Source organism: Periplaneta americana, chromosome 7 (genome assembly GCF_040183065.1).
Source record: "Periplaneta americana isolate PAMFEO1 chromosome 7, P.americana_PAMFEO1_priV1, whole genome shotgun sequence".
NCBI lineage: Eukaryota > Metazoa > Arthropoda > Insecta > Blattodea > Blattidae > Periplaneta > Periplaneta americana.
The window spans coordinates 123,667,453-123,811,631 of NC_091123.1; the positions used below are offsets into that span (position 1 = coordinate 123,667,453).

A 144,179-nucleotide genomic window follows, 5' to 3' on the forward strand; every position below is an offset into this window, starting at 1 on the left:
TTAAAAATATGATCGCTGTTATATTCAGAAACCACTGCAGAATGTGCTCGATTACATAATGTGCAGGGTTTTGACACTGCTGCCCTAAAGGGAAGCCGAAATCTCTAATGAAATCTGAAACACGTAGCTAATAAAATCCTTGGCGTAATTTCGTTCATGAAAGAGGCAAATGTGTGGTTATTTTACGAGATTGTATGTAGATTTTATGTAGATCTCGTATGTAGATTGGATGTAGATCTCGTATTTAACATAGATTCATAGGACATGAAAGAACATTTTCCCTTAAAAGATCTCGAACAATTTTTTTCCGGCCTTTCTTGTTCACATTGAGTTTCGACGATGAAAGAACTCTGCAATTATTATTGCAAGCTACTTTAAATGAAATAATACTAATGTTGCTGCCATTACATATCTATCTACGATTTTGTTCTGGCCACCTTATGTGTCCTAACAACCCAGAACAATCAAAATGTTCTGAGTATGGTCGTAAACGCTTAAATATTGCAGTAAAATCTCAACATTATACATTGAGCATAAAAATACTGGGTGTCTCAACAAGAACGCCGGATTTAATGAGAATAAATGCAACAAAAAAGAGATAAAAGAGCAGATAATAGTGTCGCCAAGACAATGTCAACAAAACATTGTTCGGACATGCATAATTGTCTTGCTGTTGTGTTGGCCGAAATGTTATCTGTTTTGTTCTGTTTACACTGGTCAACAGTCATTTAGCGCCAGGCATAAAACTACAAATTCTTACTAATTTCGACCCCCTGAATTCAAGAATAACAAGCAAAATGTTCTATCAGTTCGAGTTTTCGAGATCCACAATATAATTCATTATATACTCATTTTATTAAAAGAATCACCATATTTCGTGTGTAACTATTTTATTTTACAAATGTGACGACCCATTATGTGAAAACAATATTAGTATAAGTAGGCCACCATGTTAGTAGCACTTGTAGGAACGGAAATTATTTTATTGACCTTTTACGAGTCTTTTTAGAGGGAATGAAACACTTTTGCGGTATGAATTCGCTTGAGTTTACCTGATTTTACTTGAGATGTGCATTTGTTTCACTATGAGCTTTAATTACATCACTGTAGTTCATATTTTGCAATACACCACCCTGTCAAAACCACTTCTACCAAGCGGGAATTGTTTTATTGCCTTTTTCGGTTCCATTTGGAGGGGGAGAAACAGGTTCGCCATATGAAATCGCTTTAGTTCATCAGGAGATTTCCGTTGTGTTAGTATTCTGTGAAAGATATGCATTTCTTTAAAGTGTGCTTTAATGATAATATTCGAAGTACGAATGGTTTGTATGTGCGGATTTGAAGGTAGTAGCATTGCTTCTTGCACTGCAATTAGGCTACACAAAATTGTGCTGCTTTCTGTGCGAATGGGACAGTCGCACTCGAGATAAGCATTATAAAATAAAACGATGATCACTAGAGCCAGAGAAGAAAAATATTATACATCAACTCCTTGTATCTCAAAGTAAAGTAATTTTACTCCCTTCACACATTAAGTTAGGATTAATGAAGAATTTTGTTAAAGCAAAGAATCATGAAACTGAAGGATTTAAAGAAATTCAGAAACATTTTCCTGCTATTAATGACTCAAAAATAAAAGAAGGAGTTTTCAATGGACAACAAAGTAGAAAAATAATGAAGGACAATCACTTCGAATCTTTCTTGGAAGGAAAAAGATAGAGCCGCTTGGATTGCCTTCAAGGAGTTTGTATTAAATTTTCTGAGTAACCGTAGAAGTGAGAACTATGAAGAACTAGTGGAAAATTTACTGTTGAAATATGAAACTATGGGTTATAACATGTCCCTGAAAATTCACTTCCTTCACTCACATCTTGACTTTTTCACCGAGAATTTTGTTGTGGCGATTTCAGTGATGAGCATGGTGAGCGCTTTCATACAGAAATTTCAACTATGGAAAAAAAAAATACCAAGGACAGTGGAGTACCAGTATGCTAGCAGACTATTATTGGAATTTAGCTTGTGATGTACCTGATGGCCAGTATAAAAGAAAATTCAGAGAAGAAAAGCTGTGGGCTAATCTTAACAGTGAATATTTAACTTTATTTTCATTATATAAAGCAGTATTTTAAATGGATATAAATTCGAAAATTTCTCAAAAACCTTAACGAACAAGTGTTTTTATTGTCATATTCGTATTTAGGAGGCGCAAATTATATATAAAACGTGTACCACATGCCCAGCGCAAGAAAAAAAGTTAAAATTTGTTAACCCAGTGTTATTAACATTATTAAATCCCGTGTTCTTGTCGGGACAGCCTTTAGTAAAGTCCAATGATTTGAGATCCGGTCAAGGAGCTAACTACATAAGGAATTCATTCCTGTCAAGAACAGAATTATTGTGGTGAAAAACATTGCGCAAGAAATGAGGCGGTGAGCCATCATGCACGACTCGTAATTTCTACCACATGTGCAAGGGTACACATTCAAGAGGCTGTAATAATATAATACGTTGAAAATAAAAGTAAATCTGCATTATGTGTTTTCCCAAACTTTACCCTCTAACACACTACATAAGTTGTTCATGTTCATCTAAACTGAAACTGCTCGGTTTTTAATATTTATTCATTTTCTGTACTTTGTAGTCCGTCCTCTGGCAAACTAGCGAAAGTTCAGATTATTAGTTTTTCAGGAGAGCTAAAACAAATTTTGATTGTTCATGTAAAATCCATAGTTAAACTTACATGGTTGGCATTGTGTGTTAAAAACTAATTTACCAACATGTTCAAAAGTAGTTTTGGCTTGCCAGAGGGTAGATATATAAATAGTACAACATGTATCTTAAGTGCAGATTCGCTAATTTGTCACTTTCGATAGTTTGAGGGGACAACATAGTCTACTATAAATTCCCCGAAGCGTAGGATGTAATTACATTTTCACACATAAGTATTGCATATTTTGAATTTTATTCAGCTTCCTCCAAGTGAAGGCTGCCTAGAAGACAAAGCTTACCAAAAATTGTTGTTTTTTGAGTAAATGGTAGATACACAATTATAATGAAAAAAAGTGGAGAAGGAAAAGAAAAAGAACTAACACAATTATAAATAATTGAAGACGACTAAACAAAATATCAATAATTCCAGAAGAAACATAAAATTTCCTAGTACTGTATCTATTTGCTATCAGGTGATCACAGTCGTCTATTTAGCACTAGTTGCAAGACTCAACTTAAGTGAGCAGATCGCCATAGGAAAGAGATCAATCTATTTACGTGTAGAGATGGTTTCTTAGGATTTTTATAGATCCCTTCACTGCAGACAGATATAGTTCAGTGACAAGAGTTTGTCCTAAACCAAACTGCTTGCAAAAATGCGCGAATCTTTTTGTGATGGTCCCTCTAGCCCCAATCAGTAATCCAATAACTTCGATCGACGTCAGGGGATATTTTTCCTTATAATATGTTATAGTGGGGTCGTATATGTCGCATTTTTCCTGATGTACCTCAGCAGGTTGAACTGTACACGACAAAAAGGATGAATAGAGTTGCCGGAGCATTCTGTGTCATATGCCATTGTTGTATGAAGCTTAGAAGACAGACCGGACCTAGCCGTAAACACAGAAACAAAGCGAATACAGTGTCATTCTACGAGTATACGTTCACGTACAGGAAGAAAAGACACAATGTTATCAGAGAGTTTATTTTCATAAACTTTGAGATCAGCCTGAAACTTGTCACATGTAGGAGTATTGCAAATGTTACGGCGTGGATATCCAGATGATATGTTACATTTGGTGTTGAAAATCTTCCTTAGTATTCATAACACGCATTTACATACATTTTTTTAATGTTGAGATTGTCGGAAAGATATATTCGATCACTTTTTGACCGATCATATTGGCTTTTCCTTGCCTTGAATGATTTAATGTGGTTGAGCACACTTTCGAAGACATCATCAGGTTGTTTGTTGTGATGATTATGATGTTTTCCCGTTGATCTTTAGGTGGCATACCTATAGACTTGAGAGAGTTCTGTAGTACCTGAACGAGCTTGTAAGAGATCCCATGCAAGGAAATGAATGCTTGCAAACACACTGGTATTTCGTCCATGTCTGATTTTAACATCCTTAACTTATAAGAATACTTCCTATAATGTAATTTAGCTGCTGCAAAGGAATATTTCAGAAGGTCCGTCATAAGAGGAAGTAAGCCTATCATTTCAACAGTCAATGAACTTTTGTTGAATTTCTTTTTTTATGACTATACCTAGTGTCTCTTTATTACATTATGCATTAATTGTTTCAAAGCAGCTACAACATATTAATATTTTTTTTTCCTTAAGAATTTATGCTCATTAAAGGCTTGATTTAAATAACTATTACTGCCTATTAGCTACATTATAACAATTTACTTGGTTTTCTTCTTTAGCCCGATCATTCATTCTCTTCTCTTACATATTATATTACTCTAATAGTTATTAAGTTAATTAATTTCGTAAATTGTATGCATGAAATATCATAGACCCTATGATTGCATCATAACAAAGTACTAATGCATTGAAACTCTTTGCTGCGGGTTACTAGTAGAGTAGGAGGGGACAACTTGGTTGCCGCTCCTTCCTACGCGCAAGGAACATCATGTGCTCGAATGATTATTCATCCTTTTTGCCGTGTACTCCTCACATGTGTAATCAACTCCCAAAAGTTTTGGAACAATTTGAGGACACACTGTATAATGCATGTACAATTCCATACTTTGTTGAACTTTGTTCAACTGATAGAAGTCCTTGTATAAGAATCTTGGTTTCGTTGCATCACATTTTATCGAACATGCATGCAGCACTGCACGAAAAGGAAATTACATTAGTGTGTTCTATATTCTACCATTACTACATCGCTCTTATACGATGATGAAATATGAAATACGACAGAAAATAGATGTTTGGGTTTTATCTAAACTTTCTCATTTCTTTGCTAGAGCAGAATTTAAAATATTGATAAGACACTACGTTGAAAAGCAGACTCAATTCTTGTACCACTATCCAACAAAACCAACAAGATACAGTATCTAAATTTTCATTTTGAGCAAGGAATAGTTATTTATGCAACGAGTGGAAAATCTTTACGATTATGGCATGAGTGAATGTCGCACGAACGATAATGAGTGCGACAATTTTCACAATGGTCATAATAAGATTATCCACAAGTTGGATATAACACTTTATGCTCGACCATGCCGAAATTTAGTAATTGTACACCTGGTAGCAGTCCTTTAATACATGTCATTAAAGTACACCTATTCATTAAAGTTCAGGTTTTCGATTAATTTCGGATATGCAATCGAAAGACAACTAGGGGTACGTCACGGAGGCTGGAAATCCAATACTGTCGCAGAAGGTTATGTTCTATTACTATAATAATTAGCGTTAATTGTAAATAATATTCAAATAAATTCAATTTGTCATCTCGTTTTTCAATGTCGAATTCAATTTCAAGGTTATATCAATATTAATTTTTATCTCACTCTCTAGATTATATCAAGGTCGTCGACATTCGTTTCCCGGAAAAAAATCAATACATTAGCGTCTGCGCACATCTCACAATTTATGAGGTAGGCTATTGCACTCACTCACATAACAATAACATGAATATTTAAGAATAATTTCAAGTTAGAAATATGGTCGAGCATAAAAAGTCGTATGCAACTTGCCTATAATGGTAATTAAGACACTCGTATGAAAATTATGAAACTCGCTTGCGCTCGTTTCATAAACATCCTCGCGTCTTAATTACTACCATTATAGGCTCGTTGCATAATGTACTATTATGGCATCTTAACATTATAAATTGCATGAAATAAATTATGAATCATCCATAGCTAACAAAGTCTTCGTATGTTCGTATCGATTAGTTGCGCCTGGCATTGGCATTGAATAAAGAGAAATGGATGACCTTGCAGGTGTTACAAACTCTAGTTATAGGTTAGATAACAAATGAAGAGTCCGCTGCAAGAATGATGGATGTCACTTTCTTGTCGAAAATGAACCAAGATTGTCAATGCATAGCTTAAGACATATAGAATGTACATAGAGAGCTACATGGCATTAACACTGATAGTCATTGTCCAGTAATGATCAGAAAATCACAGTTAAGCTTTGAGCGCTAAGCATTTCAAACTTTCAATTGCTTCTCCAGCAAAATTTATTCCAAATGACATCAATCATTCTTGCTGTGGACTCTTCAAATTTTATGTTACGAATGTTCCTTTATTTTGTTAATATAGTTTCTCTGAACTACAGAATTGTTTTATGTGATATTAAAAAAGTGATACAAAATTGTTAAAGATTGGAAATAAATGATACGTTACCTTCTGTCCTGCATTTCATTTCTTGTTACATGCGCGTAGAAGCGGTAAGAAAGATAACCAAACGAATATCATGCATCCCAATCCAAGTTTTCCGGTATTACTTCATAGCGAATACGTCACTGCTATTATTGGCACGCGTGCCATAATAAGCCGATTATGTTTGATATTGGATGTAGTAACAACCTGTTTATAATGTTAGGATGGCATAAAAGTAATAAAATGTGTCACTGCATCATTTTCATCCGATTTCCAGTGATGACGTAAGGCAGTACAACGAATATAAAAGGAAGTCCATTATCAAACTTTGCATCTTTATGTTCTGCATTAGAGTGTGATGTGTGCAATGTTTCCGTAGATGTAGAACATATTTTCTTATACTTTTACAAATAGGACGCTCGGCGTCAGCATACACTACCTGACATTCTTACTAATCATTTTCGCTTGCGAACGCCGTTTTAAAATATCAACCACAGGTGCTTATAAGGTAATCGTAATTATATATTCATACAGAACTTTGTCATTTGTTCTGATTCGTAACCACTATCTGAACTCTATATAACCGGATGTTTTATTTCAAAATTCTCTGTCCTACAAACATTCTGCATCTGAAGGCTGTTTTAAATGAATAATATTTAGTTTCATATTGTGCATTTGATCTCTTAGATCAGAGTAAATTCTGTATTTTGTTCCATATGAAAGCTCAATATCCAGAGGGCATGTTATCATTTGTTACAGACTTTTAGTAATACGTTTTTCGGAGCTAACAGTAATTCTGGCGTATATTATGATTCATATCTTCATTTAAAGGTAATTAATTTTGTCGTTGTAGTATTATTAGTCAAAGTTTTCAGTCTCAGCTGTTTAAATTTATTGTAGTGCTATACATTCATCGCTTTTTAAATGTTAGAAAGAGAGCGCGAATACCCTATTAACTATTACCGCCACTGCCACTGACACAAACACTAACACTCGATATTAATTTCAAGACATTAATGAAATCATGACATATTATATTCATTACTAGCCGTACCTGTGCGCTCCGCTGCAACCGTTAGAAATAAATATAAAGTAATTACATAATTAAAATAGGACTTTGATCCAGGGAACATTCGTGTTTGATAGAGGGATAAATCGTTTATTATGTTACTTAATTTAAATTGAATTAAAAAGTTAAAATGCGATCATTTTGATCCAGAGACCACTCATTTGGTCATAAAAATTAGTTTAGGAAATACAGGAAACGAATATACAGAATAGCCTATGAAGTTTTCTGTGCATAAGAATCTATTTTAATCTTACCTGTCCTCGATTCACTCAGAAGTTACTGTGATAACATTATAGCATTATGTCCATCTAGAGAAACTACACTTTCCAATGGTGAAATAATAATTAATTATACAAATCGGTAATTTAGCTTCCGATATTCCTTCATACAAACACAGAAACATTCTCTGTAGGCTATCTTTCATAGCTTTCGATTGTTGCTGTCCAAGGCCCTTTATAGACGAAGTCATTTGTTTTTTATTTCACTATACGGCCTTAGATGGCAGTTATTTTAATTTTAAAACTCATTTATCTCATTAAATATTATTCCTCCAAACTTTTTTGAGGAATAAAACTTATCGAAAATTATTTTTAAAGAAACTTTTGTTATGTAACATTTTTCACAAAAATCAATAATAAGCGAGAGATTTCGATTTATTTAATTCAGGCCCCCTTATAACCCCCCCTTTAAATAATGTATTTTGAATGTCATATAGACTGAAATCTAAGTTACAACGAACTTAATTTATATTCCAATTTTCATCGAAATCCGTTCAGCCATTATCGCGTGAAAAGGTAACAAACATACAGACAGACAGACAGACATACAAACAAAAATTTCAAAAAAGCGATTTTCGGTTTCAGGGTGGTTAATTATATATGTTAGGACCAATTATTTTTGGAAAATCGAAAATTACCAGGAAAATTTCGGCTACAGATTTATTATTAGTATAGATATGAAAAATAAGTGTCGTTAAAAAAATACCTCTATTGCATTCAGCGCAACAGAACTAGAACAAAGTATAATAGTAATCATTATCATCATCATCAATAGCTATCAGGGTTTAGGCCATTTGGCCTGTTCAGTCTCAGGTGAAAAGCTGGTCTCTCCATCGCTTCTTCGGGCGTCCACGATCTCTGCATCCAAGGGGTCTGTAATTTAATAATCTCCTCGGTAGTCTATCTTTTGGCATCCGTAGAACATGCTCATGCCAGTTGCTCCGATACTTGTGGATTGTCTCTGCAATGGCTGCGATATTTAGCTCTTGTCGGATGTCTTCATTATATTTATGGTAATAATTATAATAATAATAATAATAATAATAATAATAATAATAATAATAAAAAGAACAATAATAACAGCGACAACAATATTAATAATGATAATGACAATAGTAGTACTAATAATAGCAATAATAATGATAATAATATCAATAAACTGAACTCCCAGTTTCATGTTCCAACGTGCTTCAGAACTTGTTCGAAAAGAGTGAAATTGGTTCTCGATTAAGAGCTGGAACTGGAAATTCTGAACTGTTGACGCATGCGCAGGTGGTTTAATCTGAAGGCATGGTTAAAATGCTTCGAGACTAGGCAGGTTAAAATGAAAAAAAATAGTCCATCATGAATGATTTGGAAGGTGATAGCGATCTATTTTGAATTAAGTTCGGAAAATGAATATAATTCTAATATAAGAAAAAACTCTGAATGCCGAGAAAGAAGAGTTCAAGAAACGTTCCAACAACGTAAAATCCCGAACTAGTTCTGACACCGTACACAATTGGCGCATGCGTAGAAAGAAATTCGGTATTAGTTCGGAACGCGTTCTGGATTTTTGCTAATATGCGATAGTTTTTTTTCCTCCTACGTTCATTCGTTTTATGTGTATCGTCTCCTCTTCGATGTACCAGCAACCAAACAATTACGTCAGACTCGCAGCCTCAACATGCAACAATAATTAATTACAATAATAAATTACACAATTAATTATTTATTATAAAAATAGTTTACAATGAAATTAAACATGATCAAAATTACAAATAAGCAATGATAAAAGAGTTCAAAATAAAATGTTGTTAAAACCTCAAACATTTATTTGTTTTTATTCCAAGGAGTATTTTATTCCTATCATCTCTGCTTCGATTAGACTATTTTTCTGTAACTTATTGTTATAACCTCGAATGTTTGGTAGTTAATAATTACAACTGTTCGCATTGGGATTATTTTGCCGAATAAAATGCATAATAATAGTTATGCTTAGGTAACAATTCCACTTTTTAAACTCAGGTTTGTTGTCAGATAATGAAATTCAATTATCAACACTCGTCGTATTATAGAAGATAGTTGACTATGAGCTGGATATGATTGTAGAGACTGGATTAATGTTGCTCAGGATGGCGGGCTTATGCGAGGGCGGCAATGAACCTCAGGATTCTCTAAAAGCCATAAGTAAGTTGACTATGAGGATGTAATAATTGTTCTAATTTTGTTGAAAATAATATCGATTATCAATTTTATTCCTATAGTTATATATAAAAATATAGATGTTGATTATAAAGGCTATTACACTTTTACTACATCACATTACTTTTGACCAATAAAACGGTACGAAAGGACGTCTTTCAACCAATCATGGCTGCTTATCGCACAATTTTATCGCCTCCCTAGCATTTGTTTAATTTTATCGCGTCCCTAGCATTTGTTTATTTTTATCACTATCTTAGCATTTGTTTCTTTGTTTCCCAACCTTTTAAACTGCACTGGTCTGGACGTCAAAAAACATAAAATTACAAACCACTCCAGTCGATGCACAGCACTTTCAAATATGACTCGCATTGGCATTCAAGGACAAGAATTAATATTAATTTACTATTACACGATTACAAGAAAGTATATAAAGATTAGAAGTAACAAAGTGCTCCAGTGCAATAAAATATTAATTGGCTTACGAAAATACAACTGTCTTCAAATGTATTATTGTACCATCTCACCATTACGCTAGATGGCAGTAGTGTTTTATGATTATGTTTTCTTGTTATCAGTTGTGCCAACTATGGAATCTTCATGGACGGTTACTAGTCAAGAAGGCTTTGTTGATTCAGTTTCATTTTTATTAAAACATTTGCATTCCACTTCAATCATCCGGATCCCAGTAATCAACGTCACTTGACGGATGATAGTCAATATGAAGAGCACCATTCGGAAATCCTGAATAAGTTGAGGGATACACCATGTACATCAAAGAGTTCGCTTCTTTTACGCACATGCCCAATATAACATCAATTGAACCACCAACCACTAAAACATTCAAATTTGAAAATTGCACTAACAATAACTGTTTCCTTTAAAATTATTCATGTTCATTTTTTATTTCATCATCGTTAATTAAAACGTTTCTTATTTATTTCATCATCATCAAATGTTTTAATAAAAATGAAACTGAATCAACAAAGCCTTGTTGACTAGTAACCGTCCATGAAGATTCCATAGTTGGCACAACTGATAACAAGAAAACATAATCATAAAATACTACTGCCTTCTAGCGTAATGTTGAGATGGTACAATAATAAATTTGAAGACAGTTGTATTAATATTTTATTGTATTGGAGCACTTTGTTACTTCTAATCTTTATATACTTTCTTGTAATCGTGTAATAGTCAATTAAATCCCACTCGAGTTTTGATTTTCTCTAGATAAATCAAAACCATTAGTGAGATTAATGTTGATAATAATTTTGAAAATAAAAGTGAATAGTTTGAGAGATAAAGATGAGGATGGTAACGAGATGGATGATGATGACGATGACAATGAAAGTGATGAATTATTTGTTGGTGGTGGTGATATTAATGATTGTGATGGTGGTGAAAAGTTGGTGGTGGTAATGAAACATTTGGTGGGAGCGATGATTATGACGAAAAAGTTGGTGGTAGTGACTGTGATGGAAAAGTTGGTAGTAGTGGTGATGAAAAAATTTGCTACTATAATAATAATAATAATAATAATAATAATAATAATAATAATAATAATAATAATAATAATAATATAATAATAATAACAATGAAAATGATAATGATATTCGTGATGATGGTGATGGTGATGATAAAAAGATGGTGGTGGTGATGTTGGTTATGATGATAAAACATATTATGGTGATAATCTGATTGCGGCATGGAGTCACCAATTCGCGAGACTGAAGTTTGAAACGCAAGGAGTTAACATGACTTCATGGCACTGTGAGAGTACAGTTGGTTTCATAAGAAATTAGATTACCGCCTTTCTAATTCTGCTTGCCATGGGTTCTTGCACGCACCACATGTACTTGAGATCCTGTGAGTAAACAAGTAAATTTTATTTACTTCAATTATTTATTTGATTATTTATACAAGCATATTTGTATTAGTGTTAATTTAGCTGTTTTATAATTCACACTGCTGAGGAACATGTCGAAAATTCAGAGCACCAAGCGTTCCCTTCAAATCGAACTTATAGAAAAGTTCGGAAAGGAATATTTTTTTATTAAAGGGTAAAAAACACTGAATTTTGCAAATTGTTAAAAAGTATAAGGACAGATAGAACTCTATTCTTTCAAAACCAGTGCAATAGCAGTAGGTACAGCTGTCAAAAGAAAAAGTGGCCGCTCTCCTGAAACAAACTTCCCTTCGGGTATTTTCGCTACAATTCGGAGACAGGCGATGTTACATGTTGTTGGACCACGTTGCCTGATATCTACAGTTATAATTGAAGTATTCTGTGTGTTATCGATAGCTTAATGGTAGCGTTCAGGCCTCTTATTCATGAGGTCATGCGTTCGACTACAACCACGTGCTTTTTATGTTCTTTTTTGTTCTGTTTTTGAGAGAGACAAACTATACATAATGGCTCCTTTCTCTTTTACGATTATTTTAGTAATTAACGCCAGGTCCATTAATATATTATGCCATGACTTTATCATTATGATATTGTGGCTGCAAATGGACAGAAAAAAGATTTCATTCTCAATAAAAATATCTTTCGTGGCATAAACATAACAAATTTACTGGCGTCGGCCTTAAAACATTCAAACAATTAAGCGTTCAAAAAACAAAACAAAAAGCCACAATTCAATATTTAGTCTATCTTCCTCTTATCTCGATCATCTTGCAGTCGAGTGGGCATGGAATTGACTAGTCTTTGCAAATAGCGACTGCTTTTAGACACGATATTCCAGGCATTCTGAACATACATAAGTGGGCAGGTCTTTCATTGCAAACCCAGCAATCTCCAATCTTTCCTATTTTCTGCCTTCCTCTTACTCTCCGCATATGATTCACATATCCTAATGTCGTCTATTATTCTTTTCAACCAGAGACCCAACCAATTACTTTTTATCTTTCTAATCATTTTCAGCATCATTCTTTCTTCACTCACTTTTTTAAACACAATTTTATTTCTTATTCTATCTGTCCACTTCACACGCACCGTTCTTCTCCACATCCACATTTCAAATGCTTCAATTCGTTTCTCTTCATTTCGTCGTAATGTCCATGTTCCTTCTCCATATAATGCCACACTCCACACAAAGCACTTCACTAGTCTCTTCCTTAGTTCTTTTTCCAGAGGTCCGCAGAAGATCCTTCTTCTTCTATTAAAAGCTTCCTTTGTTCATGTTTGCAGTTTTTCTTGGGAAGGATAGGCCTAAATGCGGTAACATCCCGCTGCTTTCCGCACACCACTATCTCTTTCGCATCTTATTAAATTCCAGGGGGCCCAAGCGTGGAGATGAGGAGAGTGGATTTGACTAATTGGGCCCTCCGGACTTCACCGAAAGTCACGGCAAGGGTTAAATATTAATTCTATCAGGATGTTTAACCCTATCAGAGATCGGGAAATCTCAATTAGCCTTTGCCCCCCGCATCCTGGACTAGCTTCTACGAATCATCAGAAAATCTTACAGTGTGATTGGGCCAATTTTTCCGAAAATGTTTCCACACTTTTGCCCTCGTAGCTCAGCGGACGAACGTCGGAATTTAGATGTCAACGTCTCAGGTTCAATTCCTCGTTACTCCTTTTCATTTTATTGTGGTTCAAGATAGTATAATGTAATAATACAAAAAGAAAAACTAATAGCAGTATTATGCAACTGGATTTTTCCAAACGTGATATTAAATTTATGTTATTTATATCGCTAAAGAACGATTACAATATAAATAACTTGAATATTATTTATACAGTATCACTAAAGAACGATAACACAATATAAATGATAAATATCAGTTTGTTTAATTAATATAAGATATTATATAATACGTATTTAATTATCTAAATAAAATAACCTATTTTACAAAGAAAGATGTTTATTTTTGTTATAATAATTACTTACATAAAATACTGATTATTTATATTGCGAAAGAATATTATTTTATAATGCTAATGAAGGAAAACAATATAAATGATAACTTGAATATTATTTATATCGCTAAAGAACGATAACAATATAAAAAACGTGAATGTTATTCATATCGGAATTTCACAGATTTATTACAGATGTATTTAAGAAATTGTAGAAGAATAGTTATTAGTATCAGTGTTCTATTTATTCTTCTTGGAGCCAAATTTGTAACTTTTAAAAGTGTGGTTACTATGTTGAAGTGTATGTGTTGCAACGGATGCTTGATTTGTTATGTATGTGAGTCAGTTATGGGATGCTTGATGTCGTCGCAATGTCGTAATTATAGTTTGATTGTGTCTGTGTGACTATTGTGTATTAATTTATGATGTATGGTACGGAAAGCTGCATATTTGTGTTACAGAAGTGTTACGTTTGTGTGTTGTTAATGTTTTTGTATGTTTCAAATTGGTAACTGATATTTGTTTTGCAATCGCAATGCCTAATTTACGGATTGTTTATGTTTTGTTTACATCGCGTAAGCTAATTTAATTTTCTTTTCCATTTCTCTTTATGCTTATCTTTTTTGTGTATAAAACTATAGCCCTAACATACATATGTAAAATAGGGCTAACCCCCATTGGAGATACTGTAGCTACAATAGTAATAATTATTATTCATATCGTTATAAAACGATAACAGAATACAAATGATGACTTGAATTTTATTCATATCTCTAAAGAACGATAACAAAATATAAATAACGTGATATCCATCAAGAACGATAACTGGATATAAATGATAATTTGAATATCATTTACATCGTTAAAGAACGATTAAAAAATAAAATGAAAACTTGAAGAAGGCCCGAACCCAGAACCTTTGGATCATTAAACAAGCACTCTACCGCTGGTCTGCGAGGAGCAGATATGGAACACTTTCATAGTTCCGGAACTGCTTGTACAAGCACATGCATCGTGTAACATCGCCGCGACCCGAAGTGGACTTTGAAAATATTCGCTGTTCACGAGTGCGGCCACTTTTTTTTTTGACAGCTGTACATGGAAAATGTTTAATTGTATAGTAAAAACTGGCATTCAACATCAAAATCAGACATAAAACAAACACGAAAAATAATTTCATCGAGATTTGTGTATAAATCTGGTACATGCCAACATCATTTTTAACAATATTTCTGAGATATTCCCGAAAAAAGTTATTTTGAGTGAAAGTAGAAGATACTTTTCTTTTGATACGTTGCGAATGTAGCCTACCTTGTAATTCGTACATTGAATTGTGAAGAAAGGTATTTTATGTAAGTACTGTAGGCCTATATTTTTTTCTCCTCACACACAAATTATTATTTTGTACTGTTAAAACTTGTATAGCATAATGAAATTGAAACATGTAATGTTAGGCAATTATTTTTGTATTAGAAATGCACTGTATATATTATATTTGTAAACGTGAACATTTATGTTGTGTCCTACTGTGACAATGTTTTATTGTATATGCTGTAAATGGTATAGTAGTCTGTATAGCTCAAATGATAAATTGTTTATGATTATGTACAAATTTGTATAGCTTAATGAAAGTATGCTTATAAATTGAAATAAATCTACTTACTTTGTATTGTATAATGTTACTATAGTTTTAGTTGATGAATTGTATATGCTTTAATTTGAATAGTAATCTGTATAGCTCTATTGATGAATTGTTTGTGTTTGTAATTTGAAGTAATTTGTATGATATGTATTATCAATTTCTGTATATTACAACTGATTGAATTTTTTTATGCCTTAAAGTGAATTAACTTACTTGTTTTGTATTACAATTTATGCTATAGATCAACTGTTGAATAATCGTTTGCGTTTGTAAATTTAATTAATCTGTCTGGCTATGTCTATATTTTTAGTAGAGCCATCGATGTAGCTCAGTCGGCAGACTCGCTGGCCTGCTGATCCGGAGATGCGCTCGGACTTGAGTTAGATCCCCCCATTCGGTCACATTGAATGATTTCTTCCGAGGTCTTCCCCAGCTGTGGGATTGAAGCCGGATGGTCTATGGCGAGTCCTCAGCCTCACTTCATTTCAGCCCCTTTGGTCTGATTACCTGGTTGGGTTTTTACAGAGGTTTTCCCCAACCATAAGACAAATGCCGGGTAATCTTTTGGCGAATCCTCGGGCCTCACATCATCTCACTACAGCTCCCCAGAATATTATAAAAAATTGTAGAAAATTACAAAATTGTAAAACTGTAAAAATTGTAAAATATTGTAAAAATTGTAAAAATTTGTAAAAATTGTAAAAACTTGTAAAAATTGTAAAAATTTGTAAAAATTGTAATTGTAATACTGTAAAATTTTGACATGTTCCACATCTTAAAGCTTCATTGCTCATGTAAGATCTATGGAATATAATAAATGAAATGAAAAAAAAAAAACATATTCAGGCAAGGAGTAACTGCACTCTCACTCTCCCATTCCCCTCGATCTACACAACACAGTGGTCAGTGCGTTCGTAACTTAATGCGTTTCGGTACCCTGCGCCGCAGTTTGATGTTAACGAAGAGAAACATGATGATGATGATGATGATGATGATGATGAAGGCGATGCTGAAAGTATGGTGATTGTGGAAAAGAGGGGATGATGTTGATGGTGGTGGTGATGATAAGGATGAAACATATGGTGATGGCGACGAAGAGAAAGATGGTGATGATCGAAAAAGTTTATGTTTATGTTGATTATGATTATGGTGATAAAATATACGGTGATGAAGAGAAAGATGTTTATAATGGTGAAAAAGATTATGATTATGGCGTTGATTACAGAGAGAAAAATGGCGATACCAAGAATGAAAAAAAAAGAAGAAGAAGAGGAGGAGGAGGAGGAAGAAGATGAAGATATTGAAAAGGATGATGTGAATGATGGTGATGGAAAAGGTTGTTAAATAGTGTTGTTGGTGATTAAGATTATGTGAACGATAATGAACTAAAGAAAGAGTTGACAGAAGCCTGTATTATTCAGTATTTCGTCTGCGGTCTGTGCGTAGTTCATGGACCAGAAAGCGCTGGTTAATGAGCTCTCACAAACACCTGTGCAGCCCACCTTACTGTACGTACATGCGGCCGTATTTTATGTTTTATCTCGAAATGAGGAAGTGGACAGCATAAATGTGAGATTAACTCGTCAGAAGGACGGCGAGTTCTCCCCAAAGGTTTCATTCCCCAGAGACAGTTACAGAAAGGGGGCAGAATCAGAGAGAAGCTTCATGAGGGTGGAATTACAAACAGAGGAATTCATGATATTTAGCCACAACAAAAGAGAATACACGAAAGTAAACATTCAACTGCCAAGGAAATCCGGTCGCATGGGAAAAGCGACAACAAAACAATGTTGATGCGATGACAACGAGAGAAATTGAGATCCGTCCTTGCTCGGAGCTTTGTAGACCAAGCTCTGTTTGGGAAGCGCTCAACCGTAGGCCATGTGGCTGAAAATCTTATTAACCTTTCGAAATAACAACAGTTCAATGACATATCACGTAAAAAAATATAAATACCGAGCGTTATAAATGTGTAACTCTCCAGAAAAAGTGGATTTGAATCCAATGAAAAAGATGAGACTTTTATTCCTAAAAATAATTGCATGAATATGAAATATATTCCTAAATAATACATATGAAAACGAACAGAAGCCATCATCATCATCATCATCATCATCATCATCATCATCATCATCATCATCATCATCATCATCATCATCATGTGTTGCGAAGAGCCAATTGTTTACTTGTCTGATCATCTATCTTGCCCCCCTCTACATTCGTCACGGTTGCTTTGCTTTACATAATTCATATTTTGAGTACATTTATTGTAGTCAACCAGTTCGATAATTATTATCACTTCATACGCTAATTCTTACAGAAACTGTTACCTGTATATATATATATATATTGCTCAATAGTTGACCTAGAATACTAAACGTATACCGTTTTTAAAAATTACGTTAACACTTTTATTATGATTATTACTAAATACGTATTATTGATAAAATAATTATATGCGAATAATTTGTTCAAGAAATTGAGAGCTCTTATCGCTACGTTATAAACACTCAAAATAACGTTTTTTACACGCCATACATCAACACGATAGTCAAATTCTTCCCACACTCTCTCCAAAAGATCTCTATTTATGCATCAAATCGTAGCAATGGTCCTACAGTATCTTGTCTCCCCAAGGTCTTGAAGTAGAGGTGGTACATAAACTGCATCCTTAACATATCCCCAAAGAAAAAAGTCATATAGTTTCAAGTCTGGCGATCAGGGAGGCCAAGGGTGATAGGCCAGATCAGAAGCGGTAACATGTCCAATTCAACGATATGGTAGATGGATAATTCGGGAATGTCTAAGAAAAACAACTTTTGTATGACTGTTACCTGAATTTGCTTATAAATGATATGTCTCATGATAATTTCTCATCAATACTTACCTAGTAATAATCAAATTAAAGCGTTACTATCATTTCAGACATAATGTATCTTAATCAGCTGTTGATAGAGTAATTTTGAATAACATGCTATATATCTATACGTGAAGAAGTGCCAAACTATTGTGTTTCCATCATAATTAAAAATTTAACGATTTATTGATTATGATTTTAGATACAGACAACGAAATTGTTGATGATCGAGTTCCAGAGGCAAGTAAAATGAATAGTGAAGAGATATGAAAAGGAATTTTGATACACTAAACAAATCAAACTAAACAGGAAAATCCAGAAAAATACAGAATTCATTATGGAATGAATGGCTTCCAGCAACACTTATAAAGTTTAAATAGTAACGGTTGTCTCATCTTCTGTCTCCCGCCTAAAATTTGGAAGCTGCCAGGCCACTTCTCTCAATATACGAAGTTATTAAAATGCTTCATTGTCACATTTTATAAAGAGTGTTGGGTTAACAACTGTATCTACAATAACTGGATATCGACTATTTATCAACACGCGAGAAATCAGCTTGCGGTAAGAAAATGAATTAGTAAATCAAACTTCAAATCTTAGCAGAAACATCCTATATGCAGATGCAAGAGGCATATGCCAAAAAAAGTTGAAAGCTATTTTGGGTAAAGCGATATTCTAACAACGTGTACAGAAATCTAGATTTCAATCTAGCTATGTTTTAATTAAATAAGAACTGAAGAAAAGTAGCTACTTAAGTTGAACAAAGTTAAAAAATGTGACAAACACACATACGCTACCCATATATGAAATAAAACAAAATAAAATAGAATAAAACAATCAATATATTTTACAAATAGAAACATTGCGTGATTATGAACTGCTATCATTTTGTAACTACGCGTATTACGAAATTCATACCATTGCCAATGAGAAACAATGGCTCAAAGAATTTCAGGGGATGTTTAATTGTAATTGTTGACGAAAAATAATAGATGACACCATAAGAAAAAAAACGCTGCTCCAGCTCTTTCGCTTGTCCTTGTCGCATTGTATGATAGAAGCAAATTGTGTTAAATGGTGTCAATGTTTACATTTCAACTCAGTAGCATTTGGACAGTTATGGCGAACTCACAGGAACGTAGTTGGTGTGTATACCACCTGAGAATCGTCTTGCCAGTAGGTGCTGCATGTTAAAACTTCAGTCTGAAGGCAGCTGAACTATCACTACACTCCGTGTGCGATGATATTCCAATACACATCAACTACGTTCCTGTAGGTTCGTCGTGACTCTCAATGCTGCAGAATTCGCATTGAGTTAAAAATAAAAAATGTAAATGTTATGCCCCGCTAATTTAAGGGATAAATTACGGTGGTCAAACATAGCAACTGTCATGCACTTCATAGTAAGTTTTACGAACGGCACCATGTATGCAAAAGTCCTTCACAAACTGTACACGTTGCATATAAGACGCAAACATGTGGACTCGCATTCTCGAGGAAAACGCGGAGTTAGCATTTCTCACAGCTTCATCCTCCACGCGCTACGACGCGTGCGAGATTAGATTGTTCCATAGTCCTCTCTTGCTTTGGAATTCATATGTAAGACCGGCTGTTCGCAGAGAATCCCGTGATTTTCTGTATGCTAAATTAACGCAAACCCAGCGTTTGCGTTGAGAGTAAGACTGGCGTATACGAAATACACTTCATCTCAGTAGTAGCCATATTTTTCTCACGCGGCCGGGATAGCGTCATGACGCTACCGACATAATAAAAATCACGGCCTCCGCCGACGCGCATTCAGAGTCAATCCAGACGAGCCTAGCTGCTGTAGGAGCGGAGAGCGGTAGAAGCCGACAAAGAGAAGATGAAGTCATGGCAACCACGGCTGCCCCCGTCACCACATTCGTTTTATGTAAGTCAAAATAATTCTATTACATACCAATTGCTACTAATGTCAGAGTAAGATACCACATAGAATATAATAAGGAAATATCGGTGCTTGAAATTCAGTGAATCGTGTTTATTTCAAAGTTATATTTTGATTGCATTTATTTCAGACATAATGGATTATTCCGAGGTTTTTCAATGGTACTACCTCACGAGATATTTCGATGGACAATATTATTTTCAGTATTCGGGAATCAAAGCCGAATGGCACCTGAGTCAACAAACGCCTTTGTAGATAAAAACTTTAAATGATTCTGCATTGTGTTACGAAGTTTGTTCGACTAATTGTATTTTACGTAACCAAATTGACGCACTGAAGTTCCCATATTATTTCACAGTTTAATCAATTGCATTCAAATATAATCAATGATTTATTTTCCATTTTGTTTTCATTTAAACTCATGTAACTGAGTAGGTATACCAAGTAGGTATATCCTAGATTCTCTTTTATTGCTTAAGTAAAGTAAAGTAAAGTAAAGTAAAGTAAAGTAAATAAAGTAAAGTAAAGTGAAGTAAAGTAAAGTAACAAGAAGCATACATAACTCACTAGACCTGTTAAACATTCTGCAACTTTTCATAATTTAGCTGAATAGCTAAATGTATAACTCATGTATATAAGAAAGTTTACAATATATTATAGTATAACCAGTGAAGTGACTTATTTGATTTGATTAAGTTGATGTTCTTCGAGCCTGATCCAACCTGTGATCCTGTTCTTGAATACTCAGTACCTAATTAAGATAATAGCTCGACCGTTACCATCCTGAAATATCCTGACGTAAACTAAAATAAACTGGTGTCAGAATTTAATCATAACCTAACTGTGACCGACAGCATCGGCCATAACAAAGTTGTGCCCAACAACAAAGAGGCACAACAACAATTTGGTGCCTGAAGTGGCACAGGCACAACATAAACATTCACACCATTTAACACAATTCACTTGTATCCAACAATGCCGCAATGACAAGCGAAAGAGCACGAACAGCGGTTTTTTTCTTATGGTGCCACCCATCGTTTTCCACCAACAACGACAATTACACTTCCTCTGAAATTCTATGAGCCGTTCTTTCTAATGCTAATGCTTTCTACAGTTACTAAATTATAGCAGTTTATAATCACGAAATATTTCTGTGTGCACAGTATATACCTTACACTGCAGGGATCGGTAAAAATGTCATCGTGATCACTAGCAATAGTGACGTCGCAGGGGCAGCACAGTAAACTGTTTTTGCTTCACCCCCTCCCTTGCGTATAACTCCCTTACAACTCCAGTACATTTGCATCTATCAGAGGCGGGTTACCTGATTACATTTAGATTGCTTCTTTCTCAAAACCTTCAACGTCAGTTCAGAAACGTGTGTTTAAGGGGATGCGCTACTGAATTTTCTAATTTCTACATTTTAAGAGCTAATGTATTGAAATTTTAATAACATATTATGATCATGATTATGAATTAATCAAGAAAATTTCAATGATCTAAGTCAAGAAATAACTCTTTTAAAAATAAAATTTGAAAATAACACGTTTATTTTGGAAACCGTTTTTTGGAATCTAAAACAAGAGTTTTCTATGTTTTTGTAGTGCATATTATAGCTGAAACACAGGTTGTGGTAATGGAGCATTGGACTTTAGCATATGAAGAGTAAAATAAAAAATAAACACGACATTTCTTCAAAAACGGTCATTTTTCAATAGCGCATACCCTTAAGGACGAATGGGAGAAACAGTGTTTTTGATACATGGTGACAGTTTAGACCCTCTTGTGTTCTATGAAATATTCTATTAGGCACTTCTAGATCAAACATCTAGCGACATTACGACACGTCATAAGATTATTAAGAAATCATAGGTAAGCAAGAACATATCCAATGTAATTATTGTGAACGGAAATGTATAGCCTACAGTATAAAATAAGTATAAAAATAATTTTCTTTTCGTAAGGCAGAACGGAGCGAAGCAATTAAAACATAAAAAACTAAATTCAAACAACAGTTCCGCTACTAAAATATGATGAAACAAGCTTTTAGTCAAAGGGAACTCCACGCAAGTTACATTATTGCTTTGGAAATCGCAAAATCATTGAAGTGCTGCAATGGACAGTTCATTAAAATATGTCTGAATAAAGTTGCTAACATTATTTCTCCGAATAATCTGATGTTTTTAACAGCATGAAATTATTCACACGGACAATACGAAGGAGTATAAGGGATATTGAAACACTAGCTGAACTAGAAATAAAATAAAAGATGCATAAACAGTGGTCTAATCTCTCGCTTTAGGTGGAAACGCAGATATTTATACAGTAGAACTGGTAATGTTCACCGGCAGAGTTAGGAATGCTCTCTCTCTGTGTAAGAATATTTGCTCAATGTCATTGAACTGGAAGGAAATACAATAGGAGAGGATTTATTCCAAGAAATAAAAAAATATATAGAAGAAATGTATCTGAACATAAAACAACTTGTGCCTGTAGTAACATACGGGATTCGAAATACGAATTTAAATGGTCTACTAGGTAGACTAACGTGTTACTAAGCGAGCTGGAAATAAGCGAGGACAAAAAAGTTGTCATTGTTCCTATATAACACACCAGACTGGCTTAGATTTATTTAAAATGCTCTTCATAGAACAATTTGTGTAGTCCTTTCATAGGTCGCCTGCCAATACCCTACATAGCTGCTATGTTTGGCTCTGCATTTAGTATATTTCCGAACAATTGTTTCTGAATGAAAAAATGTAAAATCTAAGCAAAGATCGTGACTAGCAGACGAAAATTTACGAGTTGTATTAAGAGTAGGAATTTGTGACGTATTTTCCTAGGTTGTTGTGGCACAGTAAAAATGAAGTTGAAATAAAATATAATATCTCCATTTATAAATCAATATTGTGTAGTCTACGTCAGATGATTGGGTTGAGAGTCCGCCATTGGGATCCGAAAGGAGTGCTCTATACTCCTTGATTGATATTACATCTTGTGTATTGCGGCCTGAGTCCAGTGATGTCATCGTGAGTACAAATTTGCCGATAGCTGCTTTACAGTATTGAAACAAGAATGCTACCCACTAACAGACGAGTTACTAAATTTAATATCGTATATATTAGATGCTCACAATTTGTACAGTATTTTCATAAAAATCTCTTGTATTATCTTTCATGGACATAACATTTTCTCTGTACTCTACTTGACAGAGTTATTAAACTATTTAAAATGCTTGAGCGAATATTCCTGTTTACCATGTACAGCTGTCAAAAGAAAAAGTGGCCGCTCTCCTGTATCAAAGTTCTCTTCGGATATCTTCGCTACAATTCGGAGACAGGCGATGTTACATGTTGTTGGACCACGTTGCCTGATATCTACAGTTATAATTGAAGTATACTGTGTGTTATTCGATAGCATAATGGTAGCGTTCAGGCCTCTTATTCATGAGGTCCTTGCGTTCGACTACAACCTCGTGCTTTTTATGTCCTTTTTTGTTCTGTTTTTGAGAGAGACAAACTAGACATAATGGCTCCTTTCTCTTTTATGATTATTTTAGTAATTAACATCAGGTTCATTAATATATTATGCCATGACTTTATCATTATCATTATGATATTGTGGCTGCAAATGGAAAGAAAAAAGGTTTTATTCTCAATAAAATATCTTTCGTGGCATAAACAAAACAAATTTACTGGCGTCGGCCTTAAAACATTCAAACAATTAAGCGTTCAAAAAACAAATCAAAAAGCCACAATTCAATATTTAGTCTATCTTCCTCTTATCTCGATCATCTTGCAGTCGAGTGGGCATGGAATTGACTAGTCTTTGCAAATAGCGACTGTTCTTAGACACGATATTCCAGGCATTCTGAACATACACACTTAAATGTTCTGTCCATGGGCAGGTCTTACATTGCAAACCCAGCAATCTACAATCTTTCCTATTTTCTGCCTTCCTCTTAGTCTCCGCATATGATCCACATATCCTAATGTCGTCTATTATTCTTTTCAACCAGAGACCCAACCAATTACTTTTTCTCTTTCTAATCAGTTTCAGCATCATTCTTTCTTCACTCACTTTTTCAAACACAATTTTATTTCTTATTCTGCCTGTCCACTTTACACGCACCGTTCTTCTCCACATCCACATTTCAAATGCTTCAATTCGTTTCTCTTCATTTCGTCGTAATGTCCATGTTCTTTCCCCATACAATGCCACACTCCACACAAAGCACTTCACTAGTCTCTTCCTTAGTTCTTTTTCCAGAGGTCCGCAGAAGATCCTTCTTCTTCTATTAAAAGCTTCCTTTGTTCATGTTTGCAGTTTGCTTGGGAAGGATAGGCCTAAATGCGGTAACATCCCGTTGCTTTCCGCACACCACTATCTCTTTCGCATCTTATTAAATTCCAGGGGGCCCAAGCGTGGAGATGAGGAGAGTGGATTTGACTAATTGGGCCCTCCGGACTTCACCGAAAGTCACGGCAAGGGTTAAAAATATTAATTCTATCAGGATGTTTGACACGGTCAGAGACCGGGAAATCTCAATTAGCCTTTGCCCCCCGCATCCTGGACTAGCTTCTACGAATCATCAGAAGATCTTAGAGTGTGATTGGGCCAATTTTTCCAAAAATGTTTCCACACTTTTGCTCTCGTAGCTCAGCGGACGAACGTCGGAATTTAGATGTCAACGTCTCAGGTTCAATTCCTCGTTACTCCTTTTCATTTTATTGTGGTTCAAGGTAATATAATGTAATAATACAAAAAGAAAAACTAATAGCAGTATTATGCAACTGGATTTTTCCAAACCTAATATTAAATTTATGTTATTTATATCGCTAAAGAACGATTACAATATAAATAACTTGAATATTATTTATACAGTATCACTAAAGAACGATAACAGAATATAAATGATAAATATCGGTTTGTTTAATTAATATATTGCAAAAGAACAATAACAATATAAATAACTTGAATACTGTTTTATAATGCTAAGGAAGGAAAACAGAATATAAATGGTAACTTGAATATTATTTAAATCGCTAAAGAACGATAACAATATAAAAAACGTGAATATTATTCATATCGGAATTTCACAGATTTATTACAGATGTATTTAAGAAATTGTAGAAGAATAGTAAATAGTAACAGTGTCCTATTTATTCTTCTTGGAGCCAAATTTGTAACTTTTAAAAGTGTGGTTACTATGTTGAAGTGTATGTGTTGTAACGGATGCTTGATTTGTTATGTATGTGAGTCAGTTATGGGATGCTTGTTGTCGTCGCAATGTCGTAATTATAATTTGATTGTGTTCGTGTGACTATTGTGTATTAATTTATGATGTATGGTACGGAAAGCTGCATATTTGTGTTATGGAAGTGTTACGTATGTGTGTTGTTAATGTTTTTGAATGTTACAAATCGATACCTGATATTTGTTTTGCAATCGCAATGCCTAATTTACGGATTGTTTATGTTTTGTTTACATCGCGTAAGCTAATTTAATTTTATTTTCCATTTCTCTTTATGCTTATCTTTTTTGTGTATAAAACTATAGCCCTAACATACATATGTAAAATACGGCTAACCCCCATTGGAAATACAATAATAATTATTATTCATATCGTTATAATACGATAACAGAATACAAATGATGACCTGAATTTTATTCATATCTCTGAAGAACGATAACAAAATATAAATAACGTGATATCCATCAAGAACGATAACTGGATATAAATGATAATTTGAATATCATTTACATCGCTAAAGAAAGATTAAAAAATAAAATGAAAACTTGAAGAAGGCCCGAACCCACGACCTTTGAATCATTAAACAAGCACTCTACCGCTGGTATACGAGGCGTAGATATGGAACACTTTCATAGTTCCGGAACTGCTTGTACAAGCACATGCATCGTGTAACATCGCCGCGACCCGAAGTGGACTTTGAAAATATTCACTGTTCACGAGTGCGGCCACTTTTTTTTTTTGACAGCTGTACAGTAGTGACAAAAAAACCGGGCCGACCCTTGTAGCCGATTTCAGAGCCTTGTTCACTCCAGAGCACGATAGACTGGTAACTAAGACTTTCGTGGTTCGAATCCTGACTCGGAAAGAAACTTTATTTTTTTGTTCCTAATTCAAATTTATTCCCAATACTTTTCGATTGCAGCGATATTTTACTACTTAATTAACTTACTATTCCCAGAACATTAATTTTACCAGCAATGTTGAATATTTCCAAAAATGTTACTGCTGTAAGCTGTACTTAACACCTTAAATGACCCAATGATGTCGAAGAACCTCCAACAGTACAAGATGGCAAACTCAATGGTTGCCAATGCGTTCACTGTAGCACCTCAGTGAAAAGCTGATTGCTCTTTTCTCTTTGATAAAAATATAAATAAATACAAAAGCGAAAATTATTCAAGCTCTCCAAAATATTGGTAATGTATCTTAGTTAAAAATTTGGACTACTTTGTGCCAGCCAACACTAAGTTTTTTCGACATACTTGGTCTTGACTCAATATTAAAAGAATTACGTCCCGAACTCTAGCCTTCTGGTGGAAACTATATTGCTACGGAAAAGCGGAAGTCCATCAATTGTATTAACGATACAGCAGAAAACGGAGCTGCCGTGATCGAAGAACGGTAACACATTGGATGAATTTGCAGTTCATTTTGAAGAAGTTTTTCCGATAAGTCTTTGAAATACAATAAATTGAATTATTGTTGTTCCTTCAATTACTTAACATGTTATACTACATATTTAATTGTTGGTATTAACGTTTTCGTCCCTTTTAGGTGCGATATCATCATATACCATATTTTTACATTCATAATATAATAATTTCTGTTTTTGTGTACCATTGATATCAATAAAGTTAAAAGCTTAAAAACAAATATACAAAGATTAGTATAAAATTATAAGTCTTCATTATTTAAATGAAATTAAAAAATTCTTGTGAATAATATCATGTTATTATATTAAAATATGAAGACTTGTTTACAATTCATCTTTGACTATTGTGTCATTTATGAAATTTAATTGCGGGTGTATTGATGTATGTGAGCCTAATATTATAACACTGATAAACTTACATCGACTCGCATTAAATGTATGGGAAATTAATAGTTGTAATTAGGCGTTTATGCGTTTGTTGAAGAAGACAATTAATTTTAATAACTGGAGTAACACATCACGTGTTTTCTATTATAGACGTAAACTTCTGTGTTGGAATTAGTAGCGTAAAATTGTATACTAGCAATGTATTCGAAACTTATTTGACTTGAATCTTCAATCTAGAAGGGGTGTTGTGTGACAATGTGACATCAGAAGATTTCCGAACTGAAAGTAAAATATTTTCGAATATTTATTTGAGATTGAAAATATCAAAATGTGATTAATATTTCTGAAAAATAATTCGTTTATGATATGTCATGAAACTGTAAAGTAAATAAAAATATTATAAATATATAATTTTGATATCAGGAAATAGAAAAATGAATAATAATTATTTTACTAATTTGACGTAAAAAGAATGTTAAATGCTGTGATGTGAAAAATTATGTAACGTATATTAGGCATGTAGACAAACTTATGTAATACTTTGTATTATAGGGGATTGTCTTCAATCTAGAAGTGATGTGGAGTGTTATGTTGCGAAGTTAGTTTTTGAAGCTGAAAATAAATATTGAAAAAATGTAAGTTTGTTAAGGTTATAAAATACTAATCGATTGTTAATAAATGACCAATCAAGTATGTTTTATCTTACGATATAATGGATAAGGGTATAAAATGAAGTATTATATATTGAGTATTATGAAACGTAAGCAAGTCTTCATATTTTAATATAATGAGATGATATTATTCACAAGAATTTTAAATTTAATTTAAATAATGAAGACTTGTAATTTTATATTAATCTTTGAATATTTATTTTTAAGCTTTTAAATTTAATAATATCAATGTTACATAAAAACAGAAGTTATTATATTATGAATGTAAAATATGGTATCTGATGATATCGCAAGTAAAAGCGACGAAAACGTTAATACTAGCAATTAAATAATATGTAGTATAAAGGTTTTATACCTTATGTATAATATGTTAAGTCATTGACGGAAAACATTAAATCTATTTATAGAACATAGGATGAAGACAAAAAAAAAATTTCGCTAAACTGGAGAATTCCCACGGTATCTTTGAACCGTGCCGTTACGTTTAGCACCAAATTTAAGTAAATACACAATCTCGCCAACATAAGAACACTACGTTTGTGTGTGGTATCGTTGTAGAGAGAAATTTGTTTCTTTTCTCTCTCTACCTCCTTCGTTCTGAACATTATTAAGAGATAGCACCACTGTTAGCTACAAGATATATTTGCGCAAATATATTGAAGTAGATTACGTGACTTGGATGAGAGTCTCGAGACAAAACAGTTTTGCTATATTTCTTTTTTTTTATTAAATGTTAAGCACAGGAACGCCATTTCGTAATTTTATTTAAGAAACAAGCCAAACAAATTATCTTTGCATCAAAAACGGATGCTCCCTGGACCAAATTATCGTATTTTATAATTGTTTGAATGCAACAGAAGCGAGAAGTCTTGCACTTGACTATTGCAGTGAATTGTATTTTAAGAATATAGTCGCGAATTTTACTACCACCATTTCGATTGTGTTCTGTTTGGCACGGCTCGGTACGGCCTGGTGACTAGTGGCCAGCGAGTAACGTCGACTATCGACATAGCTCTGCCGTGGGTATTATCCAGTTGTTCCAAAAATTTTTTTCTGCAGGTTGTCAAAGAAGACTGGGCATCTCCAGAATTTGGGAAGGGAACACTTGCTATAAAATAATTATCACTATGTCAGTATTATTATGTTCATAGTGTCACAATGTATTTCTGAAATTTTGAACTCTAAATTTGGTAATGCTTTGTACTGCATTGGATTTTGTTCACAATAAAGAATAGGCCTAATTCATATTTCAACCTTTGGTAGCTTCTTATTCTCTTCATAGGCCAAGCTGGTCTCAATTATTCTTCTCCACTTCTTATCCCGTGCTCTTAAATTCCATTGAGTTACTTGGAAATTCTTAAAGTTTCTTCCTACGTCGCTAAACTGTCATGTGGCTGGTTTTCCTACTTTCCTTGCAGTTTAAAACGGTTAGCGAAAGTAACAAACTTTCTTAGCAACCTCTAAATTTCACTCAGAATATACCAGAGTATGAGAATATTTTTCTAAATATTGGAAAACGATAGGGCAGTGCTCCCCTTCAAAATAAAGTTTCGCTTCTCTGCCATTATAACGGCGAAAATGAGAGTGAGACAAGTGACCAACAGTCTTGGAGCTCACACAGTCAGTTTTTCTCGACCCAAAATTCCATATCAAGAACGCATTTTCGCGTAGCTTGTAATTGCTTCACGTTCCATTTATGTTGACTAACTAGCTGAAAGTACCCGGCGTTGCCCGGGTTGTGCTTTTTGCTTCTTTTTTTATTTAAACTGATTCTTAGACTTTTCGGAAATCTCAGAAACTCAACTATAGACAACCAAAACGAATTGTCTTTAATAAGCTTTCCTCGTCCCTAAAGATGAATCTTTACACAGTGTCACTTACATGAATTAATGAACTTCTTAGCCAAATGCCTGAAAGGATTAACTCAATTTAAAACAACTGTAGGTCACGCAACGAAGGAAATCGTTTTATCACGTCCCTTGCTTTCAAATATTTTATTTTTATTTATTTGTGTTTATTTATTTATTTATTCTGGCGTAGTTAAGGCCATCAGGCCTTCTCTTCCACATCACTAGAAATAAAAATAAAATAATATAAAAATGAAATTATAAATAAAATAAAAACAAACGAAAATATATATATATATAGATTATAGTCACACACACTTCAAATGAGTTAGCATTGTCTTGAGGTTCAGGAAAACAAAATACACCCTTTGGTTCCTGATCGCCCACTTAGCATTGTCTCAAATTTCTACAGATCTTACATTTTATCTCTGCCGGTCAGCGACTGTTAAATTTAAGGTGACTTATCTTAGTCGTGGGAGTCAGCGTATTAAAAAGCATTACAATCTTTCTGCCGTCTCTTTCTTCCCCATCTGCACAGAGGCAGAGATAAAATAATTATAAAATCTGTACATTCATCTGAAGCTATGCATTTCACGTAATTTCATGTCTATGTACGCTTTTGACTTTAATTTCAGAGAGATCTGACGATAAACAGAAAATTCCCTTGTTCTCAGTCTGAACCCGTCGGGGTGTCATCGCAAATGTGACGTTGTACAGAGGCAGAGATAAAATAATTATAAGATCTGTACATCGATCTGAAGCTGTGCATTTCACGTAATTTCATGTCTATATGTGCTTTGACTTGAATTTCAGAGAGAGCTGACGATAAACAGAAAATTCCCTTGTTCCCAGACTGAACTCGTTGGGACGTCATCGTGAGCCAAAATTTATCTCTCTATCGGTTGTACCAAAGAATCAATATATACACACATAATTTAATTTATATTGGAAGATCTTTTTACCTCTTGACCGCTGTACGCCTGTTTATATCATACATAGTTTTTATACGACTTGAGAAATTATAATTATCTCACAAATAGATCATATTAATTACAGTATATTAATTCTTATTTATATACAGAATACAGATGTAATATAAACTCGCAGCAAGTCATTTTTAACATAAAAACTAATATTCTGAGAGACGTATACCGGTATTTCAGAAATTGAATAATTGTTATTTCCACAACGCATAACATACTACATTGACAACATGATTATACAGATAGAATTTCGCAGTAACACATTTTCGGACATAAACATCAATACAGGGCACATATATAAATATAGCCTGTATTTTGAGAAACGTATATTTTAGAATTAATACAGTGTTATTTTCAGTCGGCTTTCGTACATTTATATGTTACGTTAGCAACATGACAAAAGTGTCATTGAATTGCTTTTTGATAGGCATATGTGTAAAATCTTATTTTATTTTTCCATTGCTTTGTATAAAATATAGTTGAGAATGTGGAAAACACGCAGTTTTTAAGCTAATGTCTGCAACTTTGAGCGACTGTCCTTGAGCTTAATTTTAATATGACCATTAATAATGCTAGTGGCACTGAAATTGAAGTTACTTAAAATCAAAAGGCATGTTAGTGGACATACATACATACATACATACATACATACATACATACATACATACATACATACATACCTACATTCAATTTTATATATTAAGATTATAAGACGGCTGTAAAATATACCTATAGAAATGTAATATCCATAAGCACAAAATTTTCTGAAAAAGTTGTGAAATATATAGGTTAAAAATTATGCTTAATTTTGTTACAATTAATTTATTTTATCTCTGTCAAGAACAGATTTTGAATACTAAATCGCTATATAAATTAAAAATGTAAATCAAAGCGCCCATGCTGAAATAAAATATTACACAAATCACAGAAGAACTTGGAAGACCACAAATGAAACGGAGCACACAAGACAAAATGACGATTATTTGCTAAATTATAACACAAAAGATAACGGAAAGAAGGAAGCGCTCTGAGAAATATCAGTGTTTAAGTACCTCCAAGACAGTGTGAAGTTCTTGGAAAGTAATAATTGAAATTCATATTCAAACACATCAACAAAGTAATAATGTAAACGACTGCAGTAAACTGCATAACACAATTAATTACTGTAACAAGAAGTTGCAAATTTATACACAATAACAGTCAAAGTGAGTGAAATTAGAGAAAAACTCTGAAAGAGCCCTTGAGAAAAATAGGAAGATTCAGAAGTTGAAGATAATAATCCAAATGAGAATCTCAGAAAAAAAAATGTATATACCATAGTGAGAGGTGTCCACATTGAAAATTCTGTATGAGTAATGGACAATAACACACGAATGTGATGAAATTGCATTAAAGTTTTCAGATTTTAACCCATTTCCAAGGCAATATAATGCATTAATGAAGCATTTTTGGCACATGAACGTACAAGAAGAAAGTAACATACATTAAAATTTATTTCATTTAAATAAAAGGAGATCAATTTTACCATTTAACCAGTGAAAAGGGTTTAAAGCAAGAGATTAAAGCAAAGGGAAACACAGAAAATTGACATTTATTTTTTGTCTCTTTTGACAAACTCGATCCACAGCTTTTCTTTCGGAGTATAGATGAAGGATGTAGGCACTGCAGTTGTGGTCCTTGGTGTATACCGACACTTTTTGATATAGTACTGTAATAGTACTAAAACCATACAGCACTTGATCAATGCCAGAGCATAGCGGCTTCCTGTGCAAACAAAAGAATTATAATTATTTCTGCTTTCATCGACAAATGATATGTAGTTACTGTTAGAGAGTCCCTCATTTACCTCAACACAAAACAATAATACGCAGTATACATGGAATTAGTGACAGACAGTGAACGAAAGAATTTAATAAAATGAACGAGAAAGCCAGTAATAAGATACAGAATTCCCAGAAAAAATATAAGAAAATGTTTAAACACACTGAGTGCTCATGTGAGACAATTACGAATTTAGCGTGTAATTAAGCAAACTTTCACTTGCATAAGCCTTATGAATTGGGGACTTCACCCGAATAACGGCTTATACCCTTATACGCCCGTTTTCCGACGATCAAGGGATTAGATAGTTGAATGCGTATAGTACACTGTAGTAAATTTTCGTAAGTCTAGCTTCAATACGTAACACAGGACACAATGTTACGTGTTTATGTTGAACAAGTGAACGCGCCCACTACAGCAGCAGTCACGTGCTGTTGCAAGCCGTACTGTAGTAGGCAGTATTCGATGTTTAGGCCTGCTTCAGGTTGTCAGTTGCAGCAGTGTATCATGACCAAAAATATGGGAAAAAAGAAAGCTTGTGAAGAAGACTAAATGGAAAACTGAAGAAAGGAAAATGAATAGAAACAGTGGCAAGTCATATACAACTTATACAGGCAAAGAAATGGAAGAGAGGTCATTTACACCTGTAAAAATATTATGTATGAAAATGTGTACACATGAAATTTCAAAGGACGATCAACTGTCTATTTTTAAACGGTCTTGGGACATGGATTCGAAATTAGAACAATATAATTTTATCACTTCTTACCTTGAAAGAGTGACTCTAAAAACTAAGAAGCTTCAGTCTTTCAAGAATAGGGATAATGTTTGGAAATATAGTGTTTTCTGTAATGGGGGTAAAAAAATTGATGTCAAAACTTTCTATTGAGGCTATTGCAAATTTCAGAGAAACGATTAACAACAGTTCAGAATAAACTGTTTTCAAGTGACATCCTCAATGATAAAAGGGGTATACACTTAAATCGTCCTCATACAATCATGATGCAAAAGTATAAACTGCAATACACTACATCAGGGGTATTTTCAGCTTGAAGCTCATAATCTGCATCATTTGTTTCCTTCAAGATTTGGAAGACGGTAATGGAAGTGACGCAGATGAAAATTTTTTGAGTCCAACACAAATGAACCCAGTGTCTTTGAAACCCTCCAAGGCGGAGGACTGAAGAGATATCTTACAGTTTTTAGATGAAGATGGCTAAAGTTGGCTGAACTCAATGTTGAATAAAGTCGGGATATCATCACACAATGGTGAACATGACTCTAGCAACAATAGTGATGATATATAAAGAAGAAAAAGACATAAAGACAAGAAAACCATAAATTAAAAATGTAATGTTATTTTGTAGGCCTACTTGTGTAATTATTCAATATGTTTATTTAGTATGTTATGGTAAATGTATATTTTATTTTGTTTAATTTATCTTATTTTACTTTTTAAGGCAAAATTATTATTAAAGTACGAGGTGTTCCCATATATAATTAATTTTTATGCAAAGTTAGACACGTAGAACATCAGAATAATTAAAAACAGTACTAAAACAGATTGTCGCCGGAAAAAGGGCGTATACAGAGTTCTATATTATATTTATTTACTAATAGCAGAACATAATATTTGCTGTTATGTTTCAATAATTTAATTTTAAATGTCCTCGAAACTAATTAACAGTAATGAAAAACTTTTTCAACGCAAATATGACGAACCTGACAGCTTACAAACATTGAAATTAGTTTATATCAGGACTACATTTTACTGTATACGCTCTTATTCGGGTGATGTCCCCAATTCAGATTCATGAACAATAGTCCTCTTTAACTATAACCAAACGTTGAGTTGGACCATAACTAATCCCCATTTCATTTTGGTTGATAGGCATTTCTTCTCTACTCACAATCTCTGACATCAGCGAAGGGGAAGATACTATCTCACAAACGTTCGACTGATTGACTTTCAGCACAGTGACAAATTTTATTATCAAAAATGTTTTACCGGTAATCTTTATTTCGAAAGTCCATACTAAGCGTTTGTATTTAATTTTTATTGCTGTTTATATCAATTGGCACACTAAAAAGCCACTGACAGCAGCAGATAAATGTTTTCTTCACCGCTACCTAGTTGCTACTCTACAGTATATATAATGTAGGCTATGTATGTATTTATTCACACTGGAAATGGGTAAATACCCGGTGGCAGTGGTAACTTATAACACCCAATAATTAATAAACACAATTAACAATAATACAATTAATAATAAATTACAATTAATAATAATAATAATAATATAATATTAATAATAATAATAATAATATAATATTAACAAGAAGCATCCTAAATTAAATGAAGCACGATCACTTAAAATAACATTTAAAGTAAATCTAATATGCATCTTAACCCTAAGTTCGAACTTAAACCCACGAGTATATTATATATATATATATATATATATATATATATATATCATGATATATGTTCAAACATGCACAGGTACCTTTCAGTACTACATTCATTTCGATCTCAACTCACTCACTGCACTGGAACTACGACACATTTCACTGTCACTATCCCGATTTCACTAACACTTCAAAAACATTTCACTGTTTAAATAATTTGTACTACCACTATAAACTATAAAACTCACTGACACAAACACACTTCACTGACACAACACACTTCTTCACTGATACAACACTTCAAATAACAAAACACCAATTACACCCTTTAAGTAGTGTATATAATATACTACCGTCTTTTAGTAAGGTCCTTAAGACTATTTTTAAATACATTTTTGGTTATTGGTAAAGCCTTTAGTAAGTCTGCGGGTAAAGCATTCCAGTCCCTGATATTACGATTGAGAAAAGAAACTTTCCACTGTCCGTCCTCTGTCTTCTTTCTCTCAATTTATATAAGTGATCGTTCCTTGCAAAGTAATTTGGAGGCTGCAACCTATTTTTTTATTTATCTCCAGGCAGGCTCACCTCTGTATGTTTTGAACATTGCGCGTAATCGAATTCGGGTTCTCCTGTCTTTGAGTGTGTCCCAATTTATGTTGAATTAATACGACAATGCTTGAGAGCAATCTGGGACAATACATATCGCTCCCCCTGGCTTCATAATACAAACTAACATTCCAATAAATTATTAGTTGAAAATATTGTAAGAACGGCAATAAAATATACTGAAACACGTAACTGTGAAACATCTGTGCCACTGTATTTTATATTCAATTATATACTTCATTTAATATTTTATTTTCTCGTGTGTACAGCTTAAGAGGTGCAGGTAGCTATAAAAGGTGACAGCTACGGCTCTGTCGCCGACAGACTCAGGGCAAGTAATGTAAATAATATTTAGAGATAAATTAATTATATCTTCCATAAGTAAGGGAATTAAGAGTAACGCGTTTATATGTTTTTATGCTCGACCATGCCGAAATGTAGTAATTATACACCTGGTAGCAGCCCTTTAATGGACCTCATTAAAGTACACCTATTCATTAAAGTTCAGATGTTCCACCAATCAGAAAATACCATTGTAGCAATATGAAAGCGCAAGTATCGATTATTCTCCGATATCACAACACTGAAACGTCACGGAGGCTGGAAATCCAATACTTTCGCAGAAGGTTATGTTGAAGAATCGATCCAAAATAAAACTGAAGTCTCAAATACAATATTAAACTCAGTCGAAAAAAACAACACACAAATTAACATCAATTCACCGTCATCTTCCAGCCTTTCACAAAGCACATTCCCTCAAATTCATTTCACCAATTGCACAATAAATCACCTATATTCGAAATAAAGTCAGTTCTGTTACTATAATAATTAGCGTTAATTGTAAATAAAATTCAAATAAATTAAATTTCAAGGTTATATCAAGATTAATGTTTATTTTACTCTCTAGATTATATCAAGGTCAATGTCTACATTTGTTTCTCGGAAAAAATCAATACTTTCGCGTCTGCGCACATCTCATAATTTACGAGGTATTGCACAAAGTCAGTTCCGCTCCTCAGTCACATAAGAATAACATGAATACTTATGAATAATTTCAAGTTAGAGATATGTCGAGCATAAACAGTCGTATAAAACTTAACTATAATGGTAATTAAGACGCTTGTACGAAAATTATGAAACCTGCTTGCGCTCGTTTCATAAACATACTCGCGTCTTAATTACTACCATTATAGGCTCGTTGCATAATATACTATTGTATTTTATATCTTGTTGATTGTGTTTCCAAACAGGAACATTTTCAAACTACTATTTATAATATGGATATTCAGATGTATTTTCGGCTTTGAAAGTCATTAATATTTCTACTTGTACTAATAAAACTTTAATGGTTTAAAATATGATCACAAAATTTTACAAAGCATTTCAGAGATGAGATGCAGACAATACTGTGTCATACAAGAACTTAGTAATTGTGCACTCACCCAAGCAAGTCCTGGGTCCTGCACCGAAAGGCAGGTACGTGCAGCGAGGTCGCTGTGCTGCGCTGCTCTTGTTGAACCTCTCTGGATCAAATGTCTTCGGATGAGGGAAGAATTTAGGATCGTTGTGAAGGGCTAGCACGGGTATCACCATCGGCGTGCCCTTCTGAATTGTGAGGTCTCCTCCATTCGTATGCAGTTCAAACCGTTTCGTGCAAAGTCTCGTGATAAACGGTACAGGCGCGTTCATCCGCAGTGATTCTGCAAACAAACAAACCGTTTAATGAATATAGGAATGTGGAAACCACATACGTAGCTACTAGAGGTCTGCATCGGACGTTTTCGCTCGAGCGCTAAGTAGTTCATAGCATAACCCGATAGGTAGCGCACATGCATGATGGGTAAAATTGTCACGAGCGATAAATCCTCGAACAGTTTAAGCCAAGCGTTAGACATTCGTTCTTGGTACAGTGATGAACTGTGTAGTAACATCATAAATGTTTATCATTTCAAAACTTTGAAGTGTTTAACTAACTAACCTCTCCATAGTACTACTACAAAACTTGCTTTAAAATGTAATATAAATGTTGTAAGTAAATGTTTTTTTTTCCCCCACACAGAAGTGATTTTGTTCTTGCCACATCTGATAGATTTTATTGGATGTAAATGTAATTATTATAAACGGAGAACACAATCACGACAATGCAAGAACTGTATCAAGTTTTCTAGTAGTAGTAGTAATAATAATAATAATAATAATAATAATAATAATAATAATAATAATAATAATAATGATAATAATAATCTCTAATAATTAGTGTATCAATCTTTGCGTCTGTAACAGTTGTGCAGCATGATTATTCGTTTTATTATATTTTCTGTGACGTTATCTCTGTACTATAGTCGCGGCGCTGTTATTCCCGGCGTGACTCCTCCTCTTTGCTTACGTCTTAGGAAGTGAAGGCTCTATAAAGTCTAGGTAGGTAGTACCGTTCGCCATTTTTGTTCTTTCGTTGCCGAGATACTATACGAAGAATCTATTTGCCACGCCGTTGAACATTATCATGTCGTAGCTCCTATGATAATAAACCAAACGCACTGTAATTCAGCAAATAATTGAGCGGCAAATAACGTCTACGTGTGCTTCCTGCGAACGCCAACGAAAGAGCCAAAATGGCGGGCATTTATCGAACCTTAAGAAATGAATAATGTTTTCATAAGCGAATCACAAGACGCACAAGTTTAAATGTGGCCGACTTGCAACGTGATTGGCTGCCGGAAATTACAGCGACGGGACTTGTAATATTGTTATTAATCTACTGCTATATCAATAATATTTTGTAAAACGTTTCTACATTGTTGCAGTATATAGGAGGAACACTATATATGGACCTATCATATGTGGTAAATCAAATATTGAATAATTATTAATTAGCAATAATAACTGTATATCGAAGTTTTTCATACTATTTTATTTATAACTTCATGTTCCTGTTTTGGTACGTTCCATTGACTGTTCCATTAAACGTTTGTCATAAACGCAGAAAATAAAGCCTTATTTTTACCGTGTGAGGAAAATATATGTGTATCTTATCTTTCGCCTTCCATACAAGATAAGACATGTCGGTGAGATGACCTTGTACTGTGCTTCTATTTATTACGAGCGTATCACGACCGATCGTATCTCACTCGAGGGTGCGACACTCTACCGAGTTCAAGCGAGCTATTTAACTCCAGTGCAGCACTCTGGTAGCTACCCAAATATTTAAAGAAAACTATTATAAATAACAATTCAGAATTAAAACTACTTAAATAAAAACATAATATAAAAAATTACACTAACGCACTAAATTCTAAACTTAAAACGACGTGCTACTGAAAATAATGGAATTTTGACAAATTTTATCATTTTGTTTATTTTTGAGCTAAGAAATATACGATTTCGCGAGGAGTATTTTCGTGAAAATGTTATAGCATAATATCAATGTATTAAATCTACAATAAATTTGGTATAAGTTGTGTTAATGTATGAGCTATATGTAACCAAAACTTTAAATTCAATTATCTCAAAAAAATAAATTTTCTATATTTTCAGCGACAAGTATTCATTTTATTTCTCAGGCTGAAACTTGGCACACTTAATCGTTAATATCTCTGTTGTGAAATGGAGCATTTGATGGCTGCATTCAGCATAGTTTTATTGCTGGAGAATTATACGTAAAGCAATATTATTTTCTTTTATTAATGTTTGAAGAAATTATATATTTACAAAGGAACAAATTAGAGTACAGCATTATTAATGTTCCATTGCACAATATGTAGTTTTACCTTTAAAAAATTAGATTAAAAAATAACACTTATTTTAGAAATAAAATTTTCACCAAGATATTAAAAAAATATAAAAAGTTATTTTTTAAGTTATTATAGAAAAGATTAAAATTTACATTATGTGATTATGACATTGATGAGAAGGAACTGTCTACTGAAGGATGCACTGGAAGGAATGGTGAATGGGAGAAGAGTTCGGGGTAGAAGAAGATATGAGATGATAGATGACATTAAAATATATGGATCATATGAGGATACAAATAGGAAGATAGAAAGTAGGAAAGTTTGGAGAAAGAAACGCAGAATTCCTGCACGGAAATATCATATGTACTTCGGTACATCGCAATAATAAGATTGGAGAAAGCCGGGTTTGCAGTGAAAGATCTGCCCTTGGGCAGAACAATGAATGAATGACACACCCACGGACATACACACATACTCACGAATACATGCACGCATACTCACGAACACATACTGTACACACACACACGAATACATACACACACAAGGTGGATGGTAACCTCTGCGCCAAAATTTAAGAAGTGATTCTACATGTTTTAAAATTATGGTTAATTTAACGACGCTCGCATCTGCCGAGGTTATATCAGCGTCGCCGGTGTGTCGGAATTTTGTCCCGCAGGAGTTCTTTTACATTCCACTAAATCTAGTGACATGAGCCTATCGTATTTAAGCACACTTAAATGCCATCGACCTGTGCCGGAATCGAACCCGCAACCTCGGGCACAGAAGCCAGCGCTGTACCAACTGCGTCACTCAGACCGATTTCTACATGTTATATATAACAAAACTTTTATTACACTTTTCCTTCGATAAAGCACCGTTAGGCAGGAAAAAATATTCTTTGCCCAATGTTTGCAGCACTCCATTGCGGCAATGGCTCTAATGGAAATGGCTCATTGCTATACAAGCAGATAGGTGAAAATAATCTGGACAGTAAATATCTTGAATCATTTTTTTCTTTTTTTGCAAACTAAACCGTTTAGCCATGGATTTAAATTGAAAAATAGCGAATAACCCTTTAAATAAATCTTGCAACGCAGCGCACATCCCTGTTACGGACTGAGTACAGCAGAGGGGGAGGGAAAGGTAAGGAGTGCAGGCCGTGCAGCTGTCGTGATGTTGCCAAATTCTTCGTAGAAACATGAGAATTTGCTCTAAAACCGTGAATGTTAGAGAAAAAATGTATTTAGATTTTTCAAATTTCTCCTCAGGATCTATACCAGTTTCACTTTGGTGCAGAGGTTACCATCCACCATGTATACACGAACAAACACACACCGATACACACAAGGTCGGCCTGGGTAGCGCAGTCGGTATAGCGCTGGCCTTCTGCCTTCCCGGCCCAGGTCGATGGCATTTAAGTGTGCTTAAATGCGATAGGCTCATGTCAGTAGATTTATTGGTATGTGAAATAACTCCTGCGGGACAAAATTCCGGCACACCGGTAGTTGCGAGCGTCGTTAAATAAACCACAATTTTTATATCCATACACATGAAAACATACACATATATATACACGAACACTGTACACATACGTACACAAATACATACACACATGAACACACATACACAAACACATACACACAAAAACATACACACTGTATATTACATACAAAACATACAAGAAGACAAATATAGACTACATTCGCAACGGTACACATTGATGACAAATATGCGCAAAGTACAGTTTTAAATATAAAAAAATTATTAATATGAACCTTTGACCACCATGTCGAGGTACTGCATGTCTTCTATGACATCCAAATTTAATCGGTAGTTGTGCTTTTTGATGATGAAGTCAACTTCTTGTATCAGTTTTATTTGTACGTCTCTGTTACAAGCTAGGTAGTACAGCAGCATCGACAATGAAACTGCACAAGTTTCATATCCTTCGGTGAAAAAGGTGAGTGCGTGAGCTGCTACGTCTTCATCGGTGAATTCTGCGTAAAAAAGATACAATTATACAGTATTCCATATCAGAAAAGAGACATTTATGTATATTTTAATCGTAAACAGTATGGAATAATATTGCGATGGCTCAGAACACATTTCTATATCATTCCCGGGTACAAAAAGATAACTTAGACCACATATACATAACACTGATCACTGATCTTATATATTAGTGTCCTGCAATGTTCGAACATGAGAAATGGAACCAAGACATTACAAACTTAGTTTTATTTCATATGAAAACTAATCGCAAGATCTGTACCAAAATCACTAATCGTCTAAAATAGTGATGTCAAAGCAAGCGCATTTTTCTGACCTTGACGTTGTGCGCGGGCATCAAGCGCTAAGTATGGAAAGAGGAAGGGTTGTGTATATGAATAAGCAGCCTGTTGTATTAAGAAAACAGTGGTGCACAAACTTTAGACGGAACGTGAAATTTTATGTCGTTATTTGTATATGCCTTCTTTCTGTTTGATATTATCTATATTGTTTGTAAAGTAAAAGTACTAATACCAATTTCTTAATATTGCAGTTGTGTTTTAAATGTTAATAACATAATAAAGAGTTAATAAGGAATATTCACATAAATTCCATAGTAGTACAACTATATTGTACTGAATGGATTAAATACTTCATTCATAAAGAAAGTGATATCCCAAAAAAAGAGATTGAGTATGACATGATAAGTTGGAATTGATATTGATGGTACCTTTAACCTTATAAAAGTAATCAATAAACCAATCAAAACAATATTACAGTACAAAGCAAAGTTACCTAGGTGCTGTATATGTTTTAAATGTAACTAATATTCCATAACAAAACTCTTATCGAATTATGCTTTTAAGGTGATATTGGTGAGCAAATTCCTGTCATCATAATATTAAATTATTTTCTCGAAATGTGCTGAAGCTATAGAGCTGACATTTTTACAACACATAGGCACATGTCTTTTGCTTATGATGTAACAGTAGTTGCTTTGTTAATTCATTTCCTTATAAACAATTTCCATGCGCAGATTTTCAAAATTTTCAATACATTATCTTCAGTAATACGTATTTACAGTATATTAGATTTACCAAATTATTCTGTAAGGCTACTAAATAAATAGACCTATGTCTGAAAATTTCATTTTTATATAACAAAAGTTGAGAAAATATTTCTTTTGAATAAAAAAATAAAACACACATGTTAGGTCAATTATACCGTGTTCATAGATTTTATTTTATTAGTGTTCATATAACTGTAATATATCACCTTTAATGTATCTTAAAAAAATAAAACTTGTGAAAAATGAGCATTAAAATTTAAACTTACATTTTTATAATGCACTTATACTTTCCAGGCAAATCTAAAAATTAATATGGATACAGTGTTAATAATTTCTCTTCCCTTTATTGAATCAGCGTTGGCCATCCCTGAATATAGCTCGATCAAGCGGCTTATACTACCTCTTTCGTCTGTCTCTTTCCTTTCCGCTGCAAAGCGCCCATGCTCTCCTGAACTCTAAAGCGCGTGCTTGCTCCTATGGGCATCAATTGACATGACTGGTCTAAAACATGAATGGATGGGAGTGGAGAACAACGAAATAAATCGAGATGGAACAAACATGACAGGCCTTCTTGTGTTGAGCGAACATCGAGAATATCGAGCTTCGCCATACTCGACCGAACACAACGCCTGAAATGCACGATGCTATTAGATATGAAATAGTATATTTTCTTGTTAGTAATTTGGCGGCCAGTTCATATCCATTGTTTATTTGCCAAGTTGCGTTGGAAACCCGTAGTGAGGCTCAGAAGGTCGTACACTCACCTTCGGAAAAGGTTTCTTATGAAATGTTCAAATTTGGTATGTATTTATTTTATGTGCACAGTATTTGAAAAGTAACATTGAAATTATGTTAAAATAAACCATAAAATACGTCCAGATTATTAATTTTTAGTCCTACAGAATTCTCTGCTATGATTATTACTTGTTAATAACGGAGAAAAATTTCCTCCGACTCCGGGGATCGAACCCAGGACTCCCAGTTCTACGCACTGGGTGCTCTACCACTGAACTACTCCGAGACTCAATCCGCAGCACCGGATCGAATCACTCTCCTTTGACTTTTTTTCTTTTTGGCCTTACTCCATGTTCGACATACGAGGCGTTCAGAGCTAAAGTGGATCAAGTCTGTTGTTTATTGACTTTACTGGCTTTGAGCCAGAGGCCGTTTTAGGGTCTTATACGCGCAGGATGCCCTCTCCAGCCATTGTACATAAATAACAATAAATATATATTTACATACTATATATGACACTATTTCTGGCATAAGTGCCAGTAGGTGTGTGAGTGCGGTGATTGGCTTTTTATTTATTTTATTTTATTTTATTTTTTACTTTATTTTTTTTTTGTTTTAATTATTTTGGTGTAGGCCTAATTTGTTAAATTGGAACGCTTAAGGGATGGTGAACGGGACAAGAGTTCGGGGTAAAAGATATCAGTTGATAGACAGCATTAAAGTATTATATGGGGAGATTAAGAGGGAAGCAAGAAAGGGAAATGCTGGGTTTGCAGTTAAAGACCTGCTCTTGGGCAGAACACTGTGCATACATACATACATTTTTGAGTTTCCCCTTCCGGTGGCAGAAGCGTCTGAATCGTTCTGGAGACTTTCATGGTGTGGTGTTATTTTATTCATCTGCCTCTCTGTTGCTGTCGTGTGTCCTCTCAGACAGTATTCAAATTTCCAACACGTGCTTGTGGTTTTGTTTGTGTGTTTTAGTTTGGTGGTGGGGGCTGGTGGTAGTTGTAGAGGAGTTTCTCCAGTGTTGTTCTGTTGTTTGTGTTCGGGGGATTTGCGAAAATGTGTTGTGTGTATACGCGATTTACTGCCGAATGTGTGTATTTCCTGTTTGTATTGCTTAGGTGTGTGAAGAGTGGCTTTGTTTTTGTGGTAGTGTAAACTGTGTTATTTCTGGTGCGTCTGTGCAGGTGGAAGATTTGGCGGAGAATTCTTCTTTCGCGTGCTTCAAATTTCAATTGGGTCGTTGGAGGGGCTTGTGCGAGGAAAATGGAGGGATATATGCATAGGGATCTAACCAATGCTTTGTATAGGTGGAGGAGTGTTTCGGTTATACAACCGGGTCGATTGATGCCACTTAGGTAGCTTATTGCTCTGGTGGCTGCATTATATTTCCTCCAGGTTTCTTTAGCTACTTCGGTCCAGGAGAGTTTGGAGGTGAGGGGTATTCCTAGATATGTGAGATTCCGCTGGAGTGGAAGTTGAGTGTTGGCTATTGTGATTGGGTTGTTCTGGAGGACTCGAGTCCGGAGTTTTGGGCGGAAGACGCATATCTGTGTTTTGTCTGTGTTGACTGTGATCCGCCACGTGTTGGTCCAATTTAGATACTGCCTGAGTGTTGCGTTTAGTAACTTCCTAGCGGAGGGGAGTCGGGGGTGTGTTGCCCAATATGCGACGTCGTCTGCATATTGTGCCAGTCCTACTAGCGGGTTATTAGGTAGGGGAATATCTGCCACATAGATGTTATACAGAGTGGGAGATATGACACTGCCTTGGGGGACCCCAGCTTCTATTCGGAAGGTCCGAGAAAGTTCGTTCCTTCCGAGTCTCACCTGTCCTGTTCGGTTCGATATGAAGCTGGAGAGCCAACGTGTGATTTCGTGTGGCAGGTTTAAGGATGTGAGTTTATATTTTAGGGCGTCTATCCAAACTGTGTCAAAGGCTCTCTTGGCGTCTAAGGCAATAAGGATGCTGTAGTGTCTGCGTGTATAAGCCTCTTCAATGGGAGTGAGCACTCGTATCAGCTGGTCGTGTAGCTGCGCTCCCGGTCGGAATCCGGCTTGAGTGGTCTGGATTAGATTGCGGTTGCGCATATAGACGGATCAAGTCTAAATTTTCATAAATTGAGTTTAATTCATTTTCTAAATTATATGAAGTTGTATCTTTTCTGAGCAATAATGGATAAAGTCTTAATTCCAAGCATTCGCCGGCAGGTGACACCGGTCACTTCAGGTTCCGATTATTTGTTCACGATGTTCTGAGCCGTAGTGGATCAAGTCACCAAAGCGATGAATCAATTAACATCACAATTATTTATATTTTATAAATCTAAATTTGAGAATGAAGCAATAAAATTATTGCTAGTCAAATTAGATAATCCACTAGAGCAAGTTAACTTTAAATCCTATTATCTAAAAAATACGTCTCTTGATCCACTTTAGCTCTGAACGCCTCATATATTCTGTCATCATACAAGGAGCGCACTCATATGTGTGACTTGTGCGACGGGAACTCCACAGTTTATTTTCACTGTTAGACGAATAAAATCTGTGTAAGGATTATTAATTTTTTGTCCTACAGAATTCTCTGTTATGATTATTATATTTGTAAATAGTCTGTGAAGTCCCGGTAGAGCAGCTAATGCGTAGAACTAGGGGTCCTGGGTTCGATTCCCGGTTCCGGAGCAAATTTTTCTGTTATAAACAAATTAATCATAGAATGGAAACACTATTAAATACGTTCAACAATACTGATCATATTAAACATTAAAACTTGAAACTAAGTTAAATAATATATCACTGTATGAGCAACGCTCGTGTTCGGGGGTTCAATATTGCATTATAGAAATAATAAAAAAAATAAATAATAAATCTGAGTAATAAAGAGTAAATGGTATAAATTACAAATAATGTATGATGATATAAGTAATTACAATTAAATGAGTTTATAACTAATACCCATACGTAAATAAAATTAATATTTAGCTGAACAAGTAAGCTTAACGGAGGTTTTCTTCACCATTGACATGGCCATCACGAACCCCAAATCTCAGCACACCAGACAATTCCCTTTGGCGAATTATAAAGCAGAATGTCGCAAAAGACGCTATGTTTCAAACGCTGAGTAGAAGAATGTTATAAGCAATGCTTTCACACCCGTCATGCCAAATATGATATGAAAAATGAGCAAACAGACCTGGAGACCCATCCATCTAAAGAGAGACGATATAAAAGTACGTTCGGATGTTTTATGTCTGTAAAACGTAACTCAACTCATTTTAAATCTATATTCGCCCATTCTTTTCCACCTTCACTTCCGTTCGAAAGGAAATTATCCTCACGTTCTTGTCGCCCTTTATTATTAATTGCCATCGATGTATAGTATTGCTGTCATACAACCCCTTTCTTCGTTGACCATGATATCAAACTATGATTTCAAATTTTATATGCATTTCTTAATTGTTTTATAATGCTATAGTACAAAAATAGTTTATGAAACACGTTTAATAATGTTATCCAGGTGTTGCATTCATCAATGTTAGGAAACTCGCTTCACTCGTTTCCTAAACATTGGCCATGCAATTAAGTATAACATTATTAACTAGTTTCATAATAAATATTGTTTCCAAGCGATATAATTGTTTAATTCCATAAGTAAGATAAAAGTTATTGCGAAATTGGGACTATTCTTTCGGATAGCTCGTTTTTGAGCTTAATATTATTAACTATAAACAAATAGGAACAATTAAACAAATAGGAACAATAGTAAGTAACCCTAGGTTTGTACGCGACGAAGAATGTTTCGTTTAACAACAAAAAATTTTTCTTTTGTGTGAAATATTATAAATACTGTCAGGGTATAAATACCGAAACATAACAAATGAATAGCATATAATATTTATGTCAACCAATCTGTTCTCTAAAACATTATGCACGATACTGATACCCCGTGACGAAGTTGCAGTCTTGGCCGATGCTATTTACAGATCATAAATTGTAGAGTGTTGGTAACAGAAAATTAGGCAGTTTGTATTCAAATTAGAACATAATCAAGAATATGTGCTGTAGCACCTGAGCACATTAGAAGCAGTCAGCCACTACTAATAGAATACTGGGAATCGTGGCAACACTGTAGGGTACTAACAACGCAATGACCGAAGAATCTCTTGCCAAGGCTTTGTGTCCGTAGCTGGCGTTGGAAGTAAAATTCACCCTCACTCATAATGTTATTGGTTAGTACTGAATTTCTCGCTCAAGGTCATTAGTAGCTATATTACATAGTCTTACTATGCAGTACGTAGAGAGAAATGATAAAACATTAACTTATATCGCGTTTCACTTCTGACTATCGAGGTGGAGAAAAATAACTAGCATGTACTTATGTTTTAGCATTAATGTGGAAATCAAATGAACCAAGAGGAACGTAACGTGTATGCTAATAAAACAAATAATACTCACTCTTGTACCAGGGTGTTGCTGTATTATTTAAATCATTCTCAGCTGCAATGCTCTTCTTGACTTGTAACAGGTACTGCAGATAGTCATTTCGCCGGATGTTATTCTGTTGTCTGTACGCCATGCTCTCCTTGGTCTTTTGTCTGAAGAAATCAGCTACTTTTGACGGGATTATTCTATAAAATATTCAAAACGAAGTGATGAAAAGAATACTGAATAATATATAAGCCTTGATTTTGTTTTGCTAAATCACATACACACACGCAATTCCAGCCTACGCGTATACATTTCAAGAGACATGCAGGAAAAGTAGTTGCATATAAATGCATGGTTGCTCTGAGCACCTTCCTGCATACATTCTCTTGATGCTATGAGTTGGCTTCCAATTCAAAGCCCCTCCTCGGCAAACATCGGCTCTTTCCGTGGAAATGAATAACATGTCATCACTATTTCGTACAGGATAAATAACATTGATTTACGGATTATTTTAATGCATATTATTGCGGCAAAAATTGAACTAAATATTACCATTTGTATTTCTAATACGTACAATCTATACTAATAATAAATCTGTAGCCGAAATTTTTCTGGTAATTTTCGATTTTCCAAAAATAATTGGTCCTAACATATACAATTAACCACCCTGAAACCGAAAATCGCTTTTTTGAAATTTTTGTTTGTATGTCTGTCTGTCTGTCTGTCTGTCTGTATGTTTGTTACCTTTTCACGCGATAATGGCTAAACGGATTTCGATGAAAATTGGAATATAAATTAAGTTCGTTGTAACTTAGATTTTAGTCTATATGGTATTCAAAATACATTATTTAAAAGGGGGGTTATAAGGGGGCCTGAATTAAATAAATCAAAATATCTCACTTATTATTGATTTTTGTGAAAATGTTACATAACAAAAGTTTTTTAAAAAATAATTTGCGATAAGTTTTATTCCTTGAAAAATTTTGATAGGACTGATATTTAATGAGATAAATGTGTTTTAAAATTAAAATAACTGCCATCTAAGGCCGTGTAATGAATTAAAAAACAAATGACTTCGTCTATAAGGGGCCTTGGACAGCAACAATCGAAAGCTATGAAAGATAGCCTACAGATAATGTTTCTGTTTTTTGTATGAAGTAATATCAGAAGCTAAATTAACCGATTTGTATAATTAATTATTAATTCACCATTGGAAAGTGTAGTTTCTCTAAATTGACATAATGCTATAATGTTATTACAGTAACTTCTGAGTGAATCGAGGACAGGTAAGATTAAAATAGCTTCTTATGCACAGAAAACTTGATAAGCTATTCTGTACATTCGTTTCCTGTATTTCCTAAAATAATTTTTATGACCAAATGAGTGGTCTCTGGATCAAAATGATCGCATATTAATTATGAAAATACAATTTAAATTAAGTAACATAATAAACGATGTATCCTTATATCAAACACGAATGTTCCCTGGATCAAATGTCCTATTTTAATTATGTAATTACTTTATATTTATTTCTAACGGGTGCAGCGGAGCGCACGTTACGGCTAGTATATAATAACGTAATGAGATTAAAATGTGAAATTAGAAACAAACGAAATCTAGGTGATTTGTATTTAGTAGGTCTACATAAAAAAACCGGGCACTAGGGTCTCGAGTAGAGAGCTTGCGTAGTTGAATATCGCGTTACTAGGGTCGCACAAGACCACTTCGTCTGGATAAGCAGTAAGCGTATTGGATCATAAGATCTAGCACAGTTAGCAGCCATGTTCGGTCCGTGCAAAGGCCTGATAAGGAAAAGTTGCGATCTGAAAAAGCGATATTTTAATGGAATCTATATCAAGAGTTAATTTAAGAAGGAAATTGCAAAATACCTCAGTTATACCTGTGCATTGTCTTATAATCGCTACGTCATTAGATTATTCACTAGAAATTTATTGCAGCGTCGAAGTCAAGATAGGTTTTCTCTGTTACTATTGACTTCATAACCAGAAAGCGTGAAGTGCTAGTTTCGAAATCCCATATAGCATAATGAAGTACAAGTATAACGAAATCCTAAGGAGCCTTTTAAATTACTAGTACTTCGTTTCAGTGAAATTTAGTTCTATCGAAATACGTTACAATACAGTATCAGTATAACGAATTTCTAAAAACCTCTTAAATTGCTAGTACTTCATTTTCGTGAAATTTCGTTTTATCTAAATACGTTACAATAAAGTGTCAATATAACGAAGTTCTAAGGAACCTCTTTAATTGCTAGTACCTACTTCATTTTCGTGAAATTTCGTTTTATTGAACTACGTTACAATAAAGTACCAGTATAACGAAATTCTAAAGAACCTCTCAAATTATTTGTACTTCGTTTTATGCGTTAATTCTTTCTAAACATAAAGGAATGTTATTTATTTACCAATATTTACGCTGTAAATTCCGTATATCTTGCAGGCAGGTCTGGAAATGCATGAAATTCTGAACTTACATTGAATTTTTAAATATAAAAGTAACAAAGAAAAAAATGGCGTAGGAAGAGTACGAAATTAAAGTTTTAAAAAACATTTTGTAAGATACGAAGTGCTACGTTATTTGGGAAGCCATGTTGTGTGATTAGCAAGTTGTGATAGGTGGAAGAAATCTAAACGGGGAAAACAAAGGAACAACTAAGTTACATAAAACACACAAAAAAATTCAGAAACATCTGTATCATTGTGGACATATTACATTAGCTACATATTTAATTACCACGTATCCACTATCCAATTTCAATATTATTATAATATAAAATACTTCCCTACTTGCTAATGCATTTTACCCTAAATTTAAAATATTTTCCGTTGAAAAGGTATATATTACATCTGCGAGGGAACAGAATTTATATTTCGTTGTACTCTGTGGTGTATTTCTAAACAGAAAAGTGCACTGGCTCTGTGATTTCGATAGTACTGGTAGTTATTGTCTTCGACGTCGTCGTATATGTTCACGAAAAACAGAACAAACTAGCAAAACTACATTTAGGAAGTGGAAACTCTGTTTGTTTCATCTAAACTTCGCTTATAATCTGAAATAATCTTCATGGATTTTAAACAAGCAACAATGAATGCAGCATCTACAGTTTTTCCACATGCAGCTGTAAAGGAGTGCTTATTCCACCTGTGCCAAAATATCCGGCGTAAAGTTGTCAGTGTCGGTTTAAGAGATTCTTATCTTAACAATAGCGTTTTAAGAAATGAAGTGCGACTCTTAATGGCGCTGTCGTTTATTCCCCTTAATGATCTCGTTGAAATCTATGAAGATATCTAGGCTACCATCTCAGAAAACGTAACTGAAGTGGCAGAATATATAGACACAGTATAGTATATACAGTCACGAAGCTCAATAAGTAGTAAATATGCAGCCATAGATAGTTGCTAACCACTAGGATCGCTGATATCGCTTCATTACAGACAATGCGAAACAGTACCGGCACAGTGTATTGTTTCTAGCACCCTCACAACTCAAGCTTCGTGACTGTATAATTATACTAGGCTGTGATATAGATTACAATATTATATTAGAGGTAGACCAGCTCGTGAAAGTCGACGTGCAGTTCGACCCTGATTTGTACCACCGACATGGAGAGTATATAACCAAGTTCAAGAAGGTTAAGGACTGGTATGGTAAATTCCAGCTACTGATTATATCTTACCGTGTTTTAATATGGAGATTCATAGAGACGATACAGAAATACCAACGAGACAATGATTCGTTAATTGCTCAGTCATTAGCTGGACGTAGAAGAATAAACACCTCATTAAAAAAACCTATACCATGAACTTTCAAAAGGTGGACAACATGGTCGGAAATACAATATATATTATAAGGAAAACCATGATATCCATACGTACATTAGAGCGTTGTCATACAGAATGAAGCTGTATATTGAGAATGTTATAGAAGATGAAAATTTAAGTGTGAACCATAAAATATGTAGACATCATTATGTAGACAAATAAACGAGAATAGAAATTATTTGTGTAGACATTTACTATTAGACATTTTGGTATTGAATTTAAAAAAAAAAGTTGACATTCTGTCTGTAGGCATTATTTCTGTATATATTATTTTAATGTACCTAAGTACATATGATATTTCCATGCAGATATTCTGAGTCACCATACGATGAAAGAGTAATGGACTTCAGTCCTACGTTCATAGACATCTATGACGTAGTGCAGAGGGCGGCCACTAGAGGGAACCCAAGAGTTGGAACTTAAACTGAGACGATTCTGTCCGGCACCGGGATGGGTATCCGGTGTGGCCTAGTGGATAAAGCATCAGCACGTAGAGATGAAAACCCGGGTTCAAATCCCGGTGCCGGAGAGAATTTTTCTCCGTTCCATTACTCTTTCATCGTATGATGACGCAGAATATCTGCATGGAAATATCATATGTACTTCGGCAAATTAAAATAATATATATGATATGCGTAAATCACTTCGTGATTTAAGACGGCCCTTATTCCGTCGGATCCCGGCCAACTAGTCACTCATAACGAGTGCACCTCAGCACATGTGTGAACTTCAGTCCTACGTTCATAGACATCTATGACGTAGTGCAGAGGGCGGGCACTAGAGGAAACCCAAGAGTTGGAACTTAAACTGAGACGATTCTGTCCAGCACCGGAATGGGTATCCGGTGCGGCCTAGTGGATAAAGCATCAGCACGTAGAGCTGAAAACCCAGGTTCAAATCCCGGCGCCGGAGAGAATTTTTCTCCGTTCCATTACCCTTTCATCGTATTATTTCTATAGACAAAGTGACTGTGAATCGGATCCCACATATTACAATACAACCTGTATATTAAGCATGTATGCAAGCATGTATCTATGTATACAGGCTTTAAGGGGTATTAGTGTCATTATTTTAACTGCTGATTATTCATGTCATAAGGAAGAAAAAAGTCCTCACAAATTTTTATAATTGCACTATTTAACTATTATTGACGTTTACAATATTAAACGTTTTGCAACGTTGCTGGAAGGGGAGGAGGGGTTTACAAGTACACAGTACAGCTCAAGCAGGTACAGACATACCGGTACAAAACAGATGCTCTGTTCTAATACAGAGGCGGACAGGGCAATTGCTGTTTACATAAAACGAGTAGCAAATACAAACTTTCAATCTCATTAATAGAATGTTAAATTTACATTTTATTTAACAATATTGCTCCCTTTTTATTGTACGTCTAAAAAATAAACAATAATGGTTTACTGCACAAAAATCACACGAATTATTTTTCTAAAGCAAAATTTTAATCTCTCCCGCTTCCATAAAGCAGCATCATTTTTAAAGAAATTTCTGGTTGTGTGATTTTCGAAACGGGGTAAGGATCTCCCAGTTTAGAATAATCGTTGAGAAATTGCTAGAAAAGTTCGACGATTAATAACCTTCTTTGCGGAAAACGTTGACGGTACATCCTTCTTCCCGGACTTAAATTACGAAGACTTTCTCTACAAATTAATAACATATGATATTCCTGAATTGTGAATGACATAAGTTCTTTAACGAATAGGCCTACCTATACTCAACAGGTATCCGCTCGGCAGGAGACCTATGGACAGGGAGTTTGAACTCAGCTGATCTGCACATCTTTGCAGACTACTGTCAGCAGCACGAATCCTGCCAAACACGTTGCCACGTCTCTCACCCCAGAATATTAACAAATTTAAGCATTACTTATTATTTAATTTCACGAAAACGTAATAGAACACACAAATATTTATTTAAAGTAATATTAATTCTTTACTAGATGTACCTACTGATGTAATTGTTTTCGTAATTTTTTACTCACGATATAAGCAGTATAACGTAAATAAAATAAGGCAAGAAATATTTTTTCCTGGGAAAACTATAAAGTTTTGACCCTATGTTGTATGGAAATTTTTGATCCTGTAGATCGTCCCCAAGGACTGTGAAAAGGACGGCACTTATACCCCTTACACCCTGTATATGTAAGCGCGTATGTAAGTCTGTGTAAATAAACAGGTATGCACATATGGTATGTAAGATATGATGAATTGAATTACCTCAGCCCGAAGAAATTCGACAGTCTTGGTGCTATAAATAAAAAGGATTGAGCAATTCCTTTGCGGATTGTTGGTTGGAAGAAATTTCTGCAATAAACTCGAAATTCACTTCTGGAATTTTGAAAAGAGTTGTGTCGCATCCCATAAGCACACGTTGCCACCGAATCTTCGGACAGATTCTTCGCCAATTCTGTGGCTTCTCTAAGCCCACCTGAAATCAAAAAGCACAATCTCATATCACGAAACGTAATAATTAGTATGATTCAAACAAATTGTGTATCACGTGCTGGATGGGTACAGGCTATCAAAATTTGTGATTCTATTACTCACAACTTTGTAACCCTTCGTGCATATATGCCTATCTATGTTCTCCCTGTTGTTTATCTAGCCTGGTTTCAATCAGTTATTCAATACGGAATAATAGGATGGGGTGGAATGACAAAGACTATCCTAACTCCATTAATATTACTACAAAAACGTATCATCAAAATTTGTCTGCATAAACCACTTGATTATCCGACACAATTTATTTATTCTGAATTCCAAGTACTAAAAATTGAGCAACTATATAAACATACAGTACTAATATATTTTCACAAAAATCGAATGAATTTTATAGCTGAAAAACATATATATAACACCAGAAGAAATGTCCCAACTCTTTTGGCAGAACCTAAATGCCACACTACAGCTGGATTAAGACACAGTAGGAATTATGGACGAAGACTATACAATTCAGTATTGAAAAATAATCCAGACCTAAGCAATTTACACATTCTTAAGTTTAAAAATAAAGTGAAAATATTTGTATGATATTTGATAAATTTTATTATTATTTTTTTAAGTGTTACTAGCATTATATGGTACTAATTTTTATTGTATTTATCTGATGCATGTAACCTATAAGATAAAACATTGTAATAAATACAAATAGATCGTTTTCTTAATTAATAACAGTGTATATCTCCAATAAGTGATTCCTTAGCATCGTCACAGATACACTTGATTGTACTTGTCACTATCTCTTGTCACTTAAGAGTTATTGAAATTTATATTTTCCCCACCATTCATAAAATAATATGATATGATACCTCTTTCACAAAAGGGGAGATCTATAACTGAAACTAGATTAATATATTTCATTATTATTTGTATTTATCCTGGTAACAATAAACAGTTTGACTCGTAGACATTTTGTTTTTGCAGCATTAAATTCCCATGATTGTACGAGAAGATTCGAAGAGAACGGCAGTTACGTAGACTTTCGGTACCCCCCTACTACCATTAATGCACAACACAATGTCAATACGGCGGTTGCTGTCGTCTGTGATACAAAGAACTTTTCTGTTTATTTGCGAGTTCGTCATTTTTTCCGGTTATTATATACTTATTTAAGTTGTGTTAACTCTCGCTAGTGGTTTTATATTTTATTTTATCCGTCTTAGTATTTATTTTATTATTGTAAATATTTTTGTTTTATTACTATTATATTATTATTATTATTATTACTATTATTATTACTATTATTATTACTATTATTATTATTATTATTAATGAATTATTTTGTATTACAATCTTTGTATCATTTCTGTCACGATTATGCTAATAATATTATTATTATATTATTATTGTTATTATTGTTATTATTATTATTATTATTACTATTATTTGTATCATCAGCATTATTATTTGATCCCTTTAAAATTTATGTAGACTACTGGAGTGTACCCGAGCACGAGCATATGCTCATTTCGGGTATCCATACATATGTATTCATTTCAAATGTAAACTGTAAATAAATTTGAATTTGAATTTGAAATTTGAATATTGAAACAGATTTCACAATAGTAATAAAGCCTTCCTGTAACAGCACTTTTTACAAAGAGAAAATTGGAGATATCGTTGTCAAGAGGAAGAAATTCATGCTCAAGGATGGATTCGATTGTATGCGGCTATCGCGGTGACTAACATTAGCTTATTGGATAATTCAGTAACAGCTACACTCTTCTACTTTAAAATATAAATAATTCATACATGTAAGGTGTTATGTATTTGAAAATCTTCTGACTGATATACATGAATCATACAATTAGACAAACAATGACCGGCTGTCAGACTCTAAGTCCCCATCGGAAGACTTCTGTTTAATTCTTTAGAGCAGCGGTGACCAAAGCGGGTGTCGTGATTACATCGTGTAATCACAGACATTCAAACGGGTATACACGAGGAATTTCCTGTACATTGCTGTGTGTTTCATTCACGTACTGAAGGCAACACAGTGGCGATATCATGTCGCTCTAAAAGCAGTAAGAGGTGATTTCGTAAAGAATGAGAAGGAGAACTTTTTTGTTGTTCCGTCGGACAAAATGTAATGTTTACTTTGCTCAACGGTTCAATTAGGAGTATACAGAAACATTAATTGCGACACTGAATAATATATTATTATTATTATTATTATTATTATTATTATTATTATTATTATTGACCACTATGTGTTTCTATCATTCTTCTGTACGTGCATGAATATTGACATTTTTAGATCTTCTCCCTAGAATGATAAAATTATTAGGGCCGTATTCATAGACATTTTTAGCGCGGGTTTCCGGTGGATGATCAGCGTTTTTCGTATTCATAAACCAGTGTTAGCGATAGGATATGATTTGAATTCTGTACAATAACCAGGGGATAGCCGGAGCTAGCTTAGTACGCTCGTAGCGCGTGCTGCGAAATGTCTATGAATTTTTAGATTTTATCTCAGTTTTAATCTTCTTAATCTTTAGATGAGGGTAACTATTTATTAGTTATTCATTTAATAATCATATTGTAGAAAAACTGATTCAATATTATGTGCCAACGAACTGTTAAACGCCAGGAATTGACATGTCTTAAATCATAGCCAGGAAGAGAAAGATGACATAAAAAAATGTAACCTATTGGGGTTTGAAATATCTCGTGCTTTAAAGCCTTTTAATAGAACAAAATTTCTCGAAAGATTAATGATTAAAATAGCTTAAATAATTTGTCCATAAGAAGTTTTTAATTTTGAAAAATCTACGAATTACTCGACCAGGTATCGAGAGAAGAATTTGGAAAATTCATGATTATATTCAAGAGGAAGGTTAAAAAAAGAAGCAAGGAAAATAGTATATTATTCACTGGCTCTTGATGACTGCAGTGACATTACTGATACAACGAAGCTTCATATTTTTATCCGCGGGATTGATCAAGATGTTAGTACAGGAACAACCACTGGTTGTAGTTGTCATGCCAATTACCTTTCCTCCGTCTCCTTACTTCATAGGCTGTCTGTCGCATGTAATCACTGCAGTTCGAGGTTTGGTCACCGCTGCTTTAGAGCTTAGGTTTATACGTTAACAAATTTCTCATGCAAGACTCCGCTTACTTTTTCTTTATTTGTATTTTTTTTTTGTCTGTTTATAGATAAAAGTGTTATGACCGATCTCCTTTAGTGTCAATTTGTCTGTAAATCCACCTTCGGGCAGCGACTGGCTCACATGACTAATGGAAGCATGTTTATTTTGCACCTAATGTACCTTTTGTTACAGGCCTATAAGAACCTTATAGTGTAAGTCCCTTAATATAATACTTATTGCCTTTCAAGCAACCCGGAGCTTCATTACCGTTCTCACATAAGCCCGCCATTGGTCCCTATCCTGAGCAAGATTAATCCAGTCTTACCATCATATCCCACCGCTCTCAAATCCATTTTAATATTATCTTCCCATCTACGTCTCGGCCTCCCCAAAGGTCTTTTTCCCTCCAGCCTCCCAACTAACACTCTATATGCATTTCTGGATTCGCCCACACGTGCTACATGCCCTGCCCATCTCAAACGTCTGGATTTAATGTTCCTAATTATGTCAGGTGAAGAACACAATGCGTGGAGTTTTGTGTTGTGTAACTTTCTCCATTCTCCTGTAACTTCATCCCTCTTAGCCCCAAATATTTTCCTAAGCACCTTATTCTCAAATACCCTTATTCTCTGTTCCTCTCTCAAAGTGAGAGTCCGAGTTTCACAACCATACAGAACAACCGGTAATGTAACTGTCTTATAAATTCTAACTTTCAGATTTTTTGACAGCAGACTAGATGACAAAAGGTTCTCATCCGAATAATAACAGGCATTTGCCATATTTATTCTACGTTTAATTTACTCGCGAGTATCATTTATATTTGTTACTGTTGCTCAAAGATATTTGAATTTTTCCACCTCTTCGATGGATTAATCGCCAATTTTTATATTTCCACTTCGTACAATATTCTGGTTACGAGACATAATCATATACTTCGTGTTTTTGGGATTTACTTCCAAACCTATCTCTTTACTTGATTCAAGTAAAATTTCAGTTTTTTCCCTAATCATTTGTGGATTTTCTCCTAACATATTCAAGTCATCCGCATAGATAAGAAGCTGGTATAACCCGTTCAATTCCAAACCCTATCTGTTATCCTGAACTTTCCTAATGGCATATTCTAGAGCGAAGTTAAAAAGTAAAGGTTATAGTGTATCTCCTTGCTTTAGCCCACAGTGAAATGGAAAAGTATCGGATAAAAACTGGCCTATACGGACTCTGCTGTAAGTTTCACTGAGACACATTTTAATTAATCGAAAATAATAATAATAATAATAATAATAATAATAATAATAATAATAATAATTTATTATTATTATTATTATTATTATTATTATTATTATTATTATTATTATTATTATTATTATTATATCGTCATCATCATATTCAAAACCCCGAGTTTCCTCTATGAGTAGAACCGTACACAATGGAATGGAAAAATTCCTACTTAAAGTCCAGATTAAGGGGAAATCTCTCATTTCGCTTTAATTTGCAGAAAGACTTCGGCGTATCCTTAGGCTAAAGTGTGTACCGGGTTTTTCCTACACTGCATCTACTACTGCTGCCATTTTCAGACTTTCAGGTGTTATATATTTTCAAAGAATGAGGTCACTCTGTATGAGAGACATGCTGAGCAGGCAAAGAAGGCGCCAGAAGCGTAGCTCTGACTACATTTTTATTTGAGGTCAGGCAAGTCTGGGAGTCCTACTTCCCTTTCCCTTGTACGCCTCAAAGACGTGTAAGCGGACGCCTCTTTTTTCGTTCCAACATTTTTATACAGAGTAAAATGGAAATTTCTTGAATAGTTCAGTGTTAAAACCCAGACTTGCCATTTCATGTACTAAAGGTTCGATTTCCAGCGTTGGAATTGTACTCATGGTGGAAAGGTAAGGCAATTTTGCTGGGGTTCTCCAGTTTTCTGTACCATTTTCAATTTTAATTCCACCAACACTACCAAATTCCGCATTCCCTTCTCTGCATTTTATATAATTTTAAGTCATCGATAAATATGGAAGAGATCAGCTGCAGGACTTTCTGGGAATTGAGCAGATTTGAGGATCTAATGCAGTAGTGTCCAAAGCGGGTATTGTACTCGCAGTCACAGACATTCAAAAGGGTAAGAGGAATTTGCTGTATATTTCCGTCTCATTCACGTACTGAAGACAAGTAATGGCTTATCATGTCGCTCTCCGAACCCTCTGTCTCTACAAAAAGAAAGTGAAGATTTCGTACATAAAGGGAAATAGTAACTTTTTGTTCTTCTGTGGGAGAAAAAATAATATGTTTGCTTTTTCTCAACGGTTCAATTAGGAATATGCAGAACCAACATAGAAAACATTACAACAATTAATTGTCACACTGAATACATAGACATTATTATTATTATTATTATTATTAGTATTACTTACTTACTTACTTGCTTGCTTTTAAGGATCCCGGAGGTTCATTGCCACCCACACATAAGCCCACCATTGGTCCCTATCCTGAGCAAGATTAATCCATTTTCTGTCATCATATCCCATCTCCCTCAAATCCATTTTAATATTTTCTTCCCATCTACATCTCGGCCTCCCTAAAGGTCTTTTTCCCTCCGGCCTCCCAACTAACACTCTATATGCATTTCTGGATTCGCCCATACGTGCTACATGCCTTGCCCATCTCAAACGTCTGGATTTAATGTTCCTAATTACGTCAGGTGAAGAATACAATGCGTGCAGTTCTGTGTTGTGTAACTTTCTCCATTCTCCTGTAACTTCATCCCTCTTAGCCCCAAATATTTTCCTAAGCACCTTATTTTCAAACACCCTTAACCTATGTTCCTCTCTCAAAGTGAGAGTCCAAGTTTCACAACCATAAAGAACAACCGGTAATATAACTGTTTTATAAATTCTAACTTTCAGACTTTTTTACAGCAGACTGGATGATAAAAGCCTCTCAACCTAATAATAACAGGATTATTATTATTATTATTATTATTATTATTATTATTGATCAGTAAGTATTCTTATTATGTACAATAAGGTCCGAAAGTTTTGTCATCCCCTCCCCTCTTAATTGTATGTTGATGTGCATCCATTTTGAAGATGCCATAGCAGATGTATGATAAAGGTTGATACTTCACGTTCCAGCTTGTTTAGTGATCCAAAACATCAATATGGGCACAATCATTGTCGCGGCAGAAAATGATGCGGCACCATGTCCTGTGTGAAATTTTCCCTGAATGCCTCTGTAAAAGCTTGCTTCAAATCTTCAATTGTTTTGTATCGATGTTTCGAGACATGGTGCTTAATTATTCCCCAAAGGGAAATCACACCGCCTTTTCTGTGGAAAATTTCACACAGGACATGGCGCCGCATCATTTTGTGCCGCGACAATGATGGTGCCATACTGATGTTCTGGATCACTAAACAAGCTGGAACGTAAAGTATCAACCATTGTCACACATCTGCTATGACATGTTCAAAATGGATGCACATCAACATACAAACAAGGAGGGGTGACGAGACTTTCGGACCTTACTGTACATAAATATTTGATTTTTTTTTTCAAATCTCCTTCCTTGAAGGATAAAATTACTATGTTATTGCTCAATAATTCTAAGTTTTTAATTTTAGACGAAACTATTATCAGTTATTTACAAGTTATTCATTTAATAACGTTGTAGAAAAAACGGATTCAAATCATAGGATACCTTTTCATAATTGAAAGTAAGCGTAAGGCTGTACATTATACAAAATAATTTTCACATCAGACCTACTTCTAATCTTAATATTTTAACAGTGTTTTAAATCAGTATATATATTAAAGTTTTATGACATCTTTTGCATGATTTTACTTTTAACAAACCATAGTTTAATGTAACGCATTTTATTTCAATGTAACTGTTCGATTCAAGAGGTAATAATGATCTGAAGATGGTTTTTATAAAACCGAAAACGTTAATCAAGGAAATGAAATAAAAAATAAAACATTGTATTTTTAAATCAGATAAGTTTATGACGGTCATTTTGAGAAAACATTGATAAATTAATACAACTTATCAGAACAAAGATGGGTATTAAATTACAGCGGTTCTCAAACTTTCGTAGTTCGAGCCCCTTTTCTATTGCCTTCGAGAGTTGTGCCCCCCCCCCCACATAATATAAGATAGAAAGATAGATGAGAATAACCCAATACGCGGGAATTTAAACTCGATTGGAAACACTGGCTATTGCTCCCGATTTAGTTCAATCGCGCAGTATTATGACGTCATTTCCTGTTACTCGAATTTTGGCTGCAGATATCGATGAGTCTCGAACTTTCTAGATAGAAAATATTATGCGATTAGAAAAGCAGCGTGTCGCGGGTGACTTGTTAGTTATTCCATTGCGACCAAGAACCACATTTAGAACGTATAACCCAGTATATCAAACATTATCTGAATTATAGAAGCGTCATATGCAATTTTATTTATGCATCGCAGTAGACTTCATAAAGACATCCTTTATTACCATTCAAGTCAGTAAATATCTCCGGACCAGCCGAAGAAAAACTGAACTGAAAATTCAGCAAAGCGGCCGTAACATCGACAGAGCTTAACACTTTGCAAGAAGAGGAAGAAAATATATAAATATGTGTTATTAGAGGAATAAATTTGTGTACAATAACAGAAAGAATTATAAAACATAAATTGTTTAAGGAAACAAAATATAACTGACAATGAAATAAAGAAAAATATATAGTCTCAATAATAGTAAGAATAATAGTAATAATAATAATAATAATAATAATAATAATAATAATAATAATAATAATAATAATAACAATAATAACGACCACTACAACTATTACTGCTACCATAATTTTACTCCACTTCTTTTCTTTGTTTTTATTTTCATATAAGTCTCTACTAATTTCTTCATCGGTTAGGTTTCCTTACCTTGATATTTTTCCTGCGTGAGATGGGAAATGAAGTGCTGACAGACCCCTAGAATTACAGGAAACATTAATTTGAGATTGTCTGTCTCAAATGCGGGTCTAAGCTTCGGTTTAGACTCGTCCCACCTGAAAACTAAGAAGTTAAGTGTCCTTTACAAACGCACATCCTCAATCAATACAATTAAATCTTAAATGGTTCTACAAAGTTTACAAAGTTGCTGAGAAAAGAAAGTTACAATTACATCGAATTCGTTTAACAGATTTTCCTGTAGGACAGAGCGGGGAGACTGCTTTAATTGAGTTGAAAATAATGTCAAGATCGGAGACACAATGACATCATTAGATACAAGTTACTTATTGTTTGAAATGTAAATATGAAGTGCAAAAAAGAACCAAGATAAACATCAACAGTTTTACTAATAAACAGTGTAGGTACGATTCTTATACGAGGCTTATGCAGAGATGGAACAAAATATTATTAATAAACAGGGCCGGGTATTTATAGCGATCGCGAAAATCATGACATAGTAGATATACAATAGAGTTTTACTAATCTTTACGAATTAAGTGATTCTCACTAATAATATGCAGATAAAAGAATCGCGACAAATCGTGAAATATACTTCTAATAGCGAAATATGAACACTTTCGCGAATTACTACTCTTGCGTCATTTTATAGTGAATTTCGTATTCTGAGTTTTTTATTCGGATTTTTTTTTCACTTGAATTTGCTATATATCCAAGTAGGCTACATTACATGGTATTCCAGGTGTTCTGATTACATTAGTGAACTCAAAAGACGGAGAATTCAACATTTCACTATTGAAAATGTTAATTTGAGCGCTGCAAGTTTTTTTCGTTTTTTAATGAATGTGTGTTAAAAACAGTTTCAATCCAACAAAATATTGTCTATTGGCCATACCGCACCTTTACCAGAATCCAACGAACCTTTAATGTCAATTATTTGGAAAGTAATATTCATACTGAGTTAATACTCCAATTCCAAAATAATTGTATTTTCCAAAATTTTAATCAATTTCCGCCAAGAGTAGAAATCAATATCCAACAATCTCCGCCGACACCAATATTAAAAAACACAAATGATAAAATTAATGTCCTTAAATACCATGCATATTAATAAACCATGCATAAGCGATGAATATATAAACAGTGTGTAAATATACATCGGAAATGTTTTGCTGTAGTTATACACATGAAACCCTCTATTTAGGCGCTGTATACAGAGAAAAATGGCCGTCTCTCTAACAGCTGTTCGTATCGATTGTCATTTTTATGATGGTTTCTTGTAACCACAGAAGAACAAATTAAAGAGTACATAATAATTAGAATAATATTGTTGTAGCTGAACTCTTGGATCAAAATATAATATGGTAATCAATCAGATCCAGTTGTACCATCGATATTTAGCGCGGCACACTAGCGTACACTGTCGGATGCAACAAAGAATCTCAGTTATTCGTACCTTTCGTAATAAAATAATGACGAAACTATAACGTAGCTGTATAACAGTTGTATTGTTATACACGACGTGTATAGTGATTATTAGTCAAGAATAATAATTTATACACGACTTAAAAACGAACTATTCACTGTATAAGTAAAAGCCATATAAACACATGTACAAGAGTTTTTATTTAATAAGACCGTCAATTTATTTATTTATTTATTTTTTGTAGATTTGTCCAATTTATTTATTTTTATAAAATATGCGGAAAAACAAACGACATTGAAATATTATTTATTTGTATTGGTACAGTATGTCTTCAAAATATGTACCATTACGTGCCACACATTGTTCATAACGTTTCTGAAGATTACTGAACATACTGATGAAAAAGTTGCTGTAAGGACACAAAAATGACGTTATCTCGCGTAATTCGTTAATGTTTGTATGTGAGTCATCTGTCTTGAAAACTGATTCTTTCAACATGTCCCATATATACCTATCTGGGACCGTGAGATCCGGGGAGCGGGAAGGTTATGAGAATGGAGTTCCACCAGAAATTAGGCGATCTCATTAGGGTGTCCACAGGCACATTTAGCACACTCCCCGCATATGTGCCTATGCTGCTCTGCAAAGATATGACTCACGAAACTCCATAATACACGAATACAGTATATATAGTATCTTCTCCAGACCTAACTTTATTAAATTCACAAAAACGCTTTTGTATCCATACAACAATGTTAACATAGTTCGTTAAATGTTGACGTCTCGTGCTGCTATACATTCGGTTGCGTTACAGTCCAAGTTCGACATCGGAATTACGATACGAACTTCCTAGCTGTGATTACAAAAGAAAATTAAAAATTTTCTTGGAAACAATTATTACGGTTTTAACAGTATATGCCACAAACGAGATACACTATTAGATTCACAAAGTAGTTGTTCACCTGATGATAGTAAGATATACTGTATCATATTTCAGATATGCTCCAGTAACTTCTTGCGACTTAGAACGAATATTTTCAGAGTACAAATATTGTTTTCTTTTTCAGAATATAAAAGGACTATTTCTTTCGATAAAGTGAAAATATTCATTGTTATTTGTTATAATGAGGCTAGAATAATAAATTTATACTTTGTATGTTAATTTTATATGTAGGCCTATAGGTAAATTGTTTTACTTTGGGAGTTACAAAGTTTATAATTAAAAAATTGTTTTTTTTTTTATATTATTCTTTTATTATTTTCTTGTTCTAAGGCTGTGGACGATTGGTTACCACCCGGCTGTACATGTTTGTCGTTCTGGTTCACTGATATTTGAGAGATGTGCTGTTACTGTTCATTCGGTAAATAGTCCAAGCTTACACAACTTAACAGTTTTGGTACCAGCTTCCTAGGTTTGTTTACGAATAGTTGTGGCTAAACCTATGCAGAGCAGGGTTACATTCATTCTAAAGGCGTGGGATAGCAAACATTAAGGGAAATCATTAAGATAGTATTATGAAAAATTTCGGTACAGCTGTACAGCATGGCCTCTATGAAGACGTTGCTAAAGCGGCCAGTTTTTCTTTCCATGAGTGTACTTTGAGTAAACCATCGTGAAAATTTTTGAGGTGGGACTAATTTCGGAATGTCACTTCATATGAAGAGAAAAATATTGCGAGCCCTTAATCAATTACTTCTCTTGCCATAGAATCATATTCTTCATTTGTGTACAGAAAAAAAAAACATTTGAACCAACACAACTGTTGTTTCATTCCCGAAACTCTGAGACGTATTCTATATGTCGGTGTAGTCCTGAATTTGTTTCCCAATAGCGGTTCCCAACTTTTACGTCCATTAACCAAATGGAGCAATGGTAGAATGCCGAGCCTACCACCTACCACCTACCAGCGTCGTTGTCCAGAAAAAATATTATTTGCATAAACCGGGATTAGAACCCGGGATACCATTAGGGAATTCTGACTCTACAGCCGTTCGACTAACGGAGATCCGAGTAATAATTATAATTATAATATAATAACTTAATAATTATAAAATACATGACATAAATTTCATTATTATACGTATTATTGAGCTTTCACTTACATTTGTCCTTTCAGATATAAAAGGTTCCTTCCGATCAGAGGGTACGTTTCGACGTCAACTTCGAAGTCATTGTCGTGAAAGCAATCGAAATGTGTCACGATCACAGATTCTATTAGCTGTGGATCTCGCAACAATAGCATCGGCTGTCGGAATTTAAATATTCCTCCTAACTGTTTTCCATCCAATTCTCTGAAACAAAAATAAAAAAAAAAAAACAAATAATGCAGACGTATTCAACAATAAAATTAACAATGGAATTCTCTTCGCTTCCTTCTTACTTCCCTATTGAATGAAATGATTTATATGCACAGCATTAGCAGGAAAAATATGTTTCAGGCCTGTGACCTTCACTGTGTGAGTATCAAAATTAATATATTAGTACAGTCTAGTATATACAGTCACGGAGCTTGAGTTGATGAGGTTGCTAGGAACAATAGACTGTGCAGGTACTATTTCGTATTGTCTGTAATGAGGCGATAGTAGCGATCCTAGTGGTTAGCAACTATCTGTGGATACATATTTATTACATATTGAGCTTCGTGACTGTATATACTAGACTGTGATATTAGTTTCATTATTAAAAGTACTGATTTATTGAATTATTTTGAAAACAACTGAATCAATACATTGTAGATTATCGAAGAAAATCATATAATTTTCTATTAATTATACAATCTGAAAAGTCAGCCGAGCTGCTAAAGAAGTATCAACGTTCATATTAAGCTTATATCGATAATAAAGAGTGTTCCAACAAGAATGCCGGATTTAATAATGTGAATAAATGCAACAAAACAGATAACAGAATAGATAACAGTGCCGCCAAATCAATAAGACAACGACGCAATGTCCCAACAATGTCTTGTTATTGTTGGGTTGGCGGTATTGCTATCTGCTTTGTTATCTGTTTTCGTTGCATTTATTCACATTATTAAATATGGCGGTCTTGTTGGAACACACTGTAGAATTTTACTTCAATGGCATCTGTCTTAACGTACTAGAATTTAGAACAAAGAAGTGTGAGGGTAGAATTGTAAGCAGGTACGCACAGACTTTGAATCATAGTACAATCCATCGTCAATGTTCTTTATGTAAAACACCAAGTTACATTGTGATCTGATTCTAATACTGAGCAAGTTGCATTTTCATACATACTTTTGCGTTAATATTATTTTAATTTATCAATCTATGTTATATTGTATTAAATTTTGATCTGTATTTTGTATATACTGCATTGTGTAAAATGTAAACATTGTTAATCTGTATATTGTTATTATATTTGTGTCCCTGTAACGTCTTGTGACGTAGAAAGAATATTTTCTTAGCTTAAATTTTTACTGACAGTTTATTATTATTATTATTATTATTATTATTATTATTATTATTATTATTATTATTATTTTTATAATAATAATACTTATTATTACTATTATTATTATTATCATCATTATTATTATCATCATCATTATTATAGTGTGTTAACATTTGAATGTTACATTCTGTTATCCAACGGCATCTTATCGAGTTCTCCACACTTCTATTCCAAATTATCTTCATTCCCGGTTTAACTACTTATCCTCCAATCACAATCTAAACACCAGGTCACAGGAGAGCCAAATCCTAGCAATTCCTGCCCACAGAGCATTCCACTATTCATCCTCTTTTACTGTCTCAGTCCCTCTTGAATTGAATTCTCTACCTCAGAAGTTTAGGGGCTGCCAGACAATAACCAGTTTCAAGAAAAGGCTAAACGATTTCTTACGGGCGAAGTCAATTTGAAGTTATAATTGTGATCGAGTTTAATAATCTAATTTAATTTAGGTATGACTATTATTACTATTAATATTATTATTATTATTACATAATTATTTTATTGTTGTTATGAAGATAAAAATAATTGTCATTGTATTATATTAATTATGTATTATATTGTTGTATTGCAGTATTGAATTGTATTGCATTGTATTAATTATGTTATATTCATAGGAATGTAGAAATTTTCTACCATACTGGTTGAGTGGAAGAGAAGGCCGAATGGCCTTAACTCTGCCAGTTAAAATAAACTATAATAATAATAATAATAATATTATTATTATTATTATTATTATTATTATTATTATTATTATTATTCTTGCAGTGTAGGCTTTCACGGCCGGAGTCTATAGATATAGACTCAGCCCGGAAAATGAATCTATATCTATTATTATTATTATTATTATTATTATTATTATTACTACTACTACTACTACTACTACTACTATCATCATCTTACTGATCTAGGCACCCACATTTACTAGATTGAAAAATATATTCTTATAGCCTAGTATGCCATCCTGAATTAGAAGATTATCTTCCGGTGGCCTAATTGAATCGTCTGCATCCTGGATGAAGTATGTTAATGCAAAGAAATATTTCAGAAAATTCATGAGGAAAGTTTTAAATTAGGGAAAGATATTGTAAAAACTACAACTGAAGGGTATTAATAAAACTAAAATAATTCAATAAAGTGCAAGAAGAATATGTTCTATCACGGAAAAGAAAAACAGACGGCGACCATGAAAGACGACTAACAAAGAAAATAAAAAAAATTGGTCACATGAAGTGGACATCATACACTTACACTTTACATTTCAGTTGTTTTTGTTAGATTTTAAGTGTTTATGGATTGAAACTTAATCTGAAGTGCTGTTTACGTTGATGTACTGAATTTAAGACTTAACAAGAGACTACGGGTGCTATTCATAGACATTTCGCTAGCCCGCGCTACGAGCGTGCTAAACAGGATTCATATCATATCATATCATATCATATCATATCATATCATATCATATCATATCATATCATATCATATCATATCATATCATATCATATCATATCATATCATATCGCTAACACTGGTTTATGAATACGAAAAACGTTAGTTCGCTGATCATCCACCAAAAGCCCGCAATGTCTATGACTAGGGCCCTACAAGTTTAACAAGTGATTATTATTGTACTGTACCGAATGGTTGGGAATACTAGTATAATATCCTTCATCCGTCTTCTACTGACCCAGCTAGTGCCTGACTTCATTTTAAGGCAAGATATTTATTTAACCCTTAAATTGACAAAGTATCCTATAGGATACAACAGGTTAATAGGCTGTACACTATTATTTTAATAGAACAATAAAAAAAATGGCAGGAAAATTAAAATTTCATAATACTATAATATTGTACATCATATATAAAATATGGACATTGCGATGTTGTTTTCTTTACAGTCAGACAAGGTTTAATAAACTAGTGTGAGAAATGAAGTTTTGCCAGTTTAAGGGTTAAGAAAAATATTGCCAAATTTTATTCAGTTTCCTTCAAGTAAAGGCTGCCTAGAAGATAAAGCTTACCAAAAAATTGTTGTTTTTTTAAGTAAATGGCAGGTAAATAATTATAATGGAAAAAAAGAAAACAATGGAGAAGGAAAAGTAAAATAAATAACAAAATTAATTATAAATAACTGAAAACGACTAACCAAAACATCATTAATTCCAGAAGAAACACAAAATTTCCTAGTATCTGTCTGCTATCAGGTGATCACAGTCGTCTATTTAGCACTAGCTGCAAGACCCAACTTAAGTTATTAACTTCGTTGTATTCATTATTGAGGTAACTATATACATTATAAATGACAATATTTTATAATTAAGTTTCATATATTACACTTTTAAATACCGGTACCGTACTTATTTCTTTTCTTTTCAAATTTTGTTTATTTAATAAGTAAATAAAGTTGGATACAAATTGGAATTATGAAACTAAAAAAGTGCGTTAATTCATGAATGTGTTCCGCGTGGCCATTTCTGCAGTGCTTGGGAGAAGTGACATAAGTCAGTTTTCACAAACCTTTTTTGATAATTTATTGACAACTTACACTGGTTTATGTCGATTTGATTTTTTTCTGTATGAATTATTGTAACGGGAGGAATACCTATGTATTTTTTTCCAAGCGAACAGATGTTCCGTAAGTTGTCAAGTTATCAAAAAAGGTTTGTGGAAACTGACTCTTGTCACTTTTCCCGACCACTACAGATTTGTCTGTGTATATTACAGATTCAAACGCAGCATACTGATGACGTTTTCCCGCGACCCTTCCTATTGATAGAGCTCAGAGAACGCATCACCGCTGCTACGAAGACTATTGACAGGGGAATGTCAAAAAACGTGTGGTCCGAACTCAGATGTGTGTCGTGTGACCAATGAAATGCACACATTACATTTTTGTGTATGTGATGAAAACTTGTAGAGTTTCCGATTCATGTATACAACTATTATTATATGTATATAATACTTTGGAAAATACAGTATTTTGAAGGGCGATGAAACATTTATAGTACCCCTGTATTCAAAAGTCCTGACTTGTGCCATTACTTTTTAATCAATAGCTATTTTCTTTGTTTTTTAAAAGATCTATGGAATGTCAAAGTTTTGGTTTTACTAATAGGTATGCTTAGATTTTAATCTTTTGAAATTAGCCACAGTTCATATACTGCAGTCTGTAATTGATTTTCTGTGTTTGTATTATAATTTTGTCATCTGCAAATAAAAATAAGTTAATTTTAATATTATATCTTAACCTATTATAAATTTATCATTTAAAATTTTCTGCCATTTAAATGACTTCTCTCAAATAAATATTAAAACGCGCGTATGATAGAGAACACCCTTGTGTAACACAACTACTGATTTCGGCCTTTAGATTTCCTACTGTATGTATGATTTCTCTGTATGTATTCTGACTGTAGTAGTCCAGTACGTATAAGCATCTTACAGAATTAATTAGCTGATTGGAGTATTCTCTGCTTTTTAAATTCTTCATAATTTATTGTGCTGATGATTTAATCATAATACAGAAGAATGAAGATGACTTACAGAAATCTTTACATGAATTAAATAAAATATATAAATTATATGATCTAAAGATATAGATAAGAAAAACAAAGACAATGACATTTAGAGGAAAACATCCAGTGAGATCCAAATAATTTTAGAAAATCGAAGTATAGAACAGGTGTCTAGTTTCAAATATTTGGGCTGTGATTTTAGTTACAATATGGAAACAGTCATTGATTCTAAAATAAATAAATTTCAGACGGTATGTGGAACAATACAGAGAACGTTCAAAAATAAAATTAAAAAAGAAACAAAAGTAAAAATGTATAAAGTTATGGCGATTCCCACAATATTGTATGGATGTGCAACTTGGGCGCCAACGAAAAAACAGAAAGACAGAATACAGACGGCGGAGATGAGGTTTCTCAGACAAGTTAAAGGGTGTACAAAAGTTCATAGAATTAGGAATGAGGATATGAGAGAAGAATTAAAAGTACAGCATTTATTGGATAAAGTCACGAATTATAGACAAAAGTGGATTAAACACATGAATGTAATGAGTAAGGAGAGATATCCATTGTTAGCAAGAAATTATTAAGCAAGAGGAAGGCGTGACGTCGGGAGACCTAGAAAACGTTGGGCTGATGAATTATGAAGTCGGAACGGGCAATTGCCTAAACCTCGAAGTGACGATGATGATTACCATGCCAAGTGCGTTGTCATAATCAATATATATAATTTGAGTTTCTAAATTGAACTCAACAAACAAACTTTCAGTAATTTCTGATGACATGAAAAGACTTTGGCTAAACAAGTATTATTTCTTACCTGTACAAGTCTTGATACAGTTCCCCAAGAGTCTTCTTGCCGAGATACACATCTTTGATATTACCGAACAGGAGTCTGGGTTTTATATACGGTACACGTCTCTTGCGCCAGTATCCATGTGTCCATGTCAGATACAGGTACAGGAGAACAGCACTGCAGGCACAGCATGCCAACCACCCGGCATCGAACCCAAGCACAAGCATAGTTTATTATCTGAAAAAAAAAAAAACAATACATAAATAAATCGTACTGTATAGGTATACGCATTTTAAATACAACTGTGGGCGAAGTATGAATATTGGCATGCGATCACACATTTTTGGAAGGTAAGGCCAAGGAAGGACTATTTTTAAGCAAATCCCTAGTTCAGGGGTTAATTTCGAGCTCTGAGAACTAGACTGAGTTCTGTCGGCTGTTAAATTTGTTGGGTTACTAAGGTTTAGAAGAGTTCGTTTTCGAAGAATCAGGTTTTACTTGTGCTGAAAAATTCGACTGTGATGCACGTTACCTCCAATTAATTCCTCTGCCATTGATAACAAAGCACTATTCAATAAGACGGTGCAACAGCACAGTGACGGCAAAACGTTACAGATGTTGTATTCTGGTGATGAATGACCGTTGAGTTTCAAGTGGCTTATTTCGGTCATGGGAATCAGAATACTAAAAAATTCAAAACAAAGGATAATATTTGCTTGCGTTTATTGCAATACTTGCCTGATTGTGAGTGTGAGGTAGAGTGTGAGGTACTTTTTATCACAGATTAGTACTACATTTTACTATCTTTCTTCCCCCTCACCGTAGAATGTTACGTTGCAGAGAATCAGAGATATAATTAGAGCTCGGAATTTTAGGTGCTAAAAGTTAAGAATGACACTGAATGTAGATGAATAGAGTGAAGAGAGTTTTAAGCCTAGTTCACAATAGTCAGATATGTAATAATAGACAACAGAGTCATAAGGAATGGGCAATGGATCTTGTGAACCTTGTGCTAATTTGTAAGTGTGGTTAAAAGGATTAAAGACCTTTAACGGTACCAAAAGAAAAATACTGAATGACAAGAATGACATTTCAAAGAAGTAGGGGCGTGGTTTCTGTATTTGTAAACTATAGCGAGAAAGAATATTAACTTTCAGCACCTAAAATTCCGAGATCTAGATATAATATAACAGTAGTCAGTATTTTTTCATTCGCGAATCATCTTCTTAACACACAAGCAGAGTAGAGGAGTAAGGCATGATTTCTCTCCCCTTAACCATCACTTGTTCATTCAAGTAAATACGACAAAATCACTTGTAGACTGACTTGTTTTTTAAAATGCGAAATCTGATAGCTCATATCATAAAAGAAGATGTATGATGATCACAGGTAACAGAATTAATTATCGCATTATTGGAAAATGTATCTGATATTTTTTGCAACCCTTCTGTTTCAGGGTACAAAAATTCCTGAATTAATGGGTCGAAATTTGGTAACATATCTACAAGCAGAAGATGCAGTTATATGAAATTACACTTTTGTGAAAAGTCAATGTAAGAAATTGGCAAGAGGGCATATTTTAAAAATGCTTAGAAAGTCGAGATGCCCTAGTTTTAGGTAATTTTCTGTACACTTATTTTGATGGTTTTTTAATTCAACGGTTATTTTATAACTTCCATGGCTATCTAACTCTAAGATGAAGATGATAATACCGGCGAAATGAGTCCAGGGTCTAGCACCGAAAGTTACCCAGTATTTGCTCTTAATGGGTTGAGGGAATATTCAGTACAAAACCTCAACTAGGTAACATATCCCAACCGGGATTTGAACCCGGGACCGTTCGTTTCACGGTCAGGCATGCTAACCGTTACTTCACAGCGGTGGACTATTTTGATGACAATTTAAAACAAACTACAAAAGGAATATACTCGTAACATGACAAAGGACTGAACTGATACGTATTTGTAAAACGTGTGAGAATTTCGTCAGCATTATCTCCGCATCTTTACAACAGCGATTATTATTCTCCACTTAAAAAATTACTCCGCTATTTCATATTCGATGAAGTACAGTTTTATATTACGTAAGACTACAACGGTCAGATAGCGAGTCTGTCAGCACTCCACAAGTATGGAAGTGCGTAAATTGTACGTTATGAAAACGACACCCACCTCGTTGCCAGTTACGTAAGTGATGCGGAAGCTACGACATTACATCACTTCAAAGAAGTGGATCCAAGTTCAATGTCTGGTTCCAAGTGTTACAAGCACTTAAATGGCATTTCATAGAACACAAATTGAAGAGTACAAGGGAAAAAGTCACGTTTTACTGTTTCTACAGGAAAGCAAGTTAAAAGTTTCAAGACACATTATATTGTATTGTTTCTGGGTTCTCATTCTTCGAATTTCTTTGGATTAATGAGGTTGTTATTCTGTACAGTTGAACACTACTTGAGCTATTACATAACATCTAAAACAGGTAATAGATAATTTCGGACTTATAAAAATTTAGATTTAGACTATTTCACAAATATAATACTGGGTATATACATACAACATTAATCAATTTATTTTATGTATTTATTTTGCTAATAATTGTAACATAAAATATAATATGAACAGAAAAACTTTATTTCACCCCTGAAAAGGTAGAACTCGTGCTCAGGGACGGATTCCTGAATTGAAATTAAGAAGTATATAATACAATTTGTCTTATGCCTACTATGCATTAAGAATATATAAATTTAAATTTACAATTTTTAATTTTTTTTATAAAATCCATATATAACTGTTTTAATTTAATACTAGAACTATTAGAATTGACAAGATTAGGATATTTAAATATAAATTTGTTATATATTCTTGGGCCTAAATTACTAAATTAGGGTCCACACCTGTGGAGTAACAATCAGCGCGTCTGGTCGCGAAACCAGGTGGCCCGGGTTCGAATCTCGGTCGGGGCAAGTTACCTGGTTGAGGTTTTTTCCGAGGTTTTCCCTCAACCCAACACGAGCAAATGCTGGGTAACTTACGGTGTTGGACCCCGGACTCATTTCACCAGCATTATCACCTTCATATCATTCACGCTAAATAACTTAGATGTTGATACAGCGTCGTAAAATAACCCAATAAAATAAAAAAAAAACTAAATTAGGTACACAAGTAAGTAAATGTTGCGTCGAAAAATAAGTTAAGTGCAATAACAAACCCGCAATCTTACTAGATATCCACTTCGTTTTCAATGCAAATTGAACAATGCCGAACTTGTATGTGTAGCTAAACACACAATATTGTCGGATTTGTTCATATTCTGTGACGTCATATTCCGTCAGATATAAAAAATATTCAATAACCTAGCTTATTATTTTACCTTAATTCAAAAGTTGAAATAACGTTGCCAAAAGTTGTTCAGCTATTAAATCAAGATATGAAAGGTATTTAGATACCAAACAGTTACGCCGCAACATAAATCAAGATGATGGTATCAGGCCTTCGGCCCGCATTGGCTTATCTGAACGATGATGTCAGCTTACGAACTGCAACTGACCTTGAAATCTTGGCCACAACATACCTCGTATATACAAATACAAAAATCAATATTTCATTTGTATTATCTAGCAATAATACGTTAAAATTTTGGACTTAATATTAGGCTAAGAAGCTACTGGAACTATTGTAGGAAGATCATTCATAAACAAACAACAAATTAGGCCTATGTGAAACCATTCATAAATAAGCAACAAATAATGCTTTTCGCTTTTAATTATTTCTGTATTCTCTCTCGATCTGTCATCAACTCTGCCAGTATAAATCTATACTAATAATAAATCTGTAGCCGAAATTTTTCTGGTAATTTTCGATTTTCCAAAAATAATTGGTCCTAACATATATAATTAACCACCCTGAAACCGAAAATTGCTTTTTTTAAATTTTTGTTCGTACGTCTGTCTGTCTGTCTGTATGTTTGTTACCTTTTCACGCGATAATGGCTGAACGAATTTCGATGAAAATTGGAATATAAATTAAGTTCGTTGTAACTTAGATTTTACGCTATATGGCATTCAAAATACATTATTTAAAAGGGGGGGGTTATAAGGGGGTCTGAATTAAATAAATCGAAATATCTCGCTTATTATTGATTTTTGTGAAAAATGTTACATAACAAAAGTTTCTTTAAAAATAATTTGCGATAAGGTTTATTCCTCGAAGAATTTTGATAGGACGGATATTTAATGAGATAAATGAGTTTTAAAATTATAATAAGTCATCTAAGGCCGTGTAATGAATTAAAAAACAAATGACTTCCTCTATAAGGGGCCTTGGACAGCAACAATCGAAAGTTATGAAAGATAGCCTACAGAGAATGTTTCTGTGTTTGTATGAAGTAATATCGGAACCTAAATTAACCGATTTGTATAATTAATTATTATTTCACCATTGGAAAGTGTAGTTTCTCTAGATGGACATAATGCTATAATGTTATTACAGTAACTTCTCATATATAATAATATAATATAATATAATATAATATAATATAATATAATATAATATAATATAATATAATATAATATAATATAATATAATATAATATAATTTAAGTTATTTGAATGGTTCACAACCATAGTGGGCCAAGCGCCATTTACTGAATGCGTAGAAAACAATGATTAAAATTAAGTTATTACCATAATTCAATGGAAACCTATAACAAGTAATATAAAATATACACATTAAATCTAAATGATGTCAATCTTCATTAAACTATGGTTGCATGTAATAAAAATTAAGAAACAGGTTAAAGTAATTGTCATTGCACCAATTGAATGTCTCTGGACCAAAATGATCGCATTTTAATTATTTGGATGCAATTTAAATTAAGTAACATATTAAACGATTTGTCCTTCTATCAAACACGAATGTTCCCTGGATCAAACGTCCTATTTTAATTATGTAATTACTTTATATTTATTTGTAACGGGTGCAGCGGAGCGCACGGGTACGGCTAGTAAATAAATAAGTAAATAAATAAATATATATAAATAAGTAAATAAATAAAATAAATAAATACATATTATTATTATTTTTATTATTATGTTTGTTTTATAAGCCACTGCAATGTGATGCGCCTTATGACTAATGTGTTTTAACAGAGAAAAGAACTGCTGGTTATGTGTGATAATTTGTATACGATAATTATAATTATAGGCCTACTATAATTCAACAAATTCCTACACTCCATTGGAGAATGACGCATGAAACAAATAGTCAAATACAAACTGGTCGATCCATATCTTGATAAAATAATAATAATAATAATAATAATAATAATAATAATAATAATAATAATAATAATAAATATTAAAATGGATTTGAGAGACGTGGGATATGATGATAGAGTCTGGATTAATCTTGTACTAGATAGGGGCCGATGCGATGGCGGGCTAACGCCATGTCCAAGGTTAAGGCGGGCAAGGCGGTGCGTGCGGTGCGATACGTTTACTGCGGTTGACGTTCACAATCAATCTGTGTGTAACGAATGGAGTTGTCCAACGTGAACACGAGACGCTTGCGATTCATACGATGCTGTGAAGCCGCACCGCACGCATTGTTTGGAATTTAAAACGGTTTGATTTTCACAGCAGATGTCGTCCGGCAAGCAACAGCGTTTGAAGTGTTAATTTCCGAAGTATAAACAAGAAATGTATTGTGGAACAAAAGAAACCCTCAGTACAAGGATCGTTTAGCTATTGACAAAGAATGGAACTCTGTAGCTGATAGTACGAGATATTCAATTAAGTTTAAAATAAGTAAATATGTAATTATATTGGTTTTAATCCATGTTTATTGTTTTCAAAACCCGTGATAATGAGATTACTTAAACATTAAATTACTTCCAATTAAAATTATTGATAAAAGGTGTCTCGCACATTTTCTGCTGCTCTCGACGTACGATTGTTTGCCTTCGAGTGCTGGAAATTATGATATCCTTGTTTCACATTATCTTCCGAGATATTGGTAGAAGTATCCTATTCTTTGTCAATTACAGCGCTATGGAAAATTATTTTACAATATGAAATGCATTTTCTACAATAATTTCAATAGATTTCAACAACATTCCATTCTATAGTCATTCTCCAAAGTGATAACGGTAACTAAAATATGAGGCCATTATATCTTTTGAACTCTTCTCTATGTTCTTAAAGGATAAGCTTTGACTTCTATGAATAAAAATTAAGTTTTTTTTTTTTCGAAGTTAGGTACCTGCGCAACTTTTCGTAAAGGTAAAGAGTCATTTTTTATGTTTTGATAAATAGCTGAGTTACGAAATATTCATGCATAATTGTATTTTCCATATGCGTCCACGTCGATCATTAAAAATCGATATTTTGCATTAAAAACTGCCGTATGCAGTTACATTGGACACCTTCGCTTTTCCTCGCAGATATTTGCGATGCGTGTTTTAACGCAGTGCCCGCATCGCTCGTGCTCGCATTTACTTAGGACACGGCGTTATGTGAGGGCGGCATTGAACCCCCGGGTTCCTTAAAAGCCATAAGTATGTTTTAATAATAATAATAATAATAATAATAATAATAATAATAATAATAATAATAATAATAATAATAATAAATGTATAGAGCTTCCAGTGAAATGTCACTTTTTTCATCCTCATTATATGTGGAAGCAAAAATTCAGGGACTGAGTTATCAGCTTGAAATATTTTAGTACAAAGTGAATTTATTTCTATATAGATCAGTAGCCTTCAATCTACTCGACTGACAAGACAATAATTAACACGATTCATTATATTAACAGACTGATCAAAACATTTTTGTATAACGCTTGTAGTCCGCCTCTTTGGTCTCCTCGTGGTAGCGTGCTAGACTCCTGATCAAGGTGGTTAGGGTTCGATTCCCGGTCGTCAAGTCAGGGGGAATTTAATTTGGACCTCTTCACGGGGACTGGTTGTCTGCCCCTTCTCCACGTGTGTGGTGTCTCGCAGTGCCCCCCGGGTATCCTGACCGAGCAAACGGGGGAGTCCTGCAGTGTGTGCGTGTGTCCAGTAGAGTTGTGAGTCTAGGTACAACAAACCTAAGGCTGCGGAGCCGAAATTAGAGAAAATGAATGAATGAATAAATAAATAAATAAATAAATAAATAAATAAATAAATAAATAAATAATGCTTGTATATTAACCGTTTATTTCTAAAACCCCACAAGTAACAAAAACAAAACGTTTGGGAAACCAATAAAAACTGTTTAGTTTCATTAAGGGGACACTTCTCTGAGTTTTAAAACTTTCACAATTTTCATCGAAAATTTATGAATTTTAAACTACATAAACATGCCTGCAATACTACCATCTGTACAAAATTTGGTGCCATTAGGGCTAATAGTTTTGAAATGATATTTTTTTAAATTTATTTTATATTGACGTCACTAAAACGGTTCCTTGCGTCACAATTTTCAAAATGTTTAATTCATATTAGCTCAAAAGCTTGAAAATAGTCATGGGAACATAAATTAATTAGCTTTTTGACCTCGGTCTAAATAGAGAGCCACAATAAATTTTTAAATCGATTTTCTTAATTTTTCACCATTATTTCACAATTTTAATTGTCAAATTCTATTTAACAAGTCATATTATTTGCTAAAATATGAGGTTTATTCACCATTAATTGTGTGTTATAATACATATAAAGTCCCCCAAAAAATTAAATTAATTAGGATGTCATGGGGTTTTTCCAACAAACAAACTGAAACTAAGCAAGTATCAGAGTGAATGAAAGTAAGTATGAACAGACTTTATAATTAGGAAAAAACTGCATATAACATCTTAAAAAATTAAAATTTTTTCTGCGGCAACAGACATTTTTCTTATCAGGACTTATTTATTTATTTATTTTTTTCTTTTTAGTCTTCGCTTCCACTGTCATTACTATCTTTGTTGGTGGAGGTCATGTGTACAGTTCTGTGTAGATTCACTTCATCAGGTATGTACTGCAAGATCTTCTTAAGGTCCCCAATTTTTTAACATTGATTTATAGCCTCGATCTGTTATAAGCTAGTTCTGTTGGCAGTTCAAACAGTAAATTTTCAAAACAAACTTTTTTCTCAGAAATTCGAATGGTGAATACTTCTGCCGGTACAATGCTGTCAATGAACTCTTTTCAAAGAACTTTACCTTTTTATTCATTGCAGAGAAAAAATTCATTCATCTTCGACTAGTTTATTTGAAAAACATCATATGTGATGCTAGTTGTGGGTTTTTACAATAAATGCATATTTCTTGTCCAATTTTTTACATGTTACAGTCATGCTAGATATAGGGGTTTTATATCAAAAGATGCGCATTCATGCTGGCAATCAAAATCCAAAAAAAAAAAACGCATTTTGTAAAAAATGTTGGTTGTGGTGTTTTTACAATAAACGATTCATATGTCTATTTGACCAATTTTCACACACGAATGAAGTCAGTAGCTTCAAATGTTCTCTCCTTGGGTACAAAGCACACTTACTCCATCGTCACTTCCACTTTTCGAAACAGTCAGATAACTATGCTTGTGACATTTTCTTTAATGATGTCACTTTCCGTTTGACGTCGTCTGTGACCTAAAATATCTACTCTTTCATATCTTTCTTGGGTTTAGGGAACAGCGAAAAGTCACATAGCGAGAGATCCGGGGAATATTGAGGCTGTGGAACCAAAGGAATGCTCTCACCAGACAGAAACTTTCATAAATGGAAATAGCAATGCGGGGGAAGCTTTATCCTGATGGAATAGCCAATCTCGCTACAATTCCCTGGTCGCTTTCGCCGAACTGCAACCAAAAGTAGCTTCGGAACCTTTTGATAGAATCTTGCTCTTATCGCAGCATCTTCAAGAAAAAGGTCGTGGAATTTTATGCCTTATTTGTACACACAGAAAGCAGCATCACTTTAACGTGAAGTTAATATAACATATTATTGTGATTTCGTTATCTTCAATATGGTGACAGGATTCTCTGATATTTCCTCATAATGATCTTCTCTGATAAAACATTCCTTTGTGTTCTTCACTCCGTACTCATTGCATTCGTTGTTGTGTGACCTTTATGAATAAAAATCTTCATTTATTGAACAATATTTATCAAACTTTTACTGATTCATTCGTGGACCAATAGTACGAGGGAGAGTCAAAAAGTAACCTTAATAATTGTTTTAGACTATTAATTGAATATGTACTATAAGACTACAAAGACTTCATCACTTTTTTAACATAATATAACAGGAACACTTGTATTGAACGTAGTTGGGACTATGTTGAAAAGTGATGAAGTGTTTGTAGTCTTATTTCACATATTCAATTAATAAAACAATTATTAAGGTTACTTTTTGTCTCTCCTCGTAAGTTTTCTGTGGGAGAAAATAAAATAAATATATTTGGGGAACAGCACAAAAATTAGTTTACAATATAATTTTACATTTTTACAAAAAATCTAACTTCTTAATTAATTATTTTCAACTGATTTTCTTTGATTCAGGACATTCCTAAATATGTGTTGAATGTTTTGACTCTCAGAAAGTTATATAATATACGTTTTGAAATGTGAATATTCTTTTAGCGAGGATGGATCTTTCTAAAATAATTTTTATTTATTTCACAAAATATTTGGTTGTGCAGTTTTCTAAATTTTCTTTGATTCAGAACACAGCGTATTTAATTTCCTTTAATACGATATATGACACAATCATTTAAGATACTGTTATTATTTTTGGACATTAAACAAATGCATGAAAATCAATAAATGAGAAACGAGAAACAAACTTTCAAAAGATAAAGAGCATTGTCATCTAGTGAAACAAATAGTAACTTTATGGTATGAGAAATATTTCTTCCAAACAAATACCGCAAAATTTAACTTATTTGTCACAGAAAAAACTTGAAAATGATAGTCGTACACTTGTAGAAAATAACTTCCGGTTCAAGGAATGACTGCTTCTTGCTAGAAAAATGCTAATAATGGTCAATTGAAGCAAGATATGATATATAAACTATATATATTTGTAAAGTAGAAATTACAAGGAATCAGAAAATGCCAAAATTCAAAAACTAAAATTGTTGACCAAAACAGTCATTTAAAGGGCCATGGATACCTTAAGGGCATGATAGGGACGAGATTTCAGATCACAGATGATAGTATCAGGCGGAGCATGACAACATAACTAAAAAGTATTCCTCCATTGCTATTTTGAAAAGTGGCAGAAAGATTGTTCTCGAAGTTGGACTCTTTTTAACGTTACATTTTATGGGTACATAGTGGGATCCTTATGACGTGAGCTGAGGACTACGTCTGAGTTTTGTCTTAGAATTCCAGCATAAAAACTATAGCTACATAAAATACCGACATTATATTCGACGTTTTCGATACCAAGTAACAAATTACGATCTATGAGAAAGGGATGAGGTATAAACACTTAGCTATATGGAATTCAGATACTCCTGCAAAAAAAAAAATACTATTCTTGGATGTAAGTTATAGTCTCCAGACTAATCCCAGGAAGCTTTACGTGATTTCGTCCAGTATTTTCTGAGATCTACATGACTTTCTATGAAATGTTTTATTGAATTTCTTTCTTTAGCCTTGTAACTTAGCAGCTCTAGAATTTCATACTACTTATCTGGGGTCTTTTTTCATTCCAAAAATATTTATTGTTAATAATTAGGATATTTTATAGCTTAGTACATTTTTATAAACAGTAAAAGCTAATTGAAGCTTTTATTGTATCTATATTTACTCACTATGTTTAAACTATGTGTGAATTAATTAATTTGATTAGTTTAATGGCAAAATGTATATTCTGTATCTGTGCTCTTATTCTTTCAATTACCTACGAAACAACACATTCACTGTCCTTGAAATAAAGCACAAAAATTGTTATTACATTAAGTGATAATTATTATGTTTAGACAATTAATTCATTAAGTCTCATCACCTGCTGCAGTACAAAAGAACAAGAATCCAATTTTATAAATACAATTAATTAGTTTTGAACCTACAATATTTTACCCATAGCCTACATGACAGTTTATGCAGCATTAGTTTCATTTGTTTACTTTCACAGTAGCCTATGTATTCACTTTCCTTACAACAAAACACTATCACTGCAAGATAATCCTGACTAGAAAACAGAGATGTGTTCTATAGCTGGGGCCATTCACGAACTCAAGCAATAAACACGAAAAAATAATCACTATATAATTATGAAATAATAATTTTCATTGTAAAGCAAACTAAAATAACTAAGGATAACATATCTAGGTTAGTGGAACGTTTCGGGGTATATGGATGCAGATATAACAATAAAATATGGTGTGGGTCAGAAAAGACCTCAGGTAAGTGTCGAGAGTTAAGTGGTTAATCAGCCAGAGCTTGATGCTAATAATTCGACTGTAAACACTCACGTATGTACAGGCATTTTCTGCTGTATGGAGGTAAGTAATATCAAAGGAAGTCTATCTTATTTTATTACAGGGGATTTATCGTGAATTTTTCTTAAAGTTTTAATTAAAATGTTCAAAAAAAGTCCTTCGTTTCAGTTTTTCTGCTCTTGATTCTCCAGCGTAGGGCAGTATCAGTGTTATAGATAGTTTATGGACGATGATTCATAAGTGTAAATATTAGATGGGTGTAATATAACAGTAAAAGCAAGACTAAAAGGCATCTAACATTTCAGACCTATATCGCAGGGAAATGGATAGGTCGTGGAGGATCAGTTGGTTGTCCAGCCACATCACCGGACATGAACTCCCTGGATTTCTACTTTTGGAAACGTCCGAGATCACTAGTGTACGTTTCTGACAAATGCAGCGACGAAATAAAATTTTACGAGTGAGTTGAAAGATTGAATTTAAACATCACTAAGGTTTCCAGCATATCTCTCTATACGACTACGAGATCAGAAAAAGTGTCATGAGATGTTTTGGTCTTGTTACTGCCATATTAAACCCATCTAATATCTATACTGATTTATGAATCACTCGATATTTTCTGACACTGCTAGAAGACTTGAATTTACAGTACCGTGAGATGGGCAACTTTGACAGCTTGTTTTTAATTTTATCTCTTGTAGTAGATTTCATCCAAACCGAGGTAGATAAAAGTCATTGCCAGTTGGAAAAACGTACCTTCAACTTACAATATACTACGTCAGGATCCAAGAATATGCAGAGTAATGGAGCTTCCAAATAAACTTGTACCTGTCCACAATGTAATTTCAAACTTCCTTATGCGTCACTTCATACAAACAAAGTTGCCTCTTCCACTCGACTGTGAATGCAGAAGCTTGTGCTGTTTCGACGATATTAAGCCATTTTACGACATTTTTATCACATATCTTGCGTAGGTGTCATATTCTGAACCTTTATCCAGTTAGATATATCTTATCTGGCTCGTATTTTCGAGGGAGTGACACTACGCATTCAGTGACTAAAACTGATAGAGAGTGCCTTTGTTTTGGGATGAAGGAGATGAAGAAGAACATCTTCGCTGTGTAAAAGTTCTTTAGACCATGGCTCTTAAAGTAAAGTGATACGAAAGAAATAGAAGACAATCTTATATAATAATAATAATAATAATAATAATAATAATAATAATAATAATAATTATTATTATTATTATTATTATTATTATTATTATTATTATTATTATTATATTAGAGTATTTGATTAATATTGAAATATATTAAAACAAGAAATGCATTATATTTTTCTATTTGTGTTTATTGGATTTTATAAGTTACCTCATCAGTCATCATTTTATCTCATTTATTTCTATGATTAATGTTAAGTAATTACTTTAATTTATCAATAATATTACTCTTCACCCAAGAGAATATGGTTGTATGGAAGGCTATTCATGTTATAAAATAAATAAACAGTTCAAGGTTCATGTTTTACTGCTTATTTTATCCACTGTTCGTAATAGTAAATAATTCTGTGTCCTATTTTTTTAAGTGCTTTAGGCAGCGTTTCATGGAGTCCGTTTCTTTCTATCTCCTTTATTACTTAGCTGCAGCATTTAACGATTACCTCACATGTTAATTTATTAGCTGCTAGTATTATGAATTATTTTATCAATTTTATTTCGTCTGTCAAATATAACATCACTGAAGATTAAAAAGGCCTTTCGTATAAAATAACTCCGCAAATAGCTGTAATCACGCAAATAAAATTTGCAACCGCAATTTTACAATATAGAGAAGCACTTCTTTTCTCGTCAATTGGCAAAGCGAAAGCGCTTTATTACAACGCTTTCAAAACACGCTTCGTTTCACTTTCAAAGTACGTTCTAAAATCGACTCAATCTATCCAAATTTTAAATCTGCCGCCACAAATTTCTACTCGGTACTGTACTCGGATCAACCGAGTAATGACGTCACAGTACCTGCTCCGAACCAAACCGCTCCGTCCACAGCCCTATTGCTTACCGCAGTGTTGCCATATTTAGCGATAAGTCGCTAAATCTAGGGAATTTTGAATCAATCTCGGTGATAAATTTTGTAAAATACGATTATCGACTTTTCTGCTAATGTTTATATTCTTCCACTTTTTCCTTTCTTTTAAGTTAAAATATTCAACTGAAGTCATGTACTTCTTACAAGGAGAGGACATGCTCTGTATATCACCGAATTAAATCAGATTTTGTGACATGAAAGTACAAGACACACTGTTTAGAGTCATACCTGGTATGGGTGGCCAATGACCCCACGTTTTGGAAATATTGGCTACTGTTTATGGCATACTTCCATTAGGTGCCTAATAGGGAAGCATTAGACTGTGTAAGGGCGTAGCTCATGTGGTTGGATGCTGAGTTGTCACCCAGGCAACCCGAGTTCGAATCTTCATGCCTTCTCATTTTTTAAAGCTTGATATTATTATTATTATTATTATTATTATTATTATTATTATTATTATTATTATTATTATTATTATTATTATTATCATTATTATTATTTAAATTCACTTTTAGTTGTCAGTTCCTATATTTAAAGGCATGCTGAAATATGCGTGATATGCAACAAAATTGATAAACGAACGAGAAGTGTTTGTGAATGTGAAGGATATCTGTTTTGCAGCAGAAGTGCGGAAAAAATGTGTATGGCTGTGGACAACCTTCTTTCATTTGCTGTGCATGGTGCAGGAAATGTGTATGTTTTGTGTGGTTTTATGACATCGTAATGAATCGGGTACAAAATGAAATGGAATAGCTGCTACAGAAATAGAACAGACGCCAGTGACACATCTTACCTTCCTACGTGAGCAGTATTTCATTGTTTATCCTTTACAATACAATGTTAGTTAATTAGTAATTTGTTTAAAATATGATGAAGCATTCAATACATTGAGAAATATGATATAGGTATGTAAATAGATAACTGTGATCACAATATTAATCATTATTAAAAGAAAAAAATATAGAACCAGTTAAGATTCGAACTCAGGTTGCCTGGATAACAGCTTAGCATCCAACCATATGGGCTACTCTGTTACACAGGCTAATGCTCCCCTATTGAGCACCTAACGGAAGTATGTCACAAACAATAGCCAATATTTCCAAAACGAGTGGTCATTGGCCACCCATACCAGGTATGACTCTAAACAGTGTGTCTTGTACTTTCATGTCACAAAATCTGATTTAATTCGGTGATATACAGAGCATGCCCTTTTCTTGTTAGTTTTAGAAGAGGTATGAGTGCATGACTGAATAGTATAATGCTTCATACATGAAAGCCCTGATCTCATATATTTGTGATCAGTGATCAAGGGTGAAAGATGCTGATTCAATGATTCTCACGGGTTAGGGCTCTCTCTCAATGCTACTGCTCCAACACGCACAAACGGTGGCAACTTTGATTGGCACGTGACGAGTCGCGAGCTGCAGCTGATGTAATCTTGGTTCTTCCCCGCAACGCGGAGATTTTCCACTCCGAACCGACCCGAGGCCATTGAGTTTTGGAACTTTGTGCCGATAGTTTGTGTGAAGAAAATTAGACTGTAGTTTTTGCAAGTTTTAATATATTTAATACAGTGAAACCTGTTCAAATCGGAACCTGAACAATCCGGAATCCTGTCTATTTCGGAACAATTTATTGGTCCCGGCGAAATTTGTGTGTATTATGTGTAATTTTTCCTGAATAAAACGGAAACTGTCCAACGCGGAAACGGAAACTGTCTGCTACTGTTCAAAACGGAAACAATATTTTGGACACACCTATATTTTGTAACTATATTTTGAAACAGCGTGTAATTTCAAGGAATATACGAAATATGTAGGTCACTAAGATAAAAACAAGTTTTCTTTGCAAAATTGTAGAGGGTACGAGGGCGTGTTGGCCTGTCGGTCATAAATTTTATTACCCTGTTGACTAGGCAGACGAGTCCCTTCAAAGATTTTCACACCCGTATACTGTCGTAGCTAAACGGAGCGCAAGTGTAGTGATTTCCAGGTAAAAAAAAAGTTGCATAAAATGTGCATTAACATTAAGTGAAGAAGTAAAAGTTATCGAGATAAAGGAAAATTAGAAACAAAGTCTATGTGAAATAATATTGAAGTACAGTTGTGCAAAACTCAGATGTGGCACTTTAAAAAATAAAGATCATAATGAGTGAGTGGCTTGCGGCCAATATTGGTGACACAAAACGAACAGAAAACAACTGTTTATGTGGAAATAAATTAACTGTTGTGGGAGTGGGTTCTTCATGACCTTTCAAAGAACAAGCCAATTTCAGGATCTGTTCTGCAAAGCAAGCTATTGAACTGGGAAAGAAATTAATTAAACCAGAATGCAAGGCTTCTAATAAATGGCTCCTAGTCTAATTAATTAATAATGTGCATGATATGCAGTATAGTATTAGAGTATAGTGTTAGATATTAAGTAGAATGAGATTAGTGAACTTTAGTAATGTTTAATGACTAATGAGTGAGTTACGATAATATTTACACAGAAAATGAGATTTTAATCAACATGATTCACCAACGGAAAGCTGATTTAATGTGAGTAGTATTAAACGGAATATTCTGTACTTCTTGCAGTTTGCGGCATGCCATTTTGTTTTTCATGTATGTGAATGACAAAATATTCCATTTTAATGTCACACCTGAATAACACGGAAACCTGTCCACAACGGAAAAAAAATTAGGACCATGTCACTTCCGTCTTCAACAGGTTTCACTGTATATATTTTGTGGTGTAGTTTATGCTGCGGGGGATTTTTATGTGTTAGTGTTGGCTACATTGTTCCTTTTTTTGTTGTGAACGCACCCCGATTTTCACCTCCTCTGATTGGAGATACAAGGGAGTGGGGCGGCTGTCTGCTGGAGGAGCTAGGAGCGGCCTCGAGAGACGGGACTCGGGTTCGAAGCGAGTCAGAGAGAGGACGTCTAGTCTCTAACCTCCACGGGAGGATTCGTCGGTTGTTTGTACTTCGCCAACGCCGGGTTTGAGTCGACCCGCCTCACAGTGTGTAATTTCAAGCAGCTAGCCGGCCAAAAATCAATTTTCACACCCTATCTTTAATGCTAAATTCTTATATAGACGTGTTTGTAACACTCCAAAGTATACTACCCAAGTGTAGACAGATGCTTACATCTGTTAGGGAACCCTCACAACAGAGCGAAAATTGCATGTCTCCGATAAGATCATTTACGCTGGAGAGGAGGGCGCGAAGTATGTGTTTGGATGGTGCAAAGTGGTAAAGTTAATACAGTATTTTTTTCTAATACAGAGTGTGGATATATTATAAGAATGTATGTACTTACATATAAGCTAATTTTCGCGACAAAAATTATTATCTTATTGTCTAGAATAAGTGTCTGGATAAACATGTGCAAAGAGTTTGAGTTTTACCTTATTATATATTTCGAGTTGACTTTTAAAAGGTGTAGCCCTCTATCACCTCGATAAAATTTTGTATAGATATTCATTATACTTTTCTGAATACGACGTCGTGATTTTTTTCTGCAAACAGGTGCAGACAGAGTAGTTATTATTTTCAGACACCATGCGCTCCGTAATCAGGAGAGCTGTTTTCCAGATGTGGAACAAGAGCGAGAGAAAAGTGAAATTCTCAAAAAAAATTGAACATTTTGGTCTCAAAGATTACTCTGAAGACATTTTATAGTCAATAAAAAAATTAATTAAATTTCTGTGCTCGAAAATTCGATCACGGTGGAAAAATACAGCAGAAATGAGAAAAATTTCTTAAAATATAATGCGCTATGTTTCAACCAAGATGCAAAGTCTGAAAATAAAATATATACTACTTTGTCATCTACTACAAAACAATTCCAATTTGATTCTGCCAGTACAAGCATTCGAGGACGTCCACGTAAACTTTTCGGAGACTTAGCGAAAGATCAAAACGGAAAAAAAACTAGTCCACTTTTTAAAGAAAGATCGCAAGAAGAAAAGCTTTCTGTTGCCCATATGAATTTCAGAACTTCTAGGAAAAGAGATGCGGCCAATATTGTAGCAGAGCTTTCACTTGCATTACTTCAACGTGCGACAAAATGGGGAAAAAAAATCGTAAAAATTGATTTTGCAGGAACGACCAACAATTGTCACCTAATAAGGATCTCGATTTGATTACTGATCTACAGTTGACCTCAAATCAACATAAAGAATTAAGGGAAATACAAAATCTTGTAACAGTTCATTTAGATACACAGTTTTACTTTTGCGAAACATTGAAGATAGGATAGGTTCAGGCATGTTGACATGATAAAACAAAGCAGTCGCAATAAAAACGATGCAAATACTGCAAGAATATTTTTCAGGGAGGTTTCCACTTTCGCATATATTACGGGAATAGATGGAAATCTAATAAGTCGTTTACACATAATAAGTTATATCTGAAACCTTTTTCATACGGTTTTGCAATACTGATGAACGGGCACTTGACATGTATGCAAGGGAGACAAGGGAATTATATTTATGCTTGCACAAATAGTATTATATGCCTACAATTCTTCACAAACTCTTGGCTCATGGACAGAAAGTCACAGGACACTATTATACTTACTGGAAAACTATCTGAGAAAGCCCAGGAAACGAGGAACAAATACTATATTAGACTTTTCAGAGAAGTTTTCGCAAGAAAAACATCAAGAAAGACACAAATACAGATCTTTTACTCAGGCTACTTATTTCTTTGGACCCTTACATCACCAGCTTAAAGAAATTAAGAAGAGGAAATTGCGGTCGATTTCAATAGTAGTGCTGCAGTTGTCTCCGAGCCTCCATTAGTCGGTGCTGTCAAAGGAGAGACTAGCAGCGAGGATACAGATTCTGATGGGGATGCATCTGACGTCCGAACGAGTAAGATATGTAGCAATATTCCTTCGCCTTACGCTTTCAATTTTAAGTGTACTCCACATTATGAACATTAATTCCACATTATGAACATTAATTTATTTTTTTCACTCGAATCGAATTTTTTTTTACAATATTACTATTTTCATTTTCAGTAAAAATAGTTGCTAATTGCATTTTCATTATTAAAAACTTTCCCGCTTCAATAATTGAAGGTACATACTAAATTTTATGAAAATTGAGCGATTAGTTTTCGAGAAATGATTTTTGGCCGGCTAGACTCGCTAAATTACACACTGTGCGCCTGGTTGAAAAGGAACGACTCGGGTTATGCGTGGGACGCATCACCGATAGAACATTGTTTTCATATTGCAGTTACATAGACCCGGTGGCGGTCTGCTTCATCTCTAGCAGAGCATTGGCCAGCTCTGTTATTTATCATATTCTACACAGCGTGGGATCGTCGACATCCTTTGTACGACAGTGAAGTTTCTTCGAGTCTATCGTGGTGTTAATGGTGATAGTTTCTGAGTCGGTGACGAGGTATTCTACACGGACCTGCACCGGCAATCAGCTAAAGGTTGGAGTGTTGAACTTTATGGGATTTATCAGAGACCGTGTGCCATGGAGAATTGTACTTTATGTGGGGTCTGACCACTCGTAGTGTATAGTACCATATTTTCACTTCTTATTCCATGTTAGTTATTAGTCCTCTCTCTCTCTCTCTCGGCAATTTACGCCGTTATTAGACTTTAGTATTTAAAATTCTTTTATTATCCCCACTTCCTACTTGGGGGTATTCTTATGTTTTCACAGTTCTTAATTTGTATAATATTTGTAGCTTCTTTCTCTCTACTTGTTTGTGGTTTATTAAATTGTTATGTTTGTGATGGCTTGTGTTATAAGTACTATTGTTAGAGGCAACCAAAAACCTTGAACCATACGATCCCCTTCTTTTCCCTCCCTGGATTTTCCCCAGGCACGCCAACACGACAATTTATAAAGTGTTAGATTTCACAAAAAATATTGTGGTCAAACGCTTAGGTGAAAATTTCCACACTTACAACTTGCCAGAAAGTGTAGTGTCAATGATTGGCTCAAGTGCAGTGTATTCACAATCAGCTGCTCTCGCACCTTCCACCTCAACATCACAGCCGTCAACAACATAACCAGACTCCACAGAAGAGGGTGACGACGAGGAAATGATATTTTTCTCTGCATATGTATGTTTTTCTTATTTTTATTTAATGATATTTATTATTAATTTTTAGCGACATTTCTGGAGATATTTTAACAAACTTTGGAGAGATTTAGCTACTTTTTTTTTGCAAAGTTTGCGAGATTCTAGGGCGATATGTTGGCAACAGTGGCTTACAGAATCCAACAAGAGTATATGACTTTTCAAAGCATGAGCATAAAGAATCTTTCAGAAGAAGACCATCAACATACAATCTCAATGGCTGGAATATATCGACTCCCTCCAACAACGTAACCTCAACTATATCTTACAGATTATATTCACAGATGGCTCCCGGAAGGAAACTGGAGTAGGAGCAGGCTTCTACCATTGGAACACAGACTCTCACAAAACATGGCGCCTACACCCCCATACATCAATATACACAGAAACAATAGTCCTGTATATGGCACGAAAAGAGGCCAAGACTCTAGGTGACCTCCGACAGAAATCTTTATCGACAGCCTGAGCGTCATCCAGGCAATCCAAAAAAATACACTACCCACCAACAAATCTATGAAATCCTGGTTAAGGCGCATATAATAATAATAATAATAATAATAATAATAATAATAATAATAATAATAATAATGGCTTTATTTAACCTGGCAGAGTTAAGGCCGTTAGGCCTTCTCTTACACTCAACCAGAATTCAAACTTGCTTACACAGTTGAACATAAAACTGGATCGGAATTAAGTAATTACATACTGATACAATTTAGGTACATAATGAGATCAAAAGAGGTAGTTACATAAAATTTACCTCATAAAATAAGTTTAAACATAGTGAAATACATATTAATGTTGTTAGAATCAAATACGAATCACATAAAAACGGAAGCCGATAATTCAATTTAAAAAATGTACACAGTAAAAATAAAAATGAACAGATTAGTGTACATATTAGTATTAGATTACAATTAAGTAGGATTTACATAATTAAACCAGAAACCGACAATTGAATAAAATGTACACAAAAATAGATTAATAATAAAAAAACAACACAGTGGGATACATATTGGCGTTAAGTGATAAATAAACACGATTTAGATAATAAGAATAAGAAACAAACAAAAATAAAAATAAATACAGTGGAACACATTCCATTAAATATTTCCAACGCGTTAGGTCTGGCAACTCATCATAAGATATTTTTCTAATTTACATTTAAAGGAAATTAAAGTTCGGCAGCTCTTGACTTCAGGCGGAAGAGAATTCCAGTGACGAGAAGTAGCAACAGTGAAAGATGAAGAATAAAGAGATGATGTATGCAGTGGTATTTCTAGCGTGTTATCATATTGTGGCCGAGTATCTAAGTTGTGATACCGAGAAAGACTGTGGAATCTGACAGATAAGTAAGAGGGAGTAGAGGTGTGCAAAATTCGGTATAAGAGAGTAAGGGAATGTAACTTTCTCCTCTCATTTAACCTGAGCCACAATAATTTATTGAAAGAAGGCGAAATGTGATCGTAGTAGCGGACATTACAAATGAAACCAACACATGCATTATGAACACGTTGCAGTTTCTGGGATAAATCCACCCTGAGATCACTGAATAAAGCGTCATAATAATCGAAATGAGGCATAATAAGAGTCTATACAACCGTCTGCTTTAATTTAGCTGGATAGTGGTACAATCTTTTTAATGAGTGAAGAGTGGAAAATACTTTCTTGCATGTGTGTTTGATTTGCGTGTCCCAGGTAAGGTTAGATTCAAAATGAACTCCTAGGTTTTTTACAGTTGAACTGAATGGAATGATCGCATATGGATCACTAATAAGGATATCTCCATTGTGTGGGTCCCAAGCCACACGGGGCTCATTGGAAATGAAAAAATTGATACCCTCGTTAAGCTGGCAGCAGATCAGGGAAATATCACCGCAAGTTTTCTCACGCCTCCAGAGGATATAATCCAACACGAACGCCACGCCAACAGACCAGGCGACTCAAACAACGACACCTACAAACAAAAATGGATAACGACATTTCTGCGCCAGGCTACAATATCTCCCAAGAAAGCCATTTCCAATTTTTTCAGAACGCTATGTCACACCGCGCAGACACCCACCTATTTATTCAACATACGCCAACGTGAAAACAACCAGTGCAATTGTGGACAAGCAGGAACATTGAATCATTGTTTATTTGGATGCTCACTCACAAAAAACGAATCAGAGAAACTTATCGACCTCATATACAAACACACATCTCCTGGACCACTCCATATAGATAAATCCTACCATTGTTTTCCCCTTACATATGTCGAGCTCTATTCAAATTCACCACGAAAACAAAGATGAAGATATAACAAAATCACACCACGTCAACAACGGCTAGAGAAAATTAACAGTTAGTACCAACACCACTGGACGCCAGGATTGCCAGATTGGGCTAAAGTAGCCAATTGGACTACTTGACATTTGAATTGGCTACTGATTTTTACCATTGGGTTACTTGCGACTTTTTGGGCTACTCAAACATTTTCGAGGGTACTTTTGGGCTATTCTTTTCTGATTTTAATTTGTGAAAAATTAATAATAATAGGTGTAATTATGGTCTTCCACTCGTGAAAAAAACCTTTTACAGTGTATGTCTCGCCTTATTCTACCACCACCTTAACCACGAGAAACGAAGTACCTATGTGAAGTACTGTACAGCTGTCAAAAGAAAAAGTGGCCGCTCTCCTGAAACAAAGTTCCCTTCGGGTATCTTCGCTACAATTCGGAGACAGACGATGTTACATGTTGTTGGACCGCGTTGCCTGATATCTACAGTTATAATTGAAGTATTCTCTCTGTGATTCGATAGCGTAATGGTAGCATTCAGGCCTCTTATTCATGAGGTCCTGCGTTCGTCTACAACCTCGTGCTTTTTATGTTCTTTTTTGTTCTGTTTTTGAGAGAGACAAACTATACATAATGGCTCCTTTCTCTTTTATGATTATTTTAGTAATTAACATCAGGTTCATTAATATATTATGCCATGACTTTATCATTATCATTATGATATTGTGGCTGCAAATGGAAAGAAAAAAGATTTTATTCTCAATAAAATATCTTTCGTGGCATAAACATAACAAATTTACTGGCGTCGGCCTTAAAACATTCAAACAATTAAGCGTTCAAAAAACAAAACAAAAAGCCACAATTCAATATTTAGTCTATCTTCCTCTTATCTCGATCATCTTGCAGTCGAGTGGGCATGGAATCGAGTAGTCTTTGCAAATAGCGACTGTTCTTAGACACGATATTCCAGGCATTCTGAACATACCCACATACATAAGTGTTCTGTCCATGGGCAGGTATTTCATTGCAAACCCAGCAATCTCCAACCTTTCCTATTTTCTGCCTTCCTCTTAGTCTCCGCATATGATCCACATATCCTAATGTCGTCTATTATTCTTTTCAACCAGAGACCCAACAAATTCCTTTTTCTCTTTCTAATCAGCTTCAGCATCATTCTTTCTTCACTCACTTTTTCAAACACAATTTTATTTCTTATTCTGTCTGTCCACTTTACACGCACCGTTCTTCTCCACATCCACATTTCAAATGCTTCAATTCGTTTCTCTTCATTTCGTCGTAATGTCCATGTTCTTTCCCCATACAATGCCACACTCCACACAAAGCACTTCACTAGTCTCTTCCTTAGTTCTTCTTCCAGAGGTCCGCAGAAGATCCTTATTCTTCTTCTTCTTCTTCTTCTATTAAAAGCTTCCTTTGTTCATGTTTGCAGTTTTCTTGGGAAGGATAGGCCTAAATGCAGTAACATCCCGTTGCTTTCCGCACACCACTATCTCTTTCGCATCTTATTAAATTCCAGGGGGCCCAAGCGTGGAGATGGGAGAGTGGATTTGACTAATTGGGTCCTCCGGACTTCACCGAAAGTCACGGCAAGGGTTAAATATTAATTCTATCAGGATGTTTGATCCGGCCAGAGACCGGGAAATCTCAATTAGCCTTTGCCCCCCGCATCCTGGACTAGCTTCTACGAATCATCAGAAAATCTTAGAGTGTGATTGGGCCAATTTTTCCGAAAATGTTTCCACACTTTTGCTCTCGTAGCTCAGCGGACGAACGTCGGAATTTAGATGTCAACGTCTCAGGTTCAATTCCTCGTTACTCCTTTTCATTTTATTGTGGTCCAAGATAGTATAATGTAATAATACAAAAAGAAAAACTAATGCCAGTATTATGCAACTGGATTTTTCCAAACCTAATATTAAATTCATGTTATTTATATCGCTAAAGAACGATTACAAAATAAATAACTTGAATATTATTTATACAGTATAACTAAAGAAAGATAACAGAATATAAATGATAAATATCGGTTTGTTTAATTAATATATTGCGAAAGAACAATAACAATATAAATAACTTGAATATTGTTTTATAATGCTAATGAAGGAAAACAGAATATAAATGATAACTTGAATATTATTTAAATCGCTAAAGAACGATAACAATATAAACAACGTGAATATTATTCATATCGGAATTTCACAGATTTATTACAGATGTATTTAAGAAATTGTAGAAGAATAGTAATTAGTAACAGTGTCCTATTTATTCTTCTTGGAGCCAAATTTGTAACTTTTAAAAGTGTGGTTACTATGTTGAAGTGTATGTGTTGTAACGGATGCTTGATTTGTTATGTATGTGAGTCAGTTATGGGATGCTTGATGTCGTCGCAATGTCGTAATTATAGTTTGATTGTGTTTGTGTGACTATTGTGTATTAATTTATGATGTATGGTACGGAAAGCTGCATATTTGTGTTATAGAAGTGTTACGTATGTGTGTTGTTAATGTTTTTGTATGTTTCAAATTGATACCTGATATTTATTTTGCAATCGCAATGCCTAATTTACAGATTGTTTATGTTTTGTTTACATCGCGTTAGCTTATTTAATCTTCTTTTCCATTTCTCTTTATGCTTATCTTTTTTGTGTATAAAACTATAGCCCTAACATACATATGTAAAATAGGGCTAACCCCCATTGGCGATACAATAATAATTATTATTCATATCGTTATAATACGATAACAGAATACAAATGATGACCTGAATTTTATTCATATCTCTAAAGAACGATAACAAAATATAAATAACGTGATATCCATAAAGAACGATAACGGGATATAAATGATAATTTGAATATCATTTACATCGCTAAAGAACGATTAAAAAATAAAATGAAAACTTGAAGAGGGCCCGAACCCACGACCTTTGAATCATTAAACATAGTTCCGGAACTGCTTGTACAAGCACATGCATCGTGTAACATCGCCGCGACCCGAAGTGAACTTTGAAAATATTCGCTGTTCACGAGTGCGGCCACTTTTTTTTTTTTGACAGCTGTACATACAGTATATTGCACAATGTCACATGACCAAGCCAGTGTAAGGGAATTTTCTCGTTTCACCATGACCAATGTCAGCAGAAATGCAGTGGCAAAATGCAGCTTGCAGGCAGATAATAATAAGTTCATTTTTTCCTTTACTTCAAGCGTTAGCATTTTTGTGAATGCCGATGCAGTTTATTACAATAATCTTAAATTAGGAACTAGGATCTGTTGTAAAAGTAATATACAGTTTTTAAGTTATATTAGAGAATTACTTTTTTGACATTTTTGTACCCTAATTATAATGTAGGCTAATTATTATTGAATTCTGAGTCCTATAGTGAAATAATTTTAAGAGAACTGTGCTTGTTGTAGAAGTGATATACAGTAACATTTTTAAATTGTGATAGTGAATAACTTTTTATACATTTATTTTGTTTTGTGATTATACTGAAAATGGAAATATTTATTATTTCGTTCTGTAATTGCTCAAAATAGGAAAGTGGGAGAAGTAATTTATACCAAAACGTTTAATAGCCAATGGTTAAATGATACTTCATTCTCAAACTGGCTTCAGGATGTGAAAGACGATAGCAATTAAGCAGATTGTAAAGTTCAAATTAAAGGAGACTTGAAAAAAAAACATTCCGATTCCGTTAAACATAAATAATCCGCGAAATATAAATCTGCCATTTATATTGGGCTACTTTTTCTGAATGTTGGCTACTTTTTCAGCGTGCTTTCGCTACTTTTAGTTGTACCAATTTGGCAACCCTGCTGGACGCAGCAAAAGTTGGCAGCAGCGTCATAAAATAACCCCGAAGTGAAGTGAAGTGAAGTGAAGTGAAGAATCATGAAAACGATATCTAAAAAAAGTTCCGGAACGTCAGAGAAAAGTATCAGTAGGCTACTGAAATCCTAACATTTCTCTTAAAACATAATCACTGTGAAAGCCTCCTCATATTTGTCTATAAAATAAATGAATATGACACTAATAAGAAGAACACAAAGTACCATGCTACTTACGTTGTAAAACAAGTGTTATCGTACTGATCCTACACTCGTAACTAACTCTGTCACAATGCCCTCTGATTAGTTATACCTAAGAACAATGATTACGTCGACAAAATACTTCAAATCACTGATGATAAAAGGAGAGGACTGAAATCCATGACTAAATTTAAACCGCAGACAAACCGTTGGAGTTTGGTTGAGAAGTTAAGTGGTAGCTCTACGTCATATTTGTTTTGCTGCATTGTTCAGACACATGACTATCGCAAACATTCGAGACTGCGCGCGCATCAGTTTTAAAGTCAATCTCCTCGGGCAATTAAATCTCGTGGGGCATTTGCCAGTAACTGGAAACGCGAATGAAGTTACACAGTGCAACTACTGATAGCTGTGACAATTGAAGGCGAGAGACTGATAAGCAGCTTAACAGCCACGTGACATTTCGTGTAGCTCTAATTTAATGGCTGTAATAATTGAGCCGCAATGAAAGGGACTGGAAGCTGTTTGTGAAATTAACAATAGCATAATAATCAGTTATCACTAACCACAGAGGATCGCGGCGACGCAACGGCATGAGAGAACAGCTTCATAATTGCTTGGAAATCACGATAGTAGGTCCAATCCTGTGCGTGACATGCATTCTCGTCCGTTGTTACTGTGATTTCCTTTGTCATATGTCAAGATCCGGCGTTATGCTGACACGAGGTGACAAGAGTCCATGGAATTGCTTGTTAAACACCTGTCAGGTTGCGCAACTTCGGCTTAAGAGTACATGTACGTGAACGACCACAATCATTTTCAGAAAATGCAGGCTCTAAATTGCTAAACTTTTATAGGAAATGAACTCACAATTGGACAAAAATTACAAGGTATCACAACAAGACTTATTATAAATTAAATATCTGATAGAAAGTATAAAAAAGGTTACTGATAATATTTTTATGAGTTCACTTTTTACTTTAAATTAAATGTTCCAAAATTTGAAAATTTTGACACATAGCTTATTATTTCATAATTCCACAACCATTACAAATAGAATTTTGAAATTTTGTACACTGATTTAACATGAATTTATGCAAAAGGTAGACTACAATAATGGCCATTTCTTTGAAAATAGAAAAATTAGGTCACAAAACATTATGTAAATTTTAATATATTTTATATTCATCATCATCATCATCATCATCATCATCATCATCATCATCATCATCATTGGCATTACGGCCCTTATAGTTTAGCCTTAGCCTCCCTCAGAACATCCGACCAATCACTCCTGTCTAATGCTCGTGTTCTCCATCTTCTAATTCCAGCTTTTGTTAGGTCAGCCTGAACATCATCCAGCCATCTCAATTTAGATCGTCCGACTTTCCTTTTTCCTACTGGTAATTCATCTAGTAGAGCTTAGGGTGTGCGATTGTTCTCCATCGTGGCTACGTGTCCCAGCCACTCTAACCTTCTGAGTTTTATGTCAACAACAATGTTGTTATCTTTATATAATTCATATAACTCAGCATTTGTTTTAATTCGCCAAAACCCTTGCTCATACGTAGGCCCAAAGATTTTCGTAATACTTTCCTTTCCCAGGCATTTAAGATCTTTATTGCCCTTTCAGATAGAGTCCAGGTTTCACTTCCATATACTACTATTGATTTAATAATAGTTTTATATATTCTTATTTTAGCTTTTCTAGAGATACACCTGGACTTCATAGTTTTATTCAATGCCCAAAGACCTCGATTCCCAGCTGCAATCTTCTCTTTTATATCAGTCATAACTTCATTATTGTCTTTCACCATGGAACCCAGATATTTAAAACAGGAAACTCTATCAAAATTAGTATCATTTAAATTAATCTTATTAGTATTGTCATTATTCATATTATACATGTATTTAGTTATAATAGCCGTATTTTTATACTCCGCTGCACCCGTTAGAAATAAATATAAAGTAATTACATAATTAAAATAGGACGTTTCATCCAGGGAACATTCGTGTTTGATAGAAGGATAAATCGTTTAATATGTTACTTAATTTAAATTGCATCCAAATAATTAAAATGCGATCATTTTGGTCCAGAGACACTCATTTGGTGCAATGACAATTCCTTTAACCCGTTTCTTAATTTTAATTAGATGAAACCATAGTTTAATGAAAATTGACATAATTTAGATTTAATGTGTATATTTTGTTTTACTTGTTACAGGTTTCCATTGAATTATGATAATAACTTAATTTTAACACTTGTTTTCTACGAATTCAGTAGATGGCACTTGGCCCACTATGGTTGTGAACCCTTCAAATAACTTAAATTATATTATATTATATTATATTATATTATATTATATTATATTATATTATATTATATTATATTATATTATATTATATTATATTATATTATATCATATCAGAAGTTACTGTCATAACATTATAGCATTATGTCCATCTAGAGAAACTACACTTTCCAATGGTGAAATAATAATTAATTATACAAATCGGTTAATTTAGCTTCCGATATTACTTCATAGAAACACAGAAACATTCTCTGTAGGCTATCTTTCATAGCTTTCGATTGTTGCTGTCCAAGGCCCCTATAGACGAAGTCATTTGTTTTTTAATTCATTACACGGCCTTGGCAATTATTTTAAATTTAAAACTCATTTATCTCATTAAATATCAGTTCTATCAAATTTTTCAAGGAATAAAACTTATCGCAAATTATTTGCAAAGAAACTTTGTTATGTAACATTTTTCGCAAAAATCAATAATAAGCGAGATATTTCGATTTATTTAATTCAGACCCCCTTATAACCCCCCTTTTAAATAATGTATTTTGAATGCCATATAGCCTAAAATCTAGGTTATAACGAACTTAATTTATATTCCAATTTTCATCGAAATCTGTTCAGCCATTATCGCGTGAAAAGGTAACAGACAGACAGACAGACAGACAGACAGACAGACAGACAGACATACAAACAAAAATTTCAAAAAAGCGATTTTCGGTTTCAGGGTGGTTAATTATATATGTTAGGACCAATTATTTTTGGAAAATCGAAAATTACCAGAAAAATTTCGGCTACAGATTTATTATTAATAAAGATAGGACAAATAAAAAATTAATTGTATTAAAATAAACAATTCTACATGTGTGAGAGTAGTCTACTTTCCGAAATAAGTGTTTATTACATGCAGGAAAAAAAATTAAAGATGTCAGAAAGATCATAACAATATTATGGTTACAAATGATGTAACTGCAGATTTTTTTTTCATACTTTGATAAAACCGGTTTGAAAAATATTATTAGTAACCTTTTTTATACTTTTATCAGATATTTAAGTTCTAATAGTTTTTGTTGTGTTACCTTGTAATTTTTTTGTCAAATTGAGAGTTTATTTTCTTATAAAATTTTAGAAATTGAGAGCCTGTATTTTCTGATAATATTGGTTGTCGTGTACATAATATGTACATATATTATATCCTTAAGGGGTTAGATACAGCTTACAGCAGTAAAATGTTTGGAAATATTCAACATTTTTTTTCTCCATTACTGTATCTTGTACAATAATAAAAATTGGTATGTGTAAAACACTGTCCTTCTGCAATATTATAAAAATATTTTTATGATTTAAAAAAAAATTCTCTCCCTTTTCTTTTATTGCTGAAACTCATGTTTACCACATCCGCATTCTCGAGTTACATGCCTCGGCTGTCTCGCCACAAGCCAATTCGTGCCTGAACTTCCTCCCTCTCGCGTATTGCTAGATGATGTCACCCACTCTAACTCAAGGTCACGTTAGATACATGATTCTTCGTCTGTCGATCGTCGTTTACGTCAATGTCGTGTAGTTTAGAAATTATAGATGCAAGAAACTGGCCCGAAAATGTGTGGGTCGATGTTCTGGGTTGACACCTTAGAACTGGACTGAACTTATGGACGTATTCACATCAAAATATTTTGTTTAAATTAAATAAAAATGTTTCCTCAGTACGGTATTCGTAATTTCGAATTATTTTCTTAAATTTGATTGACCGATTTTCTAGAGTTATTCAAGAGTGAGGAAAGATTATTTTATTTTTATCTCTTTCAACTACATTCTTTAATAAAAAATATATTTTTTTATTTTGTGTTAGAAGAAAAAAATGATATTTGACAATTTTTTAAAATGAATTTATTTTTTATCAGACAATCTATCAAAGGTAGAGGAGAAATCTTGCATCATACTGTACATATGACATGCATAAATACACACAGAAAATTGCATCACAGAATGTTGGATAGTTTTTTAGTTATGTGTGAAACGTTTCGTCACTGCACAGTGAAATAAATTTTGAAAAAAAAAATGTAAATAATTTTTTATCGTAAAAATATTTTTTTTTTTTTCGTATAGCAGAAGAACAGTGTTTTACACGTACCAATTTTCATTATTGTACACGATACAGTAATGGAGAAAAAATGTTCAATATTTCCAAAATTTTACTTCTGTAAGCTGTACCAACCCCTTAACCCATGACATATACAGAGTGAGTCAGAAGGAAAGGTACATGTTGTGAGGGGTGATAATATTGGTGTTTCTAAACGAAAAAGTTTATATAAACATATGTCCTGTTCTTAACAGTATCTGGCATACAGCTATTTGAAAATCAAGGTTTCAGTCTCATGACCTTCATCAGGACTCACATGCCGACGCATGTACTAGAAACAATGAAACGTATTCTGGGCGTTCGATCGGTCGCGGTGGAGTAATTTCTTGGCCACCGAAGTCACCCTACCTTACTTCATTGGATTACTATGTACGAGGTTGACTTAAGAGCGAAATCTACAAGCGCGAAGTGGAAACAAGGCAGAACATCTCGCTCGCATTATACATGCTTATATACTCAAGTAAAGGAATGTTCTAATGAGCTCAGATCAGCAACACATCAGCTGTCTACAAGAACTGCAAAATGCATTGCAGTTGACGGTAGGTTTTCTGAACTTGTTCTGTAAGGAAAAGTACATCATTAAACAGAACACAAGATAGCGATGCTCAATTTACTATCACCTGCACTTTCCCGTTCTTCATTGTTTCCATTAGTTTTCTCCGAAACCAATAAGAACAGGACAAACAATGTTCATATACACATTTTGTGCAGAATCATCAATATTATCACCCCTCAAACTATGCATCTTTCCTCCTGATTCACCCGGTATTATTGTAACTATGCTAATAAGTAAAGAGCGCAAATGGGGTGCGTATTGAGATAATACAAGTTTGATGACGTCACGAGTGTGGGTGGAGTTGTACCTCTGAAGTACGTTGACGTAACGCTCACAACTCACTGGCAGTGGACATGGACGTTGAATTTGGATCGTCCAAGAGACAGATTATTCAGGTTGTATACAGAGAACCTGAACAGTCAAAGCGAAAGAAGATTCAAGTTGAAGACACAAATTTTTTATATTTGTTGTCGTTGTTTCTGGATAGATAGATTAATTGTAAGACTCATGAGCAGGCTTAAGATCCGGGATACTTTAGCAACCAATATACGCACAACTTGACTAAAGAGTTCCTTGAACATAGCAGACACATATACTGTGAATGTAAACAACGACGTCAATGTGCTGCTTTATATTCTGCTGTTAATAGTGCAATCTAGTGACGGTGGAAAATGATGTAGGATACATACCTCACAAGTTTTTATGTCTCTCGGAGACGTTGAAGGCGTTAGCGTTACAGTGAACAACCATGTACAGCTGTCAAAAAAAAAAAAAAAGTGGCCGCACTCGTGAACAGCGAATATTTTCAAAGTCCAATTCGGGTCGCGGCGATGTTACACGATGCATGTGCTTGTACAACAGTTCCCGAACTATGAAAATGTTCCATGTCTGCTCCTCGCAGACCAGCGGTAGAGTGCTTGTTTAATGATTCAAAGGTTCTGGGTTCGGGCCTTCTTCAAGTTTTCATTTTATTTTTTAATCGTTCTTTAGCGATGTAAATGCTATTCAAATTATCATTTATATTCAGTTATCGTTCTTTATGGATATCACGTTATTTATATTTTGTTATCGTTCTTTAGAGATATGAATAAAATTCAAGTCATCATTTGTATTCTGTTATCGTTTTATAACGATATGAATAACAATTATTATTATTGTATCTCCAATGGTGGTTAGCCCTATTTTACATATGTATGTTAGGGCTATAGTTTCATACACAAAAAAGATGAGCATAAAGAGAAATAGAAAAGAAAATTAAATTAGCTTACGCGATGTAAACAAAACATAAACAAACCGTAAATTAGGCATTGCGATTTCAAAATAAATATCAGGTATCAATTTGAAACATACAAGAACATTAACAACACACATACATAACACTTCTATAACACAAATACGCAGCTTTCCGTACCATACATCATAAATTAATACACAATAGTCACACAAACACAATCAAACTATAATTACGACATTGCGATGACATCAAGCATCACATAACTGACTCACATACATAACAAATCAAGCATCCGTTACATCACATACACTTCAACATAGTAGCCACACTTTTAAAAGTTACAAATTTGGCTCCAAGAAGAATAAATAGGACACTGTTACTAATTACTATTCTTGTACAATTTCTTAAATACATCTGTAATAAATCTGTGAAATTCCGATATGAATAATATTCACGTTTTTTATATTGTTATCGTTCTTTAGCGATATAAATAATATTCAAGTTATCATTTATATTCTGTTTTCCTTCATTAGCATTATAAAATAATATTCAAGTTATTTATATTGTTATTGTTCTTTGCAATATAAATAATCTATATTTTATGTAAGTAATTATTATAACACAAATAACCATATTTCTTTGTAAAATAGGTTATTTTATTTAGATAATTAAATAAGTATTATATAATATCTTATATTAATTAAATAAACCGATATTTATCATTTATATTGTGTTATCGTTCTTTAGTGATACTGTATAAATAATATTCAAGTCATTTATTTTGTAATCGTTCTTTAGCGATATAAATAACATAAATTTAATATTAGGTTTGGAAAAATCCAGTTGCATAATACTGCTATTAGTTTTTCTTTTTGTATTATTACATTATACTATCTTGAACCACAATCAAATGAAAAGGAGTAACGAGGAATTGAACCTGAGACGTTGACATCTAAATTTCGACGTTCGTCCGCTGAGCTACGAGGGCAAAAGTGTGGAAACATTTTCGGAAAAATTGGCCCAATCACACTCTAAGATTTTCTGATGATTCGTAGAAGCTAGTCCAGGATGCGGGGGGCAAAGGCTAATTAAGATTTCCCGGTCTCTGATCGGGTCAAACATCCTGATAGAATTAATATTTAACCCTTGCCGTGACTTTCGGTGAAGTCCGGAGGGCCCAATTAGTCAAATCCACTCTCCTCATCTCCACGCTTGGGTCCCCTGGAATTTAATAAGATGCGAAAGAGATAGTGGTGTGCGGAAATCAACGGGATGTTACTGCATTTAGGCCTATCCTTCCCAAGAAAAACTGCAAACATGAACAAAGAAAGCTTTTAATAGAAGAAGAAGGATATTCTGCGGACCTCTGGAAAAAGAACTAAGGAAGAGACTAGTGAAGTGCTTTGTGTGGAGTGTGGCATTGTATGGGGAAGGAACATGGAGATTACGACGAAATGAAGAGAAACGAATTGAAGCATTTGAAATGTGGATGTGGTGAAGAACGGTGCGTGTGAAGTGGACAGACAGAATAAGAAATAAAATTGTGTTTGAAAAAGTGAGTGAAGAAAGAATGATGCTGAAACTGATTAGAAAGAGAAAAAGGAATTTGTTGGGTCACTGGTTGAAAAGAATAATAGACGACATTAGGATATGTGGATCATATGCGGAGACTAAGAGGAAGGCAGAAAATAGGAAAGGTTGGAGATTGCTGGATTTGCAATGAAAGACCTGCCCATAGACAGAACACTTATGTATGTGGGTATGTTCAGAATGTCTGGGATATCGTGTCTAAGAACAGTCGCTATTTGCAAAGACTAGTCGATTCCATGCCCACTCGACTGCAAGATGATCGAGATAAGAGGAAGATAGACTAAATATTGAATTGTGGCTTTTTGTTTTGTTTTTTGAACGCTTAATTGTTTGAATGTTTTAAGGCCGACGCCAGTAAATTTGTTTTGTTTATGCCACGAAAGATATTTTTATTGAGAATAAAATCGTTTTTCTTTCCATTTGCAGCCACAATATCATAATGATAAAGTCATGGCATAATATATTAATGAACCTGATGTTAATTACTAAAAATAATCGTAAAAGAGAAAGGAGCCATTATGTATAGTTTGTCTCTCTCAAAAACATAACAAAAAAGAACATAAAAAGCACGAGGTTGTAGTCGAACGCAGGACCTCATGAATAAGACGCCTGAACGCTACCATTACGCTATCGAATCACAGAGAGAATACTTCAATTGTAACTGTAGATATCAGGCAACGTGGTCCAACAACTTGTAACATCGCCTGTCTCCGAATTATAGCGAAGATACCCGAAGGGAACTTTGTTTCAGGAGAGCGGCCACTTTTTCTTTTGACAGCTGTACATACTTGCAACTAGTTCGAAAAAACTGTTCACTATGAATTGAAGATGCATTGTGATGGCCTGAGTTCGTTTCGTAGGGAGAGACGAAAGAACACCGTACCTCAGATCACGAACCGGATTGTATACCAACGCACAGGTAAACAAAACTCAACGCGCCATCTCACTCCATCTGTACTTCGTTGTACAGTAACTTCACTTCATTCTTAAGTTGTCTCGGATCCTAAGCCTGGTCATCAGGTTTTGAAGAATGTCACCACCAAACCGAAGTGACCACAATCGAAATTCTGAACTTCCACCAGCTGGAAAAGAGGAAAATGTACCGCATCTGCCCTGCCACTAAACATTGAATGACTTCACACCAGTGCTAACTCTGCGGAACACCAATCTGTCTTCAGTGTGAATAAGAAAGTGCAGTGTATAACGAATTTTTTCTAAAAAAAATTATTGAATTTTTTTTAATCTTAAGAGTCAAAACTGTTTATTTCAGCTTTATAAGGTTCATCTGTGTGACAACCAATTACCAAATCCTATGTTTCATTAAGAATGTATGAAAGACTGTGCTCCAGCTTAAGGAAATACAGTGTGATAGGTGAATTTGTTTTCACAACAAAGGTTAATTTTTTTGTACTTCTAACATTTAACATTCCACCCGTTATATATATCACTACCGGTAAAAAGTTTTCGATCACCTACCACAAATATGGATTTGAGGTTAAAACAGAGATTTCGTTTTGAATATTCTATCACATCATAATGCTAGAGAGAGATAATATTTATTTTGTTGGTCTATTTAGTTTTTCCGATGTGTTAAATGTTATGTTTTATTTAACGACGCTCGCAACTGCAGAGGTTATATCAGCGTCGCAGGATGTGCAGGAATTTTGTCCCGCAGTAGTTCTTTTACCTGCCAGTAAATCTACTGACTTGAGCATGTCGCATTTAAGCACACTTAAATGCCATCGACTTGGCCCGGGATCGAACCCGCAACCTTGGGCATAGAAGGCCAGCGCTATACCAACTCGCCAACCAGGTCGACTTTCCGATGTGTTTGTACATTGAAATAAAGTATATAGTTGTTTTCATAGCTGATCGAAAAGTTTGACCGGTAGTGTGTATGTGTGTGTGTGAGCGTGTGTATTACTGTGCATATGCATGATGACAAATGTGAATATTTAAATTAAATTTGGGAGCAGAGACTATTGCAAGCAGAATTGATCTGTTATCTGTTATCGACCTAAATGTGAAGCCAATGGTAAAACAGTGTTGTGACACTATCTTCAAGAAACACTTGTCGCAATAACAAAATTAACGTTCTGCAATGTCTTAAACAAAGTTTGCCATTTCATCATAAACATACGTACTTCAAGAAAACAATGTAGCCTACTTAGTTCACATATTCCATTTGTTTTTGTTGTGCGTCATTTTACTGATATTATGCGCTTCAATTTATCGACAAATGACGCTACAACTTATTTATCTTTACAGCATATGTCCTTATCTTTATGCTTTAGTCTCTTGAAGCTTCAAAGCAACAACGGCGTGTGTGTGGAGTGAAGTTAAATTTGTCTACAAAGATATTTTCTATCGTCTTCTCTTGGAAATGAACTGATCAACTCCAGCTCCCTCTGATCTGTTAGTCAGAGTAAAAAAAGTAATTAATTAAAATGTAATTAATTATTTTAGAGTGCAGCCACGTCTTTGCATTGGGCACGGTTGGTTGCCAACCGCTCAATAACGGTGCAAAAAAGGTGTTTAATTAGAAACTTTGAACAAAGAAACATAGCTAAAAGAAAAGTACACAACCGTGTAGAGAAAGGAGTCCCGTAACCGTAAATATCCTCACGAAACTGGTGCGACTCTCAAAGACCTCGAGATGTGTAGTGCAAATCATGCCTTGAAAACTGCATTCCGCTGACAAATTTATGTGCATAACTTCGTTAGAACTGAACCGATCCGAAAGTTTTGAAGTATAGATCGATCGAGTACGAAATGAAACAATTATCCAGTTTAAATTGGACTCTAAAATAATAATAAAAAAAAATGGTGAAAATTTGTGGACTTTCAATGACTCGAAATTCAAACGTTGGGCAAATGCAAAAGTGGAGACGAGCACTACAGGAGAAAAAGGCATCCCGAGAAGAAATAGGAAATTCCAAATCACCTCTGCGGAATACAAGCGACGGCAAAGAGAGCGCAAGAGAGCGGCCCATACGAGATTTGTGGACTCTATGGCTGTTTAACGACGAGATATATCATCGCAGCCTCTATATCGGCTACTCAAAGAGTGAATCCGGATAGTATACTAGAGATGGGTAAAAAATAACACAAGTTATTTTGGAACTGTTCCGGTCTCGGAACTATTGCAAAAATGAACAGTAGGTCGGAGCCTACGCAAGGCATGTTCCGACTCCGAGACAACAGAGAACAGTCGGAACTTGCTCCGTTGAACCACAGTCTAGTATATACAGTCTACTGAAGTTTGAGTTGTGAGGGCACTAGGAACAATAGACTGTGCCAGTACTATTTTGCATTGTCTGTAATGAGGCGATATTAGCGATCCTCGTGGTTAGCAATTACCTATGGATGCATATTTACTACGTATTGAGCTTCGCGACTGTATATACTAGACTATGGCTGAACCATGACAGCTCCGGCTACACTGTTCTAGTTGTTCTTTATGTTTTACATGAAACTTCGTTGGAACTTGAAACTCTCACATGGATGAAGGAAGAAGCATGGAAATTGAAATCCTTGGAGTGTGGTCATGAGCAATGGCACTAATGACACAGAGTGAGGTGCGATGCGAAGTTTAAATTATTACACTGGTACAGATCCGTTTCTAACATTTTACTAAGCCAGTGTGGGGGTTTCAAGTTTCACTACTGCTAATATATAAATTTATAGTTATATCTTGTTTATTATTTATGAAACTAAAATGTAATTATTATAAGTAAACATTAAGAAAATTGAAAATAAAAATTAATGATTTTAGTTTTTTTTACTACGTAACAGGGAGAACAAAAATTACACGCTACACGTTTTAAATGTCATGTTAAATTTTTTAATTCGCTACCGTTTCTTTATGACTTTATGTACCAAAACTAAGTGTAGCATTCTGACCTTGTATTCAACAGCTGTTTATCTACTAAACATGGAATAATTTAGAAATCTTCTCACCATTCGTGAGCTGCCACAAGGGACAAAGAGTACTTAGTCATATAAATGTTTACAAGTTCATTGAAACATTGATTTTGTTTTGACAATGAAACTCCTACAAATACATAGCTGCAAATACATTTTGAGATTAGTGGAAATGTACCTAGTTTTAGAGAGGTAAGCGTTACAAAAAAATAAATATTCCTAATGAACTTAGTTTCATTCCGAATTTAAGTGATGCTTCAGGAGAGCAATTAATCCTTTCAATGTAGCTAAGGTTACAATCGTAATAATACAGAGACATCATTTTATTTTTACTAACATTTTTAATATTAACCTGGCTATACCTTTCTATTAACGATTGAAACAGGAAACACCGTTTGCTACCCTTTCCACGACGGAGTTCGATGATACTGGCGTAAAATACAAATCACTTTACTAGGTATAGGAGGGAAGAAAAGTGGTTCATCCATTTATGTAAACTAGGAGATATCGCAATTTTGAGTTTGATAATTTTCATTAGGTTTTTGTTTAATCAAAATGCAGTACTGTATTAACACTTAGTGTTTTACACACGAATTGAGCTATCCATTCGGAAGTATTAATTATGCAGTGTATATTGTACTGTTACAGCACATTATCGTACTATATAGAGAATGAAGTTAAATTGAAAAATAATTATAATATGGATATTTAAACACATTTTAGAAAATGGTGGCCGTTCATTTCGATACAGGCTTCAGTTCTTTTGTGCATATTATCGCACTATAGACTACTGTACCTAATTCCAATTACCAGTTTCGTCCTTCGTACGAGTAACTCATGTTGAAATAATTCTGTACCCACTCTATAAAAGAGTACCTTACGTACTGTAAATTCAATCTTCACTTCTTCCCGATCCGAAAAGATAAAATCACTCAGAAATGCTATCTACTGTCCGTTCAAGTGGTTTTGTCGCAGGGTTGTAGAAAGGGGGGGGGGAATCACGTGACAGTTAATTACTTAAGAAGGCCCTTTTATTTAATTTATTTTAAACACTTGAATAATATTACGTAGACGTCCAATTCCTAACAGAAATTAATGTTTTTAGAAAAGAGCTAAGATAGCCCAGCTACTAGACTTTACAAAGGGGCGAACAGAAGCAGGTGGGGGAAACCGGGATGCGACATAGGGAAACGGACGACAGTACCCGTACGAAAATATGATTCAATATTGAAAGCTCTTTCGTCACTGGAAAACGCGAACATATTTCTGAAACGTACTATACTCAGTAACTCAGTACTGCTTAAGCGCCCTCGGCTCTGTGTCGTGAACGGTTGGAAGTTTACTAGTAGAAGGGGTGGGAGTGAAGTACATTCCAAAACTCAGGTACAATAAAAATTGAAGTAAAAATAAAATGATGTCCCTGTAGATGTAGGTACATCTTTCATGAAGAGAGTAGCGGTACCTATTGCTCCAACCAGAAGTCCGATTACTTCAAGCTCTTTTAGCTGGTACTTTTGGAGGTAATAGGGAATGCTAGGATACCGAATGTGCGTTAGAATGTCATCTATTGATAAGCATGTATGCTATGTCATGCCAATAACATATTTTAAGAGGAGTCCGAGAGATGAGTGATCTAACTGCTAACGCTATGTGCGAGCTGCTTGGGGAAGAGGGAGGGTACGACTTCTCAAAAAGTCGCATCAATGAATGATTCCAACTCATCTCTACTTGTAACTGTTATTTGGAGCATAGGCTAGTATTTTTCAAGAACCGCAACAGTCGGAACTGTTCCCCGGAAAAGAACTGTTCGCACCACTATAGTGTACCCTGAGCCGCGTCTATGACTGAAGTGCTAGCGCGCTGGTCTGATATCCATATGGCCCCGGTTCGATCTCATAACGGAATTTGTGGTGAACAAACAAGACATTGCAGAAGGTTGTGGTCTTCCCGTTTTCGTCTATCATTCCACCAACACTCTCCACCTCCCTCTCATTTCATCTATCATTCGCAATATTAAAAATAATTTGGGTGAATTCTTCGGACAGTACGGGTTTCCGATGCTGATAGGAAGGGCTTGGGGCTCCGGGTTCGTGGGACTTATCAGGCTACTCGTCCGCGAAATGGAACCTGGCTCTATCAGGGGCTGAGGCAGGATGACTCACCGACAATAACAGGAAGAGCTTGGGGCTCCGGAGCCCTGACGCTTATCAGGCTACTTGTCCCCGAAACGGTAGCTCTATCAAACATTTCTTTCACCAATTTCACTCAGAACCGCGCACTCAGACAAACTTAGTCCTATGTCAATAAACTTTGTAGTACATTTCAGTAGTGTTCAATTGCTGTTTTATTCGGAATAATATTATTAGGGTAATGTTTCCTAAATCGTGCCACTTAACACATATTCATTTTTCAATGGCGCAATTTAAAATCTATGACATTATATTTAATTGCTTAGAATATTTCACATATTTACTGATATATGAACTTCAGCTGCAATAACTACAATATCGGGCAATTTGTGAATAAAATACATGTTTTTTCTAATATCTGCAAACGGTACGATACAGGAAACCAGTATCCGAAATCGTACCATCAGGTTCCCAAGTCGTACCTATATACCTACAAATAAAGTGTCTTCATTACATTTAATCAAATTATTCAATTGCATTCTACACAGACAATTTGACAGGTGCTCTGCAATAACAAGGTATGTGTAAGATGTCGGTGTTGGCAGTAAGTAAAAGTAACATTGTTTTCATTAACAAAGAAAGGCCTTTGCAAATACGCGTTTTTGAATTAGTATTATTGATAGTTTATTTGTATAAGTTTAATGTATTTTTCGTCAAAATCTCGTTATTGAATTTGTTATTTTGATACGTATCTTATTCTTATTCTCACACGCTCATTGTTTCAAAATGAGACAGCCCCCGGATCTCGTTAGATGTCTCAAGAAAATCTTCTCTTATACCAAGGAGCACATTTGAAGACTGCGTGTGTTACCTTGTTGATTACCAACAACGCATGTCTTTACCGCAAAATTAATAGCGAGCTTAATGAAGACTGCTACCTGATGATTACATAAGGATATCGATAACATCACCTCCTCTTCAGCGGCCCTCATCTAAGACATGAAAGCTCTTCTGCTCCGAATGTTACAAACAAGCGCACACATACATAAATACAGAGTGGAAGGAAACGTATTGTATAAATTGACACGACTGAGTTACAGATCAGGTCATTACAACTAAATTTTGTCAAATATTTTTGGTACTTCAATAATCTATTTCAATTATTTTTTTCGAGAAAATTAAATAAAATATCTATTGTAGCATAAATATCTCAACGAATTTCAATTTGGCTTAGGCCTAAATTTCCAAGGGCCCATTGTGCATCCAATACAGGGTGAACCATAAGTACTGTTATTAATTTCAAGGGATTATTCTTTGAGGTCCCGCGCCGTGGCGTCGTGGTGTGAGGCATCCTGCCTAGGATTCGCGTTACGGAATACGCTCTGGTTCGAGTCATCATGGGAGAAGACATTTTCTCATGGAATTTCGGCCAGAGTATGGAACCGGTGCCTACCCAGCATAGTGATGCACTTGGGGAGCTACGATAGGTAGCGAAATCTGGTTGCGAAAGCCAGCTATAACGGCTGGGGGAGGATCATCGTGCTAACCACACGTTACCTCCATTCTAGTTGGATGATCGTCCACCTCTGCTTCAGCATGTGAACGTGAGGTCAGCAGTCGGCTGGTCGGTCTGGACCCTTCAAAGGCTGTGGTGCCACGGATTATTATTCTTTGAGATATTCCAAACAAAAAAGTTAAATACAATGTTGGTTCTTTTGCTTCCTTTTCGAGATGAAAATTATTTTATGTGAAATATTTCATACCGTATTTTGTGAAAGCCATTGATTTAATTCCCAATATGCTCAATCAATGCTCCCTTAAATCCTCTGATCATATTGGGAATCCAATCAATGGCTTTCCAAAACAAGGTATGAAATTGTTATTAGAGAAGAAAAATTCGCTCCGTCGCCGGGGATCTAACCCGGGTCGTTGGTTCTACGTACCAAGCGCTCTAAACACTGAGCTACGCCGAAGTTCAATCCACAGAACCGGATCGAATCCCCCTCTTCCAGTGTTTTTCCCTTTGTGGCCTTACTCCATGATCGACATATATGTTGACATATATTAGGTCAACTGCCATTATACAAGGAGCGCACTCAATTGAGTGACTTGCTGGCCGGGATTCCACGGCATATACATTGTTGGGCGAAGAATCTATGTGAAGGTTAATTTTTGGAACTACAGAATTTATCTGTTATGGTAACAATTGTTATTAGATCCCGCGCTGTGAATTGAACTTCGGCGAGGCTCAGTGGTTAGAGCGCTTGGCACGTAGAACCAAGGACCCGGGTTCGATCCCCGGCTACGGAGCGAATTTTTTTCCTCTAATAACAATTTTTACCATAACAGATAAATTCTGTAGGACCAAAAATTAACCTTTACATAAGCTATGAAATGTTTCATATAAAACAATTTTTATCTCAAAATAGAAGTAAAAACGAGCAAAATTGTATAACTTTTTGTTTGAAATATCGCAAAGAATAATCCATTGAAATTAATGACATTACTTACAATTCACTCTGTATATTCGATGATTTTCCAAGGTCAATATGTGCCTACGTGGCATTAGTGAGTCTGAGATTGACAGATCAGCCATCCTGCAATCCCAGCCGAGATAATGCGTGAGCCACTGACTGATTGTAGAGGGGTGGATGTAAGTCTACCTGAGTTATAGTTTTATAAAATAAATATCAACTAAATTGCTCTGATTTGTCCCTTTATTTGGTTAAAGATTTAGTGAATTTTATTTATTCTTTCCAAAAAAAAAAAAAAAAAAAAGGGGGGGGGATTTGAATATTGTAATTTTTAAAATAAGCCTCTAAGAGATTAATTTCTACCAATTCTATAAAATTAAAAAAAAAATTCTGATATCTTTTCTTCTCTACATGTTTATGCCCATATTATTTACTTTCATAAATTACTTTTTATACATTATAATATTAAAATATTGACAGAATTACATGAATTTAAGATAACAGTAATTCGTAAAACATTGAACAAGAAACGGCCGTTATTTTCTGAGAGGTGAGACATCATGTTTTCTAGTGTTACTAGTTACCAAATATGAAGCCTGGATCAGTGTATTGACATATACCGCTCATGTAATAGTTATGATAATTACGCTTTTCCATCAGAATCTAGTCGCATGCGGTAATGTTGATAAACATACTCGCGCAAGCTCGCTGTTTGAGCATTCGCCTGGGATAGGTTATAACTCCATGATATAAATTCACGAGCATGGGTATATCAGCTATCTCTTGAGTACAGTATTACAGCTAACATCATTGTTAATTCCCGCTGCATTTATAATTACGTGTATTTGCATGATACAAATGGGGTTTCGGGCTCTCTAAACCTCTACATGGGACCAACATCTTCTGACGTTCTTAGAAATTTATAACTATATAGCCTATTTAATGTCAGTTTTAAAATAGAGAGACATAAAATGCACCGAGCTGAAAGTAGGGTCATATTGGAGTAATGGTGGAACAAGACTGATAAATGAAACGAAGTACTAGGAGAAAACCTTCCTCGGATTATGTTATTGTGATGTACCGAAATACGTATGATATATCCGTGCAGGATTTCTGCATTACCATATGATGAAGGTTGGGTGGAGCGGAGAAACATACTCTCCGGGACTCGAACCCGGGTTTTCAGCTCTACGTGCTGACGCTTTATCCACTAAGCCACACCGGATTCCAGTTCCGATACCGGATTGAATCCTCTCAGTTTAAGTTCCACCTCTTAGTTTCCCTTTAGTGGCCAACCCTCATGCACTGTGTCACAGATGTGTGACAGTGGCACAATGTCCAACCAATTAATGTGCAGAGGTGCACTCATTATTAGTGACTAAATGGCCGGGATCCGACGGAATGAGCGCCGAATTAGTTTTCCCCGACGAAAATCTCAAGAATGAGTGACTTGTTACAGATAACAATCGGTTATATGAATGGTGCACTTTAGAAATTTAGAATTAAACATAAAATTTTCCTGTATGGATCCCATTATACGAATAGTCTTGATTCCTGCAGTTAAACCTCAGCATTTTCCTGGAAGATGTTCACGATTGACGTCCAGCCTATTGACAAAGAGCAAAAGTGGTTCCAGAAATCGCTGTCGATTGACTATAGTCCGTGACGTCACATATTTCTTTGTTGTAGTATAAGGGTTTGGAAAGTAACCAACATAGTCGAAGTTAATATGACTTCTAAAGGATTTCCGGAATCAATATAAATTAGCTTACGTGGCTATGGAATGTGTAGAGAACAGTCCACTCTGTATATGTAATAGTAGTGGTAGTAGTAGTGTGTAATAGTAGTGGTAGTAATAGTGAGTGTAATAATAGTAATAGTAGTAGGTCTATGTAACAGTAGTAGTAGTAGTAGTAGTAGTAGTAGTAGTAGTAGTAGTAGTAGTAGTAGTAGTAGTAGTAGTAGTAGTAGTAGTAGTAGTAGTAGTAGCTGTATTCAGTCGAAAAATTTTATATAAAATAAACGTTTAAATATTTAATGTTCAACATAATATAGCGAAAGAAAATAAAGAAAAAATAAATAAATTTTCTACACTTTGTCGTTAATTAGGAAGTAATGACATTATCTGCGTTATTATATGGATGTGAAAACTGGAGTTAAGAAACAGACTTGAGGAACAAAGTGGCAGAGAAATTAATTTTCAAGAATAAACTGAGTTCGTACAGTGAAGAATCGAAGTATTTGTAGCCTATCTGAAGACCTGCATATAAACATATGTAGATCTGATATCAGAATTTGGAAGCGTTGCAATTAATCCTAATATTCAATTAGCAGACACGAACTGGTAACTCGGTGTCCATCATGAACTATGGTCCATTCCAGGGTTCTGTAGAGTAACTTAGCGCATATGGGAGCGCAGTCTATCTGTGCCGGAGTGTATTGCAGGTAGCATCAGCTCGAGTCCGCTAAGGGGTAAATTAATGTTCGTGGTAGAAGCACAGTCTACTATATACAGTCACGAAACTTGGGATGATTTTTTGCCAACGAGTTGCATTTCCCGAGATAGTTGCTAGCCGCTTGGAGCGCTGTGAGTACTAGGAACAATAGAATGTGTCACTGCCATCGTGGTCTAATACAGGCCGTAAGGCAAACCATGTGACTCGCTTAACCCGATCACGAAGGGCGGCGTTTCAACCATATAAATTAATTGGAATGCATAAAGAGTTACATATGTTTCTCTAAAATCTAGTGTAATTGCATTAATAAAATTTAAAACAATGATTAGGGGACACTTCAGACATAATTTCTTGCAAGTTAAGGTGTAATATTATTTTTGGTGTGAAAATTATGTTGTTCGTATGTGTAATACCTGCCTTTATTTCGATTAAATATTGCGAAATTCTTGTGCATTCATTTAGGCACGATTCAATAATTTTCAATTGCACCGCACGGATATTTAGACATGTTGAAATTATAGGTTATGTTTACTGTACCAGTTGCCCCTTTCTGTCTAAATTTAGTCATCTCCAATGCCTTGCCATTCATATGAAAATTATAGGTTATGTTTACTATATTTATCTTATATTCCTAAATTCGCAATCATACATTATAATTAAGCATAATGTCATGTATGATACCCCGGACATTCAATTTGTCTGTATTTTAATACTACAATTGAGTACTGAATTATTGTATATATCTACTACTTAAGAGACGAAGTAACACAATTGTACGTACACTAATTTCATAGGAGTGGTATGGTAAATGTTTTGTCTAAAATTAAGGAAGGTAGATGTGCTAAATTGAAATTACAATACAAATTATTTCTTATTAAAACTCAAAACAGCTTCCATTCTAAACTTGAAATGTTGACGAGAACAGATTATGTTACTTACTTACTTACTTACTTAAGGAACCCGAAGGTTCATTGCCGCCCTCACATAAGCCCACCATCGGTCCCTATCCTGTGCAAGATTAATCCAGTCTCTATCATCATATCCCACCTCCCTCAAATCCATTTTAATATTATCCTCCCATCTACGTCTCGGCCTCCCTAAAGGCCTTTTTCCCTCCGGTCTTCCAACTAATACTCTATATGCATTTCTGGATTCGCCCATACGTGCTACATGCCCTGCCCATCTCAAACGTCTGGATTTTAAGTTCCTAATTATGTCAGGTGAAGAATACAATGCGTGCAGTTCTGTGTTGTGTAACTTTCTCCATTCTCCTGTAACTTCATCCCGCTTAGCCCCAAATATTTTCCTAAGCACCTTATTCTCAAACACCCTTAACCTATGTTCCTCTCTCAGAGTGAGAGTCCAAGTTTCACAACCATACACAAGAATCGGTAATATAACTGTTTTATAAATTCTAACTTTCAGATTTTTGGACAGCAGACTGGATGATAAGAGCTTCTCAACCGAATAATAACACGCATTTCCCATATTTATTCTGCGTTTAATTTCCTCCCGAGTGTCATTTATATTTGTTACTGTTGGTCCAAGATATTTGAATTTTTCCACCTCTTCGAAGGATAAATCTCCAATTTTTATTTTCCATTTCGTACAATATTCTGGTCACGAGACATAATCATATACTTTGTCTTTTCGGGACTTACTTCCAAACCGATCGCTTTACTTGCTTCAAGTAAAATTTCCGTGTTTTCCCTAATCGTTTGTGTATTTTCTCCTAACATATTCACGTCATCTGCATAGACAAGAAGCTGATGTAACCCGTTCAATTCCAAACCCTGCCTGTTATCCTGAACTTTCCTAATGGCATATTCTAGAGCGAAGTTAAAATGTAAAGGTGATAGTGCATCTCCTTGCTTTAGCCCGCAGTGAATTGGAAAAGCATCAGATAGAAACTGACCTATACGGACTCTGCTGTATGTTTCACTGAGACACATTTTAATTAATCGAACTAGTTTCTTGGGAATACCAAATTCAATAAGAATATCATATAATATTTCCCTCTTAACCGAGTCATATGCCTTTTTGAAATCTATGAATAACTGATGTACTGTACCCTTATACTCCCATTTTTTCTCCATTATCTGTCGAATACAAAAAATCTGATCAATAGTCGATCTATTACGCCGAAAACCGCACTGATGATCCCCAATAATTTCATCTACGTTCGGAGTTAATCTTCTCAAAAGAATATTGGACAAAATTTTGTACGACGTCAACAAAAGTGATATTCTTCGAAAGTTACCACAGTTGGTTTTGTCCCCTTTTTTAAAAATAGGTACAATTATGGACTCCTTCCATTGTTCTGGTACATGTAAAATTCTCTTCACATTAAAATAACACAGTTTTGTAATTATTTCTGCAACATATTAATAACTTGGTTTAGCCGACCTGGTGTTGAATCAGCTTTTACACCAAGGCTTGGAATTGTTCATGAGTGTAAAACGGCAACAAGAAGTAGACGGAACTCATGGACACATTACACTAAATAAAGCTTAAATGATACCGGTAAGCAATAAAGTTATAATATTTCACTGAGCTCCATCAGCTCCATACACTGAAAAAGAAAACCCGAACAAACATTACGGCCTGGTCTAGATCGAAAAAGCATTGACTGTGCCGTATTTCGCATTTTTGTGAAAAGCTATGTAAACTGTGAAATGTTCGTTATCGGTTGGAATAACTGTAAATGGCTAAAATACAATAATTTGAACAATAATAATATGGGTCAAGGAGACGTTTGTAGTACTATAAATTGTAAGAAAAATAGGTTAGAGTTATCCTTCCGAAAGATCCAGGAAGGTGAGTTTATAGAATATAAAATATATTTTATGAAAATAATATATAAACCTTGTGTATTTCATATTTCAATAGTGGAAGGAAGGTGTTAATTTTTTCAAAAGAACACGATATCGAAAGTACAATACATTTTATGGTCTGCTAGGGAAAGAGTCTGTGATGAGGCGATAGTAGCGATCCTTGTGGTGAGGAACTATCTATGGATGCATATTTCAACTGTCTATGTTTGCATATTTAGTAAGTATTAAGCTTCGTGACTGTATATACTGGACTGTGGTAGAAGGTAGAGGAGAGTTGAGGTAGAAATTATCACCCTACTTGAAGCGATTGCTCGCTTCGTTCAAGCAATGCCTCCTCCCGAGCAGTCATTGGCCCTAGCCCTCCCACATACCATTTGCGCAGAGGTCTTGTTTCGTCTTTCTACTCCACAGAGGCCTCGGACGGACGATAGATACATTTGAACACGTCATCTTTGTCCTATACTGTAAGTGGAAAATGTTTTATTTTCTTGAAGAATCTATGGAAGCGAGTAAAGGATAGTGGCGATATAGTCGTAGAAATGAAAATTCTATAAACCCAGAAGCCAATATAAGCTTTTTTGGCGAGTGCATAAACGAATTCCGTTGTTTAAATTCACATCCACTTCCTACGATCTCTGAAAAAGATACGCCATTACGTAATACCATTAAGGCATGGAAGAAGAAACTTTATGTCGACGGGAAGTCTATTGAAATCACATGGAAAAGATAAAGCCCGACTCCCTGATGAAAGAGTGATGAGGATCAAGCCGACTTTCCAGCGAAGCACTCTCATCAAATTCAGCCGAAATATGGTCCTTAGCGATGAACTTTTGCGATCGATATGATAGACCACATCGAAGAAAGTCCATATCCCTTTTATAACAATTTTTTCTGATGATACCATATTCTACATTTCAGGTTTATAAATTCGTGCTAGCTTTTTATTGGCTGGACGTCTGTGAAGAAGAATTTCTCCGCATCCTTCACCTTCTTCCACTAATTCCATATACACCGTTACCCGTTGTCACCATATCATTATCGCATTATCGATTAGCATAACATGTTTCTGTCAATTTTTACGAGTGTATGTATAAATCGAATATATTCTTTAAATTAGTCTATCGTTTAATATATATTCGATTCCTGCTTATGGTAACTTTTTTGTCTAATGGCGAATACTTGTCTGTTCGTCATTCACCCATATGAAGCCAGTTGTGTCGACCATTCGTATACAGTAAATACTAATGCTTTGTTACTTATATACAGGGTGATTCACGAGGATTTACCGTCCCTTACGGATCTCATTTCCGAAGACATTCTGAGCAAAAAATGTCATATAAACATTTGTCCTAATCTCAATATTTTTAGAGTTACATTAATGTGAAATTGTTTGTAAAATACCATTATTCTTGAGTTTTAAGGGTAAAAGAATATTACAGATAAAGAATGCACTATTCATGAGGATCATTTCTTTAATTAGGTTAATATTCGGAAGTTAAAAATGTGCTGTGAATTCCATAGTTGCTTTGTACAGATTTTTTTTTTCGATTTTTAACTACAAAATTACATATTTTACGCATTATCACAACAATTCTAACAAATCACGCCACTCTTGTAAATTATTCAAGACCGTACATTAGGATGCATAATTAAACTGTAAAGAATCAAGTTCCTAAAGTCGCATGATTTATAACAATTTTTGCAATATGTGCTTAAGAATGATGCCATTTTTATTTAAAAATTGAAAAACAAAATCTGTACAAAGCAACTGACAAAATATGTTTAACTTCAGAACACTAGCCAATTAAAGAAATGATACTTCTGAACAGTTCATTCTCTATTTGTAATATTCTTTTACCCCTAAAACTAAAGAGAAAAGGTATTTTACAAACAACTTCAAATTAATGCAACTCTGCAAATATTGAGATTAGGACAAATGTTTATATGCCCTTTTTTCTCAGAATGTCTTCGGAAATAAGCACCGTACGTGTCGGTAAATCCTCGTGAATCACCTGTATTTTAGGATGAATACTAAAAAATCTTTACACGCGCTTTATAGGGGGGCGATGGATAAAATTTCAATTTTATATATTTTTTCAATTTTATATATTTTTTCGTGACATGATTTCTCTACACATACTCCTATTGATATCAGCAATGACATGTTAAAATTTCATGTATATACTAGCTTCAGCAGGCCTAGTTTATTTTTTCTCTTGTGCGGAGGAGTGACCCGAAGGCTTGCACTGCAGCCTGAGGCTTATTGTGCTTACCACTCTTATTCTGTGAATGATTGGGTAGCCGAACGGCAGTGCTTTTGTACAAGTACAGCACGCAGTGAACTTAACCTGGGCTATGGTATGGATGATGATAAGTGAATTAATGATGGCGAAATGAGTCCGAGGTCCAACGCCAAAAGTTACCCAGCAATTTTGTTTCATTTAATTAAGAGAAACCCCCCGGAAAATTAACCCCAACCAGATACTTGCCCAAATCATGATTTGATCCCGGACCCGCTCGTTTCACTCTCAGACGCGCTGACCGTTACTCCACAGCGGTCGAATTTAAGAATTAGATATTCAAATTAAAAATAATAATTTGCTTTGACTTTATTTTGCGGCTTTGTGAAGGGTGTTGTGTACCAACGTGGTAGAGTTGACACTTTGGAAGAACTGAAGCAACGCATTACAAATGCAGCTGCGCTAGTCGCTCCACAAATGTTACAGAACACTTGGCGGAAGGTGAAGTACGTTTAGACGTCCGCAGGGTAACTCGAGGCGCACACATCGAGTTGCATTGACCATTCTCCGAAACTCTGATAGTTTTTACATGAAGTTCAGTAAAAAGTTATGTTATAAAACCATTAGTTACACCTTAAATTATTATTATCATATACTCCTTGATCCCTCTAAGCGGGACATGGTGTATTTTAGTATAAACATATTTTATATAGATATTGAATACACACTTTTAACACTTCTGTCACTAATTATTTCTTAAGTAAACAAGATGAATTACTGGCAGATTACAGCAGTAGAGAAGTCGGGGGAATTGTGTCTAGCCTATACCAGCACGCTCGATCGGCTTCTACTTGACCTGCGACCTCGTATCGCAAACATCTCTGCTCGCAAAACAACATGTTATTTTTAACATTTGTATCGTAAATGACTATTCTGTTGCATGTTGGGATTACAGAGAATATATTTTTGTCTTACAACTTACTTACAAATGGCTTTTAATGAACGAGTAGGTTTATTGTCGCCCTCAAATAAGCGCGCCATCGGTCCCTATCCTGTCCAAGATTAATCCAGTCTCTATAACCCCACCTCCCTCAAATCCATTTTAATATCATCCTCCCAGCTACCTATCGGCCTTCCAAAAGGTATTTTTCTCTCCGGCCTCTCAATTAACACTCTATATGTATTTCTGGATTCTCCCATACGTGCTACATGCCCTGCCCATCTCAAACGTCTGAATTTAATGTTCCTAATTATGTTACGTGAAGAATATAATGCGTGCAGTTCTGCGTTGTGTAACTTTCTCCATTCCTGTAACTTCATCCCTCTTAGCCCCAAATATTTTCCTAAACACCTTATTCTCAAACACCCTTAACCTATGTTCCCCTCTCAAAGTGAGAGTCCAAGTTTCACAACCATACAAAACAACCGGTAATATAACTGTTTTATAAATTCTAACTTTCAGATTTTTTTGACAGTAGACTAGATGACAAAAACTTCTCAACCGAATAATAACTGGAATTTCCCATATTTATTCTGCGTTTAATTTCTTCTCGAGTGTCATTTATAATTGTTGCTACTGCTCCAAGATATTTGAATAAGCGAAAATCGAAAGTTCATCTCATTTGGTTCCCCATTAAAGTACTTAGTGCTCGTTTTTCGAATAATAATTCAAGATATTACGTTAAAAAACAGTAATATCATTCTCAGTATATTTAAGGTGCAGTTTATTTTTTGAATTCGCATAAAATATTAACGACGAGGTATGTGTGAACTATTTGACAGTCATTTCTTTCTCCTAGCTGCCATTGTTCTGATATTATTAACTACAAATTTTCATGTTGCACATGTAATATGTGATTTGGAAATTGTTTCAAGTATAAAAAATAAAAATATTTAACTATTATAATAGCATACATTACTAATATTAATTTTTTAGAGATCTGAGTAAGCAAGAGTATATGCAGAACTGTATTCACACAGTACCCTTAACTCAACGTTGACGTAGATATATCGTCCACTGTTTCTGCATCATAATTAAATTCTCGATCCAAGGGATTTATGATCACAAAAGCAGACGCGATGTAATACACGTTTACCTCTTCGAAATTTTCTCTTTTTCATTTTTGTTTTTATTTCATCAGTCGCGAAATTTCTGCCAGAGTTTCTGCTGTTTCATGTAGTAATAGAGGAGAAGTACGGTTAAAAATACGGTCGTAATTCGATAACGGAACGGAAAACGAACTCTGCATATGTGTAGGGAAATTTTTTCTGAGTTTTGTTAACGACATATGTACCCATTTTTATTCATGCGCTATACAAATAAGTCTCGCGTGTTCCAATGTTATTTCTACTTGCTGGAAGAGCTAACCTCATAAAATGCGCCGATGCATTGCATATAGCTTTTATGAATATCTGAAGTTAAGATATAGAATTGTGACGTTTTAGAAAACAGATTCTAATTTTAATTAAGCTCAACTGATTTTATTAATGTAGCTTACTGCGCCAAAATTTAGTGACAATATATCAATAGCTTTCTTACAAAACAACCATTCATTTAATAGACGACGATCCTGTAAGATTTTCACTGAACGAACATCTCTGTTTTGTTTTAGCTACTATTTCTCTACTGGTATCTTTCTTATCGAACTGTTAGCACATACATCGTGACATTCGAGTATTCTCTTGTAATTTAAAATTAACTCTGGAATTACTTCTTGGTTTGAGGAGCAGATAGTACATTAAGTGCCAAAGTGAAACGATGGATGCAATATTTTAAGTTCTACAGAAAATAACTCAGGAAACTTCATATAAATAGAATGAACCAAAAGTCGCTACCAAAGTAAATCTCAAAATATGGAACAGAAAAAAAAGGCCAAGGAAGAGACGAAATTTCTGAAGAGTAAAGAAATCATGTCAATATATGAGTAAATCACAAATACACCAGAAGAAGAAAAAAAAAGAGGAAGAACAGGAAGAAATTCCAAAGAGAAAGAAGATACAGAAGAAAAAGAAGATGCCGAAAAAGGTAAGGATGAAGAAGCTAAGGAAGAAAAAATACAGAAGATGATGATCTCGAAGATACACAAGAAGCCGAAGAAGATGATACGGAAAGATAGGAACAAGGTGATACGGAAGAAGATTCAGAAAAAGAAGAACACGGGGAACAAGATGATGTTGAAGTGATGGAAGAAGAAGATAAGAAGAAAAATATACAGAAGAAAATAATACCGAAGAAGATACACAAAAGAAAGATGCCGAAGAAGAAGCACAGAAAAAAGATGCCAAAGAAAAAGGTACGGATGAGCAGAAAGAAAAAAATACAGAAGATACAGAGAAATAAGACTAGGAGGAGGGAGAAGATGTTGCGGAAAAAGATGATGATAGGGAAGGAAAAGATGCAGAAGAAAATGTCGAAGAAGATGCCGAACAAGATCAGTGGCGTCTCGTGATATTTTTTGTATGTAGGATATGAGATTGACTACTGATGACCAAGACAAAAACTAATATTAATAATATATTAGTAATAATAATAATAATAATAATAATAATAATAATAATAATAATAATAATAATAAAATAATGGAGCATGCAAAATCTTTACAAGTAGGCTTATGTTAGTCTTTGACTCACCATTCTGGAACTGGAAATTTATTTGTAGTGAAGTTCGATTCTCCTCCCCATTTTAGTTGCGAAGATGGCTTCTAAGCCATTGTACTGCCCGATATTTACCGATTTTCCGTCGTACGTTTGCGCAATTAATTTCTTGCTACATTTAAATTCTTCTAAATGATAAAATACAACTTCATATATTCTTTCGGCTGTCCTATCATCTGCTAGTCTTGTTAATTCTTGTATTTATTATAGCTTATTTATTTATTTATTTATTTATTTATTTTTATGTAATTTTGTTTTTTATTTAATTTATTTTTATATTGTATCATTTTAAATTATTTATTATTCCGTTTCTTCTTTTAAAATAACCAATGAACTGCATTTAAGGAGGCTATAAGAGTACTTGAAAATTCTTACTGTAGTCTCTGACAAGGTCTTCATCACCCAGAAAGAAGGGTCGCAGTATTAGGATACGTGGTCATATCCTCAAATGCTGTTAAACTCAAGCCATACCCCGCCCTCCGCACCCACCCCTGTCCGCTAACTTCACTGTAAGAAATATCGTTTGCTGTAAATATATTTAGATGGTTCCTCGGAAATTTTTCTTAGCTGTGCAGTGGCGATAACTCACGACAGAAAGTGGAAGCTTGAAGGAAATTAATACGTCGGGACGCATAGAAAATCAAAATCAGTAATTAAAATGTTTTCGCAGGAGTTACGTATATTTTCTATCCTCAGAGGCACGATATTTAACTGTAGGATCATCCTCATATCCTTCATGGAGGAATCGCCACTGAAGAAGATTTACAATAAGATGCCGAAGAAGAAAATGCACAAGAATAATATGCCGAAGAAGGTATACAAAAAGAAGATGCGGAAGAAGAGGGTACAGACGGTGATACAGAAGAAACAGAAGATACAGAATAATATACAGCAAAATATGAAGAAGATTCAGACTTTATATCAGCGGCATTATACTACTTACATAGGATTTTTTAAACTAAGCTAAATGTATATCATTTGACACGTAATGTACAGTACAGTACAGTAGCGTTTAAAGATACTGACCCCTACTAGCCGATAGTGATCGATAATTTGTAAGTGTGACTTCTTCAGTTATTATTTCTATGAATAGATGGCGAAGATAACTGTCAGTGTCGCCAAATAGTACGGAATATACCCGCATTATAAAATTCAAAATTTCATTCCCCTTCATTGATTGTAAAAAACAATAGGTTTAGTGGTAAACCGCTGATACTGTCAAGTATGAGAATAATGATATACTTAATCTACATCGAAATTTTCCCAAATAGCCTACCTTTTACCCGTTCAAATAATAGGGTCACCTATTGATAACTAGCGGAACTGTTTCAAAGTTTGTCAACTTTTGGTTCTGACTTATCTCGTGGTTAGAAAATTCGTTTACACGATCAGAACATTGGAGGTCAGAATTTTTTTATGCCAGTATACAAATATGTCCTACTAAATATATAGAAATTAATTAAGTTTTGATATGACTGAGAGAGTGATATCATTTTTCTGTTTTTTTAAGTACTTCTACAACTAAATTTCAGTGTTCTCTAATATACAGCATTTTGCTATCATTCCTATTATCTCAGTTTCATATGTCGTCAGTATAAGATTGATTAGAGGTGCGAACGTGCTCGTAAAATGCAATATCATGATTGCCTTGTCATTAAGAAAGAAATCCTTGTTGTATACCAGTTCCATAGTACACACCAGTATCTCATCTTAGGTGATTAACTCTGTGGGATTCCCAGTGTGGTGCAATTAATACTGGGAATTGACGGAAGTAGTGCCCGTTTATTAAGTCGCAAAGTTCACTGTCAATAATTTAGTCAGACATACACTGGAGCAGGTAGCCAGGCAGACAGTCAGTCATACAGACATTTATCTAATAAATAAGTAAATAAATAAGAAAATGAGTAAATAAGTGAATAAATAAAAAATGAACTTGTTAGCCAATCAACGATCCTGCTAACAAGTCTCAATCAGTCAGAGAGTTAGTCAGCAATCAATCAGCCAGTCAACTAGTCAGTAATCAGTCAGCAGCTAATGAAATAGTCACAAGTCAATCAGCTGTTAGTGAAATAGTCACCAGTCAGCCAGTCGACTAGTCAACTAGTCAGCAGTCATTCAACCAGTCAGTGAATAGTTAGCTAGCCAGCTGTGAGTCAGCCACTAGTTGACTAATTAGCAGCCAGTCAGCCAGCTAGTCAACTAGTCAGCATCCAGTCAGCCAGCTAGTCAACTAGTCAGTCAGCTAGCCAGTCAGCTAGCCAGTCAGTAAACAGTAATCTTTCAGTTGTTACCCTTAACAACGCGCTAATCCCTTATTCATCTGTCGTAAAAAATCTTGGCTTCTTTTTTTATAATAATCTAAGTTGGAATTTTCAAGTTAAAGAAACGATAAAAAAAATCTGTTCCTCCTTTCACTCTTTGAGTCGCTTGAGAAACTTCTTGCCCCAGCAACTAAAACTTACCCTAGTACAAACCCTAGTAATGCCGCACTTCGATTATTGTGACGTTTTGTTAAGTGATCTAAGTTCTGAACTGTCAGTCAAGTTACAGCGAGCTCAGAATATGTGCGTCAGATACGTGTGCAACATCCGACGATATGATCACATATCACCGTCCTTCGCAAGTCTCTCGTGGCTCCGACTTAAAGAATGCAGAACTTTACACTGTTTATCTTTACTCTTTCGAATTCTGCACACCTCAACACCAAATTACCTTTCGTCTCGTTTCTCTTATCTATACTCTAACCACGACGTAAATACCAGATCACTTATCTGTGGTACGCTAAATATACCTCTTCATAGAACATCTTGTTATTCCTCATCTTTTACAATATCCACCTCGCGTCAATGGAATTCCTTGTCACAAAGTATTAGGGGCTGCAAGACAACAAACACCTTTAAGAACAGCTTAAAAGACAACCTTATTAGCATTTCACTCCAATCATACTGATTTAAAATATTACTGACTACACTGTTGCTTTTTTTCTTTAGACATCATCCTGATTGTGCTGCATTTTCAAAATTGTCTCATAAAATCTCTTTCTATTATCTAATATCATTTGAAATATATTAACATTCTATGTATTTTAGTTTAATTCTGCTACACAGTTTATTTCGGTGTTTAATTAATAGTTCATAGTATTCTGTTGTTTAATTCGTAAATAACTCTTGTATACATGTAACTCTCATCTAAATCAAATTGTTGAATTCTTTGTAAGTTCATGCATATGTATATACACTTTTTGCAGGTTGAGTGGAAGAGAAGGCCTTACGGCCTTAACTCTGCCAGCTAAAATAAATCATCATTATTATTATTATTATTATTATTATTATTATTATAATCAGCTGTTCAGCTGTGAGTCAGCCAACTAGGATATAGCCAGTAGTAAGTTAGCCAGCTAGTCAACTAGTCAGCACCCCGTCAGTTAGCTAGTCAAAAAGTCAGTAGTCAGTCAATTAACTAGTGAGCAATCAGCCAGCCAGATGTGAGTTAACTAGCTAGTCAACTAGTCAGTAGTCAGTCAAACAGCCAATCAACAATCAATCAGTCAGCTGTGAGTTAATCAGCTAGCTAACTAGTCAGCACCCAGCCAGCCAGCTAGTAAACTAGTCAGCAGTTAGTCAGTCAGCTTGTTAACTAATCAGCAGGCAGCTAATCAACTATTCAGCACAATGAATCAGGCAAGTAGTCAACTGAACAGCATTGTCAACCAGTTAGTCAGGAATCAGTCAGCCAGGCAATTAGTCAGGAGTCAAGCAGCTAGGCAATTAGTCAGCAGCCAGTCAGTCAGCCAATCAACTTGTCAGCAGTGAGTCAGTCAGCCAACTAACCAACCAGTCACCCAAAACACATTTACCCAGGGACTCAATCATTCATCGAGTCAATAAGTCATTCAGCCATGGCATCGTTAGTCAGTAGTAAACCAGCTAGCCATTAACTTGCCAATCAGTTGATCAGATAGCTTAGTCATCCAGACAAATATTTAAGGTTGTAGGCAGAAATCTTGGTAGTCAGTGTGTTACTTCGAGTAGCTGTATTTAATTCCTTTTGTCGAATTGAAACAGAAGGATTCGAGAATTTAAGTGTTATAATACCAAACCTCTTACAGACGATTACATATCATTTTCTGCCCTTTGATTTGTCGCATAAAGTGTGCAATATAAATTTGTTTTATGACAGCGAACCTAACTGCAGTGCAGATCGTTGCGCCGAACTCAACAGAAGGATCTGTTTGTAGCCTGTCATGACAAATATTAGCATTTCATCCGATAATCCCCTCCACACATGCCAGCAACATTGCACAGTACACGTCCCTCAGGATGAGAGAGACAGAAGTGACGTACGATTACAAATCAACAACAACGACGAATTAATTACTATAAAGTGGATGAGTACTATACTGAGGATGTCTCAGTTAGTAAAGATGCGCCTGTGCATAAGCACAGTCTAGTATATACAGTCACGAAGCTTGAGTTTTGAGGGTACTAGGAACAATAGACTGTGCCGGTATTATATCGCATTGTCTGTAATGAGGCAATAGTAGCGATTCTAGTGGTCAGAAACTATCTATGAACGCATATTTACTACGTGTTGAGCTTCGTGACTATATACTAACTGTAGTATAACCAAAGCCACCGTTTCTGGCGCGTGAAATAAGCAATGGGAACCTTGAGAGCGAGTATCTTATCTTTGCCACAGTCTGTGGACGAAAAAGCTGACAACTGTGATTGGCAGATTGCTGACGTCACATCTCTTTAGGAGGTGGTACTATTTTCAGCCGAAGTTGCAATAGATGCCACCGATTGGACGGTATATCCAAGAACACACCCCAGAAACGCAAAGTGCGATTGTCTTGTCTTTGACGCAATCAGTAGCCAATAAGACTGGCAACTGTGATTGGCTGATTTCTGACTTGACGGGTGGTACCGTTCCCAGCTGTACTGGCAATAAATACTCACTGACTGGCTTCTAACTCAAGGACACGCGCTAAAAACGCTGGCACTGGCTGTACAAGTAGGTATTCTTCCGCAGAATTGGAAGCAGTCAAAAATGGCAGAAAGATTGGAAAGTTGAGAGAAACTCTGTTGGAAGTATCAGGGAAATATTTAATATGGTAATGCGGTAGATAAAATCACAACCAATAATGGAGAAGAAAAATTATACTTGAATCACATATTATGCTAGATTATATTCTGTGAATCACGTATTATGCATTCTCTGGGACAGGAAAATGAACCTTTGTTTACAATCAACAAACCTATCATGATTATAACCTTCTTCTTCTTCTTCTTCTTCTTCTTCTTCTTCTTCTTCTTCTTCCTATCACGTATTAAGCCTGGTGGCCTGTTACGGTCTTACTTCATCGTTTCAGCGGACGGTCCAAAGATCTTGTTTCTAAAGGGCGGTAATTTAGTGATTGGGGTAGTATCCTTGTTCCAGGCATCCTGAGTATATGAGATTTCCATTTTTGTCTATAATTTTGAATTTTCTCTAAAATTGGGTCAATATTTAATTATTTCACATTTTTCTTCTTGTCTAATCTAATATAGCCCGCGGTTCTTCTTTAAAACTTCATTTCATTGGCAGTGATTCGGTGTTCATCACATTTACGTATAGTCCAGCCTTCACTTCCATACATGAGAACAGGTCTCGCCACTGTTTTATAGGCTTTAATTTTTGTATGTTTTTGGATAAGAGAAGGTTTTTAAATGTTATTAATGGTATTCATTACATAGTTAAAGTAATTCAATTTTGTAGAAACATCTTCATACCTTAAATGTTAATCCAAATATTTAAAACGTGATACCTATTCTACAGGTTTATTATAAAGGCACATTTTGCTTCGGATATGATTTCTTCCGATCAATTCCATTACTTTAGTTTTATTAACTGAAATTTCTATCCCATGCATTATAACATTAGGTCTATTATTAAAATTAACAATATTAAGACAAACACGTTCAAAATTCTTACAATTATAATATTTCCAGTTATTATTGAAAGCAATGGGTTGATAAGGCCTATTGTAAACAAAGAAGTTACTAATGTTGGAAAAAAATCAAATTCCATTTTTGCAATCTCGAGCCCAAGACCTCTGCTTGTATTTCTTCCAAATTTAAATCCCGTGCTTAATCATGTAAATCTGATTGTTCGACTAAGTTGCCACGTTTCTAATGGTGGAGAGTTAGTAAGTTGAATTAAGTTTTTAGGGATGACTTTTGGGGGAACTGATTTTGGTAAAGTTTCCCTATGATGGACTTGTCTAGTTGCTGATGACACATTTGAATAAATAACATTTGATTTTGTTTTCTTAGTGAAACCAGATACTTTTGTCATACAGAAATAACAGTAATTCACGTGGTTCCCCACACCTCGAAATCATAAGTACGGCGAATGGTAAGGATTTTAATTTTCTATGTAACTAGTTTCTGAAATTATATTCGCAAATAATGCTGCAGTGTTTTAGGGCCCGCTTTTTATTATAATCACCAGTTTTGCAACCAAAGTAGTGGAAATAAGTTGTTTTAGTAATTTTATAATTGTTTTTCTTTTGGGATTTGGTGCAAACTTTCCACAAATAGGCCATAACAAAAATTGTCAGGATCATTACGACACTGACATCTGTTACTTTTATTCATGTTGAGAACAGAAATAAAATCAGTGCACCGACTAACAATAAGACATCACTATCTTGCTTCAGAGGACAACAGCAATAGAGTAATTCATCAAACCAAATCTCCAAATGAAAGTTTCACCCATAACAATTTTAAAAGAAGCAGTAACATATTAATACTTCTTTTCAATACCAAATAAATTAAATTAATTCTTCCGCTCTGTCGCTCCCGTTCAAGGCAAGGGACATCCGTTGGTAAAATTTTACCTGCCTCGTACATGTCATACATAATAGACGTACGGATTAGGGACCCTACAAAGTACAGTAGAAACTCTATTATCCGTGGTAATGAAGTGTGAGGATTGAAAGGTTAATCGAAAAATCGGATAATCCGTACCATAAAATATTTTTGTAAATTAAGTGACTAATATTTGCACTTTCGTTACTTTCTCCGTGGTCTTGTTTAACACGTTAGATAGTGAATCAGAAGTTCACCGATTTAAGTTGGGTTGTTAACGACGTGTTTTAAGGGGCAAAGAAACTCCTTGTAATGTCTGTCAGCGAAAGGATAGGAATAGTAGTGGTCTCATGTTGTAGATTTACATACTCTGTACACTTTATCCTTGATTTTTATTAAATCGCGCACAATTGTAACATCAGTCTCGTATTCTGATGGAACATGAGCCACAGTTTCTCTTTCTCCAAACCAATCAAATATTTACCCTTTTTTTAGATACCAGCACAACACGTTTTCTTTTGACACTCATGGAATACATTTTATATAGAAGTTGTACAGTGCGGCAACTCGAAAAGTAGACCAAAATATGCAAGTGTAAAGTCTTGTAATAAAACTGTCTAGAAAAAATACATACAGTACCAATATAACGTACAGGAGTACTTTATATGTTTCTATAGCAAAAAAAAAAAAAAAAAAAAAAAAAAAAAAAGAAGCAAGGGAAAGACAGTCGGATAATCCGCCATTCGGTTAATAGGTTTACTGATGATCGGGGTTCTACTGTACAAACGTTGTGAAGTGTAAGAATTATGTTTTGAGGGTGAGAGATGAGTGACAATTTAGTAATTTTTGGTAAAAAAAAATCACATAATTTTTTTTCTTGTAGAAAATGAAGCTGTGGTGCCTTCTTTACACTTTGACGAATTTTTAGAACCATATGCTGATTGTCTCATTAATTACGCCAATCTTTAAAAAGGCTGCGCTCATTGAGTTTAAAATGCATGCAAGCTTTTAAATTCATTTTACTATATTTTTCCCCCACTTCTCTGCATTCACATTGTTAAGGCTTCCACATATTGTATGCTAGAAAGCTGCAATTTTTACTATATGTTCTTTAAAGTATGCTTAAGAAAGTGACAGTGACATTTTTTTAAACTAAAATGTACTAGCACTATGTACATGTTACAAATTTGAATATCAACAGATTTATTCCTTTTTTTTACTATTTTTACAAGGTAAAATTCAAAAATGTAAAAACATAAAAACTTTCTAAAGAGATCAAAGATAATACAAAAAAAATCAGATATGATGCTTTGGGAGAAGAAAGTTTTTGACCTAAGAGCCACTTAGCCAGGCAAGGAGAACTCACCTTCCGATCAACCTATTGGGAAAGTTTGCATCCACGAAGTTATGTACTGCTTCATAGTAATGGGGTGGAGCCCCATATTGCTGAAAACAGATCCTGCAGTTCAGATATACATTCCCTGTGACTGTCGCCTCGATGAAGAAGAATGGTCCAATGATGGAATGTTCTACATAGGCCTTATGTACTGAACGACGCCAGACTTGTTCCAGCGTTAAACACTGAACATATAGCGTTTTTAAACCATTGTTCCATAAACTTGGACTGTTTCTACATTTTGTCATATGTAAATTACATCTTCTGATTTTAAATGGCGAGCATTTATTTCTCAATCCCTCTAAGCGGGACACGGTGTAGCCTATATTAGGTTCTAAGAATAATCGTAATTTATAAAATAATTTAAATAAACATTTAAAAGTGATAATCAATTATTTGAATTTCATACCTGTATATTCTATAAAATGTTGTATAACATGGTGATAATTAGACAGTGGATGCGGGATGACTTAAGGAAAAGTGAAGTTGTTTCGTATCAGAGTATATGGCACGTTCCGCGTCGTCAGTATTTTGTGTACCTGGCGAGTACAGCAGCGTACATAACGAAGGAACCCTGGTCCACTTTGCAACGCAATGTGTGCAGTTGTGTTATCCTGCTCAAGTATTTAGTACGAGTTGAATAGTGTAGTGCTCATCCATTCATAATGCCGAAGTCAAAACGTTAAATTCGCTTAGAGATACGAAATGCAATTAAGAAGTACGTATGAGAGTGACATTTTATGTATTAACGAAGACAATATCGTGTGTAATGTATGTAAAATTGAAATAAAAACCAGAACAACTCAGGCTATAGAGAAACATTGCAATAGTACCTACATCGCACACGGAATGCGTTGAAATGAAATCTGAGAAACCAACTACATCATCATCATCATCATGATCATCATTTAGTTGTGCGGGTCTAACGACACGTGCAACATGATGCTCAGTACAAATATTCCTCTAAAGGAATTGAGTGATCCCCATTTCAGAGGTTTTCTTCAGAAATTCTCTCGATACAAAAACTGTTTAAGCGATAGGTGAAGACGATTCAGCTTCGACAACTTACGAGAATATATCGTCGTTTACTGCAACGCTGGTAATTGCATCAATGATGAAGAAGACTGAACCTTGCAAGGTATATACTACAGTACTACAGTACGTTATTTTTCTTTTACTTCTGACTGTACGGGGATACAGTAGCATGTAAACGTCGTCTGTTTACGTTTAAAACCTGTTCAGCCAATGATCTGAATGAAAAAATGTAACATACAGTAAATGTGCACCTACATTCAACGATAAGTCATCCCGCATCCACTGTCTAGTGATTATGCTAATATTAAAAATAAAATTTGAATATGTTTGTTAAACAGAATGCCCTTTAAACACTTCTCAGTTTTATTGCAATGAAATATAAGTACATGTTGTATCTAATTCAATACACAAACTTCTGGAGATGATACAAGAGACCAAATAAAAGTTTTTTTAATGACCATGAGTCTGAAAAACCAGAAACTGTACAGTACTGTAAGGAATGAAGGATAAAGTTCTAACGTTACTTATGACACTCATTCCTCAAAATAATTTCAATTTGTAATCATTTACAAAAACTCTTCAAAAGTTTGACTTCCTGCAACAATAAAAAATCCGCAACGACGTGTCATTGTCTATCGTACACGTTCAAATACTCCAGGCATGTGCTGTAGAGCGTCAGCAGCTGCGAGCATCCGAATGACGAGCTCTTCCACCGATTCATTGAAATCTCGTACACGAGGATCTACAAGTACCCCCACACACAATTTCACTATTGCGGATGATATATGAAATGAGGATGATGAGAGAAGTGTTGTTGGAATAAAAGAGAAAAACCGGAGTATCCCAAGAGAAAACTCCGCTACGTTTTTGTCCACAACAAAATTCATCACCACCAAGCCGTGGATCGAAACTGGACCGCGGGATGCGAGACCAACGCACTTTCTCCAAACCACAAAGCGACCATAATCCTCCGTCATTGGATGTTCTAAATGAACGTTACATAGCTATCTACTTAAGAAGGAGTGAAATATCTCGGCACGTTATTATATTAGACATGAAACTTACATGGAATGTCCATATAAGCTTAACTAGCAATGTTACTTTAGCGCTTCTTCTAGAGTCAGCAAACTATAACTTAGGCTAATAGTCATTCACAAACAGGATTAGAATGTTCTATGTCACTTTACAGATCGCTGGTTAGAGCTCTTATCACATACGCAGCCCCAGTGTAAGATGCCGCAAGCAAGACTCCTATTCATCGTCTGTAAGTTATTCAGAACAAGTTTCTTAGCATATTGTAGCTAAACATGATTTATGGCATGTAAGAAAGCAACAACTGTATCATGAAATGCGAATTATTCCGCTACATCGGTATATCCGTCAACTTTTATAATCTTTCTTCCTCAAACTACCCGACGTTCCTGGAGCTATGGCATAAAACAGACATTCCAAACGCAAGCTTTTCGGGTTTGGTACCGGGTGGTAGAGAGGCAGCAAGGGAAGGCGTGGAGGAGGCAGTATACAGGATTAGTCGTAATTATGTACTATAAAATATTGCAGAGTGTATTCTATACACCAAAATAAACATATTTTGTCATATACACTTTTGGTTGTGAAAGCTGCGCTATGGAAACAGTTTAGAAATACAAACAACAGGTACTTTATTAGAGGGATGTTTATTGACATTGCAGGTTCATAGAAAATGTTCAAAATGTCCGCCATTAAATTAACAACACAATTCCGCCCTCCTTCGCCATGAATGTCTTCTTAGCTGGAAGATATTAGGTGTGTCACGGAATGTATTTCCTGTAGCCATGATTGCATTCAACATATTCTGTCTCGTAGCGTATCGTTGAGAGTAAACTAGATCTTTCATGTGACCTCACAACCAAAAGTCGTAGGGAGTGAGATGGGGTGATCGCGCCGGCCATGCAATAGGCCCCTTGCGTTCAATCCATCTGCCTGGAAACCGTTCATCCAAATGAAGTCTCACAGCACGATCGTAATGTACAGGTGCTCCATCTTGAAGTAGCCACATGTTAAATCGTGTTGCCAGTGGTATGACGTCCAATTGCTGGGTTAGTTCAGTCTGAAGAAAGCGTAAATAGTCAGCACCTGACTCCAGATTATCTCCGCAAAAATCTGTCAGAACATGGCTCAGAATTCAGATGTGCTACGAGAATGACGGTCTCCATACCGACGTTCTTTAACCATTCGGTAAGTGTCCATAACAAGCATTCAAATATAACCATCATACTGTAGTATCAAAAGTAAAAGGGATACGCCTACTTATCTTCCTCTTCGTACACCTAAATTATTATTTGAGCCTTTCAGAGCAGAAGTGGTGTAAGTCACAAATGGGTAATGAGGGTTGAAGTAAACATTCTGTAAAATACAGCGCAAAGTAGCAATTAATATTCAATTTATTTAAACTATTAATAGTCGGTGGATAGCACGAAGGACATATAAATTGCTATTTTGCACTGTATTTTACAGAATTTTTACTTTAAACCTCATTACCCAATTTTGACTTACACCACTTCTGCTCTGAACGGCTCATTTCAAGGTTGAAATTGGTAACTTTTACAAGCATCAATATCGCTTTGCTATGGAAGTGAAAAAGTCCAAAGCAGAGTACATGCGTGATTATCTTAACCGACAAAGACAAGATAATAATGAAGGTGTAAATGGTAAACTGGTAAGAAAGAATGTGAGAAGGTATAGATAACGCAAAAAAGGGAAGACAAGTAATTTTACAAGATGCTATAAGGTAGCTATAAATAATAATGTGTATACATAAACTGTTTATTAATATGAAAATTATAAAATGTGATCAATATTAAAAAAATATTATATATATATATATATATATATATATATATATATATATATATATATAAGATGTTCCAGTAGAATATGACGGTTTACAGAACACTGCCGTTTCTAGCAATTTTGTTTGGAAGAAATATTCGTTGCTATGCGACCTTTAAAACATGTCATCTCTCCTGTGATTGTAGGAAATGGTAATATTATGGCTAACTGTACGATGGCAGAACGTGTATTTGCAGTAACAGCATACAGGGTGATTTACGAGGGTTTACCGTCCTTTACGGAGCTTATTTCTGAAGATATATTGAGAAAAAAATGTCATATAAACTTAGTTCCTATTCTCATTATTTTCAGAGTTACATTCATTCAAAGTTGTTTGTAAAATACGTTTTTTCTTTAGTTTGAAGATAAAAGAATAATACAATTAGAGAATGAACCATTCAGAAGTATAATTTATTTAATTGGCAAGTATTACGAAGCAAAAAATGTGCTGCGAACTCCTTAGTTGCTTCGTACAGACATCTTTTCCTATATTTAACTAGAAAATTATAGTATTCTTACGCACTTATCACACCAGTTTTTACAAATCACGTCACTTCCACCGACTTAATTATTTTCAGTTCAATTTTGCATCCTAATTTACAGTCTTGGAGAGTTTACAACACATTTTAAAAAATGTTGCCGTCCGCTTGAGTACACTTGGCCGCACGATTGTGAACGGCACTCGTCGCGCTGCTTAACTGCATACGGCTATCTTTGATTTCCGTAGCGCTCGCGCTGGCTGCTGACTGCACGTTGACCAAGATCACGCGTTCACAGCAATGCGTTCCAATAACGAAACGTAACTATGTAAATATTGAAAATAGGATCAATGTTTATATGACATCTTTTGGTCAGAATGTCTTCGGAAATAAGCTTCGTAAAGGGCGGTAAATCCTCGTGAATTACCCTGTATATTAAGTCTAAATCCATCAGACATGTTCAGAGAAGATTTAGAAATGAACTGAATAGAGTTAAGATCAACCCACGCAAGTGCATGAACAAACTATATAGTAAGAAGGTAACAGTGTGGTGTGGCGTTTCTGCCAGTGGAATTATCGGGCGATATTTCTTTGAAGAACGTAGCTGAACTGTGACTGTCAACGCAGATCGGTACCAAGAAATGTTGGGAATAGTGGAACTGCGTGAGATGGATCATCATAATGAGTTTGGTTTCAACAGAGTGGCGACAGCACACACTGGACGCGAATCAATGAACTGTCTGCGAATCTGGTTTGCTGGGCGCATAATTTCACGATTTGAAGATATCGCTTGGCCGCCACGGTCTCCTAATCTTACGTCAACCGACTTGTGTTTTTTCTTTTTAGGTTATTATACGACTCTGTATCAACATCTTAAGTTATTTAACGTCTGAATGAGATGAAGGTTTATTGCAGAGAGTAATGATGAGCTTTCAGAGTAGATTGCAAGAAAGAGTTAGTTGTTGTGGAGGTCACTTAAGAGATGTAATTTAAAAAAAAATAAGAGCAGATTAATAAACTGCATTCTACAATAATGTTTCCAGTAAAAGTTGAACTGGTGCTTAGGGAAATGAATAATGAGAAAGCAACAGGAGTTGATGGAATCCCCATTGGATTAGAGAAATTCTTGGGTGAAGACAAGAAGGAAATTCTATCATTATGCAAAGAAATATATGAGAAAGGCGACTGACCTGAAGATTTCAGGGAGATAGTGCTACTTCTAATACAGAAGAAAAATAATGCCAAGAATTGTAACGAGTTCAAGACTATCAACCTGATATATCACACTCGGCGAAGATTCTCCTGCGAATACTGAATCGGCGTTTTAAGTCTAAGATGGAAGAAGAGTTTGAAGAAGAGCAGTTTGGCTTCAGGAAGGAAAAAGGTACGAGAGATACAATTGGACTGCTACGAACAATCGACGAAAGATATCTAGAAAAGAATAAAGAAGTGTCTAGACTATAGTATTTGTGGACCTAGAAAAGGCGTTTGACAGAGTGGATTGGAATATACTGATGGGAATCCTAAATAAAATTGGCGTGGGTTGGAAAGAAAGGAGCCTGTTCAGTAGACTTTATATGAAGCAACGAATCAAAGTCAGAATAGGAGATGAAGTGTCAGATGGAAGTGAAAAAGGGAGAGGAATAGGACAAGGATGCTTTTAACACCTACTCTGTTCAACATCTACTCCGAGGATTTAGTGAAGAACTGTTTTCAGAACATAGGAGTGATAGTAGAAGGAAGAAGTATAAAGTACATAAGATTTGCTATTGATATGGCGTTGTTAGTAGAAGAGATGATACTAAGGGATAAGCTACTGGAGTAAATGACAGCTGTGAGCAGTATGGAATGAAGATAAATGCCAACAAGACTAAGACCATGGTCATAGTAAAGAATGTAAACTTGCGAATTCTAAATGAGGCAGTCGAGCAAGTGAACAACTTCAAATACCTGGGATGTACTATAAGCAGTAACATGAGCTGCTGCCAAGAAGTCAAAAGGAGAATAGCAATGTCGAAGAAAGCTTTTAATAGAAAAAGTAACATCTCCTGTGGATCTCTGGAAAAAGAACTAAGGAAGAGACTAGTGAAGTGCTTTGTATGGAGTGTAGCATTGTATGTGGCAGAAATATGGACATTACAACGAAGTGAAGAGAAGCGATTAGAAGCATTTGAAATGTGGATATGGAGAAGGGTGGAGCGTGTGAAATGGACAGGCAGAATAAGAAACGAAGCTGTGTTGGAAAGAGTGGGTGAAGAAAGAATGACGCTGAAACTGATTAGAAAGAGAAAAAGGAATTGGCTGGGTCACTGGTTGAGAATAAACTGCCTACTGAAGGATGCACTGGAAGAAATGGTGAACGGGAGAAGAGCTCGGGGCAGAAGAAGATATCGGATGATAGACATTAAGATATATGGATTATATGCGGAGACAGAGGGGAAGGCAGAAAATAGGAAAGACTGGAGAATACTGGGTTTGCAGTGAAAGACCTGCCCTTGGGCAGAACACTATGTATGAATGAATGAATGAATGAATGTTGGCTGTTAATTCAATTTGATTGTCCCACAATAAGGCTATGAAAACCGTCACATTCTACTGGAATACAATGTATATGGCTTATTTAATTAACTAAAAGGAATTTATCCGACATTGAAATTAGTAATTTGTACTATTTTGAAATCATGTGATTTTTTTTCATTAAATAAACAGTCTGTGAAGCAGGTTTCGGCCAAGGACTTAAAATCCCTCCTACCGCTGTTATATAATCGTTGTACCATATTTAATTGTCGTGTAAAAGCTCTGTTAAAAAAAAATTAAATTAAGTACCTTATTACCGGTACTGAGAGATAGCATATGTGAAGTGTTATAAAACGAGTTAAATGGAAATAATTTCCCTCCAACAAACTGCAATTTAATTAAACAGGCATTCAGTGAGTTTATTAAATAAAATCACTGCGTCAGACATGAGTGATGGAAACCAATATTACTTTAATCCGGAAGAATTATACACATAACAATATATGCAAATTTCAAAGTTTCATTGGCAGTAAAATGACAACCGCTCATGCAAACTGAGAGAAGTGGTGCAAATAACGGTATTTCGCAGTACTTGGAACAGTAGAGACAGCGTAGTCTGGAATATAAAATAGGTGCAATCAAGCTGACAAATCTGACGAACATGAAACTTCCGGGAATGTTTTTTGTCATATAGCTTACGGTATGCAGAACGTATATCAAGTTGGAAACTATGACGGAAAGAGAATTACATATTCCGGGAAATCAAGACATGATAGGACAAAACTGACGAGAAATTCTTGTTTCATATAGAATCACAGTAAATTCACTTCTTTTTATCCTCTAAGGATAAAAATCGTGTTGTGTGTACGTTGTGTACATAGAGCTTATGTAGCCTCGGCATAATTGGATGGTATGTGTAAACAGTTATGCTGTAAGAAATATGTACAATTAACAAAATATAAAACTTTATGAAACTTTAAAAAGTGTTAAAACTGTTAATAAAAAAAGATAATATACCTTGCATAGTGAGGGACATAGACTAATAGTTGAGAGACTCGAGTTATTTCAAAGTCAAAGAATGTCACATTTCACATGCTCTGAGCCGTAAGTTTTCGGTCATATGTTGACGAGATATTGCTTCCCTTTTCTGTTTAGATATTATCTATGCTGAGAAGGAATTGAAACTACCGGGTCATCATTTTGTTTTTACTAACATTTCTAATATTAATCTGGCTATAGCTTTGGATTAACGGTTGAGAACTATACAGTCACTAAGCATGGGATGATTTTTTGAATTTCTCGCGATAGTTGCTAGCCGGTTGGAGCGCTGTGAGAACTAGGAACAATAGACTAATACCGTCTCCGTATTGGATGTAGTGTAATTGCATTAAGAACATTTAAAACAATGATTATGAGACACTTCAGACATAATTCACTTGCGAATTAAGGTGTAATATTTTTGGTATGAAAATTACGTTGTTTGTATGTGTAATACCTACCTTTATTTCGATTAAATATTGCGTAATTCTTGTACATTAAATTATGCACGATTCAATCATTTTCAGTTGCACCGCACGGATATTTAGATATGTTGAAATTATATGTTATGTTTACTGTACCAGTTGCCTCTTTCTGTCTAATTTTAGTGGTCTCCAATGCCCTGCCATTACATAGGCTATGTATGTTATGTCATATGGAAATCATAGGTTAGGTTTACTATATTTAACTTATATTATTTTTTATTAAACCTCAAAATAGCTTCCATTCTAAAACTTAAATGTTGATGCGAACAGATTATGTTAACATGTAAAATTCTTTTCACATTAAAATAACATAGTTTTGTAATTATTTCTGCAACATATTATGCAACAAGAAGTAAACAGAACTTATGGATACATTACACTAAATAAAACTTAGCAATGATACGCAATAAAGTTATAATATAATATTTCATTGAGCTCCATACGCTGAAATAGAAAGCCTGAACATACAATCTAGGTCGAAAAAGCATTGACTGTGCCGTATTTCGCACTGTTGTGAAAAGTTATGTAAACTGTGAAATGTTCGTTATCGGTTGTAATAACTGTAATTGACTGAAATACAATAATTTGAATAATAATATGGGACAAGGAGATGTTTGTAGTACTATAAATTGTAAGAAAAAGAGATCAGCATTATCCTTCTTCCATAAGATCCAGGAAGGTGAGTTTATAAAACGTGATATATACTTTATGAAAATAATATATAAACCTTATGTATTTCATATTTCAGTAGTGGAAGGAAAGTGTTAATTTTTTCAAAAGAGCACATAGCGATAGTACATAGCTTTGGATTATCGTCTGCCAAGGAAAGGATCTGTGATGAGGCGTTAGTAGCGATCCTGGTGGTTAGCAACTATCTAAGGATGCATATTTATTAAGTGACTGTATATACTAGACTTTGATGTTACCCCATTGCACGACCGGAGTTTGATGATACTAGAGTAAAATACAAACAAATCACTTCACTAGGTATAGGAGGGAAGAAAGTAGTGCATCCATTTACGTAAACTGGAAACTATTACGATTTTCAGTTTGATAATTTTCGCTAGGTTTTTATTTACTCAAAATGCAGTACAGTATTAATAAGTATTTTACTCACTAACTGAACTATCCAGGTGGACGTATTCATTATTCAGTGTATAGTACACTGCCTACAGCATATTCGCATACGATATGGAGAGTGCATTCAAATTGAAAAAATAATCAAAATCTGGATATTTAAACATTTGTTGGAAATGATGGCCGTTCATTTCGATACAGGCTTCAGTTCTTTTGTGTACGTATTATCAGAAATGTTTAGAAGCATATTTTCTCAAATTGAAAGTAGCCTATTGTTACTGGAATGTAATTCTTTAATTCTTCTATTGTTGTAGGAAGTTTAACAAACAGAATTGTTTTGAAATAATGCAAAGCAACAGTCCACATGGGGGACCATAATCCTGTGCCTCTTGAAATAATTCTGTACGTACTCTTTAACAGAGTAACTTACTGTACTTAGGCTACTGTAAATTCAATCTTCACTTCTGCTCGATTCTCACAGAGATAAATTTATTCAGATTTCTATCTACTGTCCATCCAAGTAGTTATTTCGCAGGGTCGTAGAAAGGTGGGAAATCACGTGACAGTTACTTAACGAGGCCCTTTTATTTAAATTATTTGAACAGTTATATCATATTACGTGGACGTCCAATTCCTGACAGCAAATGTTTTCAGAAAAGAGTTAAGACAGCCCAGCCACTAGCCTTTACAGAGGGGCCAGCAGAAACGTGTGGGGGCAACCGGGAAGCGACGTAACCAAACAGATACAATACCTGTGCGAAAATATGATTCAATAATGAATGCACTTTATTCACTGGAAAATACGACCATATTTCTGGAACTTACTATACTCATTCAGTACTGTCTACTGTGACCGTAAGACGACTTCCATATGCGGCCTTGGTTCTGTGTGGAGTACGGGTAGACGTTTACTAGTAGAAGAGGTGGGAGGGAAGTACATTCTAAAACTCAGGCACAATAAAAATTGAAGTAAAAATAACATAATGTCCTTGTATAACCTCTTATGATCCCGCTACAGATCTTGAAACAATTCCGCTCGCTCAGCAATTATGTCCCTCTCTGTACCACGGCGATACCGCTTCGACACTATTTTGTGTGTCTTCGTCAACGTCTGGTGAACTACTGCTGCATCAACTCATCATGCTTCTAGTTACGGCGTTTCCTGTTGCACGTGGTGGGGGTATGCTGTTTCGGTGGTGATGGGGGACTATTTATATTTTTTTATTGGTTACTTTACGACGCTTCTCCAACAGCTATGGTTATATAGCGTCTGAATGAAAATGAAGGTGATAATGCTAGCGAAATGAGTCCAGGTCCAGCGCCGAAAGTATTATTTTATTTTATTTTTTTATTTTTAGTAGGTTATTTTACGATGATTTACTTAGGTTATTTAGCGTCTGAATGAGATGAAGGTGATAATGCCGGTGAAATGAGTCCGGGGTCCAGCACCTATAGCTACCTAGAATTTGCTCAGTTGGGTTGAGGGAAGACCGCGGAAAAAACTTCAACCAGGTAAATTGTCTCGACAGGGAATCGAACCCGGGCCACCTGGTTTCACAGCCAGACACGTTAACCGGCGCCGAAAGTTACCCAGCATTTGTTCTTAATGGGTTGGAGGGAAAACCTCAACCAGGTAACTTCTTTCAACCAGGAATCGAACCCGTGCCCGCTCGTTTCACGGTCAGAAATCTTAACCGTTACTCCACAGCGGTGGACTCATTTGCATGTTACATACTATTATATCGAATAATATGTGTACTGAATTGTAATAAATTATTAAGTGTTATACGTTGTGGATTTGTGAGGGTGCTAAGAACAATAGACTATGCCGGTACTATTTCGCATTGTCTGTAAT

The 144,179-nt window shown here is 34.7% G+C and overlaps 1 protein-coding gene across 4 annotated transcripts; it reads right to left on the reverse strand.

Moving 5' to 3' along the window:
- Positions 1 to 31,407: 31,407 nt before the first annotated feature.
- Positions 31,408 to 97,211, reverse strand: LOC138703427 (cytochrome P450 6j1-like). Of its 4 annotated transcripts, none has more exons than XM_069831279.1 (9): positions 83,295 to 83,450; positions 71,144 to 71,356; positions 65,449 to 65,637; positions 61,893 to 62,017; positions 53,601 to 53,811; positions 47,552 to 47,724; positions 41,074 to 41,295; positions 37,010 to 37,267; positions 31,408 to 32,495 (listed from the first exon to the last, which is right to left on the reverse strand). In XM_069831279.1, the coding sequence occupies exons 2-9, from the start codon at positions 71,344 to 71,346 to the stop codon at positions 32,323 to 32,325; spliced, it is 1,554 nt and encodes a 517-aa protein (XP_069687380.1). In that variant the 5' UTR covers positions 71,347 to 71,356; positions 83,295 to 83,450; the 3' UTR covers positions 31,408 to 32,322. The 4 variants fall into 4 exon arrangements, with proteins under 4 accessions (XP_069687380.1, XP_069687378.1, XP_069687381.1 ...); XM_069831277.1 differs by having other exon boundaries at positions 83,284 to 83,441; XM_069831280.1 differs by having other exon boundaries at positions 83,356 to 83,374.
- Between the last annotated feature and the right edge of the window lie 46,968 nt (positions 97,212 to 144,179).

Excerpts from the sequence above, each read along its gene's own strand:
- LOC138703427 (XM_069831279.1), bottom strand. The coding sequence starts at position 71,346 with ATGCTTGTGCTTGGGTTCGATGCCGGGTGGTTGGCATGCTGTGCCTGC. Across the intron at positions 65,638-71,143 it reads CTGTATCAAGACTTGTACAG|AGAATTGGATGGAAAACAGT; the intron begins GTAAGAAATAAT and ends TTTTTGTTTCAG. Across the intron at positions 32,496-37,009 it reads AGGACCCAGGACTTGCTTGG|GAAGCCGCTATGCTCTGGCA; the intron begins GTGAGTGCACAA and ends TTGTTTGCACAG.